At 38.2% G+C, this 118,451-nt stretch overlaps 2 protein-coding genes and 1 pseudogene across 2 annotated transcripts; 1 reads left to right on the forward strand and 2 right to left on the reverse strand.

Annotated features, from left to right (window-relative positions):
• Nucleotides 1–14,359: 14,359 nt before the first annotated feature.
• On the reverse strand, nt 14,360–36,278 carry ZNF404 (zinc finger protein 404). Its single transcript, XM_026013967.2, has 4 exons — nt 36,241–36,278; nt 25,882–25,957; nt 23,107–23,233; nt 14,360–16,020 (listed from the first exon to the last, which is right to left on the reverse strand). Exons 2-4 carry the CDS (start codon nt 25,888–25,890, stop codon nt 14,498–14,500), a joined length of 1,659 nt encoding a protein of 552 aa, XP_025869752.2. The 5' UTR covers nt 25,891–25,957; nt 36,241–36,278; the 3' UTR covers nt 14,360–14,497.
• A 7,303-nt stretch (nt 36,279–43,581) lies between these two features.
• On the reverse strand, nt 43,582–44,310 carry LOC112931546 (zinc finger CCHC domain-containing protein 17 pseudogene; annotated as a pseudogene).
• Nucleotides 44,311–55,189: 10,879 nt separating this feature from the next.
• On the forward strand, nt 55,190–113,535 carry ZNF45 (zinc finger protein 45). Its single transcript, XM_072747131.1, has 9 exons — nt 55,190–55,393; nt 63,423–63,470; nt 66,967–67,093; nt 68,097–68,192; nt 70,053–71,875; nt 97,429–97,452; nt 99,481–99,607; nt 100,164–100,256; nt 108,987–113,535. The coding sequence occupies exons 1-9, from the start codon at nt 55,214–55,216 to the stop codon at nt 110,378–110,380; spliced, it is 3,912 nt and encodes a 1,303-aa protein (XP_072603232.1). The 5' UTR covers nt 55,190–55,213; the 3' UTR covers nt 110,381–113,535.
• Nucleotides 113,536–118,451: the final 4,916 nt, after the last annotated feature.

Below are 118,451 nucleotides of genomic sequence, written 5' to 3' on the forward strand. Positions count from 1 at the left end.
TATCCTTGACAATATTTAGCATCATCAGCTTTAAAAAAATATTTGCCACTCTGGTAGGTACCTTGTTTTACATTTCCATTTTTCTGATTATTTATTAGCTATTTAGATATTTTTGCAATCTATTTCTTCCTCCTGATACTGGATGTATTGGGTATCTCTGGTTTCACAAAGCATCTGTAAAACTTGTAAGCATTTAACATCTACACAGTGACTGTGTGTGTGTGTGTGTGTGCGTTCATCTCCCACCAGACATGAGCTGGTTGGTGGCTGTGATGAAATCAGTTTTATCTCTGCATCTGTAGCTCCCAATAGGAACCATGACCCTTAGTTATTTGATGTAGTTAGGATACACTCAGCAAAAGTTGAAATAGCAAACTAGCCAAAGCAATAAGGAAGTATATTGAGTCATATAACGGGGGAAAGGAGGTTCCAGAGATTTTTGATTCATCAGCAAAATTAAATATTTAGAGACTCAAATTCTCTTCTGTTTTTGTTTTTTTGTTTTTTTTTTGTTTTTTTTTTTTTGTTGTTGTTGTTGTTGTTTTTTGCTATGTATTCCTCAGTGGTGGCTGGGGTACGAAGATGGCTGACAGATTTCAAGACATCATATACAGGTGTGACAATATTCAGGGAAAGAGTAGGCGTGATCATTTTCTGTGACTCTTAGGAGCAAGGAACATGTCCCATTAGTTAACAGTATGTCTGCTCTTAACTCTAATTGTTAACTTGGGTCATAGGTAATTTCTGAAATAATAACTGATGTACTTTAAATTAATCAGAGACTCCTGAAGGTATTATTTAAATAAATGTAGCAGGTGCATAAATTTTATTACCTTTTTATGCGTGAATGAAGAAAGAACCAGTGATCCTTTAAGAAAACAAAAAGTTTTGCAACAAAAACTTTTACACGTATACATTTCACAAAACAGATGACAATTTAAATTAAATGTATATATTAAGACCATTATGCTTAATTACAGACTAATCAGAGGTTAGTGTTTACTTCAAAAAGAAAAAAATTCTGAAGTATTAAATTCAGTATTATTAGTAAGAACATTTACTAGGAATTTTTTATTATCTTTTTTTTTTTTTTGTAGCTATGATGGACAGGGAAAATATTAAGAGTTTAGCCTTGTAAAAATTTTTGTTCTCCCAGAATCAGAGAAACCTATTCTTTTAATTCCTGGAATTCTGTTAGCTTCAAGGATGAGAAGGCCAAAATTAACAATGTGGAAATGAAACAAAGGCATGATTAGAATTGGGGGGAATGTATTTACTAAGCTCATTTTTATATCACACAAGCATAGTACAAAACTCAAATGAATGTTAATATCTCCCCTTTTCTCAAGCTATTCAATGACTCCTTAGGGACAACTATGTTTTTCATCATCTTCTGTGTTCTTAGGCAGATAGTCTGTGAATTAGCAGAATTTATTGTCTCAGAGTTGAGATTCAAAACTTGAAAATATTCCATCAATGCCTCATAATTCAGTGACATCCATATACAATTATTATGGGTTTTACCAATAAAAATTTTGATTCAGTTTACTTTTATGCTATTCCAGAGTGTTTACTATGGAGAAGAGGGTCTGCATTATCATTGGCCATAGTATTTTAATATGATCCATCCTAAACTGGTTGCCTTCTATGCCTGGTGCTCAAGAGATGTGGTCTCTTCTATCACCACCTCTATGGGGATTTTTTGTTTGTTTGTTTCTCTCCTATATTGAATTTTTAATTTTCTGTTCATTTAGTTGGTGGAAAACTTCTAATTGTTTTCTTAGAAGGGGTGATTTTGAAATAATTCATGTGGTTGAAAAAATTACCCTTCTGTTTCTAGTGTCTCCTTATCTGGACCATATTGTATTAAATTTATGCCTAAGTATAAGTGATTGATTTTTTTTTTTTAATTTTTAAAGATGTTATTTGTTTTAGAGAGACAGCAAAAGCAGGGAGGAGGGGCAGAGGGAGAAGAAGAAGGAGAGAAAGAGTCTTAAGCAGACTCCATGCTCAGTATGGAGCCTGAAGCCCAATGCAGGGCTTCATCTTAAGACCCTGAGATCATGACCTGCACCAAAACCAAGAGTCAGATTCTTAACTGACTCCACCACCCAGGCACCTCAAAGTGATTGCTTTTAAAAGATCAACCCTTGAGGTAAATGCTTAGGGAGGAAGACGGAGGGAAAAAATCTTAAGCAGGCTTCATTCCTGTCATGGAGCCTGACATGGGTCTGATCTCACACCTGAGATCATGACCTGAACCAAAATCAAAGAGTAAGATGCTTAACTGACTGAGCCACCTAGGTGCCCCCATAATTAACCAATTTAAAGCTAACAATAAAACCCTGCATGTGTGGTAATAATGTTGCCATTATAACAATGAGGAAAAATAGAGCTTATGAACATTAAGCAACTTGCCCAAGGCACACCAATTTCCAAGTGGGATGATATGGATTTGAACTGTATTTATTGTTTTTCAGGGCCTTTATGGCTGAATCAGTCTTTATTATAGAAATATTAAAGAAGGAATGATCTTAAGGATGAAGAAACTTGAATTTCATATTTTTATCAACTAGTTAGAATTAGCCAGTGTCTAATATCAATGTGCCTTTAAAGATACTGTGTTAAGGGGCAGCCCGGGTGACTCAGTGGGTTAGCGCTGCCTTCGGGCCAGGGCCTGATTCTGGAGACCTGGGATCGAGTCCCACGTCGGGCTCCCTGCATGGAGCCTGCTTCTCCCTCTGCTTGTGTCTCTGCCTGCCTCTCTCACTCTCTCTCTCTCTCTCTCTCTCTCTCTCTCCCTCTGTGTGTGTGTCTCTCAGGAATAATAAAAAAAAATTTTTTTTTAAATACTGTGTTAAGGGGATCCCTGGGTGGCTCAGCGGTTTAGTGCCTGCCTTTGGCTCAGGGCGTGGTCCTGGAGTCCCGGGATCCCACATCAGGCTCCCTGCATGGGGCCTGCTTCTCCCTCTGCCTGAATCTCTGCCTCTCTCTCTCTCTCTCTCTCTCTCTGTCTCTCATGAATAAATAAAATCTTTTAAAAATAAAAATACTGTATTAAAAATATAAACATTTGGGGATCCCTGGGTGGCGCAGCGGTTTGGCGCCTGCCTTTGGCCCAGGGCGCGATCCTGGAGACCGGGGATCGAATCCCACATCGGGCTCCCGGTGCACGGAGCCTGCTTCTCCCTCTGCCTGTGTCTCTGCCTCTCTCTCTCTCTGTGACTATCATAAATAAATAAAAATTAAAAAAAATATATAAACATTTATCTACACACTTATATTTTATGGCACATCTGTATCTTTACAAAGTTGGGGAGACCTGTTTTTGTATGTAACACATTTCTTATTTCTTGAGATCTTGTATCAGTCATTATACCTCTACATATATATTATTAACACCTGTCCAGATTTCCAGTTGTTGGAATAGAATATTCTATTTGCATATTCATAAATGTTGATTATTCTCAAACCTTGCTAATAAAAATAATCGTATGGAAAGTATAGTTTTTCACTTTAGTTTAACCATTACTATGAAGTACGTTCTTTTAAATTGGTTGCATTTGGGACACTTGGGTGGCTCAGTAGTTGAGCATCTGCCCTTGGCTCAGGGTGTGATACTGGGGTCTTGGGATCGAGTCCTGCATCAGGTTCCTCACAGGGAGTCTGCTTCTTCCTATGCCTATATCTCTGCCTCTCTGTGTGTGTCTCATGAATAAATAAATAAAATCTTTTTTAAAAATTGCTTGCATTCAAGACCATGCTTATTTTTAAAAAGGGCATAAAATACCCTTTTAGAAAGCTGTATATGAATTATCTTACACCAAATTATTTTGGAATTAGTAGTGCATAAAATTTTGGTACAGTGGATATCATTTTTGTAAAGATTTGCTAGTTTTTACGCCAATATGGAATATTTAATAACACTATTATATGTCATATAAATTTAGGTATATTTTCATGTACACATTTATTTTATTTTTTTTTAATTTTATTTTTTTTTAATTTTATTTATTTATGATAGTCATACAGAGAGAAAGAGAGAGGCAGAGACACAGGCAGAGGGAGAAGCAGGCTCCATGCGCCAGGAGCCTGATGTGGGATTCGATCCCGGGTCTCCAGGATCGCGCCCTGGGCCAAAGGCAGGCGCCAAACCGCTGCGCCACCCAGGGATCCCCACATTTATTTTTTTAATTAAATCTATTTATATTCTTAGCTCAATCTTTTTCACATCAGTGTGTTCATCTGTGTATTGATATATAAAAACTGCTTATTAGGGTGCCTGGTTGGCTCAGTCAGTAAAGCACATGACTCTTGGTCTCAGGGTTGTGAGTTTGAGCCCCATGTTGGGTGTAGAGATTACTTAAAAATGAAATCTTTAAAAAACTGCTTATTAATTCAGTCCAAATATATTTTGTTTCTTATATGTGGAGAAAAGATTTTCTCCTTAATTTGCTTTTAACTTTGTTCAAGAGGGTGTTGAAACAGGAGTATTATCTTCACAGACAAATCTGTTAACTATTTATTTCATGATTTCACTGGGATGTCATGCTCTCAACATTAAGAATTGTAATAGCCTTAATTTCTATTTAAAAATACCTTGGTAGTCTATGTTTTCTTCATTATGTTTCTTGTGATAAAATATGTAACATAATGTTTACCGTTTTGACAGTTTTTAAGTGCATAATTCAGTAGCACTAGTACATTTACACTGTGCAAGCACTATCACTCTCCATCTCCAGAACTTTTCACCATCCCAAACCAAAACTCTGTACTTATTAAATATATAACTCCCCATTGCCACAGCCTCTGCTCCCTCAAACTCCTGGTAACTACTACTCTACTTTCTGTCTCTATGGATTTGATTATTCTAGGTACCTCATATAAGTGGAATCATGTAATATTGTCATTTTATGTCTGGATTATTTCACTTAGTGTAATGTTTTCAAGGTTCATCCATGTTGTAGCATTTATCAAAATTTTCCTTAAGGCTGAATAATATTCTACTATATGAAGTAGATATATATAGTGTATATCTATATGATAGATAGATAACACATTTTTTTTAACCATCTATTGTGGCTATTTTTTTTCTACCTTTGGCTTTTGTGGTATAATGTGAACACTGGAGTACAAATACCTGTTGAAATCCCTGCTTTCAGTTTTTTGGGTATATACATAGAATTGTTGGATTAAATGGTAATTCTATATTTTAAATGTTGAGGAATCACTATACTGTTTTCCACAGCAACTGTGCCATTTTACATTTCTACTAGTTGCACAAAGATTGCAGTTTCTCCGCATCTTCAACCAACATTTGTTCTTTCTTTCTTTTTGTAAAATAGCCATCCTACTATGTTTGAAGTGGTATCTATTTGTGGTTTTGATTTGCCTAATTTCCCTAATAATATTGATCATCTTTTCATGTGCTTATTGGCCATTTGCATATATTCAGAGAAATTTTCAATTCATTTGTTCATATTTTTAAAAAAGATTATTTGAGAGAGAGAGAGAGAGAGAGAGAGAGAGAGAGAGGGCAGGGAGGGGAAGAGGGAGAAGAGAGAGTCTCAAGCAGACTCTGGGCTGAGCACAGAGCCTGACATGGGGTCCAATCTCACAACCCTGAGGTCACTACCTGAGCTAAAACCACGAGTCAGATGTTCAACCAACTGTACCATCCAAGTGCTCATATCTGCTCATTTTTTCATTGGGTTGTTTCTTGTTTTGTTGCTGAGTTGTAGGAATTTTTTTTATATATTCTGGATATTAATCTCTTGTCACATAGATAATTTGAAATATTTCCTCCATTTCTGAGGGCCACATTTTCACTTTGTTTATAGTGGCTGCTGATGTACAAAGTTTTTTTAATTTTGATAAAGTCCAACTCATCTATTCTTTGTTTCCTGTGCTTTAGTGTTATATGTGAGAAATCGCTATGAAATCGAGTTTCATATGTTTTCTCCCATGTTTTCTTCTAAGAGTTCTATAAGCTCTTCCCTTTAGGTCTTTGATCCATTTTGACTTAATTTTTGTTTATTATCTGATTTAAGGACTTCATTCTTTTGCATGTGGATATTCAGTTTTGTCAGCACCATTTGTTGAAGAAATTATTCTTTCCCCATCAAGTGGTCTTGGCCTCCTTGTCAAAATCAATTGACAATATACTGTATGAGTTTAGTTATGGTCTCTCAATTTTATTCTATTGATTTGTGTATCTATCCCTTATGTCAGTAACAGTTTTGATTATGATAGCTTTGTAATAAGTTGTGAAATCAGGATATTTGAATTCTCTAACTTGGTCAAGTTTTTTTTTTTTTTTTGGTCAAGTTTTTAAAATAACCCATATGCACTACAGCATGTATTCAGTGTATGTTAAGTGCATGGCTTTTATAATATGCTCATAAGATCAGTATATTCATCATGCAGTTTTTATCTACTTGAAGTATCATTTACTGAGAGATGTGTTAAAATCTCCTATTATGTGTATTTGAATTTGTCTGTTGCTCCTTGTAGCTTCTCACATCAATTTCATCTCCCAGTCAGTTCATTTTGTAACATCTCAGGTAGCCTCAGCATTATTGATTTTCAGTTTCTGTTTTCACTTTTGCACCAATGCAGATTTATTTAATATTTGTAGATACTCAGCTATATAAGCATTTGATAGAATATCATTCAACAGGGGATCCCTGGGTGGCGCAGTGGTTTGGCACTTGCCTTTGGCCCAGGGCGCGATCCTGGAGACCCGGGATCGAGTCCCACATCGGGCTCCCGCTGCATGGAGCCTGTTTCTCCCTCTGCCTGTGTCTCTGCCTCTCTGTCTGTCTGTGACTATCATAAATAAATAAAAAAGTTAAAAAAATAATAAAAATAAATAAACCATATAAAAAAAAAGAATATCATTCAACATTTGAGGTAGTTTTCCTCTTTTACTGAGCATTTCTAGTAATTTGTAGGATTTTTCACTATCTGCTCCAAACAGAAGTCTTATTATTTTATGAAGTCTTGCCAGATTCTGTTTGTTTTCAGTGTCTACCTACCTCAGTCCCCTTTACTATTATTTCATAGCTCTTACTTGTATTGCATTATAAGTATCCTATTAACTGGTCTGCCTTTAACTCAACAGGCAGATCTTTGAAGGGACATATATTTCAAATTCATCTCTATGTCCTCAGTAGAAGGGCTATCTGTAGGTTAAAATAAGGTTCTTGGTCTATCATTCTGATGGGAAATTAAATCATAAAGTGTCAGAGGTCATGACTGGAACTTATACAAATTTAGTAAATAGTAGGCTGGTGGAAGAAAGACTTGAAATAATTTGTTTCTGGGCTACAAAAGAGAAAGGTCAATCACATGTCTACAGGGATAATTTGGATCTGAGAATTCATAGGAGTACTTACTTATTCCAGGTCTCAGGGCAAAAACTTTGATTCTTGGGGCACCTGGGTGGCTCAATGTTTGAGCATCTGCCTTCAGCTCAGCTTGTGATCCCGTGGTCCTGGGATTGGGTCCTGCATCGGCCTCCCTGCAGGGAACCTGCTTCTCCCTTTGCCTATGTATGTCTCTGCCTCTCTCTCTGTGTTTCATGAATAAATAAAATGTTTTAAAAAACCAAAAACACTTTCATTCTTATAGTGCCAAGGACATAAATTGTGTATTTGGTTCTTTCTGTCAGGAATTAAGCTCAGGACAGATTAAGGATAGATATCCTAGCCTAGACCTTAATTCCCAGACTCCTCTCTGTAGGCCTAGTTTCAATTCTACCCTTTTTTAAAAAAAGAGATTTTATTTATTTATTCATGAGAGACACAGAGAGAGGCAGAGTCATAGGCAGAGGGAGAAACAGGTTCCTGCAGGGAGCCTGATGTGGGACTCAATCTCTGAATCCCAGTATCATGCCCTGAGCCAAAGGCAGATGCTCAACCACTGTGCCACCCTGAGCCAAGGGCCGATGCTCAACCACTGAGCCACCCAGGCGTCCCTCAATTCTACCCTTTGTGAGCAAAATTGTAATCCCCCCTCTGCAAACTTTGAATGGATCAATATATGGCATTTAATAGGCTGGAGTTCTGTCTCCACTCTTGAGAGAACCTAGGGTTCCCACGGTTTGAGGTAGCACTTTAGATTTATTAAATCCAAGCTTAAGAATGGAATTACTGTAAATTGGCTATTTAGGAAACGCAAAACATGACTGTTCATTCATGGATTGTAGCCCCTCTTTCTCTACCTGACTCAAAGCAGTTTTCTATGTCAATTTCCCAAGGTTAGGCATGGGGGAACCATCAGTTTAAAAGCCAAGTATATCAGGCTTTGATAATTCCACTATCATAAGCTAATGCTCACTGCTTATGTTTCCCAAGTTTAGAAGCATTTATTTTACTTAAGCTCCTGTCTTACAATATTCTATAAATTAACTTGGCTCCTCTTCCCCAAGGGATGGTCTCAATAGCCTCTCATGCCTTTTCTTCCAAAGCTCATGTAGTCTTTCAAAATGTCATTTGGCACTATTTGAATTCTGCTAGAAAAGCAAAAAACATACCCTAGAGGGGAAATATATCTCCACCTTGCACTCTGAATTTTTGATGAGGTGATGAATACTTACATGGGAATGTTCATATAAAATCTCTGGTTTTGATTGAGATGAGATAGGAACATGTGATAACTGTTCTTAGTTTACAATAATCTGGGTGAATCAGTAAAGTTTATGTTGGCTGTAAGACCCAGAATGACTGGTTCAACCAGGAAAATTTTTCTGTCACATGAAATTCTGGAGGTGGCAGTCTAAGCCTGGTGTTGTGGCTCTGCTCCAAAGTCCTCCACGTCATCTTATTCAAATCCAGGCAGCAGAATGGAGGAGGCATGGAAGAGGGAACAAAGGGTGATAACAAGGTGTGTTTAAGGTAGGTTCCCTCAGGGCAGCCCGGGTGTTGCAGCGGTTTAGTGCCGCCTGCAGCCCTGGGCGTGATCCTGGAGACCCTGAATTGAGTCCCACGTCAGGCTCTCTGCATGCCTGCTTCTCCCTCTGCCTGGGTCTGCCTCTCATTCTCTCTGTCTCTATGAATAAATAAATAAAATCTTAAAAAAAAAAAAAAGGTAGGTTCCCTCAAACTGCCTCATAATTTCAGTTATCTCCAGTTGGCCATAATAGAAGATCCATGGACAAATAAGGTGGGAGAATCCTCATCCTTAGTGGTATACACAAGCAAATAAAGAAGTGATTATTCTTTTTGTTTGTTTGTTTTGTTTTTTTTTTATATTATTCTTTTATTATGGGAGAAAAGGAGATCAATGGTGTGGGGGTAATTATCAGACTTGGCCCTAATTCAAATACCAACTATGGAATTGGACTTCCTGGATACCAGTATTGAACAAAAGATGGAGTAGGCTAGAATTAAATAATTGAAATGAGGGTTTACTGGTACACTTGCAGTATTTGAGAATCTTTCTGGAATTTGTGGTCTCTCTCACATCCCATCAAGTCCTGCTGATTCTACTTAATATATGAAAAATATTTAGCTTTTTTCCTACCATAATAGCTGTAGTGAATCTTCCTTATGTCCAATCTGCATTATTGTAATACCTAGTAATATTGGACAGATACCTTGTTGTCATTTTTTTATGCTCATCTCATTCCCAAACGTCTAATATATTTTATATGGCCATAAAATTGAACTTTCTAAGACACAACGCTAGTGTGACTGAGAAATTGATTTAAATTTCATCTCATTCTAATTAGTTAAATATAAAAACAAAAGCAGTATAAAAAAATTTTTACCATTACTGGCAACTTTGTTGTTTTGGTAAGACTACATTTCACTTCATTGCATTGCATAGATGTAATATAGTGTTCATTTCACATGTATATGTTGTTTCTAGTGTTACACATAAACACATCACTGATCTCGCTGATGTCAAGCAATTGATGTGTTTATTTGGATATTTTATGAAGACATGATTTACAGTGATATGAAGGAAATAATTGGTAATTAGATATAAGTACTTATTTAGTTATGATTAAATTATTATTCTAGGTTAGATAAGTATGTACAGATTTTAAAACTTAAAATGAAAGCTTACTAATGATGCATAGTCAAGTAGAGACCTGTACTATGGCCAGAAGAGTAAAAAATAAGAGACTGGAAGAAGTACTATAAATTTCACAACAAATGCCAGTTGCAATTTGCTATGAACAAAGCAAACAAAACCTGTTCGATAATGTAAAAAAAATTAAGTAAATAAAGTAGAGAATATTGTGAGACATTTGCAGCTAATACATACATTTGATGAAAGTTTTTCTTTTGATAACCAAAAAGGAATGGATAAAATTAGTTGCCTGAAATCAGAATTAAATGGAAAACCAAAATTTTAAATAACTTTGAAACACAATCTGAACTTATAACTGTATATCTATAAAATGGCTCTGTGTCTTACATATACAATCAAATATTAGGTGGAAGTACAGGAAGACAAATTATTGTAGTTATGGAAGTTTTGTTAGGATATTATGAAAAAGACTAAAAATATACATATTTTTAAAGATTTTATTTATTCATGAGAAACACAAAGAGAGGCAGAGACATAGGCAGAGGGAGAAGCAGGCTTTTGGGACTTGATTCCAGGACCCTGGAAATATTTTATTGAACCAAAGGCATATGCTCAACCACTGAGCCACCCAAGTGTCCCTAAAAATATTTTATAAAAAGTAAAAAGAACTTGAAGCCACCAGTCAGCTACCCATAAAAGATCTTTCTAACAATATCAAAAATTCAAAATTAATAAAGCTGCATGTATTCTCCTCTAGCTTTAGATGAGTTGTACGATATGAAATATTGCCTAGTTAATACTCTGGGTAAATTTTGCCTCAAAAGACTTCCAAATCAAATAGAAATGTTGTCAACTTGCAGCCTACAAAATCAGATTCATAGCATAGATATTTATTTTTTAAGAAAGATTTTATTTATTCATGAAAGACACACAGAGAGAGGCAGAGACCCAGGCAGAGGGAGGAGCAGGCTCCCTGCAAGGAGCCCTATGTGGGACTCAATCCCAGATCCCGGGATCATGCCCTGAGCTGAAGGTAGATGCTCAAATGCTGAGCCACCCAGGTGTCCCCATAGCATAGATTATTTAAAAATATTTTATATATGTAAAAAAAGAATTTCCACTAGATATGAAAAAATAATTTCTCTTATAATTAACCAGTTATATGAGGTTAAAAATGTGAATTCCTTGGAATTTTAAAGAGCTTGGTGTCTCCCTAATTGAGTGTTCCACAGTATGAGAAGTATGATGATTTAATATATGCATGTAAATATTATGAATCATTGTCACTTTATGGAACTGTTGAAACAGAAAACAATGAATTTGTTTATCTTATGTTCTTTGCCAGTGCTCATTGGTTGAATGGTTGATGTTTTACAAAGATTTACTGTATTTTGAACTCCAAGGTTTTCCTTAAAAAAAATACTTGGTAAATATTTCATAATCGGGACCCCCCAAAATGACAGTGTGATTTTTTTCACCAGTATCACACTGCATATGAACACAAAAATCTGAAACTCCAAGGAAAGGAAACCTGTTTTTGTGACCTAGCTAAAAAGGTAGGAATATTTCTTGAAATTGATACTTTTCACAAGTGAATAATAATTTTACTTATTTTTTTATCGTGAATCAATATATGAACGATTTTCACTGGACTCAAAAGCATTGCCAAAATATACAATGAAGAAACAGGAAATCTTAGTAAAGAAACAAACTATTAAAAAAAGCACCAAATGAAGATAATAGAACTGAAAAGTACAATATCAAACATTTGATAGATAAGCTTAACAGCATAATTGAGCTGACAAGAAAAAGAATAAACTTGAAGATAGAGCAATAGATATTATCCATATGAAAAAGAGTAAAAATGTTGAAGATAACAGCCAGTGACCTGTGGGATAATATCAAAAGATTTAACATGAGTACTTGGAATCCCAGAAGAAGCAAGGGCAGAAAATAAATCTGGATGTGGACAAAAGTTTCTGAAATTTGGGGAAAAGCATGTGTGTACATATTTCAGAGACTCAGAGAACTCCAAAAAGAGTAACATAAACCATACTTAGACCAGCATACTCAAATAGATGAAAACCAAAGATAATGAAAAATCTTGAAAGCATGCAGAGATAAATGATACATACAGGGGAAAAATAAGTCAAATGACTTCTCATCACAACCTACAGAGGACAGAAGTCAGTGATAAAATATATTTTTTTTAAAAAACTACACAACAAACTCCATAATTCTATAGCAAGAAAGACAATCCTTTAAGAACAAAGATATTCAGTAAAGGTAACTGAAAATTCACTACTAGTAGATATGCACTCCAAGAAATGCTAAATTGTTCTTCAAGCTGAAGGAAGATGATACCAGATGGAAATTTAGACCATTGGGAATTGGAAGTGGGAAATCATGAAGAGCATGGGAAAGGGTAAATATAAAATGAGTTTTGGCAGGTTTTTAAAAAAATTTCTTTAAAATAATAGCCTGTTTAAATTTCTCAGTTGGAGTGCCAATGTGACTTTACAGGAATTACTAATTGCAAAGAAAAAATGTACCAATACAATGGAGAGAACTTGTGGTCAATATATGAGTGAAGAGATCAAACAATGTTTCACTTGTATCACTTGTATTTGATATTTTATATCAAATACACTTATCTATGAAGCAGTCTTGTAAAAAATGTTTAATCTGAAACCTAATCAAACCTCTAGACATAAGCTTCAGTTCACAATAAATACAAAGGATAGAGGAACAAGTTAAGCCCACTTTGAGAAAAAGAAGGACAAATATGGAATTATATTATATAGCTTACTTCTTTTGAGTCTTCAAAAAATGTAAGGAGGTGGAGAGTAAATTCTTGATCAATTCTTACTGGACCCAATAAGCCATAGTCATATAAAATATATGAGCTTGGTTTGGTTTTTGGTGTTTTAAAAAGCCAGCACTTCTAGAATACATTGTTTAACCAATCAGAGAAATTTGTAAATGGGCTGAATATTATAGAACAATATAAGGTTATTATTAGTGCTTTTTAGGTAACAATGGTTTAATCATCATCTAGAATATTATCCTTAATTTTTATTTTATTTTTTTATCCTTAATTTTTAAAAAAGATTTTATTTATTTATTCATGAGAGACACAGAGAGAAAGGCAGAGATATAGGCAGGGGGAGAATCAGGCTCCCTGCAGGGAGCCTGTTGTAGGACCTGATCTCAGGACCCTGGGGCCACAACCTGACCCAAAGGCAGATGCTCAACCACTGAGCCACCCAGGTGCCCTATCCTTAATTCTAAGAGTTGTATGTTGGCTTTTTATTAGAGGTGAAGTGATATCTATCTAAAACGTTCACTGAAAAAACACAGCAAAATGACATATGTAAATATACTCAATATGTAATAAGAAGGGACACCTGGGTGGCTCAACGGTTGGGGTGCCTGCCTTTGGCTCAGGTCATGATCCCGGGATCCAGGATTGAGTCCCACATCAGACTCCCTGCAAGGTGTCTGGTTCTCCCTCTGCCTGTATCTCTGCCTCTCTCTCTGTGTCATGAATAAATAAATAAATCTTTGAAAAAAACAATATGTAATGAGAATGATATATGGTATATGTGCATCTGTATATATACATGTTCATATTTATGTGAGAGATATACATTGAATTTAGGTGGAGGCAAACAAATTTCACTGTGACACTATTGTACCTTTTACATAAATTTGAAAACTTTCAAAAACTTGAAGAAAAACTTTTCCAAGTCAACCTAGGTCTTTGGCTACCAAATTGTTCTTTTTTAATTTCTTTCCATTGTAGGGCATGTGGATTGTGTGTTATCTGTATTGTAGAACTTATTGTAAGAAAGTTTCTTCAAACTACTCTCCAATTTTTCAACAGCTGAACTCTCAATATTCAATAAAGGCACAGGGTTTCTTATTATTAGTCTTCAGGATGTTGAGCTTTGAATAAAAAAAGTCTTAATATATTCTATGGAATTTTGTCCAGAATGAATTATCTGAAGAAAATATGGATGAACCTTGATACATTTAAAAAAAATGCTTATAGTGTCTTCTTTCCACATGAATTTATGTATAGCATTAATAGTGATTATCGGGGATCCCTGGGTGGCTCAGCAGTTTAGTGCCTGCCTTCGGCCCAGGGCGTGATCCTGGAGACCCGGGATCGAGTCCCGCATCGGGCTCCCTGCATAGAGCCTGCTCTCCCTCTGCCTGTGTCTCTGCCTCTCTCTGTGTGTGTCTCTCATGAATAAATAAATAAATAAAACCTTTTAAAAAATAGTGATTATCATTAAAAACCACAATACTTACTAAGCAAATATTATGTGCAAAATGCCCCTCTAAGTATTTAAATTTTATCTTAAATAATTTTATCTTTACCATAACATCATTAGGTGGTAGAACAGTGATAATGGTAAAAGATGTGCCAAAGCTAAGTGCTTTTTTATTATTACATCAAGAGTTTCTCACTATTATGAAATCTTTGATGTTGAGTAAGTTGATAGCAACGAGTAAAGGCCTTTCCACATTCCTTACATTTGTGTGGTTTCACACCAGTATGAATTCTCTGATGTTGAGTAAGTCGATCACTACGATTAAAGGCTTTGCCACATTCTTTACATTCATAAGGTTTTTCACCAGTATGAATTCTCTTATGTTGAGAAAGACCTGAGATAGAACGAAAGGCCTTCTTACATTCTTTACATATATATGGTTTTAAACCTGTATGAATTGTCTGATGATAAACCAGTTGAGAATTAAGTCTAAAGGTTTTCCCACATTCCTTACATTCAAAGGGTTTGTCCCCTGCATGAATTGACTGATGTGTTTTAAGGTCTCCAACACGACTGAAGGCTTTCCCACATTGTTTACATTCATATGGTTTCAAATCAGTATGAATTATCTGATGTTGAATAAGGTATGAATGAAGCTTAAATGTCTTCCCACATTCTTTGCATTCATGTGGCTTCTCACCAGTATGAATTCTTTGATGTTGTGTAAGTTGAGAGCCTCTGCAAAAGGCCTTCCCGCATTCCTTACAATCATAGAGTTTCTCACTACTATGAATTCTCTTATGTTTAAGGAGGCTTGAGCCCCTACTAAAGGCCTTTCCACATTCCTTACATTCATGAGGTTTCTCGCCAGTATGACTTCTCTGATGTTCAATAAGTAGATAGCTGCGAACGAAGGCCTTTCCACATTGTTTACATCTATATGGTTTCTCACCAGAATGAATTTTCTTATGTTGATAAAGACTTGAACGATGACCAAAGGCCTTCCCACATTCCTTGCATATATAGGGTTTCACACCATGATGAATTTTCTGATGTAGGCACATATGTCGATACAATCTAAAAGTTTCCCCACATTCCTTACATTTATAGGGTTTCAAACCAATATGAATTTTCTGATGTTCAGTAAGGTGAGAATAACGTCTAAAAGACTTCCCACATTGCCTACATTCATAGGGTTTTACACCAGTATGAATGATCTGATGTTGAATAAGCTGTGAATAAAACCTAAAGGCCTTCTCACATCCATTACATTCATAGGGTTTCAAATCAGTGTGAATTTTTTTATGTCTAATAAAATGCTGGAGAACTATAAAGGCCTTTCCACATTCCTTACATTCATAGGGTCTCACACCATTATGGTCTCTCAAATGTTCAGTAAGGCATGAATATTTTCTAAAGCCCTTCCTACATTCCTTACATTCATAGGATTTCTCACTAGTGTGAATTCTCTGATGTAGAGGAAGAGATATATGTTTTATAAGTGTCATTTGACTATAACATCCTATGTTAGGCCCCTGTTCTCTCCCAAATTCAATTCTGCACTGTGGGTAATTTCTGAAAATAAACCTCATGAGGTTGAAGGTTTTACTCCTTTTCATTGTCTCCCGATGGTATGAATTTACTTCATAACTGCTTTCTCCTGAAGATAACTTGTTGGTTTCAGTTGTAAAATCAATGTCTGAAAGAAAACAAGAAAATAAACAAATGCTATTTTCCTGTACAGGGGATGAGTAGGGGGCCTTCTAGAGTAAAAATAGTGATAAATTGAGAAGTATGTGCACAACAAGTAAAAAGGTCATAAAATCCTGAGAAGCTGTCATGAAAATTTTAAAAGGCAAGAAGGCCTCAGAAAATTATGAAAGTTCATATTGAGAACTATAAAGTGTGAGTAGGCAAAGAGAAAAAGTCAGTAGTTCTCACATTAGTTGGATCAAAATTATAGAGGGAGCTTCTTATATACCCTACCTTTTACATATCCACTTGAGACTGAGTGAATCAGAATTTAGAAGAGTAGGTTCTAGTCATCTACATTTCTAACACTATCAGATGGCTCTATGTAATTTTTTCAATGTTTTTTTTAAAAATCTTAGAATAAAACCCTAAGTACATAACCATGAATAAAAAGGATCTATGTTATTTACACAAATTTATCTCAAGCCCTTGGCATCTTTTTTCCCTATATATTATCCCAGTGCATTTCTTCAGCTACTAAAACATGCCATAACCTTTCCCATTTCCTGGGGCTTCATACAGGTGCTCCACCTTTCAGAAATCCTCTTATATAGATCCTTTAAATTACTATCTTCAGGTGTTGTAGATTAGAAATCACTTATTCAGAAAGGCTGCCTCTGCTAACTCTAAGTATATTCATATCCTTTATTCTGTGTTCCAACAGCTAATTTTTGCCTTCAAAATACTTTTCTCTATTACATATTTATTTTCTCATTTGTTTTACCACTTACTTTCTTATTCTAAAACTCAAAACTTCTTCCAACTTCTACTACAAAACAAGTTCTTACCACAAGGTAAATACTAATTGTAGGATAAAATACCAAATTTTAAAAATTAATTTGGATAAAAGTAAAGGTAAATAAGAATGAAAATTAAGTTTAAATCATTAAGCTGAGTAAATAATCCATTTAGTTTCTGAAAATTATGCAACAGTTATCAACCATGTCTCCCTGACTAATCTTTCATACCTTATTACAGTAAAATATGCTTTCCTCTATCATTTACCTTACAGGTGAGAAATATGCTCACCCAAACTAGCTCAGTCAAAAATATAAATGGTAACATTTGATATGTGATCATTCTCCAATTGCTTATCATCTTAAATTGATAACACATCTTTATCACTATTGTTCCATCTTTCCTGTGCCTAGTCATGATTGTTTTTCTGCTTTATCTCAAGATAACCAGATGGTGTATTACCTTCATTAGTAGAATTTTAATATTATTCATTCATCCTACAGATGCCTACTGTTTTGTTTCTCTAATGACTTTCCCAAATTCTCCCTTACATTTCTTTATAGCCAAAGCCAATCCCTCTTGAATTTTACAGAAATGTATTTCAGGAGGGAGAGAGAACATGAGAGACTCCTAACTCTGGGAAACGAACAAGGGGTGGTGGAAAGGGAGGTGGGTGGGGGATGAGGGTGACTGGGTGACAGGCACTGAGGGGGGCACTTGATGGCATGAGCACTGGGTGTTATGCTATATGTTAGCAAATTGAACTCCGATAAAAAATAACTAACTAACTAACTAAATAAATAAATAAATAAATAAATAAATAAATAAATAAATAAAATAAATGTATTTCAGGGATTGCAATAGTTAATATTATTTTAAAAGGCTTATGAAAGTCTAAGAAATTAAACTTGAGGATGTTGAATAAAAATAAAGTAACTAAATGCAATGGGAGTAGACTTTGGGAAACCAAATGCCTGGGACTCTGCAGCAAAGGTTATGTTGAATGTTAGCTAAAAATTGGCCTATAGAGCAGCCTGAAGAACTCTATAATGTGCTAAATGGGTCAAGTATGAGTTGAAGGCAAGTGGGATTCTTCTATGAAGTACAATATGTTCAAAAATTTGAAGTAAAGCAATATCTCTGAACCAATGAGAAACGAGTAGCAATCTCAAAAAGCCAAAACACTTTCTATTGATAAATAAAAATCAACAACTACTGTTTGAGAGTGATAAATACAAATTTAAGTCACAGTACTTCTTGAAAACAATAATAAAATTATGATAGATTAGAATCTATGGCCTTTAACTGTAGTGCTACAAACTCATAGACTAAAAAAGGCTTATATCTAATGAAAAATTAAAGAATTAAAATGAATGAATTAAATATTAAATCCAAATTAAGAAGAGAAAAAAATTAGAAAAAGAATGATAAAGTCTACTGAAAGAAAACAGAAAAGGGAAATCAATATAATAAAAACAAATTTTAAATAAAATTGAACAATTAACACCTAGACTACCTATTCAAGGAACAAAAGATAGGAGGAAAATCTAAACACAATGCCAGTAGGGAAACAGTCATCAATTAGGAAATAGAGAATGTTTAAGAAACCTGTACAAGGCAACAATGCAAATAAATTTGAGATGTACATGAAATGATTTTTTTTGAAAACATAATTTATAAAAACTGACCTCAGTTAAGTTTACTAGCTTCTAACAAAATACGAAAAGGAAAAAAAATAGTAACTTTTCAGTGAAGAAAAGTGACAGAAACCACTTTATTCAAGTTTTTAAGGTTAGCACCCCACTGGTAAATCATGTTGATCTCACATGCCCCTAACATGTAATAAGAAGGGTACTTCTCTGGTATTCTTCCCCCAAATACATAGTCTCAGTTTAATAATAAGAAAACACCAAACTCACCAAAATTTGGAGGCAATCTACTAAATACCTGACCAAACAGTATCTTCAAAAGTATCAAGGTCAAGAAAGAGAAGGAAAAACTGAGAAACTGTCACATTTAGAAGAAAGTGAGGACACAGGATGACTAAAAATAATGTAATATCCTGGATTGGATCCTAAAACAGAAAAAAGACATTAGTGCATAAACTAGTGAAATCTAAATATTTAAGGTATTGTAAAATGTTACTTTGATAGTTTTCACAAATGTACCATGGTTATGTAAGATGTTATCATTATGGGAATGATATATTGGAACTCTTTGTACCACATTTGTAACTCTTCTATGAATCTAAAATTATTTCAAAATAAAAGTAAGACAATCACAGAAACAGATTCCAGAAGAGATGGAAAATCTAAACAAACCAATTTCCACAGAATAATTTAAAAATTGTATATTTATCCCAACAAAGAGATGATTACAATTAGCTTCTCTGTTGTCCAAGTTTCAGTCTCTGTAAACTATTTCCAACTGATGTTAATGAGGGTGCCTTGGAGAAACAGCTAATTCCTAGTCCAGGGCAGGGAAGATGCAAGGTGAATCTAAGATTTATTGTACTAAAGTGCAAAGAAGCTTTCAAAGATAGAATTAGTAACTTGTGCTTTTAGTTATACATCATTAAAAGGGATCAAATTTGCCCTCCTACCTTAAAAACTAGAAAACCAAACAAAATGTATGAAACAGCATCTTTCAAATATTGGAAAATAGATAGTACAGGGTAGAAATCTCCTGAGGGAAGGGAAACAAATGAAGTGTGCCCCACAAGTACCATTGCTGACCATCTAAAGAGAATTTCTAGAACAGAGCACAGGGAGGGGAAACTAAAATAGTGCAACTGTATCCCTGAGTTGAAAATACAGAGTAGGGAATTAAGGGAAAGAATGAGATGCAGACTGCTGGGGATTTACCCCAAAGATACAGATGCAATGAAACGCCGGGACACCTGCACCCCGATGTTTATAGCAGCAATGTCCACAATGGCCCAACTATGGAAGGAGCCTCGGTGTCCATTGAAAGATGAATGGATAAAGAAGATGTGGTTTATGTATACAATGGAATATTACTCAGACATTAGAAATGACAAATACCCACCATTTGCTTCAACGTGGATGGAACTGGAGGGTATTATGCTGAGTGAAATAAGTCAATCGGAGAAGGACAAACATTATATGGTCTCATTAATTTGGGGAATATAAAAAATAGTGAAAGGGAATAAAGGGAGAAAAAATGAGTGGGAAATATCAGAAAGGGAGACAGAACATGAAAGACTCCTCTAACTCTGGGAAACGAACTAGGGGTGGTGGAAGGAGAGGTGGGCGGGGGGGGGTGACTGGGTGATGGGCACTGAGGTGGGCACTTGACGGGATGAGCACTGGGTGTTATTCTATATGTTGGCAAATTGAACACCAATAAAGAATACATTTATAAAAAAAGAATGAGATGCAGAATTTGCAAAGTAGGGTACTAGAGGGGAGGGAGCTGCACAGAGAGATCTCTAGAGAACTGTGGCTATATGTGAATCTGGACATCTGTGTGAAGAATGAGAACAAAGAATGTGCTACTGGGTATGAGTAGACAAAACCACCCCTGGAAGTCACAAAGGGCAGGGGATAAATTCTTGTTTCCACCAACCAGAGTGGAAAGACTCCATAATACATGAAGCATCAGAGTCCCCAGAAGGATAGTGCCCCAGTAGTGTGGCCAAATTAGCCCTAAATTAAAACCTGTTCTGTTCTAACAAAGCTAAGCCAACCATGAAAGGATCAACAGATTTCAAATTATATAACTACATCCCAAAACGAAGCCTCAAAATATGTAAAAGAATATTAGAATATTAGAAATCCAGCATCCCAACACAATAAACTTCAGAATGTCTGGCATCCAATAAAAAATTAGCAGGCATGTAAAATAGCAGGAAAATATGACTCTTACGAGGAGAAAATTAATCAAAATAAGCACACCAAGGAATGATACAGATAATATAATCAGTAGATAAGGATACTGAAAGAGCTATTATAAATGTACTTCATATTTTTAAAATGATAGTTACTTTTCTATTCATCTCTTAATTTTCTATATTCTTTGTTAGACTCTATACAAAAAGAGGTCATGAGGAAAATTTTCCCAAATTCTTACATGTTCAAACTGTTGCACATAGTTATACTTTAATTACAAATGATATGGGCCTGAATCTTCTAGTTTATGGGAAGACACCTAATGATGGATTCAGTTCCTTTAGGGCTTATGAGAATTTTCATGATTTTTTTTCTTGAGTGGAATTTTTTGTTGACTAAAAATTTCTAATTTATTTCATTTGATTTCTCAACGTTTTTGGCAAAATGTTTTTCAAAATATATTTTCAAGACTTCATGGTTTGTAATGTGATGCCTTTTTTCCTTTCATAGATATTTTTCTTGATTCATGTTGATAGAGTTGCACTATTTTTATTAATTCTTTGAGATAACCAAGTTTATAGTTGTGACTTACTCTTTTATATATTTGGTTTTTATTTCATTAATTTCTGTTTTTTTCTTTATTATTTCCTTTCTTCTACTTTATTTAAGCCTGCTGTGCTCTTCTTTTCATGGTATATCAAATGGATGATCAGCTTATTAATTTTCAATACTTCTTCTAGAATCAAGAGACTCATTGGGAGAGGAAGCTTGAAATCAAAACGGGTAAACAAGAGCCATGAATTGGCCCTGAGGATCTACCACTTTGCCCCTGCCAGAAGCTTACTGATTCTTAGTACAGCTAGCAGCAAAGGCAAAGTAATTAAGAAAAAAAAAAAAAAAGGTAGCCGAGAATTACCAAAACTGAAAACCAGCACTGACCCAGCTCAATCCCTGATTGTATTATAGTGACCAGTCTGCCACCGTATTGATTTATAGAGGAAAATGTAAATACTCTGGTGGGAGTATCATCTGGATACCATTCAGTTCTTTTTTAAAATAGGTATTTTATTATTTTATTTATTAGAGAGAGAGAAAGCATGCAGAGGGAGGAACAGGGAGAGATGGACAAGGAGACTTTGTTCCAAGCACAGAGCCCAATGCAGGGCTCAATCCCATAACCCTGAAATTATGACCTGAGCAGAAACCAAGAATCAGGTGCCCAACCAACTGGGCGACCCAGGTGCCCCCCATTCAATTCTTTTGTACACGTGTCCAGCATACAATAACAATTATTCATTATCTTGAATAAGAATTACCATATAATGAATAACAAGATAGAAGAATACACACATATGCACAGATGAAAAAACAGTAATGAAAAGAAAGTAAATAATGAATTTCAACAGATGGTTTGATGTTATAGGACAAATTGAATTTCTAGAACTGAAAAAGATAACATATGATATGAAAAACACATCTTTAAGAGCAGACTTATTGTAGCAGAATACAGGATAAGTGAGCTGAAATACAGATCAACAGAAAGTAATGGAGATAAAAGGAGATATATACATGATAGAACTGTGAGATACACTCAAAAGATCTAACATTGGTATAACTGGAGTCCCAGAAGAGAGAAAGAATGGTCAAATATTTTCCAAAAACTGAACAAAGACTTTCATTTCTCAGTAGAATCTATAAAATCACTGCAAGCCAACATTTCCATGCCATAAGTATAAAAATAACACTAAAAATATAATGTACTTGATTCATTCTACACTGTAAAAATTACCAAGGTTCTTTTGTAGCAAGGAGAAAACCAGAACACTATGTTACCCATTTTCCATGTAGGTGGATCAGCAATTAAAACAGAATATTTGTAGATATTCTGACCATATACATAATATGAAATTTGTTTCCTTTGCCATTGGTTATGCAGAAAAAGTCCTGGGATTCAAACCTTTATTTATTTAGAAAAAGAAGGAGGGGATCCCTCGGTGGCTCAGCAGTTTGGTGCCTGCCTTCAGCCCAAGGCATGATCCTGGAGACCCGGGATCGAGTCCCACATCAGGCTTCCTGCATGGAACCTGCTTCTCCCTCTGCCTGTGTCTGCCTCTCTCTCTCTCTCTCTCTCTCTCTCTCTCTCTCTCTGTGTGTGTGTGTGTGTCTCATGAATAAATAAATAAAATCTTTAAAAAAAAAAGAAAAAGAAGGAATTGCAGGATGGGACAGAGGGAGGTAGGAAAGTAAATGAAAGAAAGATTCAGATGCTGAATAGAAATGCTGTTTCTATCTCACAAAGGTTAAAGTAGACCTTTGAGAATATGGAGATTATGAATATGGAGAAATTCATCTGGTTTCTGGACATAGAGCATCAATAGAGCATAGTGGATAAAGCCTCTATTTCAGATAGCAGATTCTACATCATTTCAGGCAGATGTCCTTACCCAGTGAGACCAAGTTAGTATAATTCTCCAACATCACATCTCTGTACAAATCCCTCTGATCAGAATTTAGGCATTCCCACTCCTCCTGAGAAAAGTCTATGGCAACATCACTGAATGTCAATGGCACCTGAAACAACAAACCCATGTATTATTCATATCAGTAAAGAAAAAAATGTTCAAGATGAAATGATTGAATTGCAGTAAGGGGGCAATATAGAAAAACAAATAGACTGAAGTTATGAGATCATAACATGATTAGACAAGAATAAATACATTAACTTCCGAAGTAGCATGCCAACAGTCTAGAATTCTGTTGGAGTGCACACAATTTCTTTAAAAATAAAGGGCAACTTAAATACCTAAATGTATGAAAATGAATAAAGTAAAAAGACTTCCACAGTTAAATGAAACAGTGTATATAAGCACATTACCTACTATGTACCTAAATCACATACTATTAGTAAATGCAAGTTTTTATATCTTTTCTCTTCAAGGAACAGGTAAGAATTGTTCATTTTCCCTCAAAATGAATTATAAAATCTCTTCCAGCTAAGATGAGTAACATGGATTAGACTTACCTTCCCATGTGAAATAACCAAAAACACGAACTAATTGTATTAAACAGTGGTTTTCGAGACAGAAAATATTGGGAAGTGATCCCTGAGAGACAAGTAACAAATGAAGTGAGCCTTATGATTGCCATAGCTTACTGCTAGGAGACAGTATTACTACACAATTACTAAAATGGCTAAAATTTAATAGACTCACCATTTTAAGTGTTGCTGGAGTTGTGAAAAAAAAATGGAGCTCACACACTGATGGTGGGAATGTAAAGTGATAAATCACTTTCAAAAATAGTTTATTAATTTTGTAAAAAGTTAAACATATTCCACTCCTAATGTTTACTCAAAAGAAATGAAAGCATATGTCCAAAGATTTGTGCATGAAGGTCCATAGCAGCTTTACTTGTAATAGCCAAAAAGTGAAAAGAACTCAAATATCCATCAACAGAGGAATGGATAGACAAATTTTTATATATGCTGAGAACAGAATACTAATCAGCAATTAAATAGAATGCACTGCTAATAAATGCAACAATATGGATGAATCTCAAAATAAATATGCTTAATGAAATAAGATTAAAAAGGGCATATTATGTATGATTCTATTTATATAAAATATTAGAAAATGTAAACCAACTTATAGTGGCAGAAAGCAGAACAGCAGATGCCTGCGCATGAAGGGCAATGTTGGGGGCAGGTAGGAAGGGGCAATTATAAAGGGGCATGAGAAAAATTTTGGAATTATGGATATGCTCATTATCTTGGCCATAGTAATAGTTTCACAGGTATATACACAAGTCAAATTTATCAAATTCTATACTTTAAATATGAGTAATTCATTGTCAGTTGTATTTCAATAAACCTTTACAAAGACAAAATATTTAATTTTACGTTAATTATACTTCAAAAAGCTGATAAACTTTCTATCTTAGGAAATAGAGTTTGTGTAAAATTAAGTAATTTTATCAAGATATATGTCTGATTATGCATAAGCATTTCCTTTATTCTCACAAATTAATGTTTTCATTTAGTCCCTAAGACATCAGATTTAATCTATTTTAAAGTACTAAAGTGTATTAATATTATTAAAGTAATATTAAATTTTAAAGTATTATACTATTATGATACTTAGGTTGAACACTTAGGTTCAACTTAGGTTGAACAATCTTAACCTCTTCCTCACTGTTCAGTATCATCTACCACTTGTAGTTCTAGATGATCTTCCTTTCTACAATCTGTTACTGAACTCCTGTTCCTAGTTAGAATATAGGATATAGGATTATCAGAACAACTGATTTACTCAAGACCAGCAATTTCTCTTTCAATACAAAATAGACCTTACTACCTTATTAAATTCTCAGTGATTCCCATAGCCAGGGCTCTGATGTCTGTCTGTCTCTCTCAGCATGCACCAATACCATCTGTACCCAAACCTAAAAGCTTTTTAAAGCTGAGATCTCATCTCACACGTGAGCCTGAGACCATAACCCAATTCTCCTTTGTATTCCTGGAAAACTAAGGAGAAAGTTTTCCCTCTTGTGGCCAAATAGGTCAATTTCCTTTTCTTTCTTTCTCTCTTTCTTTCCTTCCTTCCTTCCTTTCTTTCTTTTCTTTCTTTTCTTTTCTTTTCTTTTCTTTTCTTTTCTTTTCTTTTCTTTTCTTTTCTTTTCTTTTCTTTCTTTCTTTCTTTCTTTCTTTCTTTCTTTCTTTCTTTCTTTCTTTCTTCTTTTTTTTTTTGTGGGAGGAAGCAAAGGGAGAGAGAGACTCTTAAGCAGACTCCATGTCCAGCATGGAGCCCAACATGGGGCTCAATCTCACAACCCTGAGATCATGACCTAAGCTGAAGTCAAGAGTTGGACACAACCAACTGAGCCACCCAGGTGCTCTAGGACCCTTATTTCTATACCATAAACTACAAACCTGACAAGGTTAGCTCAAATATTTCCTTCAAGGTACTTCACTCTTGAACTGCGCCAGCACTGCTTTTTGACAGAAGGCTGAACACATAAAAGATGAATGGATTTTTTTAATGAATAATTTCAAATAAGTTATAAAGAAAGGGAGCAAATGAGGATGCCATCCTTTTCTGTAAGGGTAGAAACCATGAATCAGAGATACAGCTTTCATAGTTAGGAGGCATGGGGATAAAGAATGAAAGTTTATATGACTTAAAAATCATAGTATTTCAGGAGGGAGACACACAACCACTTACCCAGGCCATGGTTTTCAAACTGCTGATCTTCCTCAGGTTCTCTCTATTAGAGAAGCCAATTTCAAAGATGCCAGAGCTGGGAGAGGAAAAAGAGGCCTTGAGGTCTGGTGTATCTCAGAACACCAAAAATTATTTAAGGTAATATAGCTTTTCTTCTTTCTTCTTTATTCCTGCTTCCCACTGTCCTTGCTCACTCTCCACCCTCCCAAACACATGAACACGTGTCAGGGGATACAGAAATCCAGACAAACCCAGGGCCTTCCCTGTACCTACAGATATAAGCCATGCAAGAGTGTATAAGAGCACAGGCACTCTTGCACCAAAGCTAGATTCAGACACCCACACTGCCTTAATTCTCATAATTATCAAGCCAACTAAACCCAGCCTGGGTTGTTCAGTAATATTGAACAGATCCTCATCTAGGCCTATCTTTCAGGGTAAAGACCAAGCCACACAACGCAAACTACAACAATCTTCATGTGTCTGGGATGGACCTGGACATGAAATCTTTTACACCAGATAAAAGACAGAAGCAGTAGAAACCAACCTAAAACCTTGACCACTGTATAGCTATCTGCCCATGTGAAGCCTTTCCCCTAAGGTAGAGCTATGACTTTCAAGATTCTCTGGGATAACCAACCTGGATTTCCCTATTAGGATCTACTTTGATGCCATGAGTCTTGCCTGTGCCCCCAGAAACCAACATCCCCAGTACCTACTAGAGAAGAGTGAATTCATGCTTACTGAAGCCATATAGCAATACATAGATATTGGCAGCCCTCTATGTTTTGATAGTCTATACATATTAACATTTAATTTTGCAGTGCAGTTATTACCTCAGTTCAACAGATGAAAACATAAAAGTTCAAAGAATCTTGAAGACATTTTAAAAGAATTTTAAAGACATTTCTCCATATCACAAATAATAAGTAGAAGTGATGTGTTTTGAATCACATTTCTATACTTATAAGGCCAACTTATTTTTCCAACTATTGCCTTTGAACCCAGATTTTTTGTTTCCTTATGTGAAACCTAAGAATAGGTAATTAAGACATCACCTATCAAAAGATTTACTAAAGAGATGTTTCAAGCAATAAGGTACTATCATTTATAGGTATTCATTTTTCAGACTTTAAGGGCTGATGATGCACCACATATAATATGGTTGAAGGGAAAAGAGCATTGTTATGATGTCCTGTAGACTTGTGAGAACCTAGTGCAGTTGAGACAGAACAGAATTCTGCATAAGAATTTAACCATGAAAGGTCATTTCTGAGTCTCTCTCCAAAGGAGATAACTGTAAAATGTGCCAGTTAAAATTTTTTTAAAAACTGGAGAGAAATTTAAAGGTACGAAATCTAAAGGTACATAAATGGGTGGCTAATTAAATAAACTATAGTGCATTCATACAGTGGAAAATGAAGTAGACTTTGAAAATGATTGTGCATTCCATTGGTTCACAATGGGGAAACGTTCAGCAATGTCTGAAGACATATTTGGTTGTCAAAATGTGGGAAGGGGTACCATTGTTTCTTTTTTTAAAAGATTTTATTTATTTATTTGAGAGAGAGAGAGAGAGAGAGAAGTGGCAGAGGGAGAGGGAGAAGCAGACTCCCTGCTGAGTAGGGAGTCTGATGTAGGGCTAAATCCCAGGACTCCTGGATCATGACCTGAGCTGAAGGCAGATGCTTAATCAACTGAGCCACCCATGTGCCCCCAGTGCCATTGTATGTATTAGATAAAGAACCAGGGAATCTGCTAAGCATCCTATAATGCACAGGAAAGCCCCTCACAACCAAGAATTATCTAGCTAAAATTATCAACAGAACTGAGGCTGAAAAAGCCTGAAGTAAACTTATTAAAGCAAGACAACATAATCCAAAATCTGTATATTATCCACAGTGCCACCATACAATAACAATTATTAAACATGCAAAGAAACAGGAAAAAGTTTACTAATAATCAAGAGAAAAAAATCTCTGTAGAAACAGACCCAGAGATAACCTACATAGTGGATCCAGTAGACAAGGATTTGAAAACATTATGATTAAGATGCCAAAAAAATAGAGGAAAACATGGGTAAAGTTGGATTGAAAATGGGCTCAGTTGGTAAAGTATGCAACTACTGATCTCATAGTTGTGAGTTAAAGCCCCAGGTTGGGTGTAGAGCTTACTTAAAAAGGGACGCAAGGCCACCTGGTTGGTTCAGTCAGAATGCAAAAGGAAGAATATCAATAGAGATTTAGAATCCTAAAGATTCATATGAACATTTTATAATTATAAAAATATAGTAGTGAAAATTAAGAATGCATTTGGTAGTCAGTGTAAAGTCGAATGAACAATAATCTTATGCAGAGAGAAAAAAGAACAGAAAATTAAAGAAATACAGGAAAGTCAAAACATGAAATTGAACACCTAAAAAAATAGGACAGAAAATTTATTTGAAGAAATAATGTACAAAAACATCACAAATCTCCATGAAATGTTTTGATGCATAAATTAAAAAATTCATCAAACCAAACCAGATAAAGTAAGGAAATCCATACGTAGGCACAGCATGGTCAAACTGTTGAAAAACAGAGTTTAAAAACATATCTTAATAGCATGTAGTTTTAAAAAAGATAACAGTTAAAAGAAAACAACAATAAGAAAGAGTTCATTTCTCAACAGAAACTATAGTGGCCTGATGAATGGAATTTTATCTTTAAAGTGTTGAAAGAAAAAAAATGACAACTGTGAAGTTTATACCCAGAGAAAATATCTTTCAGAAATGAAGGAAAGATCCTTTTCTAACAAAAGCTTAGAGAATTTCTTATTAACAAGAAATACTAAATGACAACAGTCAGGCTAAAGGCAAATAATCCTGGGTGGAAGCATGGATGTGCAAAAAGCTATGGAATATTAAATATATGACTAATATAACTAAACAGATGGATTGTTTAAAGCAACAAAAATAATATTGCTTGTGGGGCTTGTAATACAGGAAGAAGAAATGACAATACTACCATAAATGGAGATAGACTATTAAAATGTTTTTATATCATTTGATATGTAGTAAAAGCCCTAATTTAAGGGAGATTGTCTTAAAGATGCATTCTATAATAGCTCAATTAACTATTAAAAGAATTATACAAAGATGTACAACCAGAAAATCCTAATAGAGATAAAATGAAATAATAAAAATACATGATTAATACAAAAGAAGACAGGTAAAGAGGAATAAAGAAATAAAAACGGAATAAGACAAAAAATATATTGCAAGATGACAGACTTAAGCCAAACTGTATCAGTAATTCTAGTAAAATGTAAATGTACCAAATATAGCAATTAAAATATAAGATCTTCAGATTAGATTAAAGAGAAAAACAGGATCAATTATTCTGCCTATAAGAAATATACTTTAAATGTAAAGACACAAATATATTAGACAATAATTAGAAAAACACTAGTATTGGTATATTAATAATAGATACAATAAATATATGTCATACAATTTAAGAAGAATATGGTAGTCCTACATTTCTTATAACATAGCTTTAAAATATAGAAAGCAAAGGTCAACAGAATTAAAGGATAGACAAAGTTATAATTGAAGTTTGAGAGTTTAATACTCTCTATTGGTAACCAATAACAGGAAGAAAAAAAAAACCCAGAGGGCCATAGAAGTTTGAACAGAATTAATCAAATTGACCTAATTGAACATGCTTCTAAATTAAAGACTACACATTCTTTTCAAATGCTCAGAATATATTTATCAGAATGTCCTGAGCAATAAAACAAGCATCTATAAATTTCAAATGAATAATATCAAAAAAGATTGTATATATTTTTAAGCCTTTGGAATTAGAACTTAAAAACAGGTATTTCTCAGATGTTTCCAAATATAAAAAGTTCATCTTTAAATACATATAGGTCAAAAACAAAATCATAAACTGGAAACCAGAAAATATTTTGAGCTGAATGTCATTAAAGTATAACATAAAAAAAACTTGTGAGATGTGCTCCAACCAATGCTTACAAAGACATTTTTTAGCTTTAAATATGTTGTTTTGCAAACTAGGGGTGGTGGAAGGGGAGGAGGGCGGGGGATGGAGGGGAATGGGTGACGGGCACTGAGGCGGACACTTGACGGGATGAGCACTGGGTGTTTCTCTGTATGTTGGTAAATTGAACACCAATAAAAATTAATTAAAAATAAATAAATAAATATGTTGTTTTGTTTTTTATAAATGCCACTCATTGTTTAATCTCCATCATAGTTGTTAGGTGTACTACAGATATATTGGCACAGCAAGTATATTGGTAGTGAAATTATGGAAATCCTTTGTCAAATTACGTCAATGCTAAATAAATCTGGAATTTATTTTCTCCCAGTGGAGAGCATGAGCATTTGTAATAACTGCTCTCTTAGTTTTTTCTTTCTATTCTTTGATCTCCTTCATCCAAACATAAATGTATGTATTATTTAAGTAGAAAGGTTAAAAATCAATTATTTACCTTTGGAAGCTAGAAAAAGAAAATCAAATTTAGCCTATAGAAACTAGAGCATACTAAAAGAAACCAGTGACAAAACCTCACATATACAACAAAGAAAAATCAATAAAGCCAAAAACTACCTCACTGAAGAGATAAAGTTGATAAGCCTCTTACAAGTCAAGAAAATAAGTGTCAATATCAGGAATATGGAAGGAGATATCACTACATATATTACAGACATTAAACTGGTAACAATTTCATGAACAACTCTATTGTTGAAAATATATATGAAATTTTAAAATGCCTTGAAAATATAATTTAACTGAACTAATATAAGAAATGAAAAATCTGAATATTGTTATACTTACTAAAGAAATAAAATCTTTACTAAGGACCTTCTCATAAAAATGTCAGCCTGAGAGGCTTCAGTGGCAAATTCTCCCAAACATTTAAGGAATTTAAAATACCAGTCAAACACAGTATCTTCTAGAAAACAGGAAAAAATGGACCATGTCGTGAGGCATAACTATGGTATCAAAACCTGACAGGGACATTAATTACAAGAAAGGAAAATTACAGTACATCTCTCATGAACATAGATGTAAGCATATCAAACCAAATATTAGCAAGGATATTAAACCAAATAAGGAATCACAGGGTGGCTCAGTGGTTTAGTGCCTGCCTCTGGCCTAGGGCGTAACCCTAGGGTCCCGGGATCAGATCCCGCATCGGGCTCCTTGCATGGAGCCTACTTCTCTCTGTGTGTCTCTCATGAATGATTAAATATAATCTGTTAAAAAAAAACAAATATTACCAGTGATATAGAGGGCAAGAGAGATTTAGTCTAGGAATATAAAAGTAATTTAATTTTCAAAAAAAATCAATCAACATAACCTTCCAACTTTAAATAATAAAGGAGAAAGCCATTTGTACATGTCATTATGTGCAGAAACTTTGATAATATTCAACCACTGTTCATAATAAAAATTCTTAGCAAACTAGGAAAAGAAGGGTACTTCTTTAATTTGATAAAGGGTATCTATAGAATTAAACTACAACTATCATGATATGAGAGGTGGAATATGGATCACTGTCCTGAGTTCAGGAACAAGGCAAACTGGTCCATTATTACTAGTTGTACTAAATTTTGTACTGTAAGACCTATCCAATACCATATGGAGGGGAAAAAGTAAAATGAAAGGTATGAAGATTGGAAAAAAAGAAGTAAAATCATTTTTATTTGCAGATAATATGATTTTATACATAAAAATTTCAGTTCTACAAACTATTAGATTAAATGAATTTATTAGCAAGATTGTTGAATAAAAGGCCAAATTATAAAACAATTAATTGTATTAAAACAAAGTTATTGGAAAAGTAAAATTTAAAATCCCAACAGTTTATAAAAAACCTATGAAGTACAATACTTTGGAATAAATCTAACAAAAGAAGTAACAAGACTTTTAAACTGAAAACAACAAAACATTAAGGGACTGAAGAAGAATTAAATACATGGAAACATAGTCTGTGTTCATGCATTAGAAGACCCAATTTTAAATATCAATTCTCTCTAAGTATCTATTGATTTGATGCATCTCCAACAATGTCAGGAGGGTTTTTTTAAAGAAAATTATGAAATTGTTCTACAGTTATGAAAATGCAAAGAACCTACAACAGTCAGGGCAATTCTGAAGAACAGAGTTGTCAAAATCACATTAGATATCAAGACATGATATAAAGCTACTGTAATTAAAACAGTGATACTGACACAGGATTGAAAAATAGACCAATAGAATAGAGAGTGCAGAAAGAGACTTGCACATATACAGTCACACTTTTCACAAATAAAGTCTGACTGCAATTTAGAGCAAAAAGGATAGTCTTTTTCAACAAAAGGTGCCTGAGCAATTGGGGGTCTGTGTGCAAAACGTAATTTTGACATTGATCCCACTAAATACAGATATAAATCCAAGATGGATCATATGCCTGAATTTGAAAACTGACACAATAAATTTTCTGGAAGAAGAAACTGGAAAACATCATGATCATGGATATGAAAAAATTTCTTTTTTTGGTTTAATTTTTATTTTCACTTATTTTAGACTTAGAGAAAAGTTGCAAGATGAGTACAGAGTTCTTTTTACCCCTCACCCAATGCTAACATCTTACATAGGACAATTATCAAAACCAGGAAATTAACATTATTACAATACTACGGATGGCATATCTTTTTTTTTTGATGGCATATCTTATTCAAATATCACCAGTTTTTCACACTAACGTCCTTTTCTTTTCCAGGATCCTATAAATGATCACACATTGCATTTAGTTGTTATTTCTCCTTAGTCTCTTCCAATCTCCACAGTCTTCTTATGGTAAGTAATAGTTTTCAACTGCTGTTATAAAAAACTACCACAAATTTAACTTAAAAACAACACATATTTATCATCTCACAATTTCTTTGAACCCAGAGTCTGCACACAGTTTAGTTGGATGCTCTCCTTAGGCTGAGCTCTCATAAACTGTAAACAAGGTGTTGGCTGGGATGTGTTTTCATTTAGAGGTTCAAATGGGGAAGAATCTACTTCAGAGTTCATTCAGATTGTTGGCAGAATTCATTTCCTTGCAGCTATGGGGCTGAGGGCCCCTTTTGCTGGCTGTCCACTGGTGGACAACCTCAGGTCCTAGAGGCCACCTGCAGTTTCTGGCAACATGGGCTTCTCCAGCATTGCCACTTACTTCATCGAGCCCACGAAGAGAGTCTCTAGCTCTAGTCCGCTATAATGGAGTCTTACATGACATAACATAACCACAACAGTGACTTGCCATTTCTTTTCTTTTCTCTTACCATAAAAGCTAACCTTATCACAGGAGTGACATCCCCCTTACCTTTGCTATTTTCTATTGGTTAAAGCAAGTAACAGGTTCTGCTTGTACTCCAGGCATGAGGATTATGCAGTGGCACAGACAGGAGCGGGCAGCAATCAGGTGGTCACTCTAAAGTCTGTCCACCACAACTAATCTTCATGACCTTTTCATTTTGGAGGAGTACCAATCATTTTCTTTTTGTCACATATCCTTCCACTTGGTTTTTCTAATATTTTGTAATTGGAATGAGTTTGTGCATTTTTGGCAGTATCACAGCGGTCTCGTGTCCTTCTCTTCACATAAGAAAGGGTTCATGACACTAATGCCTTATTACTGGTGATGTTAACCTTGATGGCTTTATTCAACTGCTTCTGCTGGGTTTCTCTACTGTAAAGTTATGACCTTTCCCTTTGTTGTTAAAAAGCATCTTGGGTAGTGGGAAATATTTTTGACACTCTGCAAATCCTTTTTCTCCTCAAATTTTCACCCACTAATTTTAGCATCTATCAATTGATTGCGTCTGAAACAACTATTACCGTGGTGTTTGCCTAAATGGTCATTTCCTATGTTCCTCTTTCCTTCTACACTTAACCAGAATTTTATCATAAAGAAGAGCTGTCCCTTGTTCCCCAGGAAAAGATGTTTTAAACAGAACAAATATGCAATAACCATACAAGAAAAATACTGGTAAATAGCTCTGTTAAAATCGGGGACTTCTGTTCTTTTTATCATGAAGAAAGTAAGAAAGCTAATGAAATATTTTTTTCTTTCTCTGTTTCTCTCTTTCCATATACACACACACATACACACACACAGAGGCATATGTATATGTTTATATATACTCGCAAAGGACTTGTATTCAAAACATACACAAAATTCCTACAAATCAATAGGAAAATGACTAAGAAAGATTAAAAATAGACAAAAGACTTGAAGAGACACTTCATAAGAGTATATCAAAATGGGAAGTATCATACAAAAAGATGCTTATATCATTACTTATCAGACAAATGCAAATTAAAATCACAATGAGATACTACTACACACACATCAGAATGACTAAAATTAAAACTATTAACAATAGCAAGTGATGGCCAGCTTGAGAAGTAACTGTATCCTGCAGTGGAGTGCAAATTAAGTCAACCACTTCCACCCCTAAGTAAATATCCAGGAAAAACAAAAACATATGCCCACAAAAGAACTTGTACAAGAGTGTTCATAGATGGTTTATTCATAATAGTCAAATATGAGAAACAGCCCATCATCATGAGAATGAATAAAGTGTGGTGTGGTCACACAAGGGAGTTCTCATAATGTGATCATATTCTGGCAGGGCTGCTAGAGACAGAATGATATCTCCTCTTATGAACTCCCAAAGCAGGTCACCTGGATTTCTCTAGTAGCATCTCACATCTTCTTCTTTTATTTTTTTAAAGAATTTATTTATGAGAGACACACAGAGAGAGAGGCAGAGGAAGAAGCAGGCCCCCTGTGGGGAGCCTGATGCAGGACTCAATCTAGGACCCCAGAATCACCACCTGAGCCAAAGGCAGACCCTCAAGCTGAGCCACCCAGGTTCCCCTTACATCTTCTATCTTACTTATTACTATTCTGATTTCATTTCCTTACTGGATAACAAGTCATTTGAGGAGAGCGACTATATCTTTCTGTCATTGTATTACACTGAGTACAAGTATATTGACATATTGTAAATATCTGGTATTTTACTTGAATTTCAAAACTAGAAATTTATCCTTAGGGACTGATTGTAAAAGGACATAAATATCCATGCACAATGATGTTCATTATAGACTAATTCTAGTTGGTAGTCAAAAATTAGAAACATAATAGCTAACAGTAGACAACAGGTTAAATAAATTATGGAGAGAAGGACTTGGGGGCCCTGAGAAGGGTGATCCATCTGCATGGCCTCACACACAATTCACGGATTTGCCACTATTAGGCAGGACATTTCAGCAGAAGGAAAAGAAAGGGGCTCATATCTTTACAATTCAAGTGTATTTAATAAATAATGTGGAAACACAAACTCACCTGAACTTTAATTTTTAGATGTCTAACAAAAATTCTTTCCTCTCAGTATCCCCCTCCCCCCTATTTTTAGAGACAGGTAGCACTGGGAAAAGACAAGGAAATTATGAAACATCAGGGTTTTCTTGGATAGCACAGCAACTTGGAAAACACCCTGCATGACTACACACTCTCACCTAGTCCCAAACACACACAGCCAGAACAGTAGAAACGATACTGGAATAGTGTTGACCTTGCAGTATAAGAGAGGCCAGGATCACTGACGTCTAGGGAGAAATCGGTCTCTAATTCACAGCAGGTTGCTGGGGCCAGAGTTCTGGAAATGCTGTGGTTATGAAACATGCAGCTGACGTTTAGCAGTTTCCAAGGGGGAACCTTCCAGGAGGGGCTCCTACTCTTGGGACCTCACCAGGTCTTCCCAGAAGCCTGCCGTGGGGCCAATTCCAGCTTCAAAATATCTCATCTCAAGATCAAGTCTGTGACATCTTGCTGTGATTCTCCATTCTTCCATTCTAAGGCTCAGAATCTGGCTTCCCTCTTTTATCTGCGGCCGGCCCCAAGTGGCTGTGCGGAGACAGGGCAGAGGATCCGCGGAGCCTGGAGCCACAGTTCCAGTGACAACCCACACGGCCACGACCGTCGGTCACCCATCAGCCACGAAGTTAAATAAACACAATCAAGTATCTGTCACTGACACACAAGCGCGGACGCCGTCACGGAGACACTGTCACAGTGTCACACACACATAAACACACACACACACAGGCACACACGTCTCTTGTAAGCACACAAATCCCTGCTGCTCACGCAGACACAGGCCCGAGACTCCGGGGCTCCACACGCCCTGTCAGTCCCGACTGTCCTCGCCTGGAGAGCCTCTCACCCCCTCCAAGGGTTCCCATCCGGCTCTGGTCAGAAACTGTGGCTGCCTCCGCTGAATTTTACCTTTGGATAGGTCCTACTCACCACGTAGGGACCACGGCTGCTCCGACACCGGAAGAGGAGCCAAGGGCCGAGGGGGATGCGAGCCCGGTGGCTTCTGGGAAATGCAGTCCCGCCGGCCGGGAGCGGGAGGTGCGGGCGCCTGTGCTCGGAGTGCGCAGGCGCAGGCGTTTGCCGGCCGCTGGCGGGTGGGATGAGCCGACCTGTGGAGGATCGATCTTGATCTCCAGTGGTCCTGCGTGGGTGGGAGACGAGTGGAACTTGACTCCAGGCTGTAGAAAACCGAGCAGGGGGGATCCCTGGGTGGCGCCGCGGTTTGGCGCCTGCCTTTGGCCCAGGGCGCGATCCTGGAGACCCGGGATCGAATCCCACGTCGGGCTCCCGGTGCATGGAGCCTGCTTCTCCCTCTGCCTGTGTCTCTGCCTCTCTCTCTCTCTGTGACTATCATAAATAAAAATTAAAAAAAAAAAAAAACGAGCAGGGGCAGCGGACTCCAGAAGCCTCGACCCTGCTTGCGGGGAAGTGGAGGTAGCGGGCTACTGGGGATGGTGGTACGGTAGGTGCGAGCTCTGTGAAGGACCGGGAGTAGGACCTATTATCCAAAGGTGAAATTCAGCGGAGGCGGCTGTCGTGATCCCAGGGTCCTCGGGTGAAACCAACCATCGCACCCCCTGTTCAGCGAGGAGACCATTTCTCCTTCTCCCTCGGCCCCTCCTCCCGCTCATACTCGCTCTCTTCTCTCCCTCTCAAATAAATAAATAAAACCTTAAAATAATAATAATGAAACAAATGCATACTTGACCTTGCTGTGCTCCCGGCTCTACTCCGGGCGCTGCTGCTACCCTGGGGTCCTACTTGAGCCGAAGGCAGTTGCTTCACCAAACGAGCCACGCCCTTGCCCCTATACGTTTGTTTGTTTGTATGTATGTGTGTATGTTTGTATTATTCATTGAAGTTCAATTTGCCAACATATAGCATAACATCCACAATGATTTGGCAGGTGTGGATGTGTTTGGATTTTCATTCTCTGTGACACTGTAGAACCCGTTGTGTGTCTGTGTGTGTGTCTGTGTGTGCGTGGTTGTGTTTCTGGTTGCGGTTTGTTTCAGAATTTGTTCTTTGAATATGAAAGTGGCTTGTATTTCAGATTTTGAGGTTATATAAAATCTACTAAGCCCTCTTCCTCCTCGCACCTACATCCCCATCACTCCTCATGCCCAGTAAGTTGTCTTTCCATTAACACTGAGTCTGAGTGACTTTTATCCAAGACACATCCTGGCAGGGCTGACTCATTCATGAGTCACAGTAGCAAAATGCTTAGCCCACAATACTTTTGGGGGCACACAAAAAGTCATGTATGTATGTTTATATGTATTTATTGTTATTTTTTATTTTATTTTTTAAGTCTTTTCAAAGTCAGACTTAAAAACGAACTTTCAGGTCGAAGCAAATGTTTGTTAAAGAAACAATATATTAATTTATTAGTAGTAGTATACCTGAACAGTCATAAAATATATTGTTTTCTCTTTTTTTATGGAAGAAGGACCCATGAAAGTCATAATGCAGCTCAGCATCTTAGCCAAATCAAATCAGATTTCTATCCATCCTAATACCTCTTCCAACTCCACACTGGGACTTGGGAATACAGCACCCCAACCTCCAACTTTAGGTGCAACTGCCTGTGAACTCTGAGCTCTCATGAGAGCCCGTCCATGGGTCCAGTAGGGAGTGCAGCATTTCCTTCCCCAGCTGTGAGCACCTTGAAAATGAAATTTTTTTTATTTCATTTTTATCTATTCATAGACACAGAGAGAGAGAGAGGCAGAGACACAGGCAGAGGAAGAAGCAGGCTCCATGCAGGGAGCCCGATGTGGGCACTCGATCCGGAGTCTCCAGGATCACACCCCAGGCTGCAGGCGGCGCCAAACCGCTGCGCCACCGGGGCTGCCCTGAAGATGAAATGTGAATGTGTGTTTCAGGCTCCTAAGGAAATTTTCCTTCCCAGACTTTCGGAATAAACAGCAAGTGTGAGTGCCATGATGTGATAAATATGAGAGGTTATATACAACTGATAAATTATTGAACATTACATCTGAAACTAACAATGTAATATATGTTGGCTAACTGAATTTAAATGTAAAAAGTTTTACTGAGGGGGGCACTTGACAGGATGAGCACTGGGTGTTATGCTATATGTTGGCAAATTGAACTCCCATAAAAAATATACTAAATAAATAAAAAAATAAAGTAAAAAATTTGAGTGCCTTTGTGACTATACATGGAATTATATAATACGCATTTTTGGAGGTCTTTGTGACTTTAGTTATGAGACTGTGTCTATCTGTAAGACTTAAAATTTATGTGGTATTTTGAAAGATATACTTTTCTTATATGTGCATTCTGTACATACTGTGAATGTGAATCCGTCTGTAAACAGGCTTGTGTGAGAAGCTGCATGAAATGTGTGATTTCAACTATATAAATATAAAATCCTGTGATATTAAGACTGTGTTCATTTGTAAGTGACCATAAACCTACTTACTCTTTTCAACAATGAAATAAAGAAAGGAATATGACATCTTTTTGGAGCAAGAACTTTAAGATTTGAGTAAAAGAGGATTTGTCATTTATATGTCAAATCATTTGGATATTTTATGTTTACATATTTTTTTAAGGGGAAGAATACAAATCAGCATATCTTTCATGAAAGAAGGAATTCATAGTCCCATGTTCTGTATGCAGAAGGTTGCAGCTTTTGTGTCTACCTTCTGTCCCGAGGTAAGCTCCATTCTCCTAAACTGTGAAGGAATTTTTATAGATAAGTTTGAAAAGCCCTGGACTAAAGACATAATTTACACATAGAGAAGCAATTTGGCTTAGGGCAGATAATTAGGAGTAGGACTAGGGAGTCATGACTGGAATTCTGTGTCAAGCATTGTTATTTCTATTTGCTGAAGAGTAAACTGGTTCAGAGAAGACAACTGTTTAAGATCATTCAGTTTGTCCATCAGAGAACTACTTGCCATATTTCAAATTATAGGTAATCAAAACATTGTTACTAGTAATCTAGTGAAAGATATATAAATAGAACACACTATATAAGGGAAAAATGATACAAATGATTGCTGACTTGTCATTAAAAAATGGAAAGACTGAAGACAATGGAGCAATATAATTAAAGGGCCAAAAGAAAAGAAATGAGAAAGAATAACCCCAAATTATTCATCCAGTAAAAATATCCATCAGTAATGAAAAGCAAAATGAAGATACTTTTGGATTAAAAAAAGAGAGAGAGAGAATTTATGATCAGACCTTAACTACAGGGAATGCTAAAGGAATTTCTGCAGGCTGAAGGGAAAGATATCAAAGGAAAACAGACTGTTAGGAAGAAAAGAAGTGTACACAAAATAGTAAATATATGGGGTACCTTATTTCTCAGTGTCTTTAAAACTAACATTTTGTTGTGTGATTTAAGGCATATATAAATGTAACATATGTAATAAGTTCAATATAAAGCATAAAAGTAAATGGAACATTATAGATACAGCTGAGATGGACTAAGCCCACTACAGCCTATCTCCCCAATGGATTAAAACTAAAAACTCTGTACAAAATACAAAGAGCAACTACCTGAGGACTTTGAAAAGCAAATAATATCAGGCAGATTAAGGAGAGAAATAAAAACTTGAAGATCGATTCATATGGCATGGTGAATTTCCTTTTATTATTCATTTTCCCCCTTCTTTTGTCTCCTGGCTTTGAACTGATGGTTGGCCAAACTGGGAAATAGCCTGGGAACAGAGAGGCAAAAATACTGAGAGAAATTTATCTTCTGACCAGAGCACTAGAAAAGAGGGCACTTGTGACTCTGAGAGGATTGAAGGGGAGCCCCCTTTTATTGATTCCCCTCTCTCCCATTTCTTGGTGCCTTCCCAAGGATAGCACCAGAGGTGGAACTACACTGATGTCAGTGCATATGAAATCCCAAGTTAAAACCCATTTCTCCAAATGCAGGAACTGAGAAAACAGCTTTTGTTATGTAGAGTGTGGGGAGGAATGGTCATTATGTATCTAACTTTCTTTCATCACTGTAACCCAAGGGTGGCCTGGTTAGTACAGAAGTATGTGATAGAGTGGGAGGCTAAAACTATGAGAGAATCTCATCTTTTGGGTCAAAAAAAAAACTTGGAAAGAGGGCCCTTAGGGTCTAAAGTGGGAGAGAAGATTCAGAAGAGGTCATCGCTAAAGAAGGAGATACACTGGTTCTGTGAATGAACTGATAGAATTTTCAGGCTCACCCCTAAGCTGCACATTCACAACATACATATCCAAAGAAATATAGAAAAGACATTGTTCAGCATTCAACTAATTTCTGGGGTGCCTGGGTGGTTTAGTCAGTCAATCTGATTTCTACTCAGGTCATGCTCTCAGGGTCCTGGGTTCAAGACAGTGTCAGGCTCAGCACTCAGCAGAGAATCTGCTTATCCCACTTCCCCTCCTTCTGCAGCTCCCTCTGCTCATCTTCTCTCTGTCTCTTTCTCAAATAAATAAAATCTTAAAAACCTCAACTAATTTCTGAATGGCTCAATGAATGATAGACCCAAACAATATATCCAAGGATTTAGAAATAACACATACAAAAAATGAAGTATAATTTGTGATTTGAATCTAACCCAGTTGATTGCCTGCTAAAACAAACAAACAAAAAAATCAACATACTCCAGAGATTGTAATAGGAACCACGGTTTCATACTGTTATATTAAAAATGTCCAGTATACAATCCAGAATTACTTGATACACAGAACCCAGAAATATCTGATCACCTTCAAGAGAAAAGATGCCAACCCCTAAATACTTCAGATATTTGAAATCCAAGGCAAAGATTATTTTGTTACAATAAAGCAGATATTATAACCATTCTTCATGAAGTATAGGTAAACACTCTTGAAATGAATGGAAATATAAACGGTCTCGAGAGAAGTAGAAATTATAAAAACAACCAAATTTTATTTTATTTGTTTTTTAAAATATTTTATTTATTTATTCATGAGAGGCAGAGAGAGAGAGAGGCAGAGACAGGCAGAGGGAGAAGCAGGCTCCATGCAGGGAGCCCGACATGGGACTTGATCCCAGAACTCCAGGACCACACCCTGGGCCAAAGGCAGGTGCCAAACCATTGAGCCACCCAGGGATCCCCAAATTGAAATTTTAGAACTTCAAAACTGCAATAACTTAAATTTAAAGATTCAACCAAGGGGCATAAAAGCAGAGTACAGAAGAAAAAGGCAGCTCAATAAATTTTAAAAGTGATCAGTAGGAAATATCCAGTCTGAAGTAGGGAAAGAAAAATTAGAAAAGACTCCACTAGCACCTGGGTGGCTCATTTGGTTAAGTGTCTGCCTTCAGCTCAAGTCATGATCCCAGGATCCTGGGATTGAGCCCTGGATCAGGCTTGCTGCTCAGCAGGGAGTCTGCTTCTCCCTTTCCCACTGCCCCTCCCTCCAGCTTGTACTCTCTCTTTCTCAAATAAATAAAATATTTTAAGAAAATAGAAAAACTCCACTGAGCCTCAGCAATCTTTGGGCCACTATCAAAAAGCCTAGTATTTGTGTCATGTCATTGGAATTCCAGAAGGAGAGAAGAAAGAGGAATAAGAAATTTTGGAGAAATAATAGTTGAAAACTCCAATTTGGTAAAAGACATGCATTTTTCAGATTAAAAAACCTCAATAAAACCCAAACATGTTGGAATGCCTGGGTGGCTCAATGGTTGAGCATCTGCCTTTGTTTGGTTCAGATCATGATCCTGGGGTCCTGGGATTGAGTCCCATATCAGGCTCCCCTTAGGAAGCCTGCTTCTCCCTCTGCCTGTGTCTCTGCCTCTCTCTGTGTGTCTCTCATGAATAAATAAATAAAATCTTTATTATTTTTTTAAAGATTTTATTTATTTATTCATCAGAGACACACAGAGAGAAACAGAGACACAGGGACAGAGAGAAGCAGGCTCCATGCAAGAAGCCTGATATGGGACTTGATCCCAGAACTCTGGGATCACGCCCTGAGCCAAAGGCAGATGCTCAACTGCTGAGCCACCCAGGCGTCCCTAAATAAAATCTTAAAAAAAAAAAAGTGTTAAAAAACAAAGAAAATTACCAGACTTAACATAGTTAAACTGTAAAAGACCAAGTAAAAATTTTAAATGCTTAAAAGTGTGTAGAAAAAAATTACGCTTTAAAAACCTTTGGACAACAATGTTTCACATCACTGCATATTTCTGATTAGAAACCATGTATGTGAGAGGACAATGAAACAACATCTTAAATGTGCAGAAAGAGATGAATTGTCAATCCAGGAAAACAACTAAAAAATGAAGACAAAAATAGACATTTTCAGATGAAAACTAAGAGAATTTATCACAGCAGACCTACTCTAAAAGAAAGGTTGAGAAATGATCACAGATGAAAAATCTCAGGAAGAAAAGCAGAGCAATAGAAATGGTAAATATTTAACTATATATAATACAGTATTTCCCCTTTTATTCCCCTTTTAAGTTCTTTAACATATGCATGATGGTTGAATAAAAGATCATAATGTTGTCTGGTATGATTTTTCAATGTATATAGATATAATACATATGACCATTATAACATAAAGGGGGATGACGAAAGGACCTAGATAGTTGTAAGGCTTCTGTGTTTTTATTGTTTGTTTTTTTGTTTTTGTTTTTGTCTTAGTGCCAGGAATTTAAGCAGAGACCCAAGGTAAAATCAATTGATCTACACAGTAGTAAATATAAAGTAAAGCAATGATCTTGGCTTGAGCTATCTGGTTCAGTGGTCTGGCAAAATGTCACACACAAGCTTGGTTGCTGCAAACAATGGTTTTCTCACTGTCACTTGTAGCATTGTAGAATCATACTAGAGGGAATGGAAAAAGTGAGCACCACTTCTTACCATGTTCTCCCTCACCCTCCTGGTCTCCCTTGGCCTCTGTGTTGGATCCTGCAGAGATCACTCACCAATCAGGCCAGGAAAGACCCAGCAGGGAGAGGCCAATCTGTCCTCCAACTATGGCCACACTTGCCTCCACAGCAGTATCTGTGGCTATAGCGTGGGCCCCTGTGCAGGAATCTGGCTCTGGCAATGGCAGCTGGAGAGGGTAATAGGACCTGTGGCTGAATGAAGGCAGTTGAGTGAATGAATGAATGGGTGAGCAGCAGGGGTCACTTGCAAAGAGACCAAGAATGGTAAGTTAAACACTCATTCGGGCAGATGCTTTTGACATCTAACTCCCAAACCTGTCTGCTGCATGAGGGAGCCATCTCTCTTGGGTGAGAAGTCAGTGGGGTGGGAGGCTATATTCTCACTAAGTCTTTGCAGGAGCCAGGGCTTCTAGGCACAAGGCTCCAGATTTTTTCCTTCTCTCAACTACCCCCTCTACTCTCACTCTCACTTCTTGTGCTCCTCCTGCGCCTCCTCCTCTCCTCTCCCTCTTCTTCTCCTCCACCCCCTCCTTTGCTGCCTTGCTGTCTTTTGATGTGTGTTGACTGTGTCATTCTCATAGTCTTAGCTGCCAGAGTCAGATGACTTCCTTTTTCTGTGCTTCTTTTTCTTCTTTTCCTTCTTTTTCTAGAATCCCTCATGGGGTCAAGCTTCTCAAACTCTGCTGACTTTGCCTCTTCCTCTCTTCCTCATTAGATATTAGAGAATATCTGGTCCCTCCTGGTTGCATAAAATAATCCTTTTTATTTTTTACAGCCACACTTCTTGCAGGTAGTGTTCAGGAGAGCCTTGAGGGTGATCTGCCCAGTGTAATCCTGGAAGGACTGCCCCCACCTCTCTTCTTGCTTAGTGATAACATTGTTGGGGCTCAGGTTTTTTCTAGTCCCTTGATTGAGGATATCTTCTCATTTTTCATCCCTTGATAAATAAGCTTCACCCACACTTTGTCTCCAACATCTGCTATCTCAGAGAGCTTTTCCGTGTGACAGGATGACATGTGAGTTTGATGGCCCAGAGCTTGCTTCTGACAGTGTGGGATTTTGATAAAGGCTCCATAGTCTGTCACCATAGCAACCTGTCCTTGGAAAATAGTGTAGAGAGCAGGCAAGTTCTCAATAGTCTTGGGTCTTCCTGAATTTATCCTTAATGTTCTATGGCTTCTATTTATCTTCTGCTAAAGGTAATTCAACCTTACCTTTAAGGTTCCGGGTCAACTCCAGGTCTCCCAAGACTTCTGTGATTTTTGTCAATTCATAAAATATTAACTTGAAAAGTTACATACATGTATTTATCTGTACATATATATACATACATACATATGTATATAAAGTTTCCCAGAGCAACACTAAAACAAATAGAAAATAAAAAACCAAACCAAAATAGTAAAGCTAAAAAGACATATAAATAAAAATGAAACACTCAATGGGGATCCCTGGGTGGCTCAGCGGTTTAGCGCCTGCCTTTGGCCCAGGGCGCGATCCTGGAGTCCCGGGATCTAGTCCCATGTCGGGCTCCTGGCATGGAGCCTGCTTCTCCCTCTCCCTCTGCCTGTGTCTAGGCCTCTGTCTGTCTATGTCTATCATAAATAAATAAAATCTTTTAAAAAAATGAAACACTCAAAAGTATAGAAACAATTCAAAAGAAGACAGAAAATGTGAAACATAGGAACAGAAAAAAGCAAACAAAATAATAAAATGGTAACCTAAATCAAACCATATCAATAATTAAATGTAAACTCTAAACACACTGAATAAAGACAATGTTTATCATACTGTTTACAAAAACGTGACCCAACTATATACTATCTTCAGGAAAATCACTTTAAATATAATGATATAGAGAGATTGAAAATCAAATGATAAAAAACATGCACATAAAGACATGAATCAGAAAATAGCTGAAGCAAGTGTTGCCATGAATGTGGAAAAGTGGAACTTGGGCAGCCCGGGTGGCTCAGTGGCTTAGCGCGCCTTCGGTCCCAGGTGTGGTCCTAGAGACCCGGGATCAAGTCCCATGTCAGGCTCCCTGCATGGTATGGAGCCTGCTTCTCCCTCTGCCTGTGTCTGTGCCTCTCTCTCTCTCTCTCTCTTTCTGTGTCTCATGAATAAATAAATATTTTTTTTAAAGTGGAACTCTTGTGCATGTAGAAATGGAAAATGGTACTGCTTCTGTGGAAAATGGGATGGCAATTCCTCAAAAATTAAACATAAACTTACAATTTGATTAATCAATTCCACTTCTGGGTATATAAACAAAAGAACTGAAAGCAGGGACTCAAACAGATATTTGTACACCAATGTTCATAGCAACATTATTCACAGCAGCCTATAAAGGTGGAAATAACCCCAAATGTCCATCAACGGATGAATGGATAAACAAATTGTGGTAAATACATACAATAGAATATTATTCAGCCTTTAAAAGGAATGAAATTCTGACACATGCTAAAATATAGATGAATCTTGAAGTCCTTATGCTAAATGAAGTAGGCCAGACACAAAAGGACAGATGTTGTACGATTCCACTTATATGAGGTACTTATTATAGTCAAATCAGTAGAGAATGCATAACAGTGTTTTCCATGAGCTAGGGGGAGGGAGGATGGAAAGTTACTGTTGTTGTTCTTAATATTTTATTTATTCATGAGAGATGCAGAGAGAGAGGCAGAGACACAAGCAGAGGGAGAAGCAGGCTTCCTGCAGGGAGCCAATGTGGGACTGGATCCCAGGACCCCGGGATCACAACCTGAGCCAAAGGCAGATGCTCAACCACTGAGCCACCTAGGTACCCCGGAAAATTATTGTTTAATGAGCATAGGTTTTTTATGAGATGATAAAAAAGTTGAAGATCTATAGTAGTGCTGGTTGCACAACAGTGTGAATACACTTAAAACTATTGAATGGATGAATAGTAGGAACACTTGGGTGGCTCAGTTGGTTAAATGTCTGACTCTTAATTTCAGCCACGTTGGGCTCTGCACTGACTGTGGAGCCTGCTTAATATTCTCCTTCTCCCTCTCCCTCTTACCCATCCTGATCTCTTTCAAAAATAAAAAAAGTAAATAGTAAATTTTATGCTATATATATTTTACCACAATAAAAATATAAATGATGTGATTACATTAATATCAGACAATCTAGACTATAGAATGAGGAAAATTAGTAGGGATAAAGTTGGATATTATACAATTATAGAGAATCCACTAAGAAGACCTTATAATCCCAAATATGTTTTATTTAACAAAATAGCTACAAGATATATGAAGCAAAACTGATCAAAATTGAAAGGAGAAATAGATAAGTACATAATTAGAAATTGAAAGTAAAAGTAACACTAGCATTTTTAAAAATGAAATATTCCTAAAAAGCAGTCTCTTCAACAAATGGTGATGGGAAAATTGGACAGTCACATGTAGAAGAATGAAACTGCACCATTTTCTTACACTATACACAAAAAGAAACTAAAAATGGATGAAAGACCTAAATGTTACATAGGAATCTATCAAAATCCTAGAGGATTTTGACCTCTATGACCATGGCTGTAGCAACTTCTTGCTAGATATGACCCCAAAGGCAAGGGAAACAAAGCAAAAATGAACTATTGAGACTTCATCAGAATAAAAAACTTTTGCACAGCAAAGGAAACAATCAACAAAACTAAAAGGCAACCTACAGAATAGGAGAAGACAATTTGCAAATGGCATATCTAAAAAAGGGCTAGTATCCAAAATCTATAAAGAACTTATCAAACTCAACACCCAAAAAACAAATAATCCAGTCAAGAAATGGGCAGAAGACATGAACAGACATTTCTCCAAAGAAGACATACAAATGGCTAACAGACACATGAAAAAATGCTCAACATCACTCATCATCAGGGAAATACAAATCAAAACTACAATGAGAAGCCACCTCACACATGTCAGAATGCCTAAAATTAACAACACAGGAAACAACAGCTGTTGAAGAGGATGCAGAGAAAGGGGAACTCTCCTACACTGTTGGTGGGAATGCCAACTGCTGCAACCGCTATATAAAACAGTATGGAGGTTCCTCAAACTTAAAAACAGAACTACCCTATGACCCAGCAATTACGCTACTAGGTATTTATCCAAAGGATACAAAAATTGTGAATTGAAAGGGTACATGCACCCCAATATCTATAGCAGCAATGTCCACAATAACCAAAATATAGAAAAAGCCCAGATGTCCATTGACAGATGAATGGATAAAGAAGATGTGGTATACATGTATAATGGAATATTAGCCATAAAAAGAATGAAATCTTACCATTTGCCATGATGTCAATGGATCTAGAAGGTATTGTGCTAAGCAAGATAAATCAGTCAGAGAAAGACTATGATTCCACTCATAGGTAGAATTTAAAAAACAAAACAGATGAACAAAAGGGAATGGAAGGAAAAAATAATACAAAAAAAAAAGAGAGGGAGACAAACCATAAAAGACTCTTAACATAGGAAACAAATTGAAGGTTGTGGGAGGGGAGGTGGATGGTGGCATGGAGTAGGTGGATGATGGGCATTAAGGAGAGTACTTGATGTAATGAGCACCAGGTGTTAAATGGAACTGAAGAATCATTAAATTCTACCCCTGACACTAATACTCTGTATGTTACCTAAGTTGAATTTAAATAAAAATTTTAAATGAAATATTCATATGTAATTATGTAGCTACTCTGCCCATAAGGGGGGAGCATAACTCCTCATTTTCTCATTTTGGGGTACACAGTGACTACCCTTCCAAAGAGTGCAATATGGAATGGGAGAAAGAAGAGAAACTTTATAATGGAGAAACCTGACAAACCCTACCTCATCTGGATGATCAAGGTCAACATCAATAGTCACAAATCATATTGATCATGCATCTTTACTATGATGTGATAATGAGGCATTTTCTTCTGTGATAGGCTGAAATTAAAAAAAAAAAAACCTGCCAACCAAGACAAGGATATCCTTCAGAAATGAAAGAGAAATGACTTTCCCTCACAAGTGAAAACTGAAGAACTTCATCACCAGTAGACCTGCCTTACAAAATGATAAAAAGAGTTCTTCAAGCTGAAATAAAATGATGCTAACTAGTAACATACGAAAACATATGACAATATACAACATACTGGTAAAGGTAAATGTACAGTCAAATTAAGAATATTCTAATACTTTAGCATGGTGATGTGTTAACCACTTAACTATTGTATAAAGATTAAAAAACAACATAAAAATAAATGTAGCTACTATAATATGTTAATACAAAATACAAGAAGAGCTAAATTGTGACATTAAAACACAAAAGTGGGGGGGTGGTTTTGAGTTTTTGGATGTGATCAAAGCTAAGTTGTTATCAGCCTAAAATAGACTGTTCTAAGATGTTTTATGTAAGCCTGCTAATAACCACAAAGCAAAAGTCTATAGTTGGTTCTCAGAAGATAAATGGAAAGGAATCAGAACATACCACTATAGAAAATCACCAATTCTCTAAATAATGTAGCAAGAAAGGAATGGCACACTACAAAATAGCCAGAAAAAAATAAAATGGCATAGTAAGTCCTTATTCTATCAATAATTATCTGAATTATATAATCAGAAAGCTTAGAGAGGCCAAATGGATTTTTTAAATGACCAAGCAATATGCTGTGTAGGAGACTCACTTTAGCTTTAAGAACACATGTAGGATCAAAATGAATGGCTGGAAAAAGATATTCCATTCAAGTGGAATCCAAAAGAGCAGGGATAGCTATACTAATATCAGACAAAATAGACTTTAAGCCAAAATGGGAACAAGAGATAAATAAGGTCTTTATATAATGAAAAAGGGGCCAATTAAAGAAGATATCAGAATTATATACAGACCAAACATTGGAGCACTATACTATACTATAACTATACTAGGCAAATACAGATCTAGAGAGAGAAATAGGTAACAATGCAATAATAGTAGGGGATGTCAATACCCCACTTTCAACAATAGATAGATTATCCTGACAGAATATCAACAAAGAAATGTTGGACTTGAGTCATATTTTAGACCAAATGGACTTAACATAAATATATAGAACATTCAATTTAACCATAGTAGAATACACATTCTTCTCGGGCACACATAGAACATTCTCCAATAGGTCAGATGATAGATCACAAAATAAGTCTTTGCAAGTTCAGTAAGAGTGAAATCATATCAAGTGTCTCTTCTGACCACAATAGTATGAAACTAGAGATCAGTAACAGGTAGAAATCTGGGAGATCTTTTTTTTTTTTAAGATTTTATTTATTCATGAGAGACACAGAGAGAGAGAGAGAGAGAGAGAGAGAGAGAGAGAGGCAGAGACACAGACAGAGGAGAAGCAGGCTCCATGCAGGAAGCCTAATGTGGGACTCGATCCTGGGACTCCAGGATCACACCCTGGGCCGAAGGCAGGTGCCAAACTGCTGAGCCACCCAGGGATCCCCGGAAAGCTGGAAGATCTAAAAATATGTAGAAATTAAACAGCATACTCTTGAACAACCAATGGGTCATAGAAGAAATAAATCAAAAGGGAAATCAAAATACATATTGAAATAAGTGAAAGTAGAAACACAACATACCAAACCTATGGGATGTTACTAAAGCAGTTCAAAGAGGGAAACTTATAGAAACAAACCTCTAGATTAGGAAAATATAAAAGATCTCACACAACCTAACTTCACACCTGTAGGAACTAGAAAAAGAACAAACTAAGCCCAAAGTTAGAAAAACAGAGAAGAAAACAGACTAGAGCATAAATAAGTGAAATAGAGACCAAAACAAGAGAAAATATCAAACTAAGGGCTATTTTTTTAAAAAGATAAGATTGACAAATCTCTAGCTACATTAAAAAAGTACTGATACAAAGTCTCAAAGGAAAGAGGACATATTATAACTGATACCACAGAAATTCATAGAATCATAAGTAAGAGTATGACCAATTATATGCAAACAAATTAGATAACCCAAGAAGAAAAGGAAAAATTTCTAGAAACATACAACCTACCAAGACCAAATAAGAAAGAAATAGAAAATCTGGGCAAACCAATATTGAATAAGGAAAAACAACAACAACAACAACAACAACAACAACAACAACAACAACACCTCCTCCCCAAATCCAACACAGCTCAGGACTAAATGGTTTCACTAGTAAAGTATACCAAACTTTTAATGAAAAATTAACACCAATCCTTCTTAAAGCCAGATAGGGACACTTCAGTCTCAGGAAACTGCAGACAAATGCTATTGCAGACAAATGCTATTAATAATTATGGATGTAAAAAATCTCAACAAAATATCAGCAGACCAAATTCAATAGCACTTTATAAAAATCATACACCACTAAGTGGGATTTATCCCTGAGATGCATGGATAGCTCAACACATGCCAATCAATAAATGTGATATACCACAGTAGCAGAATGAACGATAAAAATCACATGATAATCTGAACAGAGGATCAAAAAGTGTTAGAAAAAATACAACACCCTTTCACGATAAAAGCTCTCAACAAATCACATGTAGATGAAATGTACTTCGACAGAATAGAGGCCATATACATCAAATCCTCATACTCAATGGTGAAAGGTTGTAAGCCTTTCTTCTAAGATCAGGAATAAAATAGTGTACCCACTCTCATCATTCCTATTCAACACAATGCAGGAAGTCCTAGCAGAACAATAAGGCAAGATAAAGAAATAAAAGATACCAACTCAGAGAGGACGAAGTAAAATGATCTTTGTTTGCAGATGATATGATCTTATATATACAGAAAATCTGAAGACCCCTCTCAATCAGTGAATTCAGTAAAGCAGCATGGTAAAGTATCAACATATAGATATCAATTGGGTTTCTATACACTAACAATGGGATATATAAAATAGAAAGAGAGAAAACTATTCCATTAACAACAGTATCAAAAATAAAAATACTTAGGAATAAATTTAAACAAGGAAGTAAAATACCTGTATACTAAAAATGATAAAACTTTGATGAAAGAAATTGAAGACAGATATAAATGGAAAGAGATCTTGTATACATGAAGTAGAATTAATATTGTTAAAATGTTCCTACAACCCAGTAAAAATCCTAGTGGTGTATTTCACAGAAATAGAAATAAATTATCCTAAATTTTTTAAAAGATTTTTTATTTTATTTATTCATAGAGACAGAGAGAGAGAGAGGCAGAGACACAGGCAGAGGGAGAAGCAAGCTCCATGCAGGGATCCCGACATGGGATTCGATCCATGGTCTCCAGGATCACGCCCTGGGCTGCAGGCGGCGCTAAACTGCTGTGCCACGGGGGCTGCCCGTAATCCTAAAATTTTAAATTGAAAGCATAAAAGATGCCTAATAGCCGAGCAATTAGGATAAAGAAGAATAAATCTGGAGGTATCACACTTCCTAATTTCAAACTGTCCTACAAAGCTATAGTAATTAAGACAGCATGGTCCTGACATAAAAGTAGAAACAATGGAACAAAATTGAGAGCTCAGAAATAAACCCTGCATAAATAGTCAACTAATATTTAACAAAGGATCAAAGAGCACTCAAAAGAGAGAGGATAGTCTCTTCAAAAAATGGTGTTGGGAAAACTGGATAACCACATGCAGAAAAATGAAATTGGACCTCTGTTATACACTACTCACAAAAATTAACTCAAAATGGAATAAAACCTTGAACATAAAACCTGATACCATAAAACTCCCAGGGAAAAACATTGGGAAGAAACTCCTTGACATTGGAATAGGCAATGATTTTTTGGATATGACACCAAGGGCACAGGCAACAAAAGCAAAAATCAACAAGTGGGGTTATGTCAATCTAAAAAGCTTCTACACATCAGCAAAAGACAAGTACCATATGATTTCACTAATAAGTGGAATTTAAGAAGCAAAACAAATGAACATGGTGGGGCAAGAGGCAAGCCAAGAAATAGAATCTTAACTATAGAGAACAAATTGTAGGTTACTGGAGGGGAATGGGCTTGGGGGATGGGTTAAATAGGTGATGGGTATAAGGAGGGCACTTGTGATGAGCACAAAGTGTTGTATCCAAGTGATGAATCACTGAATTCTACACTTGAAACTAACATTATACAGTATGTTACCTGGAAGTTAAATAAAAGCTTGAGAAGAAATTTAAAACTAGAAAGCCTCTGCACAGCAAAAGAAATGATTTTAGAGATTGTTTTTATTTATTTGAGATAGAAAGACAGAGATACTGAGAGAGAACAAGCCAGGAGGAGGGAGAGAAGCAGGCTCCCCACTGAACAGGGAGCCCAACGCAGGGGTTGATCCCAGAATCAAGGGATCATGACCTGGGCTGAAGGCAGGTGCTTAACCGACTGAACCACCCAGGCACCCAAAGAAATAATTTTTTTTAAAAGATGAAAAGGAAATTTATGGAATGGGAGAAAATATTTGGAAATCCTACATCAGATAAGAAGTTAATATATATATATAAATATATATATATTAAAATACAAAAACTCATACAACTCAATAACAACAAAAACCAAATAATACAATTTTTAAAAATGGGCAGAGGAACGGACATACATTTTTCCGAAGAAGTGATCTAAATGGCCAACGTACATAAAAAGGTTCTCAACATTGCTAATTATCAGGCAAATACAAATCAAAACCACAGTGACATATCACCTCACACCTGTTAGAATGGCTACCACAAAGAGACGATAATGAGTATTGGTGAAGATCTGGAGGTAAGAGAACCCTTGAACACTGCTGGTGAGAATTTAAACTGGTTCAGCCACTGTGGAAATCAGTATAGAGGTCTCTAAAAAATTTAAAAATAGAATTACCATATGATAAAGCAGTTCTACTATATCTGGAGATAGAATCAAAGGAAATGAAAATGGGAGTTTGAAGAAATACATGCACTTACTCCCATGTTTACTGCAGCATTATTTAAAATAGCCAAAATATGGAAACAACCTAAATGTCAATGAATGGATAAATGAAGAATTTGTAGTATACATACAGTGGAAATTATTCAACCATAAGAGCGAAGGAAATGCTGCTGTTTGAGACAACATGGATGGCAGCCTTGAAGGCATTATGCTAAGGGAGATAGGTCAAAGAAAGACAAATACTGTATGTTATCTCATGTGGAATCTAAAAAGGGCAAACTTGTAAAAGCAGAGACTAGAATGATGGTTACCACAGCATGGGGAGGAGCAATTGGGGATAGGCTGTTTAAGGGTACAAATTTGGAAATAGAATAAATCCTATGGAGCTAATGCATAGCATATTGTAATCAACAATACTGTATTATAAACTTAAAACTTGCTAAGAGACTAGATCTTGTTTTCACCACAACAAAGAAATGATTAAGGGAGGTGGTACTAGTGTTACCTGAAGCTAAGGTACTAATCATATTGCAATATGTAAATGTATCAAATCAACATATCAAACTTATGCAATGTATAAGTCAATTATATTTCAATTAAAAAGAGCAAAAAATATGATTCCCTAATTTGAACTCAAAGAGATTTTTTCATTTTTATTTATTTATTTTTGTGTATATTTTTTATTGGAGTTCTATTTGCCAACATATAACACCCAGTGCTCATCCCGTCAAGTGCCCCTCTCAGTGCCCGTCACCCAGTCACCCCATACCCCCCCACCTCCCCTTCCACCACCCCTTGTTCGTTTCCCAGAGTTAGGAGTCTCTCATGTTCTGTCACCCTCTCTGATATTTCCCACTCATTTTCTTTCCTTTCCCCTTTAATCCCTTTCACTATTTTTTATATTCCTCCAATGAATGAAGCCATATGATGTTCATTGTCCTTCTTCGATTGACTGACTTCATTCAGCATAATACCCTCCAGTTCTATCTACGAAGAAGCAAATGGTGAGTATTCATCCTTTCTAATGGTTGAGTGATATTCCCAAAGAAGATTTTTTAAAAAGATTTTATTATTTGAGCCAAGGTGGGAGGGCAGGGGGGCTGGACCAAGAAAGGAGAGAAGCCAACTCCCTTCTGAGCAGGGAGCCTAAGGCGGGGCTTAATCTCAGGACCCTGAGAGACTTGAGCCAAAGGCAAACACTTAACTAAGCCACTTGGGTGCCCCTCAAAGATTTTTTAAAAAAATATTGTATAGGGTGGACCCTATTCTATATTTTCTCCAATCCCATGTCAATGCAAGAAAAAAATTTCTACAGCCAAGGAAAAGCAGAGAATTTTGCTCCTTCTGTTTTATATCCTGCTGGGTGGTTGCATATCCTTTAAAAAAAAAAACTATATTGCTTTAATTTTTTTAGAGTAAGTGCATGAGCAGGGGAAGGAGAAGAATGAGCACACAGCCTGGTCCCAAGACTCCAAGACAATGATCTGAATCCTAACCAAGAGTGAGATGCTCGACTGACTGAGCTACCCAGGCGTCCCTTGTTATATCTCCTTTTTAATGGGTTCTTGGTCATAGGTGAAGTCAGGTCCATGTAATAAAGTAGGCTTGTTCAGTGCAGCTCAGCCTGCCCCTTTTATGGTCTCTCTCTCTCTCTCTTTTTTTTTTTTTACCTAACACATAGCAGCCTTTGTAATTATTTTCCTTTTTTTTTTTTCTGTTTCCAACCTTGTTGCATGTGAAAGGCAGCCGTGAGAAAAAAGAAGAAAAGAATAAAAGGAAAGGAAAGGAAAGAAAGAAAAGAAAAGAAAAGAAAAGAAAAGAAAAGAAAAGAAAAGAAAAGAAAAGAAAAGAAAAGAAAAAAAGACAAGTCCAGTTCCACAGCACCCAAGAGCTTATTTAGACTCCACCTGCTAATTCAAAAGGCAAATTGCAGGTAGGCGGGAAGCTCACGCATACAGAGGATTCTGGGACGTGTAGTCCAGTCGCTTTCAGGCATTGGGGCACTTCCGCTACCGGAGAGCGCAAATCTATTTGCTGTGCTGAAGAAATAGAATATAATACAGTGCTCTGCGTGTTCGGAGGCATTTCGGCCCCCGGACGACAAGAATGCAAACCCCTCTCCTTTCGTGGACTCCAGGAAATTGGATTCAGGCCGTCGCGAGGTGCGGGACAGCGACTCGGGGTCCTCTGGGGGATGCTGGGAAATGTAGTCCAGGAGCCCCGCGTAGTCGGAGGTATTTCCGCTGCGGAAGGTTAAGATCGCGGCCTTCGGTCTCTTTCTGGGAGGTGAGTGATCCCCGGGACCCCGCGACCTCTTTTAAGTTTTTGGTCTGGCCGTGGGATCCGGCGCGCCGGGCCCTGGGTGACAGGGAGGGAAAGTCTCGGCCGGTGGCAGCGAGATTGAGGGACGGGGCGGCCGCTTGCCTTCCCCTCGCCCGAGTCCTTCGGAGCGGTTCGGGGTCTGCGGCTGGGAGGCGGACCCGGCTCCGCGGAGGTCGAGGGTCTCGGGGCTCTTGCTGCCCAGCTTGCCGTCCCCTCACCTTCCACACGCTCCGTCACTTCTGCAACTTAATCTTTCTGTGCCTCAGTTTCCTTTTCTGGAAACGGGGATATTATTACCTACCGCATACATTTGCCTTGGGAATTAACGGTATAGGACAAGTGAAATGTTGAGGACAGTTGAGACGTGTGTCATCATCAGAAAAGTTACCTCTCTGCAGCCTCTTCCAAGTACCGCTGGCTATTCTCAGTGCAGAAAGGGGCTGTGCCTGGACTACTTCTGGTTCTTTTTTTAGAGAAAGAGAGCATCAGCCATAGATACCTTCTGTGGTTTTTCTAGGGCCACAGACAGGATTGTAGTATCTCAGACTCCTTTCTTCCTCCTGTCCTGATTCCTTTTTTTTTTTTTTTAAGATTTTATTTATTTATTCATAAGAGACACACAGAGAGAGGCAGAGACACAGGCAGAGGGAGAAGCAGGCTCCCCATAGGGAGCCCGATGTGGGACTAATCCCAGGACCCTGGGATCAGGACCTGAGCTGAAAGAAGATGCTCAACCACTGAGCCGCCTGGGCGCCCCCTGTCCTGACTTCTGAAAGAGGGCTCCTGGCAGCAGAGCCCCACTGTGACTGTACTTAGGCTTTTGTCTTCCTTTTCTGCGGTGGTAGAGGTATTTCATTCATTAGCAAATGTTAAATAATTGGGGAAATATGTAGAATAGGTACAGGGCAGGAGTGATAGTCGTAATGTTTACAACCTTGAGTGCTAAGCATCGTCCTGAGGGTTTTATAACAATGAACATTTCTAGTCTTCACAAAGCCCTGTGAGGTGAATACTGTTACCGCCTCTGTTTTACAGGTGGAGGCAAAGGAGCAAAAGTTACATGTTCTATGTTACAGTGCTAGTGGATGAAGTGGATTTGAGTCCAGGGTGTGTGTTCTTTATGTGTGTGCGTATCCCTGGTCCCAAAGTTTAAAGTCCCCAAATTGGAATTAGGAAACATAATAGAAAAATAAACTGTATAAATATTTAACCATAGGAAGCTGGCTGCAGAGGAGTGATTTGGGATCAAATTATGGAGGTAGGTTGGAATTTTTATTGTAGAGTAGTTTGTTTTTTTAAAGATTTTATTAATTTATTCATGAGAGACACAGAGAGAGAGGCAGAGACATATACAGAGGGAGAAGCAGACTCCCCATGGAGAGCTTGATGCGGGGCTCCATCCCAGGACCCTGGGATCACAATCTGAGCCAAAGGCAGATGCTCAACCACTGAACCACCCAGGTGCCCCTATTGTAGAATATTTTGAAAGCAGGATTCATGAGTCTGGAGTTCTTTATACAATTTTGGAAGCATTCTCTTTTTATTTTATTTCAGATAATATAATTCTCTTCCCATTATGGAAGATATACACACTCATTGTAGAGAATTCAGAAAATACAGAAATATATATAAAAAAAAGCATTCAGAATAACTGCTAATACTAGAATATAGATGGTTTAAATGTGTATTTATTTATTTTATGACATTCTTCTCTCAATATTCATAGTTCCTCCCTAAATTCTTTGCTGTAGAAGTTTCCATACGTATCCAAAATAAAATGTAATGAACTCCTTTGTAACAATCACCCTGATTTAATCATTGCTAATTTTGTTGCTTCTCTACTCTCCATATATCTATTTCTCCTATTTTAAAAGCTTTTATTTATTTATTATTTATTTTAGAGAGAGGGAGTGAGAACCAGCAGGGGGCAGAATAGAGGGAGGGAGAGATTCTCTAGCAGATGCTATGCTAAGTGCAGATCTGATATGGGACTCGATCCCAGGACCCTGAGATTGTGACCTGAGCAGAAACCGAGAGTTGAACACTTAAACAGACTGAGCCATCCAAGCGCCCCTATCCTTGAGTATTTTTATTTTATTTTAATTTATTTGAGAGAGCATGTGAGAGCACATGAGAGAGCAGGAATAAATGAGAGGGAGGGGCAGAGGGAGAGGGAGAAGGAAGGGCAGGCAGCCCATGTGGAGCTCTATCCCAGGATCATGACTTGAGCCAATGGCAGACACTTAGCTAACTTAGCCATGCAGGTGCCCTTCTCCTTGACTATTTTAAAGCAAACCCAAGATGTTGAGTTGGTGGGACTGAAAAACTATCACAAGTTGTTTATCTGTGAAAACCAGTGGAAAGGAGATTGTGTTAATATGTCAGGACTAGTGTAACAAAATACCCTAATCCTTGGGTGTCTAGATTTCCTCTCGCTAGACATCAATCAGATTGGCTTAGGGCCCACCCTAAAGAACTTATTTTAAGTTAATCACCTCTTTAAATGCCCTGTGTCCAAATATAATCACAGTCGAGGAACTGGGGTTTAGAACTTCAACATAAAAGTTTTAGGGGGGTCATAATTCAGTCCATCACAGAGATGTTGGCAGCAACTCTAAGGTTTTCACTCTTGGGAACTAGAAGAATGTTACTCATAGGAGAAAGTTAGAAAGAGTTGCAATTAGGCAAGATGATGGATTGTCTTTCCTCCTTTGGAGTTGCTCTTGCCACTGGCATATAACTGATTTCTTTTGTCTCTCCTGTTGGCTGCAGGGACCACTGTTTCCTGGACCTCATCATATTCTTTTTAGAGTGCCTAGCAGCAACCAAGGGGTTGGCCAAGAAGAGTTATTCAGTAAGTGGGATTCGTGTAGCTCTCCAAAAGGGAGCCACAGCCTGGGATGAGGGAGCAAAATAGATAATTCTAATAGAAGATAACATCTAGGGCAGCCCCAGTGGCGCAGCGGTTTAGCGCCGCCTGCAGCCCAGGGCGTGATCCTGGAGACCCTGGATCGAGTCCCATGTCGGGCTCTCTGCATGGAGCCTGCTTCTCCCTCTGCCTGTGTCTCTGCCTCTCATTCTCTCTCTGTGTTTCTATGAATAAATAAAATCTTAAAAAAAAAAAAAGAAGATAACATCTACATTCATTGTCTTTTATCTCACATGTGGTGGACTGCAGATTATACCAATGTTTTCAGAGTATTCAGAGGTTGATGTACAATTACGCATAATATGTCATGATCTAAAACAAATCTCCATAAAAACAAGTTGATGCTGATGTTTCATTTTTTTGCTTATTGCATGGAGGTCATAATGGGAATGATGAGAAGAGCTAACTTGCTGGGCACCTCTAACAACCTGGAGAAGTTCCAATGCTTTACATGTACTCATATATTTATTTTTCATAACAATGCTATTATTGTTCGCCTTTTAAAAAGGAAGAGATAGGGGTGCCTGGGTGTCTCTGTGGTTGAGCATCTGCCTTTGGCTTAGGTCTGATCCCAGGATCCAATCCCTGCATTAGGCTCCCCACAGGGAGTCTGCTTCTCCCTCGCATGTGTCTCTGCCTCTCTCTGTGTGTCTCTTATGAATAAATAAATAAAATATTTTTAAAAATAAAATAAAATAAAAATAAGGAAGAGACAGGGGCGCCTGGGTGGCTCTGTGGTTGAACATCTGCCTTTGGCTCAGGTCTGATCCCAGGGTCCTAGGATCCAATCCCCGTATCAGGGTCCCCACAGGAGCCTGCTTCTTCCTCTGCCTATGTCTCTGCCTCTCTCTCTTCTTTTCTTTAAAAGAAAAAAAAAAGAAAGACTGGCAGAGACAAATGACTGTTGGCACAGTTAGCGGGGCGCAGAACAGGATTGAACTTGAGCATTTGAAACCTGGCTCTAGCACTCTTCCACTGGATGACCTTGGGCAAATTATTTAACTTGTCTGTTCTTCAGTTTTCCTACCTGTCCAGGTAGGGCTCTCAGTACCTACCTCCTAAAATTTTTATGAAGATTAAAAGATGTGCTATGGGGCAGCCCAGGTGGCTCAGCGGTTTAGCGCCGCCTTTGGCCCAGGGTGTGATCCTGGAGATCCAGAATCAAGTCCCACGTCGGGGTCCCTGTGTGGACCCTGCTTCTTCCTCTGCCGGTGTCTCTGCCTTTCTCTCTGCCTCTGTCTCTCATGAATAAATAAATAAAATCTTTTTTTTTTTTTTTTTAAGAGATATGCTATATAAAGTGCTTGAAGTAGGGCTGCCTGGGTGACTCAGTCTGTTAAGCCTTTGCCTTCAGCTTGCGTGATAATCCTGGGGTCCTGGGATCGGGCCCTGAGTTGGGCTTCCTACTCAGTGGGGAGCCTGCTTCTCCCTCTGCCCCTCACCCCTCTCATGTTCTCTCTCTCACTCTGTCTCAAATAAATACATAAAATCTTTTTTAAAAATAGAGTGCATGAGATAGTGCCTGGCACGTTGTTAATCATCTATGTATTATAGACTAAAGTTGTCCTTTTCCTGTTATGGGTGGCTATGAGACAGGAAAAATGTAGCAAGTTATTAAAACAGCAGAAGATTTTAAGGTATTCTTTTTTGTTTCACCTGCCTGCTGTTTTCACTGCTTCAATTCTATCATTCAGTTGAAAAATTAATAGTTTCAGTAATAGCCATTGGTTAAATGTAGAACTAAGGCTGATTTGCTGTCCTTTGAACCCAGAGAGTCTCTGAGGTGTGGTTGTATGGTCTCTATTGCTTTAAAAAGGTTCAAGTCATCACTATCCAATATGGTAGCCATCAGGCACATGTGACAAATGAGCACTTGAAATATGGCTAGTGCTAATTGAGATGTACTGTGAGTGTAAGACACACAATGGATTTCAAAGACTAGTATGACAAAAAGGAATGTAACATCTCATCTCTTTATGTTGATTGCAGGTTGAATTGGTATTATTTTGGATATATGGGGTTAAATAAGAAATATATATATTTTAAAGATTTTATTTATTTATTCATGAATGACACAGAGAGGCAGAGACATAGCCAGAGGAAGAAGCAAGCTCCCTGTGGGGAGCCTGATGCAGGGATTTGATCCTAGGACCCCAGGATCGCAACCTGAGCCAAAGGCAGACTCTCAACCGCTGAGCCACCCAGGTGCCTGAAAACCTCAAGTTTTTAGTCTGTCTGAAAATATCTGCAGGGTAGGTTAATTCATCAAGACACTGACACTGCTTGGGTGTCTCCTGAGCAGTTTCTGTTACACAACATACTGTTTCAGGTGCTTGAGATATAAAGCTGAGTAGTATTAATTACAAGATTGATTTACCAATTATCCCCCTTTCTCCAGAGGTGATGAAGAGCTCTCCCTGCAGAACACTCTTACTGAGCAGAAATCATAGGACAAATAAGAGTCAGAAAAAAATGAATCATAAATCCCAAAAGGGTATTTCTTCCAAGATTGGGAAGCTTTCCATTGCCCTTTTCAATATGAGGGTTCTTTTATCTAAAGATGGAGAAATAACTAATAGTAATGAACTAATAAGTAATAAATTAACCAACAATTAACCAACAATAATCCCTTAGCCTGAGTATTGTATTGTTTCTACCCTCCTGAGAATCAGAATCCTAGTATGAGAGCAACAAGGAGAACATGTATTCAGGCTACCAATGTGGTTGGGCAGGTCACTCACTGCCCAGGGCTTTCAGCTGGAGGGAGTGTGGTCTCTGGAATCTTGCCCACACTCAACTTGTCAAGCAATATGCAGCTGCAGCCACCCCGAGTAAAGGGTTCCTTGGCTATTCCTTGTAAAGCAGCCATACAGGTAACTTGTATTGAGTATTTAAGCTGCTGGACATTGTCCTACATGTTTGACATACAGTCACTTAGACCTACTACCCTTCCCCTGAGGTTGGTAATATTATTGTTGTCATTATCATTATTATCTCCCAATTTATATATTGGAATTAGAGACACAAAGTATTAGCAAGTTGGAAATGCCAGGATTCACAACCCGGTGGTCTGATTCCAGAGCCTACACCCTTCACAATTCTATTCTTTTCTCCCTGAAGCAGATCCTTTGGCTTTAGAGTTCTCTCCCTGGTTCTGTGTCTATCATCCCTGGTCCTCAGCTCTTGTTTCTCCTTCTCTGAGACCTCAGAGTCCCATCTGCATATTTGTGTCTTTAGAAGCAACAGAGAGACAAGATCTAGAATACCGATTCCAGTGTGAGAGCTGGATTCCAATTCCACCCATGTGTCGTGACCTCACCAAGTCCCAGCTTCCTCATCTCTTAAATAGGAACAACAGTCCTCATCATCATTGATTGAGAACTTCCTAAAAATGCCAGGTATAGTGCCGGGGCATTACATGGATTAGCTCATTTATTCCCCCACAGTAATCCTATGACTGAAATTCTGTCATTATCTCCTTGTTATAGCTGAGAACAGAGGTGTAGGTGATTGGATCAGAGTCACACAACTAATACCACAGTAGCTTCTTCACAAGTAAGTGGGCAGGACCTTCTGGAAACTGTATGCCCTGTGCTTTGTGAGGCCCCTGACACATACTTGGTGCTCACTGAATGCCAACTGTGTTGCTGTTTTTGTTGTTTTTAATCACTTCCTATGATTACTGTAGCTCGTTAGTCTGAATGACAAACTGATTACCCAACTTACGGGTAAATAAATCTGGCCGCATCACAGGTTTTTATTAATTTTTCTTCATCTTCATGATAGAGTCTTTTCAATGCCCTGCTGTTAACAGAGTAGTTTGGGCAAGATTATATATCTTTTAAAAAACAGTTGCCTGTGAAAAACAACAACAATGACAAAACCCACAGTTGTCCGTATAGTTAAATTGACAGAGAGAGAAAGTAGAATATTGACTATTGGGGGCTGAGGAGAAGGGTTATGGGGAGCTGTTGTTTTATGGGTATAGAGTTTTAGTTGGGGATGGCGAAAAAGTTCTGGAGATGGATGGTAGTGATGATCGCACAGCAGTAGGAATGCACTTAAGTGTAATGAACTGTACACTTACAAATGGTTAAAAGGGTAAATTTTATGTTTATTTTACACATGAAAACAAGTCATCCTTGTAACCTTAAATATTACTGCAAAGACATCACATTAAGTATGACAGACCAGAGAGAATAACATATTTCAGAAGTTAAAGGTGATTTTCATATGATGGAGTGATGGTCTCTAAAGCCTTCATAGATAAAAATCATTTATGAAAAAAAAATTTATGAGGACAGGTTTTATGTTAGTGAATATTATGTGCTTTTCTACAGCTACTAAGAAATAAGATATCCTGAAAGTGTTCTGTGTGCTCTCTGCCTTCTGATTTCATTCTGAAAACCATCCTATGAAGTAGACATTGCTAATCCCTCCATTTCTACAGATGAAAGAATTGAGGCATGGAGATTTTTAAAGATTTTATTTATTTATTCATAAGAGACGCAGAGAAAGAGGCAGAGACATAGGTAGAGGGAGAAGCAGGCTCCCTGCAAGGAGCCCAGTGTGGGACTCAATCCTGGACCCTGGATTCACGCCCTGAGCCAAAAGCAGACACTCAACTGCTGGGCCACCTAGGTGTCTCTGAGACACAGATATCTCAACAATTTGTCAGAAGATTTCACAGCAAATAAGTAGCAGTACCATAGACCTAAAACATTTGGCCCTAGAGATTACTCTTTCAGCCCGGGTACTTTGTATGTTAACCCTCCCTAGAATCAGATTCCTACCCTAAAAGCAACAAGGAGAACTTGAGTTAAAACCACCATATGTAGTTGGGCAGGTCGTTCACTGTGTAGAGGCTCTCTGCTGAAGGGGTCAGTGGTCTCAGGAATCCACCCCATGCTCTGCTCATCAAGCCCCATGAAAAGGGCACCATTGATATTTTATGTAAAGCATGAAATACGGGTAATGAGTATGCGTTAGCCATAACGGGTTAACAGCAGTCTTGGCTCTACTCTGATCGCTTTCTTTTCTCCTTCCCCTTTCGTACCTTCTCAGGACTCAGCCCTTCCCTGGAAGGAGAAGAACAGAATGACCAAGTTCAAGGTGAGTTGGGCTTCCTTTCCAGATTTTAAACCGTTGTTTCATTTCTCAGTGACTAGATGCATTCTTGAAAATGATTAAACAGAATAGTAAGCATTTCAAAACTCTTCTGTTACCAGAGGATCACGACTTTTTATTTTAGTGTAGTTTAATTATTGTTATTTTATTTTATCATCTTTTATAGTTTCATAAATAAAATAGAGGAGAAAAGTGAATAGCAGTTACGACAAACCTCCTCCCACTTTACTATTGTTTTCCTTATTATAAAAAGTTTTCATTTTCCCACATTCTTTCCTTCATATACATTCATAACTGTATATTTGTAATGGTTCTATAGTTAAAATTTTCAGGGGATCCCTGGGTGGCTCAGCGGTTTAGCGCCTGCCTTTGGCCCAGGGCGTGATCCTGGAGACCTGGGATCGAGTCCCGCGTTGGGCTCCCTGCATGGAGCCTGCTTCTCCCTCTGCCTGTGTCTCTGCCTCTCTCTCCCTCTCTCTGTGTATCTCATGAATAAATAAATAAAGAACATTAAAAAAATAAAATATAGTTAAAATTTTCAAATTATGCCTTTCCTAATTAATTGATATTCTATTCCCTACATATTTAATGGCTACATCATATTCCCTTGAATTGATGTACTCTATGGATGTGTCTAACTTTTGCCCCATTCGTAGACATTTAGGTAATTTAGAATTTTTACTGTGTTGAACATTGTTGTAACAAGCACCAGGTGTTGCAAGGAAATGTTGAATCACTATATAGTACACTTGAAATTAATATACTGTATTTTAACTAACTGGAGTTTAAATAAAAGCTTAAAAAATAATAAAACCTAGGATGCCTGGGTGGCTCAGTGGTTGAGGGTCTCCCTTTGGCTCAGGTCATGATCCTGGGGTCCTGGGATTAAGTGCTACATCAGGCTCCCCGCAGGGAGCCTGCTTCTCCCTCTGCTTGGTTCTTGCCTCTCTCTCTGTGTCTCTCACGAATAAATATTATCTTAAAAAACAAATAATAAAACCATCACTCATCACATCATGTGCCCTCCTTAATGGCTAGTAAGCACTGGGCATTATATGCAACTGATAAATTATTTAACACTGCATCTGAACCTAATGTTGTACTACCGTATGTTGGCTAATTGAATTTAAATTAAAAAATAGTGAAGAAAAAAATAAAACCAGGAAAGTGAAATAGTAACAAATTCTGTTTTTGACATAATTTTAAAAATATATTTTACTAACAGTTTTCCTAACAACCATTTTCCTTAAAAAGGAATTTGGAGGAGTTTGCTATTCTTTGTTCTTAATGTTTTAGGAATCGAAATTAAAAAAGTACACTTGATATGCAGTATCTTGGGGATTTTGTACATAGAACACTCTGATATGGCATAATGCCATCAGGTATAGTCGATGTATCACAGAGAGAGAATATTCGTTCATATTTTCCCATAAGAAAACTAGAGTCTTTTAAAAAAATATTTATTTATTTTAGAGAGAAAGAGCAGGAGGGGCAGAGGAAGAGGGAGAAAGAGAATCTCAAGCAGATGCTACAGTGAGTGGGGAGCCAGACACAGGGCTCAGTCTCACAACCCTGAGATCATGATCTGAGCCACAGCCAAGAGTCAGATGCTTAATTGACTGAGCCACCCAGGCACCCCCAAAGCTAGATTCTTTCTAAGCTATGTCTCAGTCCTATCATGTGTGTGTTATTTACGGATATTTATTTATTTATTTAAAGATTTTATTTATTTATTGGAGGGAGCAAGAGGGAGAGAGCAAGAGAGTGAACATGAGAGGCAGAGGGAGAGGAAGAAGCAGACTCCCCACTGAGCAGGGAGCCCGATGTGGGACTGGATCCCAGGACACTGAAATCATGACCTGAGTGAAAGGCAGACACTTAACTGGCTGAACCGCCCAGGCGCCCCTGATTTATATTTTTAATTTACATATTGATTTATTTTTATCAAAGTAATAATGTTCTTAATTTTAAAAGCCTAGTAGTTCAGGAAGACATACTGATGCTTTTCTTACTGCCTTTGGTTTCCCATCAACCTTAAGAGGCAGTCCTTGGTCATCCCTGCATGTTAACTACAAAGAAACAGGATTATAGCATGTTAGAAAACTCCAAAGGGTAAACTGATCCAAAAAGTCTCCTAGGAGTTTTACTTAGATAAAGAGGGAGGTGAGGGAAAATAATTTTTCTCAGGGACTTAGCCCTTTCTCTGTGCTTGGCTGCTATAGTACATGGAAGACATCGGAGACTACACTTCCTCTTGTTGGTCGCCCTTCAGTAACACCTTCTTTATGATCTCTGTTGCTCATTTAGGGCACCTGGCTGTGCAGGGCTCCAGTGAGGAACACACAATTTCCATATGAAAAATTATGACTGTATTGTACACCAGCAATTATTTTTTTAAATACTTTGTTTATTCATGAGAGACACAGACAGAGGGAAGAGAAATAGGCAGAGGGAGAAGCAGGCTCCCTCTAGGGAGCTCAGTGTGGGACTTGATCCCAGGACTCTGGGATCACACCCTGAGTCGAAGACAGATATTCAACCTTTGAGCCACACAGGTCCCCCGTACATCAGCAATTCTTAAGCATGGGCAAATTTTGTCCCTAGGTAATGTCTCGAAACCTTTCTGGTGTCACAACTTGAGGGAGGCTTCAGCATCTAGCATATAGAAGCCACGGATACTGCTAAGCATCCTACAGTGCATGGGACAGCCCTTACCCCACCCTACCCCCCCACACAACAGTTAACCTCCATGTGAGTAGTGTCAAGGTTGAGAAACCATGATGTACACAAAGCTATATAAGAACAATAGCAAAATGTAGGTGGCAACACTTAAATAATATTTTAAAAAACAGCTCAAAGTCTCTAACAGAATTTTTAGAGTCATAAAATAAACCCCCAAGTAGAATATAAGCAAAGAATATTGACTGGCAACATACAAAAGAAATAAAGATGGCAAGTAGATAATATGATATATGAAAATATGATAGCTTGTTAATTATCAAGCAAGTACAAAATGAAAAATAGGTTGCTTTTTCAGATTACCTAGGACTTAAAACCACTGGTTATATTCAGTGTTGTATATGGTGTAGAGAATCAGGGCTACTCCTTATATTCTCTTGGGGGAGGGATAAAATATAGAAAAAGTTGAAAAGGAAACCTGCCATTCTACATAGTAATTTTGAAGTGGCATATTTGATATTGCCATTTTTCCTTCTTGGAAGTTATTCTAAGAAAATAATTAAGACAGGAAGCTAATATTTATTTAAAAGTTGTTCTTTTTGGTATTTATTTTGGAAAGAAAAAATCTAACGTGATATGGTATGTATTATTTGAAATGTTTATTTTTATTGTAGTAAAATTGACTTTGGTCTCTTAGACTCAGGAACTACTTCCTATATACATCCTTTTCAGTTTTCTCGGTGCTCTTTCTCCCAGTGGCCACCAGGTACAAGACTGAGGTTGCGTGTTCTTGGTGTTACAGGAGATGGTGACGTTCAAGGACGTGGCCGTGATCTTCACGGAGGAGGAGCTGGGGCTGCTGGACCCTGCCCAGAGGAAGCTGTATGGAGATGTGATGCTTGAGAACTTCAGGAACCTGCTCTCTGTGGGTGAGGACATGCGCTCTGTGAACTTTACCCTGTGGTGTTTATTGTATCTTTGGATGTGTGGGGCTTTGGAGCTCTTGAATTGGATGGCATTTTTTCTGGTCTTTCTCTCTTCGTTAGTGTGTTTTGTAAATGAGCCATAAATTGACACTATGACCACCTCTGTATGCATTTTTGCCCTCTCTCTCTCTTTTTAAAAAAATTTTATTTATTTGAGACAGAGGGGGAGAGAGAGAAGCACAAATGGGGAGGAGCAGAGGCAGGAGAGAAGTAGGCATACTCCTCACTGAGCACAGAGCCTGATGCAGGGCTCCATCCCAGGACCCTGAGATTATGACCTGAACTGAGGACAGATGCCTAACCAACTGAGCCACCCAGGTGCCCTTTTTGGCCTTTCTTAGGTTGTGGTCATCTCTGATTAGTGGGTAATGACACACATTTAGAGCATTACACCAACATTTTATTTTTTATTTTTTATTTTTGAGAGAGAATGAGAACTCACAAGTGGGGAAAGGAGCAGAGGGAGAGGCAGAGAGAGAATCCCAAGCAGACTCCATGCTCAGCACACAGGGCTCAATCTCATGATCCTGAGATCATAACCTGAGCTGAAATCAAGAGTTGGGTGCTTAAATGATTGAGCCACCCAGGTGCTCCTTGTACCAGCTTTGTGTAATGAAATAAAATAGAGTAGAAAATAATCAGAGCCCTTGGCAATAACTGCACATTGTGGCAGAAACTACAGCCTGTTGCTAAAAATCATGTGGGAAATGGTAGAAAGAGTCTGAAAGAAACAGACCTTTTTTTTTTTCAATGATTTTTTTTTCCCAATGATTTACACTTATGTCTCCATATCCTGGATTTTTGCATAAAACGTAGTCCTCTGATGGGCTATTTGGAAGTCACTAGTTTTGATGTCCTAAAGATGCTGTGGTGAGAACCACATTTTTAGGTTAGTTATTTTAGTAATTTTTAGTAATTTTAAATGTGTGTCCTTGCCTTTTGACAGGGCATCAGCCCTTCACGCCAGATGTAATGCTCCAGTTAGAGAGGGGAGAAAAGCTTCGGATGGTGAAGACGGCAGCCTGGGGTCCCAGCGCCTCAGGTGAGAGCCAGGCGGCTGCATCGGCCATGCTTCTGGTTCCTCCATCACTCTGCCTCGCCACTCAGTGTCTCACCTGTGAATCCTGCAGCACTTTTCCACCCTCTCCCTCTCTGCATTTGCTACTTTTACAGTTGTTCTCCATTCAAAGTGATTCTTTTTTATGTGTGTTAGATCTTGTCCTCTGTTTCCATCTCCGGTAGCTTCTTATCTGCCTGAGAGTAAAAGCCACATACTTCAAGTGGCTCCTGATGTCCCACCTGCCTGCTCCTTGCTATTTCTCCACCCTTCTGCACATGTGACTTGTCACTTGCCCCCATGTCAGTCTGTCCCATCCAGTTTTGCCACTCTGCTTGCCACCCATGGCCCTGCCTCATCACCCTCTACTTGTTCTTCCTTCTGTCATGAGTGCTCTTTCTCTCTGTCATCCTCTCGGCCCCTCGTTTACTTCATGTAGGTTTCTTCTCAAATCATAACATCATAAGAAAGACCTCCCATGACCACTCTGTTCATGACCCCTTTTCTTCTTCCCCCGTTCTCCTTTCCTTACCCTGCCCAAGTGGTGTCTAGGCATTCATCACTACTTGGTGTCTAGGCATTCATCACTACTTAACCATGTTAACATATATTTTTGTTTATCTCACTATATTCCCACTAGAATATAATTATCAAGGGGGAAGAAGTTGTTTTCATTTTCTTTTTCTTTTTTTTAAAGATTTTTATTTATTCATGAGACACACAGAGACAGGCAGAGACATAGGCAGAGGGAGAAGCAGACTCCCTGCAGGAAGCCCACTGTGGAGCTTGATCCTGGGACCCTGGTATCACAACCTGACCCAAAGGCAGACGTTCAACTATTGAGCCACTCAGGTGCCCCAAAATTCTGTTTTTTTTATTGCTTTATCTTCAGTGTATAGAATAGACTTGGCAGAGGACAGACATGCTGTAAATACTTGTTGGCTGACTGAATGAGATAATCATGGTTTACATGGACTTTTTTCCATTAGTTATGGACATATTTAATGAGTGATAAACAGAAATGTGATGAAGGCATAGACTAGAACAGCACCCGCTCCTCATGATTCTCTAATCTAATTCTAATTTATTAGGTGCTTTTGGATAAATGTAGGTATGTATCCAGAAAAAAAAAAAAAAACACATCTAGGGCACATCTGGTTCCACCTGGGTGGAACTTTATTGCTGTGAGGTTTTAGAATAATTTATTGTACTATAAACCTTTTCTGACATTGCCATCCTGAAGACTATTTCCCAGTAAGAGGTGAAAGACCACTCCCTGCTTATACTCTGAATTTTAGGCACCTAGGTGATATGATGTGTTCTCCCAAAAACATGTCTCTTTCCAGCCAACCTAGTTCTTCAAGGCTTCTAACATGGAATAAACTTCCAATGAAATAGTTTCAAACAAAGGTTTTCAGCATTGCCTGGGGACACCTTCTGATCATCTGTCTATAAGGGTCTTACTAGACATTTTGAGCATTGGGTCAGATGTGCATCCAATAGGCAGAATTGTGGAAAGTATTTATCAGACACCTGCTTAGCAAAGAAGACAAGGCTTTTAGTAGGGGCAGCTTCTTCTTGGTAAAGACTCCCTAGGAAGTATTTTTCTTGATCTGCACCCACCTGCTCCTCACATGTAAAATTTAGTATGATTCTAAATGGATCTCATTAACATGTAGTCAATGGGAGCTGGGTGGACTGCCTCTTGGTTTTTGATGATGGAGTAAAATGGAATCTTCTCCTGATTCAAGATAAGCCTTAGGGTCTGGGCCTAAGTTTCTAGCCTTAACATCTCTAAACAAAGTGTTTACATGCCTTATCTCTAAATTCTCTTTATCATTTTAGGAGACAAAAATCTAAATGACACGGAGACTCTTCAGGAAATTGGATTAAAGTACCTGCCACATGAAGAGCTGTTTTGCTCCCAAATCTGGCAACAGGTTACAAAGGAGTTAACCCTGTGCCAAGATCCCATGGTAAATATTCAAGGAAATGGCTGTCAGTTGGAGAAACAAGGTGATGCCCTCTATAAAGATGAGGAGATGGGTAAAGGCTTTAATCAGAATTTACATCTTCAAGTTCACAAAGACCACAGGGGAGGAAAACCTTACCAGGGGGAGGAGTGTGAGAAAGGTTTCATTCATCACTCTCGTCTTCAAACTAACCAGACAGCCCATGTAGGAGAGAAGCCCTATAAATGTGAAAAATGTGAAAACACCTTCCGTCGGCTTTCAAGCCTCCAAGCCCATCAGAAGGTCCATAGCAGAGAGAAATCATATAAGTATGATATATCGTGTAAGGGTTTCAGACAGCGGTTGTATCTTCACCATCATCAGAGAGTCCCCACTGGAGAGAATCCACAGAAATATGAGGAATGTGGGAAGAACGTCAGGAAAAGCTCACATTGTCAAGCTTCTCCAATAGTCCACACATTAGAGAAACCTTATAAATGTGAGGAGTGTGGACTGAGCTTCAGTCAGAGTTCATATCTTCAAGTCCACCAGAGAGTCCACATGGGAAAGAAACCTTATAGATGTGAAGAGTGTGGGAAGGGCTTCAGTTGGCGTTCACGACTGCAGGCTCATCAGCGAATCCACACTGGAGAGAAACCATACAAATGTGAGGCATGTGGCAAGGGCTTTAGTTATAGCTCACACCTTAACATTCATTGTAGAATCCACACAGGAGAGAAACCCTATAAATGTGAAGAGTGTGGAAAAGGCTTCAGTGTAGGTTCACACCTTCAGGCACATCAGGTAAGCCACACTGGAGAGAAACCTTACAAATGTGAGGAGTGTGGGAAGGGCTTCTGTCGGGCCTCAAATCTTCTGGACCATCAGAGAGGCCACACTGGAGAGAAACCATATCAGTGTGATGCATGTGGAAAGGGCTTTAGTCGTAGCTCGGATTTTAACATTCATTTTAGAGTCCACACAGGAGAGAAACCCTATAAATGTGAGGAATGTGGGAAAGGCTTCAGTCAAGCCTCAAATCTTCTGGCCCATCAAAGAGGCCACACCGGAGAAAAACCATACAAATGTGGTACATGTGGGAAGGGCTTCAGCCGGAGTTCAGACCTCAACGTTCATTGTAGAATCCACACCGGAGAGAAACCCTATAAATGCGAGAAGTGTGGTAAGGCCTTTAGTCAGTTCTCGAGTCTTCAGGTGCATCAGAGAGTCCACACAGGAGAGAAACCATATCAGTGTGCAGAGTGTGGGAAGGGCTTCAGTGTGGGTTCACAGCTTCAAGCCCATCAGAGGTGCCACACTGGGGAGAAACCATACCAATGTGAGGAGTGTGGGAAAGGATTCTGTCGGGCTTCAAATTTTCTGGCTCATCGTGGAGTCCACACAGGAGAGAAGCCATACCGGTGTGATGTGTGTGGTAAGCGTTTCAGACAGAGATCCTATCTTCAGGCCCACCAGAGGGTCCACACTGGAGAGAAACCGTACAAATGTGAGGAGTGTGGGAAGGTCTTCAGTTGGAGCTCCTACCTTCAAGCCCATCAGAGAGTTCATACTGGAGAAAAACCATACAAATGTGAGGAGTGTGGGAAGGGCTTCAGTTGGAGCTCAAGTCTTATAATTCACCAGCGAGTACATGCCGATGATGAGGGTGATAAGGACTTTCTCTCCCCGGAGAATTCACATAGGAAAGAAGCTCCATAAAATCATATGTTCTAATACCTCAAATGGGTGCTGAAACAGCCCAATGATCAGACCTGTCCTAGAAGACAAAGCATTGGCTTATAAAAGAGTCAGTATTTAGCCAGGGCTTGACATGTCAACAGTGGTTGAGTGGCCACACAGCAGGGAAGCCTCATGAGAGTGGCGACATAAGGACTTCATTCAGAACCTTGACATTTAGCAGATACTACACAAGAGGAGAGGCTTAGGAAGGACAGATCTGATCTGAAATTCACTGAAGGGCTGAGCTGGAAGTGCCAGGATTTCTTCCGTTAGAATACAAGCTCCAAGAGAATAGAGATTTGTTGACTGCCATATCTATTCAGTCTTCTTAGTGCCTAACACATGATAGGTATTTAATAATGTTAAATGAATGAAAGGGAGAACGGTCATGTTTGAAATTTTTATTCAGTTCTCTAAGAACTTCTATGAAATGTACTTAAAAGACGAATTCTGCAAGGCTTGGAGGACATTTAAGTTAGACACATAGACTCATTTTCCCAACCCTGCAGGTCCTGTGAACAAGTGTTTATCAACCTGCCAGTAGGTCCAAAAATCACTTCAGGGGGTTGCGACCAGCACTTTTGTATGCTAATACTTTATTGAGGTATAATTTGCAGACAGTAACACATGTAAATCTCAAGCTTATAGCTTCATGAATTTTGACAAATGTATACACTTATGTAATCATCACCAAGATCGATATATACAATATTTCTATTAAACCAGAATGTTTCCTTGTGTACATTTCTAGTTATTCCCACCTCCAGTGGCAACAAGTATGATTGCTATACCTCATATTAGTTAAGTCTGTTTTCTTGAGCTTCATGTGGGTTCAGTATGCGTTCTTTTATGTCTGGATTCTTTTGATCAAAATATATGATCATTTTAGTAGGTTGAGGGAAAGTAAAACACAAAATTCAGTATCCATTCATGCTAAAAATTCCTCAGTGAGATACAAGGCATCTATGCAAAGTCTACATCTACCGTTCTTTGTAAAAGTATTATTAAGGAATAGTTTGTATACACTAAAATCGACTCTTGTATCATTCTGTGTTTTGGCAAATGCTTACTATTGTATTATTACCACCATAATCAAGACGTTTTACACTTCCAGGATCCCTTGCCTTGAAATTCCTTCCTAGTCTCATAGTCAACCCCTCTCCTTGTCACCTCTCCCTGCCTTTGGTAACCATCTACCTGTTTTCTGTCTGCATAGTTGTCCAGAATGTCCTAAAATGGAATCACACAGTGTATAATCCTTGGAGCCTGGCTTCTTTCACTTTATGCTTCTGAGATTCATCAGTCTTGATGTGTAGATCATAGTCATTTTATTGCTGATTGGTATTCTAGTATGGACATACTAAGTTTGGTTTATTTATTTATGAATTCAAGGATATTTGAGTTTCCAGTTGTTAGTGATCATGAAGAAAACAGTGATAAATATTTACATACAGGTCTGTGTGCCAACACAAGTTTTCTTTGTCTTGGTAAACACTGAAGAGTAGGATTGTATAGTATGTTTAACTGTATGGAAAGCTAACAACCCTAAAAGGTTATACCAGTTTGCATTCCCACCATCAATGCATGTCAGGGTTTTGTTTTGTTTTTACCATTTTAGTAGGTATATAGTGGCACCTCACTTTGGTTTTAATTTGCAAGGCCCCTAAAACTATGTAGAGTATCTTTTATATTCTTTTATATCTGAATGTGTCTTAAGTGTATATCTGTTTTCTTTGGGGAACTGTTGTCTTGTTCTTGTTTTTTGGGAGTTTATATGTTCTGGACATATGTCCTTTGTCAGTTACATGTTTTGCAAATATTTTATCTCTGTGTATTTTGTATTTTTAACCCCATTCTCAGTATTTTTCATAGAGCAGAAATTTTGTTTTTGACAAAGTTCAGTTTTCATTTTCCATGGATTGTGCTTTTGGTTTCGGATCTAAGAACTCTACCTAATCCAAGGTCACAAAGATTTTTCTCCTCCTTTTTTATCTGAAAGTTTTATGGTTTCAGGCTTTACATTTAGATCTATGATCCATGTGAGTTTGTCTTCTAAAGTGTAAGGTCAAAGGCCATTTCTTTTGGCCTGTAAGCATCCAATGAATTATCCTTTTCACATCAAATTTCTGTTGGCCGTTATGGAAAATCTATTGATCATATATGTGTTGGTCTTTCTCTGGCCTCTGCGTAGTTCCATTAATCTGTGTGTCTATCATTTTACCAATATGTAGCCTTGTATAATACATTTTGAGATGAGATGGTATGAGTTTTCCAATTCCACTCTTTTCAAAATATTTTGGCTACCTTAATTTGTTTACTTTTTTCATAATTTTTAGAATAAGCTTTGTGATTTTTAAAAATAAACTAATTGCTGGAAATTTTATTGGGTTTGCATTGAAAAAATATATATAGATGACTTTAGGGAGACTTAGCTTCTTAGCAGTATTGAATATTCTAAGTCACAGACACATAGTATCTATTTGTATAGGACCCTTCTAATTTCTTTTATCAGCAATTTGTAGTTTTCAGTACATAGATCCTGCACATATTTTATTAGCTTTATGCCTAAGTACTCTGCGTTTTTTGGTATTAAATTAAATACTCTTTTTCAAATTTCAACTTCCAATTGTTTATTGCTAGTATATAAAAATGCAGTTGATTGTTTTATGTATCCTATAACCTTGCCAAACTTGCATATTAGTTAGAGTAGCTGTTCTATATAGATTCTTTGGGATTTTCTGTGTAGATAATCATGTCATTGCAGAAAGTTTTATTTTTCTATGACAGTTGATGTACATATTACAACAATTTCACTGTGATGTAAGGAAGCAGCCCCACCAATGTTAGATTTGGGTGACAAAACTCATGATGGTAGTCCTTTGGGATGATCAGAGGTGGAGGAGGTAGCTGTCCAGGAGAAGGTCCAGAACAGAAAGAATGGTCAATGTTCAGATGTTTTATACAGTGGAAGTCCTCCCTGAACAAAGTTTAAAAAATGGTGGGAGGTTGTACTTTGGAAGTGATAGGTGAACCTTATCAGAATTGTGAAGAGGCAGTGGACATGGATAGGCGATGAAGCTCTTAAGTTGCTGACATTAAATCAGATGTCCAGGTTTCTTTCTTTCTTCTTCACAATCCACTCCTGACATTTGGTCTAGCAGGGCAACCTTCCAGGTATTCCTGTAAATAAACTGGTACTCGAGAGGGCACATTTGCAAAGTTGACCCAAAATAATTAGGTTTACAGTTATTATTATAGCTTTATGAAAGATAATGTGGGGCAAGATAATAAAAATCCAGGTAGAATAAGGATCCAAGAGAAGAAATCAATGGGGATTCAAGAAATCTCATGAAGTATTTTAGTAAGTTGGCAAAATCATTGACTATTTTGGTTTGTTGTTTTATCTATTGAACTGTTACAGACTTTTCCTATATTATTGACCTATATACAGCCAGAGGTTCCCTACAAGGATCTACTTTGAGATGCCAATGGAATATGTTGTAAACTCCTACAGCAGCTACAGAACTTTCTCTCATATTAAAGGTTTCTAAATCTTGGGTTTTTTGATATATGTGGTCTGCCAGGAGTTGTGACATTGTCTGGCTGGCTTTTAGGTACTAAGGCTGTGCTACAGAACTGAAAAGACCTAGACTTGTACCTATTATACCAAAAATTATGAGTGAGGCCTAATTTATAAGAGATTTGGGCGTGCCTGGGTGGCTCAGTTGGTTGAGTATCTGCCTTCGGTTCAGGTCATGATCCCAGGACCCTGGGAGTTCCTGGGATTAAGTCCCACATTGGGCTCCCTACTCAGTGGAGAGCCTGCTCTCCCTCTCTCTCTGCAGCTCCCCTTGCTTGTCTGTCTGTCTCTTGTCTGTCAAATAAATAAACTCTTTTTAGAAATTTATAATAGATTTAAAGGATAGCCTATGTGTACCCTGTTGTGAGTGTATCAGTGTATACATATGGGGGTCATATACTTTCAGTAGCTATATATAACAGCAATTGTTGGTAGAGGCTAGGTAGGGCATGAGATTTGTGAAAGGAAAGATAATGAGGAAGACCCTGGTGAGGTTTAGGAAGTGCTGGGGAAAGTAAAGGAACTGGAGGGTGACCAGAGAGGATAGTGAGTGGTTAATATGGATAGCAAAGCCCACCAAGGGGGTGGGAATTAGTTGTATAAGTGGTTACCCAAGCTGGTATGCCTGGTCCATCATTGGAGTTTTATCTTTTGGGTAGCATGTTAACTGTTTTATAGATAATCTCCAGCAAGTGGAGGAAAGTAGGAAGTGGTCTGGTGATGTGGGAATAGTGGAGAGTGTAGCATGGATTGTTGAATGAAAGGATTGGTGCTGTTGTGATTATGAGGGTCATAGTGGAGAGTGGTGTATGGGCAGTTACCATTTCAAGGTCCCAACTGTTAAGCATGGAAGGAGGTGGGGTTTTAGATTTGTGTGGGGCTACTTTCACCCAAAGGTGAAATTAAATGGTGAGGCAGCAGTGTATATAAATTGGCTATTTTGCAGAGTACTAGCTTGCAACAAAGGGGCAACACAGGAAGAGGGAAAAGAATAATTCAAGCACAAATTTAAATAATTTACTTGGGTTCTTTGATGCATTGGAGCAGGTAATAGGCAATGGTAGGTCCTCATGTGCCTCATTAGGACCTGGGTTATGTTTAGGTAAGTAAGGGCCTGGCAATAAGCTTTAGTGTCTTGCATTGTGCTTACATTCTGTAAGGGAGGAGAATATAGAGGTTGCAGAGATATACATAAGCAGAGAAAGTGGGAGCTTCACTTAAGTTATCTATGATAATATTGTCATTGGCTAGATTGGGAACAGAGTGTAAGAAAGGCTGCGTAGATTGAAACTTTGGAGATAAGGCAGAAGGTGAGTGATTTAAAAAAGGGACCATTGGGCAGTTAGAGTGGCCACAAAAGGGCGTACAAGTTGGTTGGGAAAACTATATTGGAACAGAGGGGTTGTCAGAATTTTTATTTGATGGGCTATGGAATGAAATTGTGATAGAATATTTTGAGTCAGCATCAAGGTTGGAACTGTTGGTTATGTTGAAATTATCATTTGGGATGCTTTGGTCTCTTGGGTTGAGATCTTCATCCCTGAGTTGATGGTTGTACTATTGTCTGTGATTGACTTGTGGATAATACCTGTAAGGACCATTGTGTAGTAGTAGATAATGGGAACTCCTAATATGAGCCCTGGGCCAATTCCCAAGACCTTAAGGCAAAGTTCTAATTTGAGAAACTACTGCAAGAGTGATCAAAGACCAAGGAATGCTCTGGGACACATTGGATATGTCAGGTGACCACATTGCATCATATGTAGGATATAAGTAGCCTAAGAGCACTACCTATGCAGATACACATTTTTGTCTTCTGTCACTTTTGCCTCCATTTGTTATCAAGTAAAGCTGTGAAGTAATTGAATGCCCCAAACAGATGGAGATGCCAAAGGAGTTAGGCACTGAACTGGAGTAAGTGAGGACAAAAGGAAGCCCAAGGAGCTTGGCATTGAGCTGAAATGGGAGAATCCCAGGCCCAGATGATGAGCCAAATGAGCCAAAGTTCAGGCCAAGTAGAGCCATAATATCCCACAATGACATATTTTTGTCTCGGATGTGTGGGCCTCAGCATGCTAGGGGTGCCTGTTTATTATGATAGGCGTCATGGGTATTGTCATCCCAGAATAGTGGTTCCTCCATTAAGTATTTCCATAATGGGCTGACGCCAGAGCTGGTGTCCTATTTAAGATTGTTGGTGCTGGGCACTCAATAGGCTGAGTGTCCGACTCTTGATTTTGACTCAGGTCATGGTCTTGGGGTCATGAGATCAAGCCCCGTGTTGGGCTCCATTCTCAGTGTGGGTTTCTCTCTCTCCCTCTGTCCTTACCCCTCCCCTGCTCACATGCATATGTGTGTTCATGTGCATTTTCTCTCTCTCAAAAAAAAAAAAAAAAAGGCTGGTGCTGGAAACTAAGATCTTCTTGTTTGAAAAGCTACACAATTACTTAGGTATGGAACTAGGTACCAAGACACATTTCCTGTAAAGAAAGACCTTGCATTAGCCAACTTTTATACTACTGGGGAAGGGTAGCAAGTTTGGCAGAGACCTTTCTTGTGGTCTATAGAATAATCTTTTCAGGTTTCATGGGCCCTCATTTCTCAGGGGATCCCATTCTATTATCTGCCCTAAAACTGGATGCCAATCCAGCACATGTACCAGAATTGAAAAGAGGCAGGACAATGGGAGGGGGGGGTCAGTAAATGAAAAAGAGAGTTTTATCTGGGTATTGTAGAGATTGGAAAGAAGAGGAACAGTCCCCTGATGGCAATTTTGACAGAGTCTTAGGACCTAAAGATTGAAAATTCAGGACAACTAAAGTAACGTGCAAAAGAGAGAGCCATTTGGAAGCCATTATCCATTTTGTGATTTTAATAGGATATCCTTCAGTAGACCATCATTTCTCTATCTTTAGATGATAGGACAAATGAATGTTGCAAATGATGCTTTCTTGTAAGGTCTGTGCCTGAACTGAGCATTAAAGTGTGTATCCTCATCAGAGTCAATGATATCTGGGGGCCCAGAAGAAATGAATCAGGTTAAAATGAGGCCTATTATGGATGATGTTGGCAGAAGCACACCAGGAAGAATAATTCAGAAAATCAGTTTACTTAATCTTACATGATATTATAAAGGATATGCGTCAAGAACAGCCAAATGGGGATTCCTGGGTGGCGCAGCGGTTTGGCGCCTGCCTTTGGCCCAGGGCGCGATCCTGGAGACCCGGGATCAAGTCCCGCGTCGGGCTCCCGGTGCATGGAGCCTGCTTCTCCCTCTGCTTATGTCTCTGCCTCTCTCTCTCTGTGACTATCATAAATAAATAAAAATTAAAAAAAAAAAAGAATAGCCAAATGGAAAACATGCATAAAGAAAAGTATGAGTGAAGGGCTTGAAGCCTCCATGCCCTCTCCAAGTGCACCACCCGCCTAGCACTTAGATGTGTTTACTAAGTCAGAAGCTCTCCAAACCCCATCGTTTGGGGAGTTCTATGGAAGCTTCCTTATGTGGGCATGATTGATTAAATCACTGATCATTAGTGATTGCACTCAATCTCCATCCCCTTTCCCCTCCTCAGATGTTGGGGATATTGGACTTGGACTAAAAGTCCCAACCCTTGAATCATACCTTGGTCTTTCTCGTGCCCCCATCCTGAAGCTATTAAGGAGCACATCAAGAATTGCCTCATTAGAACAAAAGAGGCACCTATTACACTGGATATTCCAAGGGATTTAGGAACTCTGCCAGGAACTGGGGATGAAGACCAAATATGTATTTCTTATTATATAACAATATCACAGGGCTTAAATTAATATAAACATCCATTGGTTAAAACATCTAACCTAATACTGAGTTTGGCAATTTCATAGGGACCACAAGTTTATTAGTGCCTATGATAAGAGAGGTTTTGAATTCCATGGATATCCAGTGACATTCCTAGTAGTGAGTGATTTTCCCTTTTTAAACTCTGAAGGGTCACCAGGCACCAATGTGATAAAATAAAATTTACAATATATAACTTTTAATAAAATTGGATATTTTGTGGGGACCAAAATACCACCCAACAATGAAATATATCAGCATGTATTTCCAGGAGGTGATCAGAGCACAGAAGACTTCTAGTCCCTAACCAGGGTAAGAGGCAAGGAATTGCCATTGATGGAGGTTGGTAAAGGGATTTGTTGTGGTTCTAAGGCTCATTGAGGCTATGGGAGGAGACCTCATGCATGTCGATGAGTGGCATGGTGGCTGGGGCATCTGTAAGGATATTAGGAGCAGTGGAAGAAGTGAAGTTTATACTTAATAATTGAATGGCCTGTCGGGAATAAGCCTTGCATTTTTAAGTTGGACTTTTCTGTGATTCAGATGATTGAGGAGTCTCTGAATCTCTAGTAAATAACAACAAAAATAAATAATTCCCCCTCCCATTTTTTAATTAGTCCTGATGAGGAAGCTTGTTTGGTGGACTCTGTTTTATTTTTGTAACCATCACAATAATGTAAAGGTTTATATAAACAACTCTAGGATTAATATAGTACATGGTGGCATCCAACTGATGCATTTGTTGCTATAGTTCTTTTTTTTTTAAGAGTTTATTTATTTATTCATGAGAGACACAGAGAGAGAGAGAGGCACAGACACAGGCAGAGGGAGAAGCAGGCTCCATGCAGGGAGACTGATGTGGGACTCGATCCCAGGTCTCCAGGATCACACCCTGGGCCGAAGGTGGCACTAAACCACTGAGCCACCCGGGCTGCCCTATTAGTTCTAATTAATTAAGGGCTTCCCTAGTATTGGTATGGCCTATTAATGAATAATGAGGCTGGTTAATTGGTAGGAGCTTCCTCATCCTTTCCATATCTTTGGGGCCTGTAGTGCTGTTCCTTCTTCCATTTGTGATGTGGGTAATATTGTATCTCTTCTTTTTCTTGGTTATTGTCATTTGAGGTTTATCAATTTTATTGGTCTTAACTAGCTCTTGGTTTTGTTGATTTTCTCTGCTCTTTTTTCAATTTTATTGATTTTTAAAATTTTTACTATGTTCTGCTTGCCTTTCTTTTTTTTACTTCACTCTTCTACTTTCTTAAGGTAGAAGTTTAGTTCAATGATTGGAAACCTTTTCTGATATAATCTTTTAATTGTATTTATTTTTCTCTTTAGCTATATGGCACAAACTTTATATTGTGCTTTCACTTCCATTCAATACAAATATGTTTTAATTTCTCTTGTGATTTCTTCTTTGACTCATGGATTGTTTAGAATTGTGTTTTTAAATTTCCATATATTTGGGCATTATCCAGATATGTGATCCTGATTTCTATTTTAACTTAATTGTGATGAGAGCAAATATTTTATATGATTTCTGTTTTTTTTTTTCAATTTGTTGAGGTTTGTTTTATCACCCAGAATATGGTTTCTTTTGGTAAATATTCCATGTGCACTTGAAAACAATGTGTATTCTGCTGTTGGGTAAAGTAGTCTATAAATGTCAGATTAATTAGATCAAGTTTATTGATAATGTTGTTCAAGTCTCCTATAACTTCACTAATTTTCTGTTCTATCAGTTGCTGAGAGAGGAGTATTTAAGCTACATGTCATTGTGAATTTGTCTATTTCTGTGTTCAATTCTGTTATTTTTTGCTCTGGGTACTTTGGAACTCTTAAATCTATAAACTAAGATAGTTAAGGTTATTTTTTAAAAGATTTTATTTATTGGAGGTATCCCTAGGTGGCTCAGTGGTTTAGCGCCTGTCTTCATGACCAGGGTGTGATCCTGGAGTCCCAGGATCAAGTCCCACATCGGGCTCCCTCTGTGGAGCCTGCTTCTCCCTCTGCCTGTGTCTCTGCCTCTCTCTCTCTCTCTGTGTCTCTCATAAATAAATGAATAAAATCTTTTTTAAAAAAAGAAGTATATTGTCAAATTCTCCTAGTGGTGTATCAATTCCTTAATTCTAACATAAAGTTTAAAAGAAAAAGGCATTAAAAATAATTATAGGTTCCTCAAAAAGGACCTTTTTAAAAAAAAAAAAAAGATTTATTTATTTATTCATAATAGACAGAGAGAGACACAGAGATACAGGCAGAGGGAGAAGCAGGCTCCATGCCGGGAGCCCGACGTGGGACTCGATCCCAGGACTCCAGGATTGCGCCCTGGGCCAAAGGCAGGCGCTAAACCGCTGAGCCACCCAGGGATCCCCAAAAAAGGACCTTTTTTTAAAAAAAAGATTTTATTTATTGGAGAGAGAGCAGCGGGGGCAGGTAGGGGAAGAGGGAGAGGGAGAAGCAAACTCCCTGCTGAGTGGGGAGTTTGGCTGAAGGCCCAATACTAGGACCCCAAGATCATGACCTGAGTCAAAGGCAGACACTGAACTGACTGAGCCACTCAGCCACCCAGAGTAGTTCTATTTTTAACTTTTTGAGGAACCTATAATTATTTTTAATGCTTTTTTCTTTTAAACTTTAATATATTAGAGTTAAGGAATTGATACACCACTAGGAGAATTTGACAATATACTTCTCTTTCTTTACTTGTGAGGGTCATACTTAACATGTTTGTTTTACTAATTAGCATATTTTCTTTTCAGCTTGAAGAATGCCCTTTAGCATTTTTTGTAAGTCAGGTCTAGGGCTGGTGAACTCCCTCAGCTTTTGTTTGTCTGGGAAAGTCTTTATTTCTGAAGGACAGCTTTGCTGGGTAATATTCGTTGCCAGTTTGTTTGTTTTTTGCTTTCAGCACTTTGAATGTATCATCTCTCTCCTAGCCTGCAAGGTTTCTGATGATATATTCCATGGTGGTAAGTTTCTTTTCCTGTGCTGCTTTCAAAATTCTGTTTAATTTTTTAACAGATGTATTATAATGTGTGTCAGTGAAGTCCTTTTTCCGTGGACAGTATTTCAGGATCTATGAGATTCATGTACCTAGGTGTGCATATCTCTCCCCAGATTTGGAGATTTTCTTTTTAGCCATTATGTATATATTTTAATAAGCTTTCTTCTCCTTTCTTTCTTCTTCTAGGACTACTATAATATGTATGTTGTTTTCTTATAGCTCATAATTCACAGGGGCTTTCTTCACTCTTTTTCATTTTCTTCTCCTTTGATTGAAAATTTCTAATAACCCATCTTTGAATTAATACATTTTTTATTCTGTATGATCAAGTATAATATTCATGCTCTCTGTTACACTTTTCATTTCATTCGTTGTATTTTGGGGCTCCAGAATTTCAGTTTGGTTCTTTTCTTCTAACTTCTACCTCTCTGTTGACCTTCCTGTTTTGTTGATGTATTATTTTCCTAATTTTGTTGGGTTGTCTCAGTGTTCTCCTCACTAAGCTTCCTTAAAAGTTATTTTGAATTCCTTATCAGGCAGTTCTTCACTCTCCATTTCTTTGAGGTCACTTACTGGAAAAATATTGTGTTCCTTTGGTGGTGTCATGTTTCCTTGATTTTTCATATTCCTTGAAGTCTTGTGTTGCTGTCTTCTTATTTGAAGAAGCACTCTCCTCCTCTAGTCTCTACCAACTGGCTTCAGGAGAGAAATACTATCACTAGTCTGCTGTCTAGGGATTCTGAGGCTTTCTCAGAACTTTTCTATGGAGGTATCCACACCACACTTTACCTTTCCTCTTGATGGGGGACATCTATAAGATTGTATGCCTTTTCTCTATACCACAAAGCTAGACTTGGTGTTGAGAACCTCCCTTTTGCCCCCTTATGTTGTTTCTCTGAAGTGCTTATGTTTGCATTCCTTTTCCAAATCCTGCAGAATTGGGCAGTCTTTCTATGTGTTTGCTAGAGGTCTGCAAAGGCTCATGCTTATCTGCTGGGGTGGGTTTAGGGAGCCAGTCACAAGGTAGAAGAAATTAGGCACATGAAGTGTTGGGGGTGCCAATAGGCAGTTTGAGGAGACTGCAGGAGAGGCATCCCCGGCAGCTTGTGGGCAGGCTTCCTGACAGTCTGAGAAGTATTTAGTAGAATCTGTGTACCTTTGATGAGTTCCAAGCTGTGATTGTTGTGCTCCCACCCTCTCCCAACCCTTCAGCCATGTGGGTCACCTCAGTATTCTGGGTAGAACAGGAAAGAAGTGGGCCTGTTGAGCAGCATTCCACACAGCTGGGGAAGCCAAGAATACTCACTCACATGATCTTATTTTCCCACATGGAAGAAATTGCAGGCCGGTGGAAACTCTTGCCAGGGAGCTCTGCTGGCTTGGAGGAGAGATGACACAGGTAAAGTGAAATTGTTCTTATCCTCTTCAGTCCATCTATTCTCAAATGCGTTGCTCCTACACTGCTGAAACTTTTCTGTTGGAATACAGAATGCCTACAAATGCCCTCTTGTCCATGAGTGATTGCTCCCAGCCTCTGAATTTTGTAGTCGTCCTTGCCACTAGAAGCAGCCATTCCACTACTGCCTAAGGAAATTGACCCTTTTATGCCTGAAGAACATGCAGTAGTTTCCACTGAGATAGATACCTTGAAAGACACTACTGATTCTTCTCAGGACCAAATCTTGCCATACTTCTTTGCTTCCACATCTGTACTTAGATTCAAGTCACGCCAGGTACCAGAGACTTAGGTACACATCGGACATTGAAGTGGTACTCCACACATCAAAAGAATTTCATGATTTTTCAATTTATATATACAAATCTTAGAACATGTTTGGGAATGGATCTTAGGGACATGGGATCATGGTACAAGAAGTATAAAATTGGATGAGATGTATATATTGAAATAAATTTACTGAACAGAGATTCTGGATTCAAAATTTTAGCTCCATAAGTTATAAAGGGGTATTTTTTGTTGTTGGTTGGTAGGTTGTAAAATGGAAGGAAATGTAGTTACACTAAGTTGAATTGAAATTCCAGAATTTCTTTGGTACAGTGTAGAGGAAAATGTTCAAAGTCTTAGGGAGATTTGAATGTTGGAGCAGATTTATCATGTCAGACATGCTCATTCACCTTGGAGGACTAAAGGAATCATAATTCACCATGAGAAATAATTTGTGAGAGGAATCTCAGCATCTTTGAAGAGCTCAAGGTTTGTTCTTCTCTGTAGATGAGGTATTACAATGGAACACCATTGAACTGGGATCCTTAAGTGAAATTAAATGATGGGATCCTAGTGTGGATCGGAGTGGTGGCATTTAATCCCCAGACAAGTTGGGCAAGGATACTCTATAAAGGACAGCAGAGCCAACATAGGTTCAAAATAGCCTGATATATGACATTGGCTATTGACTTTAATGTCCCTAAAACAAATGGATGTTTAGAGTACTAAATTCTTATTTGATATGTATAAATAGAATAGTTTCAGGTCAAATGAACAGAAGTCCAACTGCATCCACCAAAAACAGATTGACTACCTCTTATACGCACCCAGACATGAGCCAATTTTTACATCCATAATTTATTGAATTAAGGAAAGGCTGCATCTTCCTGAGTAAGTACCCTGCTACCCTGCCAAATACTGCAGTTTTAATCTTTTCCTAGGCTTCCCCAAAGGGACCATTTACCTGGGATTGCTGGATCCTGTCTCTGAACTGGCACATTGATTGATGCTGATTGGCCCTGATGAGTAGGAAGTCACTGTTATCGTAGGCATATTGGTAAGACTGCATGCCAGAGGGTGGGAAATAAATTCCCTAAAAATCTAGGTGCCTTCCACTTCAGTAAAACTTCTAGGGGGTCATTGGTGTTGGCATGTCAAAATACCACATCTAAAGTAAAGGACAGGTTGCATCTGGCCCCTCCTGCAACCAAAAGAGTCATCATGCCTAGTATGCTCCTCGGATTTTTGAACAAGTGTATTCCTCATTTGGGGAGGGGGGTGACCCTGCTCCTTTTTTTGTGTGACCTGAAAACTTTCTGACTGGAGCCCAGAGAAGTAGGCTCTCAACAAGTCTAGACTGCCATATATAAGCTGCTCTGCCATTTGGGCCATATGATCCAGCAGATTCAAAGGTTCTTGAAATGTCAGTGACAGAATGGTGTTTGGAATGTTTGGCCAGCTCCTATAGATGATGCATAGCACAGACTCTTAGAATTTTGGCACAAACCCCTGCATCTTCTCCAGACACCTACCTTCTCTTTAAGAAACAGCTTTGGTTTTACTATTGCACTTTAGCAGTGGCTGAAGAGTTAGCCATAGGCTACCAAATTACCATATACTCTGACCTTGTCTTCATGGACTAGTTGTCATCTTACCAATGTGGGCTTAGATTTGGGTATTTACAGAAGCACTCCATTATCAAATGAAAGATATATATGAGAAGTAAATGGAAGTATATATGAGGCATTGAAAGCATCAGTACATGGCCTAAATGCCCATGGTCTATACTTGTGCTACATTACTTTCTCCCAGTATGTCCCTGTGGTTTTACAGAAAATTCCTTATGACTAGTTTCCTTAGTGAGGTAGGGAAAACTCACTCTTGACCAATCTTCTGATAGTTCTGTGTGATCTATAGCACTGACCTGAAATTGTTCAACTGAAACATAACACTTTCTAGGACATCCTGGAGGACAGTTGTGAAGAGAAATTCCCCCAGTGGGTAGAACTTTGAGCAGTACACCTTGGTTGCTCATTTGGCCTGAAGGAACACATGGCTAGACTTAAGGGTCTATATAGTTTCATGGGTTATGGCCAAGGGTTTGGCCCGATTTTCAGGCTCTTCAAAGGTACATGATTGGAAAATTGGTCGTAAAGCTTGCTAAGGGAGAGGTATTTTGGATAGACTACTTAGTGGGGAGAGAATGTGAAGATAAGTGTGCTCCATGTAAATGACCACCATAGGGTACTTTCAGTAGTGGAAGGTTTTAATAAAGAAGTAGTTTGACCTAGTGTGTTGATAACTTTTAGCTTTTGTCAAAGCCCACTTCTGTCATTGCCCAGTGGACTCTTGAGCCAAGTGGCCACAGTGGCAGGAATGGAGGTTATCCACAGTTTCAACAATTTAAACTTCCATGTACAAAGGCAATCCTGGCTATTGTCATTGCTGAGTGCCCAGGAACCAACACTGGTTCCTTTATATAGCCCCTTTCTCCAGGATATTTTTGCAACTACCTGTGGGAGTTTGATTCCATTAGATCATTTCCGTCATGGAAGGGGCAGTACCTTGTTTTTAATTGAATAGACACTCTGGACATGGATTTGTCATCCATGCCTGCAGTGCTTTGCCCAAGCTACCAATTGTGTACTCTGATAGTTCTTTTCCACCATTTTAGTATTCCATACAGCATTGACTCTCTTTTTTAAAAATTTATTTTAATTTCAATTCCAGTATAATTAACAGTGTTATATTGGTTTCAGAAGTACAATATAGTGATGCAGTACCATATATTACTCAATGCTCATGAAGATAAGTGTACTCTTAATCTCCTTTACCTATTTCAACCATCCCCCCTCATCTCTTTGGTAACAATCAGTTTGTTCTCTATAGTTAAGAGTGTTTTTTGGCTTGTCTCTTTTATCCTCCTTTGTTCGTTTGTTTTGTTTCTTAAATTCCACATATGAGTAAAAGCATAGAGTATTTGTCTTTCTGACTGGCTTATTTTGCTTAGCATTATACTCTCTAGATCCATCCATATTGTTGCAAATGGCAAGATTTCATTTTTAATGGCTGAATAATATTCCACTCTGGATATGGATATATATATTCTATATATTCTATATATATATTCTATATATATATTCTATATATATTCTATATATATTATATATTATATATATTATATATATTATATATATATTATATATATATATATTCTCTCTCTCTATATATATATATATATATATATCTCCATATCCATTCATCTATTGATGGACACTTGGGCTGCTTCCATAATTTAGCTGTTGTAAATAATGCTGCAGTAAACATGGGGCTGCATATATCTCCCTGAATTAGGGTTTTCATATTCTTTGGATAAATACCCTAATCTAGTGCAACTACTAGATTATATGGTAGTTATATTTTTAATTTTTTAAGGAACCTGCACATAGCATTGTTTCTGATAAAGGAATTCACTTCATAGCAAATGAAGTGGGGCAATGAGCCTGTCCTCATGGAATGCATTGTTTCTATTATGTTTCCCATCACCATGAAATAGGTGAATTGATAGAAAGTGGACTAGCCTTTTGAAAACTAACTTACATTACCAGGTAAGTGGCAGTATCTTGTTGGGCTAAGACAATGTCCTCATATATGCTGTATATGATTTAAATAAGTGCCCAGAATATGGTGCTCTTTCACCCATAACCAAGTTTCACAAGATCAGGAATCCAGGGGTAGAAATTTGAGTGATTTCACTCACTATTACTTCAAGTGATCCAATAGCAAATATTTTGCTTCCTGTCTTCATGAACAGTCTCCATAGAATCTTAGTTCCAAGGGGTTGAATGATTCCATCAGAAGACAAAATAATAATTCCATTGAACTTGAACTTGGTACTTCCAGTTGGGTATTTGATGTCTCTTACTTCTGAATGAATAGTCAAAGAAGGGAGTTCTTTTACTGGCTGGGGTAATTGATCCTGACAACAATAAGAGAATTGAGTTGCTGCAACACAGTGGATGTAATCAAGACTATGTCTGGAATGCAAAAAATCACTGTGCTCTTAAAAGCGCATCTTATGATTTAAAACCAATGGAGAACATACAACAGCACAATTCAGGCAGGACTGTTAATGTCTCAAAACCTTGAAGAACGAAAATTTGCTTCATCCTGCTAGGAAAAGAACCACAATGAACTGAGGTGTTCGCTAAGAGTAAGGGGGATATGGAATGAGTAATGAAAGATGATAGTTTAGATAATAACACTATTACATCAGTTCCAACAATGATGGCTCTAATAGTTATAGATATTCATTATTCTGTTATAAACTCACATGTCAACCAAATATTTATTTTTTATCCCCAATTTTATTGAGAAATGATTGACATACATCACTGTATAAGTTTAAGGTATACAGTGTGATGGTTTGATTTACATATACTGTGAAATGATTACCACAATAGGATTAGCTAACATCCATCTTCTCATATAAAGAAAAAGGAAAAAAGCATTTTCTCCTTGTGATGAATACTCTTAGGATTTACTGTCATAAGAAGTTTCCTATATATCGTATGATAGTCATTTTGGTACTGATATGATGATATATGATGGTTATAGTCATTTTGTACATTACATCCCTAGTACTTATTTATCTTATAATTGGAAATTTATACCTTTGACTACTTTCCCTCAATTCCCCCTCCCCCCACCCCTTCCTTTGGTAACGACAAATATGTTCCCTTTTTCTATTAATTTGTTTTTTGTTTTAGGTTCCACATATAAGTGAAATCATGCAATAATTGTATTTCTCTGCCTTATTTCACTTAACAGAATGTCTTCAAAGTCTTTCCATTTTGTTGCAAATGGTAGAATTTCATCATTTCTTTATTTAGTATATGTGCTGCCAAAGCGAACTCATCATTGCTTTTTATGGCTCAGTAATATATACCAAAACTTCTTTATCCATTCACTCATTGATTAAAACTTAAGTTGTTTCCTTGTGTTGGCTATTGTGAATATGCTGCTTCCAACATGGGGGTTCAGATATCTTTGCAAATTAGTGTTTTCATTTCCTTTGGATATATTCCCAGAAGTGTAATTGCTGAATTATATAGTAGTTATATTTTTAATTTTTTTTTGAGAATCCTCCATACTGTTTTCCACAGTGGCTGTATTAATTTACAGTCTAACGAACAGGGCAGAAGTGTTTCCTTTTTCTTATCCATGCCAGCATTTGTTACCTTTCTGATGATGGCTATTCTAACAGGCATGATATGATATTTCATTGTGATTTAATTTGGGTGTAACTAATGACTAGTGAAATTGAGCATTTTTTCATGTACGTGTTGGTCTTTTGTGTATCTTCTTTGGAGAAGTGTCTGTTTAGGTCCTATGCTCATTTTTAGTTAGGTTATTTGGGAGGGGGGTTGCTTGTTTGTTTTGTTATTGGATTGTATGAGTTCTTATATATTTTGGATATTATCTTCTTATCAGATATATGGCTTGCAGATTTTTTCCCCGTTGCATAGGTTGTCATTTCACTTTGTTCATGGTTTCTTTTGCTGTGCAGAAGCTTCTTTGTTTGATAAGTCTCACTTGTTTATTTTTTTATTTTGTTTGTGCTTTAGGTGTCATATCCAAAAAATTGTAACCAATATCCATGTTAAGGAGATTTATTCCTATTTCCTTTTAGGAGTTTCTAACATTTAAGTCTTTAACTCATTTTGAGTTAATTTTTGTGAGTGGTATAAGTTATGGGTCCAGTTTTATTCCTTTACATGTGAATATCTAATTATCTCAGCACCATTTATTGAAAAGATGGTCTTTTCTCCACTGAGTGTTCTTGACTCCCTTGTCAAATATTAGTTTACTATATATGCTTAGGTTTATTTCAGGGCTATCAGTTCTGTACCATTGATCTATTTGTTTTTTTATGCCAGCACCATACTGTTTTGATGACTATAACTTCATAGTATAGCTTGAAATCAGAAAGTGTGATGCTTCCTGATTTGTTCTTTCTCAGGCTATAGGGGTCTTTTTTGGTGCCATATAAATTTTAGGAGTTTTTTCTACTTAGGTAAAAAAAATAATAATTGCCATTATAATCTTGACGGGATTGCATTGAATTTATAGATGGCTTTTGGAAGTATTAATATTTTAACAGTATCAATTCTTCCAATCCATGAACATGAATACTTTTCCACTTGTTTGTATCCTATCAGATGAGGGCCCATGATAATGACCTATTTAATCTTAATTGCCTTCTTAAAGACCCTATCTCCAAATACAGTCACATTGGTGTTTAGGGCATCAACATATGTATGGCAGGGGGCACAATTCAGTCCATAATTGTGAGTGAGAAATAGTTTCAAACAGGCCAATCTCTTTTTTTAAAAAAAATTGAGATATAATTCACAGACTTTAATATTCACACTTGTAAGGTGTAGGATTGCGTGATTTTTGGTATATTCACAAAGATATAAACTATCATCACTATCTCATTCCAGAGGTTTTTCATCAGCTCACCAACCCCTGCCCCCTCGCCACCACCTACCCATTAGCAGCCATTCTCCACTCCCAATGGACAAGTCCCTGATAACAACAAATCAGATTTCTTTGATCAATGCAGATTTATGTATTCTGTGCATTTCATATAAACAGGATCATAAAACACATTCTTTATTGTGTCTAGCTTCTTTCACTAAGCATGATTTCAAGGCTAATCCTTGAATGAATCAGTACTCCATCTTTTAATTGCAGAATCTTATTTGTTTACTAGGTAAATTTTCTTTACCTAGTTATTAGTAATTGGACATTTGGATTGTTTCTACAATTTAGCTATTATAAATAATGCTGCTATGAACATTTTTGTACAAGTGTGGACATATGTTTTAATTTATCTTGGGTATATACCTAGGAGTGGAATTTCTCTGTCATCAGTCTGATATTTTTAAAGGCCAGTTTTGGTGATGTCAGGCTAGGGCTGACATCATAGATAAAGATACTCAAGGCTGTGCAACTTATAAGACTATGTGTGCTTAAAGAGGTACATGCACCTTGATGTTTATAGCAGCATTATCAACAATAGCAAAATTATGGAAAGACCCCAAATGTCCATTGACTGATGAATGGATAAAGATGTGGTATATATAAACAATGGAATATTACTCAACCATCAAAAAGAATAAATCTTACCATTTGCAATGACATGGATGGAGCTAGAGTGTATTCTGCTAAGTGAAATGGTCAGAAAAAGATAAATACCATATGGTTTCACTCACATGTGGAGTTTGAGAAACAAAACATTAACATATGGGAGGGGAGAAAAAAGAGAAAGGGAAACAAACCATAAGAGACTCCTAAGGACAGAAAACAAACAGAAGAGTGAAGGAGGGAGGTGGGGTGGGAGATGGGTTAGATGGGTGATGGGTATTAAGGAGGGCACTTGTGATGAGCACTGGGTGTTGCGTGTAAGTGATGAATCACTGACTTCTCCTGAAACCAATATTACACTGTATGTTAACTAGAATTTAAATAAAAATAAAAGACTATATATGTTTAAAGAGGTGAGATTGTCAGAATAAAAGAGACTCTATAGCTCTTAGATCCAAGTAGTTGCGATCTGGTCCTGTGCCTCAGGAGGACCCATGCTATGCAACGCCAGTATTTTCTATGTTGCCCTCTGCTGCCTGATTCTGGTCATTACTGATAGTGAATGTCCTGTTGGGGTGCCTAGAACCCAGATTTGGACCTGTGTGTGTCCAGTCTTTTTCCTCCTCCTGAGGTTGTCTCTGGCCTTTATCCCATGTGAGTGGTCTACCAAATACCCCAGGAAACTCCAAGACTTATGCCCATGAGGTTCTGTTGAGGTGCCTTGGCTATTCCTGTTATTTTATTTTTTAAAAAAGATTTTATTTATGTATTTGATAGAGTGAGCACAAGCAGGGAGAGTGGCAGGTAGAGGAGAAGGAGAAGCAGGATCCTTGAGAAGCAGGGAGCCTCATGCTGGACTTGATCCCAGGACACTGAAGGCAGACACCTGACTGAGCAACCCAGGCGCCTTTGGCTATTCCCATTAAAGGCTCTTCCTGGTGGTATAACAATTTTTTAGGCCATCACATAATAGTGTACAGAGAATGGAGGTGACTCACGGATTTGGGGCGTTCAGACTAAGGTGGAAGAGGTGTAATAACGAATCAGCCAAATTACCGTATCTCTCTTGGGCCCACGAATTTTGTAATATAGTTTTCTAAACTAGTGTAATATAGTTTCTAAACTAGTGTTTCGGGTTGTGTGTGTGTGTGTGTGTGTGTGCGTGTGTTTTAATCAACAGTTCTGCTGTGTAGATTTCCAAATGTACAGCTTCTGACACCCTCACCTAGTGCCTTGTTCTGAGGCTCTGAAGTTCCTTGCCGCAGTTTAAACTTTCCAACGATATATTAGCTAGGTTTGCTGTTACAGTACAGAAGAATTAATAGCAGCTTAAATAACATGAAATATTTCCTGCGGCCGGACTCCAGAGGGGCTAACCGTAGCCGCAGCGTAGGAACGCGCGTTGGCGCCCGAGCACCTGACCACACGAACTCCGCCCCCACGACCTCGGTGGGAACTATAGAGCCGCGTCTCCCAGGAGTCGCAAGCACTTCCGGCCCAGGAGGGTGGGAATGGGGCTTTTTGGGAAGTGTAGTCCGCCAACCAGGGCCGTAGAGACTCGGACGCTTCCGCAAGGCCGCGGGGAAGGGGGGATTCTGGGTAGTCGAGCCCCCGCGCAGCCAGGGGCGGGGCGGCCCCAGGCACTTCCGCTCAGGGGCCCGGCTTGCGAGGGTTCTGCAGTCGCTGTGGTGAGTGGGTTGTGGTGTCGGGACCCTCGTGGTTCTTCTCTGGGCGCCGGTGCCACTGCCCATTGATTTGGGGGAAGTTGCTGCGTGAGAGAGACGTGGCTTGAGGGTCCAGGGACCCTCTTGGCGTCTGGGGCGGCGGAGCAGCGCTTGGCCTGCTGGAGGGTCTCCCGGGCCCTCCGCCTGCGGCGCTGCCTCCCCGGGCCGCCCACACTCCCTCGCTCTGTCCTTTCGCGCGGGGGAACTTTGGGCCACCCACTTACCTTTCTCTGTCTCCACTGTTTCCTTTTCTTTTTTGGGGGGGGGGGTGTTTGTTTTTGGTAAAATGGTGATGGCATTCTTACCTTCCTATAAATACGGTGGTTCGAGAATCAAACGAGGTGGTGTAAATAACAGTCTCAGGACAGCTCCTGCCCCGTGGTGAATGGTGGTGGTCTCTTGGTATTTATCTTTAGAATTGTTAAATGCTTAGTAACCCGAAAGCCATGAATATCGGACGGGGTGAGAGCTCCAGCCCTTCTCTTTGATCCCTGTAGGAAGATTGATAGTCCCCAACCCCTTCTGAGGAGTTACTCCTGTGAAAATTAGTAAAAGGAAACCTCCTTTGGAATGGAGTCAGAAGTGGCAGGGGAGAGCGCTCGCACCCTGCCTACCACTCTGGTCAGTTGCAGACTCACTTGGAGGAGACCACCTGATCCCATATTAACCATTAGTATCCCAGAGGGAAGAAGACGGGCTTTCCTCCCCCTGCCTCAGCCCAGCCAGTGAAAGGCCACTATACTTCCATACCCGGGGTTAGTCCCGTAGACTTCGTTTATGACAGCATTCCCAAATTTTGTAAAATTTCCTCCGTAAAAGAGTGTCCTCTCCTTTGTTCTGTGGACTTGCCTGTGGTTTTCCCATATTTTACTTGTCCTGGACTGCATTTCTCTGCTATTCCAGTAAAATAACTGGCAGTTCTTTATTTTTTTTTTAAGACTTTATTTATTCATGAGCGACAGAAAGAGAGAGAGGTGGAGACACAGCCAGAGGGAGAAGCAGACTCCATGCAGGGAGCCCGATGAGGGACTCCATCCCGGGACTCCAGGATCACGCTCTGGGCCCAAGGCAGGCGCCAAACTGCTGAGCCACCCAGGGATCCCCGGATTCTTTTCCGGCTGGAAAGAAGGAGCGGCGGGACGGGTGACAGAATATCTCCCAATTTCTCAGGGACAAGGACATAATTGTGGTATTTCAGAGCCTCCTTTCTTTCCTTGGCCTTTGTCTCAAAAAAGACTGCATTTCTTTGTCATACCATTGTCTCAAATGAGTTAAGTCTGAAAATTGCTGATATTCTTGAAATTTTTTACAATGAGGTTGAAACACCAAGGCCTATCTGCTGCCAGCTGTCAACTATCCTTGCCTTTTTATCCTTCCTGCATCTTTTTTTCCCAAAGATTTTGAGATTATGCCGTAGACAATACCTCTTTGTCTCTAAATGTTTGTATTATTAACAAAAATTCAGCTGAGTAAATTTGAAGACTCAGTTGACCTTGTTAAATGATTCATAAACTGGGCAGCATTCCATAAAGCAAGTAGAAGGAAGCTTTCAGGAGTTGTACAAAATGGAAGGTTTTTGTAGGAAGGAGGGTGGGCCAAGGAAATTATTAGCAAGAGGAGAGAAACGATTGTTTCAGGCAAGGTACTTTCCCTTTGAGGGAAGAGCAGGGGATCTTATGCAGATTACCTCATCTTGAAGGGATGGAGAGAGGGCTTCTGTGACAGATTAACTTCATTGGTGCTTATCAGAAAATTCCTGAGTGACTGGTTAAGACTGTTTCTGGGGAGGTTGAAACTGCAATTATAGAAGACATTACAGGCAACTGGATGGCTCAGTGGTTGAGTGTCTGCCTTTGGCCCAGGTGGTGAGGGTCCTGGGGTTGAGTACTGCATCAGGCTTGCAGGGAGCCTGCTTCTCCCTCTGTCGGTGTCTCTGCCTCTCTCCATGAGTCTCATGAATAAATAAAATCTTAAAAAAAAAAAAATTAGACATTAAGTCCCAGTTTGGTGACTTGGCCTAAGTGACACCATTTTAGGCCTGTATTTTTCTCTTAAATGGTGTTTATTTTCTAGGAACAAGGATATTCTCTTATATAATGACAGTATCTTGATCAAAATCAGAAAATTACATTGTTGATGTGCTATCTGACCCACAGTCCATATTTAAATTTGTTCTGTTTTTCATTTAAAATTCTTATAAGTGTTTTCCCCTAATTAAAGTGAATTTCATGTACTGCCTTTTGCTGGCATGTTTCCCTTGTCTTCTTTAATGTGGAATGATCCTCATCCTTCATCATTTTGTTCATGATGTTTTTTGTTCATGATGTGTAGGCAGATTTATATCAGAAACGTCCAGCTTTTGAGGTTTACGTGATAAAGTTCATGGTTTGATTCAGATTACACGTTGTTGGCAGCGATTCCACAGAAATGGTGAGGTGGCCTTTTCAGTCACCATAAGGGGAGCTGAAGGATGCATTTTGGTTTTATATCTGTGATGTCAGTTTTGTTCACTTGGTGAAGGAGATGTCTTTGCCATTTTACCACTGGAGTTACTAGGTTTCTTTTTGTAATTAAAGTTTCCGGGATCCCTGGGTGGCTCGAGTGGTTTAGCGCCTGCCTTTGGCCCAGGGTGTGATCCTGGAGTCCCGAGATTGAGTCCCACGTTGGGCTCCCTCCATGGAGCCTGCTTCTCCCTCTGCCTGTGTCTCTGCCTCTCTCTCTCTCCCTCTCTCCCCCCCATGAATAAATAAATAAAATAAAATAAAAATTTCCTGTGGAAAGACATGTTTTATTAGCAGGCTTTCTGCTGTAAAGGTCAGCATCCTTTTTCCTCCCACTTCTTTTTTCATTCAGTCAAATATAAATTCTATATGGACTCTGAGTCCAGTTTGGTTAATTTAAATGAGATGTTTCAGATGCAACTTGTTGATCTCTGTTTTACATATAAGAATTTTCCTTTAGCATGTGAACAATTCAGTGATTTTTGTAACATCAAGTGGTGCAACTATCACCATAATTCAGTTTAAAACATTTTTATTCCTATGCTAAGACCCCTTGTTACCATTTATCGTTAATCCCTGTTCTCAACAACCCTGGACAACCACTAACTTCTTTTCTGCCTTTATATTGTGAACCCTTTATTTAAATGGGATTATAAAAAAATAAATGGGATTATATAGGATATGGTCTTCTTCTTGTGAAGGCTTCTTTCACTTGTAATATTTTAAAAGTTCATCTCTCTTGTATGCATCATCATTTTATTCCTTTTTATTACTCACTAATATTTCATTGTGGACATACCACTGTTTGTCCATCACCTATAGGCAGACGTTTTAGTTGTTTCCAGTTTGGGGTTCTTATAAATAATAGTTTTATAAATACATAAGTACAAGTTTTTGTTTGGAGATATATTTTCATATCTCCGGGGTCGATATCGAGGAGTACAATTGCTTGGCTGACTGGTAGCTTTTGGTTTAACTTTTTGATAAACTGCCAAAAACATTTTCCAGATTGGCTACATCATACTGTTTCCCCCCCCCCCCCAGCCTTGTGTGTGTGTGTGTGTGTTTTAAGATTTTATTTATTTATTCATAAGAGACACAGAGAGAGAGAGAGGCAGAGAACAGGCAGAGGGAGAAGCAGGCTCCATGCAGGGAGCGCGACATGGGACTCAATCCCGGGTCTCCAGGATCATGCCCTGGGCTGAAGGCAGGACTAAACCGTTGAGTCACCCAGGCTGCCCAAGTCTTGTGTTTTTAAATAGAGACTAGAAACCCATGTTGTTGTTGATTTAGAAAACAGTTGTCTACAAAAATTTAAAATTTATTGCTAAGGTAACACAATGTTAGGGAAAATAATGAGGCAAAGTTAACTGATTTTTCAGAGGTTATGAGTGACCTTCATGCAACGGAATAGTCAGTGTCAGAGGTTCAGGTATCCTACAATGTTTTTGGTAGAAATCACACCTATAAGAGCAATTTCATAGTTATTTTTTTTTAACTATAGCTACAAAAATAAGAAACCCTGAATGTATTCAAAATGTCGTCCAGTTCTCAACAGTTCTGTGAGTTGGAAATACTATGTTTCGATTGTACAGAAGATAAAACTGAGGAAAAGAGATGCTACTAATTTGATTATACAGTAATTGAGAAGCTGAAGTAGGACTTGAGCCCAAATATTGTTGCCCCAGAGATGATTCTTGCTTGATGCATTATGTTGTCTGTTTCCATCATATCAGAATCTGCTATCTTGGGAGCCAGAAGATAGCACAAGGCAACATACAACAATCCATATGTGTGTTATGTAGGAATGAAGTATCCATGCCAGGACCTGCTCCTCACGTTGTAGACAGCAGCAGCCACCCCAAGGAAGGGGCTCGTTGGCTAAGTCACAATAAGCATTCATGTAGACAAACATCACTAATCACCCTTTCATGTCCTTCTCTGCCTTTCCAGACACCACCAGACACAGGTCTGCCTTACCAGGACTCTGTATTCCGGGAATCTGTACATCTCCAGAAGTAGGAAGGAAAAATGACCACATTCAAGGTGCATATGGCTTACCTTTCTTGCTGTTAAAAGTCCATTTCACTACTCAAAATGTTAGTGTTGGGGCGTCTGGGTGGCTCAGTCAGTTAAGCGTCTGACTTGATTTTTGGCTCAGGTCATGATCTTAGGGGTGTAAGATTGAGCCCTGCCTTGGCTCTGCTTTGAGCAAGGAGCCTACTTTGGATTCTCTGTCTCCCTCTTCCCCTCTGCCCAGCTCACACTCTTATGTGTTTTTCTTCTTTTATTGAGATGACTCAAGAACACCAGGTTAAATGATCTCTGTATTTGTTTTTAGCATTTGTTTTGTCATTATTCATTTTATTTCAAAAACAAATGTGGACAAATTAATAAGAAAGACCAGTTCTGCTTGCTTTACCACTGACACATTAACTATTTTTATTTTCTCATACTCTTTTTCATGTATATTCATAGATTTATTAATATTCATGATATAATCTAATATTGACTTGTGCTTTTTTTGTTTAACATTATAGAACATTACATATGGTTACATCATGTTCCTACTAAATTGATATGATTTTTAATTTTTAACTACCTACTGCTTCTAGACATTAAGGCGATTTAGGAGTTTGTTTTAAGCAATGCTGTAGTGATTGTTTTCCTACTTGCAATTTTTTCTCCAAGAAGTCACTTCTCTGAACAAGCTGCCTATTTTTTGTCCTCATTGTATTGAGGACTTAATAATGAAAAAGTGCATTTGATACATGCCACATTAGAGTTTTATAGATAGAATATTCAAATACAGCACAGTGCAATAGGCTCTAACTTCTGCTTAATGCAAATATTGTTGGAGATTTTCACACAGGAAGAGCTAGAATTTGTCTGTCTTATGTCTGAGTCATTCCCTGCATGTCACTTACTGGTCTACTTTTATTCCTTCATATGTTTTTTCTTCATATATTTGTTTTTTTGAAGTAACCTTAGGTGTGTAAATACACATAGGCTTTATTTTTTAGAGCAGTTTAATATTCACAGTAAAATCCAGCAGAAAGTACAAAGATTTCCCACCCTGCCCTCATGTACCCACAGTCTCTCCCACTGTCAGCATCCACCACCAGAGTGGTACACTTGTTACAATCAATGGACCTGTATTGGCCAGGTTTCCAGAATCCATAGATTACCTTAGGATTGACTTTGATGTTCTTTCTGTTGGTTTGGACAAATTTGTAATGTGTCTCTGTTGATACAGTGTCCTACATAGTTTCACTGCCCTAAAAATCCTCTATGTTCCACCTGTTTATCCTTCCCTTCCCCTAACCCCTGCCAACTATGGATCTTTTTATTGTCTCCATAGTATTACCTTTTCCAGGATGTCATATGGTTGGAATCATACAGTATGTCGCATTGGCTTCTCTAACTTAGCCATATGAATTTAAGGTAACTCCATGTCTTTTCATGGCTTGATAGCTTTTTTTTAATCCCTAAGTTGTACTCTGGTCTGGATGTAGTATTTATCCGTTCACCACCCGGGACATCTTGGTTGCCTCTAGTTATAAATTGAGGTATAATCTTAGTTTAAAACATCCAGTCTTGCTGGATTTACCAGGCCCTTACTTCTGCTTCTGCATTGACTCCTTAGAGGTTCTATAGAAGGAGGTTTCTGATTTCATATTCCACTGGCATATGTAAAATATAAGAAACCTTCTCAGGTTCACACAGGAAACCAAGGGTCAGGAATGTTAGCCATTCTGTTGAGTAAAAGTGACAGGTAAGAAAATAGTATCTCTCAGTGCTGTCCCTCCCAGTGAAGGTTGCTTGTAAGATTGAGATTACAGGGATCCCTGGGTGGCGCAGTGGTTTGGCGCCTGCCTTTGGCCCAGGGCGCGATCCTGGAGACCTGGGATCGAGTCCCACGTCGGGCTCCTGGTGCATGGAGCCTGCTTCTCCCTCTGCCTGTGTCTCTGCCTCTCTCTCTCTCTCTCTCTCTCTCTCTCTGTGTGACTATCATAAATAAATAAAAATTAAAAAAAAAAAAAAGATTGGGATTACATGTGCTTGGTATCATAGGAAGCAGTGACATTCAAGGATGTGGCCGTGGTCTTCACAGAGGAGGAGCTGGGGCTGTTGGACCCTGCCCAGAGGAAGCTCTACCGAGATGTGATGCTAGAGAACTTCGGGAACCTGGTCTCTGTGGGTGAGGTCTTGAGCCCTCTGTAACTGAATGTTAGTCTCCGGGAATGGCTTTGTATCCTTTGTGTCCTTTGAGGCCCTTGAAATGGTTCCCTGATTTGGGGCATCAGACTTCCCTAATATATGTGGGACACACAGAGAGTGTTTTTTGTTTTTTTTTAATCAAATCAGGCAAATTTTTGTTTTGTTGAAGAACTATAGATGGATGGTATACAGCTAGCTGTGCTTGATGTATTTCTGACCCTCTCGTGAATTATATAACACAAGTACAATGAATCCTATTGTCAACTTTTAATGAAATAAATAAATCAGATAATAGCAGTTCTTCTCACATTCTTCCAAAAAATTGAAGAATAAGTACTTCCTAACTCATACACTTCCTAACTCTATATATGTGTAGGAGACTTGGCAAATGATATTTCTTCAGATGAGTCATGAGAAAAGAATATTTGAAAAACGTTGCTTCTGATTGCTTGATGAGTATGTAATTGGGAACCTCATTTTCCAGTGAATTTTACCTAGAGTCTGTTGACTTTAAGCATATGACTTTGTGTTCACAGGGCATCAACCATTCAAACGAGATATGATCCACTTGGTAAGGGAAGAAAAGTTTTGGATGGTGAAGTTAGCAACGCAAAGAAAAGGCAATTCAGGTAAGAACCAAGTAAGTAAGGGTCTTGGAGGCAGTTCTCCTGTCTGTTTGATATTTTTCCATGCTTATTTCCATATTCTAAACTGCCAAGCCTCTTTCCTGGATTATTATAACAGCCTTTGTACAGGTTGCTATGCTTCCACCTTCCCATCCTACATTCATTTTCTATGAGCAAAGTAATTCCTAGGCAATGTAATTGAGATTGCCATTCCTTTATTCAAAATCCACTATGGCTGGGCACCTGGGAGATTTAGTCGGTTATGTGTCTGACTTTGGCTCGGGTCATGATCTCAGGGTCCTGCAATCGAGCCCTGCATCAGGGTCCCCACTCAGTGAGGAGCCTGGTTTTCCGTCTGCCCCTGCCCTAGCTTGTGTGTGTGCTCGCTCTCTCGCTCTCTCTCTCTCTCTCTTAAATAAATAAATAAATACATAAATAAATAAATAAATAAATAAATAAAATCTTTTAAAAAATTCATAATGGCTTCTTTTTTTTCACCTTAAATTTAAAACCACTTACAGTGACTCTTAGAGTCTGCTCTGTATCCCCAATTCCTCTCCTTTGAATGCACCTGTCCTATCTTGCTCTATTTTTATTTTTTTAAGGTTTGTTTTGTTTTTAAGTAATCTCTACACCCGACATGGGGCTTGAACTCACAGCCCTGAGATCAAGAGTCACAAGGTCTACAGATGGAGCCAGCCAGGTGCCCCTCTCACTGCATTTTTCCACCCATGTTGTCCTCCGTGCGGTTAGACCTGCCAAGGATACTGTACATCGCCTATTGCTGCTTTATCAAATTACTATGAATGTAGCAGACTAAATGATAAACTTTTATTGTATTTTTGTTATTTAGGTATGATCTCTGACACATCTCATGGGGATAATATGTAAGGTGTCTACAAGGCTGCATTCCTGTCTGCTACCTTGTCAGGACCCTTCTGATGACATTGCTCCCTCCCAGATAATCCAGAATGATCTTCCTGTTTTTCTGATCAGCTGATTAGCATCTTTCATTGCATCCACAACCCAATTAACATAACATAGCATGCTCACAGGTTCTGGGGATTGGACATGGACATCTTTCAGGAACCATTAAGTCTGTTACAGAAACTTCTCCCTTTGGGACCTGTTACTTTTTCACTCTGCTTGGAATATTCTTTCACTGAAAATCCTACTGGTTCTTCTCTTCTTCAGTTAGGTCTCTGCTAGGTTTTAATACCATGACACAGGCCTTCTGACCATTCTGCGTAAAATACAATGCTGTCTTTACTCCTCTTGCTTTCTATTGTGTCTCATACATTTTTGTTTACCTCTTACTTCTCTCTCCCCAGTGGTTATAATCTGCAGGAGGAGAACTTAAATTGTTTTGATTATTGTTGTGTCCTCCATTCCCAGACTAGTCCAGGGATAAGGCAGTATTTGCAAATATTTATTGACTTCATGAATGAATAAATGGATAGGAGAACTTAACTGTGTTAACTGTCATTGGTGATGTAGGATAGTTTATTTTTCTGAATGCTTATTACAGGCTTTTAAATTTATTTCACAGCTCAGTAAAGGTTTCTGGTTTGCAATTTGTGAAAAACTGATGCAAAATACCAATTTAACTTTATCCAAAATTATTCCACTCTATCTTCAAAGAACCTAGAAGCCTTGTAAGAAACCAGTGCATAGGCTTCCTTTTCACCAGTCACTCCATGACCCATGGAAGCAGTCAATAAGTGACCATAAACCAGTGGGTTTTTCGTATATAGCCTTTATGATGTTGAGGTATGTTTCCTTTAAACCTACTTTGTTGAGGGTTTTTACCATGAATAGATGTTGTACTTTGTCAAATGCTTTTTCTTTTTTTTTTTTTTTTTTTTTTTTGTCAAATGCTTTTTCCACATCTATTCAAATAGTGATATGGTTCTTATCCTTTCTTTTATTGATGTGATGTATCACATTGATTTGCAAATATTGAACTACCCTTGCAACCTAGGAATAAATCTCACTTGATTGTGATGATTTATTTAATATATTGTTGGATTCAGTTTGCTAGTATTTTGTTGAAGATTTTTCCGTCTATGTTCATCAAAGGTATCAGCCTATGGTTCTCTTTTTTTGTGGTGCCTTCATCTAGTTTTGGTATCAACGTAATGCTGTCCTCATAGAATGAAGTTGGAAGTTTTCCTTCTTTTTCTATTTTTTGGAATAGTTTGATTTGACAGAATTCATCTGTGAAGCCATCTGGTGCTGGACTTTCATTTGTTGGGGCTCTTAGATCACTGATTCAGTTTCTATGCTGATAATTGGTCTGTTCTAATGTTCTATATCATCCTATCTTAGTTTTGTTAGGTTAAATGTTTCTAGGGATTTATCCATTTCTTCTAGGTTGTCCAGTTTGTTGGCATATAGTTTTTTGTAATCCTCTCTTGTAATTATTTGTATTGCTGTGGTTGGTTATTTCTCTTCTCTCATTTGTGATTGTATTTATTTGAGTTCTTTCTCCTTTTCTCTTGATAAATCTGGCTAGAGGTTTATTAATTTTATTTATTTTTTTCCAAAGAATTAGTTCCTAGTTTCTTTAATCTGTTCTATTGTTCTTTTAGTTTCTATATCATTTACTTCTGCTCTAATATTTATTATTTCATTCCTTCTACTGGTAGATTTTGTGTGTTGTTCTTTTCTAGCTCCTTTAGATGTAAAGTTAGGTTGTTTGAAATTTTTCCTGCTTATTGAGGTCAGCTTGTGGTGCTATAAACTTCCCTCTTAGAACCACTTTTTCAGCATCCCAAAGGTTTTGGACTGTTGTGTTCTCATTTATTTCCATGTACTTTTTATTTCTTGGTTGACCCATTCATTGTTTACTAGCATGTTATTTGACTTCCATGTATTTGTGGTCTTTCTAGATTTTTTCTTGTGACTGACTTTTAGTTTCATAGTATTGTGGTCAGAAAAGATGTATGGTATATGATTTTGATCTTTTTGAATTTGTTGACACTTGTTTTGTGGCCTAATATATGATCTATCTTGGAGAATGTTCCATGTACACTTGAATGTGTATTCTGCTGTTTTAGGATGGAATGTTCTTAATATGTCTGTTAAATCCATCTGTTCCAATGAGTCATTCAAAGCCATTGTTTCCTTGTTGATTTTCTGTTTAGATAATCTGTCCATTGATGTAAGTGAGGTGTTAAAGTTCCCTACTGTTAATTTATTATTATGGATTAGTGCCCTTGTGTTTGTCATTAACTGTTTTATATACTAGGGTGCTCCCATGTTGGGTGCATATTTACAATTCTTGTATATTCTTGTGGGATTATCTCCTTTATTATTATTATTAGTGTTCTTTTTTTGACTTTGGTTATAGTCTTTGTTTTAAAGTCTAGTTTATCTGATGTAAATATTGCTATTCTGGTTTTCCTTTCACAACCATTTGCATGATAGATATTTCTCCATCCCCTCACTTTCATTCTGCAGATGCTTTTAGGTCTAAAATGAGTTTTTTATAGGCAGCATATAGAAAAGTCTTGTTTATCCATTTTGTCACCCTGTGTCTCTTGATTGAATCATTTAGTGTATTTACATTCAAAGTAATTTGTTGATAGATATTATGTATTGCCATTTTATTACTAGTTTTGCGTTTGTTTCTGAAGATTTTCTCTGATCCTTGTCTTTCTTTCATGGTTTGCTGATTTTTTTAATCAGTATATTTGGATTTCTTCCTCTTTATTCTTTCCATATTTATCAGTGGTTTTTCATTTGTGATTATTATTAGGTTTGTATGCAGCATCTGTATATAGCAGACTACATTAAGGTGATGGTCATTTACAATTGAACTCATTCTTTACTCCTCTCATCCCTATGTATTAGGTATATGGTATCATATTTTACATCCTTTTATTTTATGAATTCCTTGACTGATTTTTTAATAGAAATATTCATTTTTATTGCTTTTGTGTTTCTACTTTTATACTGTCACTTCTGGTCTTCCCAAAGAGTCCCCTTTTAATATTTATTGCAGGGCTGGTTTAGTGGTCATGAACTCCTCTGATTTTTGTTCATATGGGAAACTCTTTATCTCTCCTTATATTTTAATGGTAACCTTGCTGGATAGAGTATTATTGGTTCCAGATTTTTTTCTTTTAAGACTTTGAATATCATGCCATTTTCTTCTGGCCTGCATGGTTTCTTCTGAAAAATCAGCTAATATCCTTATGGGGTTTCCTTTGTATGTAACTGTCTTCTTTTTGCTTGCTATCTTAAAATTGTTTTCTTTATCACTACATTTTGCCATTTTAATTACAATATGCCTTGGTATTAATCTGCTTTAAAAAAAAAAAAATCTGCTTTTGTTGATTTTGTTGGGGGTTTTCTGTATCCTGGATCTGGATGTCTGTTTCCTTCCCTAGATTAGGGAAGTTTTTAGCTATTGTTTTCTCAAATTTTCTACTCCCTTTTTTCTCTGTTCTTCTTCTGGGATCCCTATAATACAAATGTTAAATGTTTTATGGTTCATTGAATTCACTAAGTCTATTCTTGTTTTGCATAATTCTTTTTTCTCTTTTGTTCAGCTTGATTACTTTCTATTACTCTGTCTCCTAGGTCCTTAATTTGTTCCCCTGCTTCTTCCAGCCTGCTGTTCATGCCATCAAGTATGTTTCTCATTTCATTTATTGAACCTTTATCTTTGCTATGTTATTCCTTAACTCCGTGGTAAAGGTCTTACTGATTTCTTCTACTGTTTTTCTCAGGTTCAGTGAGTATCTTTATGATCATTGCTTTAAATTCTCTATCAAGCATATTAGTTGGATTTGTTCCACTTAGATCTCTGGCCATGGCCTTGTCCTGTTCTTTCATTTGGAAAAATTCCTTTGTCTTCTCCTTTTCTGTAAGTCTCTGTGCCTGTTACTGTGTGTTAGGAAAGCTAGCTATATCTCCTGTTCTTGAGGGTAATGGCCTTGTGAAGAAGAGATCTTGCAGTGTCCTCTATTTCCCAGGGCCTGGTGCATCAGGGAGTATCTCTATCTCCTATGTATGCTGCATGCACTCTGCTGTTATGTCCTGGCCTCTTCATCCTTCAAGACAGTCATCTGCAGAGGCTCTCTTTGCCCACTGTGGGCAGTGTTTGATCCTGGCCTGAATATGGCAAGTTTTAACTAGGTGTGCTCAGGTCTGTTCGTGAAAAGAGACCTGTTGCCATTGCCGCCAGCACTGACACCTTGCAAAACTCCTGAGTGGGAGACATGGTGTGGCCAGGGGTTTGGCCAATCTTCTAGGGGAGGAGGCCTGTCATGCTGGCACTATGGCAAGTATGATTGGGAAGGACAGTTCCAGTGGAGTGTGAAGGAGCATGGCATGGACCATGGCAGGTTAGGTAGCAAGTATTAGCATTGTACTGGTTACTGCAGGAGGCCCTGTGCTTGTGCTTAGGGCCTGGGGAGGGAAATGTCACCTGCCAGTTCCTTTGTTTCTGGAGGATCTCTCTGGGACATGCTCCAAGATGAACAAATAACCTCCCCACTGTGTGTCCCAGGTACTCTTCAAATTGCTGTTCCATGCTGTATGTCCATGGGCTGTTTGCCCTGCCTTCTCTCCAAGAGCAGCCCCAGTGGCTCCAGACTGTCCCCAGGGCAAGCCTGCTGACCTTTAAAACTCAAGGCTTCAAACACTGCTGTCTGCAAGAACTCATAAAAATTGGCCTCTCTTGCTTTTTGCTATGCGAATATATTTTCCCTGTGCACTCTCCTGTGTGCTAGTCTGTGTCACTCCCTTCTTCATAACCATGGCTCCCTCTTCTCCACAGCAGCCACAATCTATTTCTCTCCCAAACCATGTTTCCATGCTTCCTAACTTCTTTGATGCAGCCTCTTCTCTACTTTTAGTCGTAGAGTTTGTTCTGCCAGGCTTTGGGTTGATTCTGGGGTATTGAGGATGATTTTGTAGTTACCTAGTTGTATTTGTGGGGTAGGGGCAGCCTAGTATCCTCTTACTCCATTGCCATCTTCCTCTCTTCCTCAAAAAATACTTTTTTTTTAAAGGTTATTTATTTATATATTTATTTATTTACAGTGTGAGTGGGGGGAAGGGTAGCAGGGGAAGGAGAGATAGAATCCTAAGTAGGCTCCATGACCAGTGTGGGGTCTGACATGGGGCTTGATCTCACCATCCTACAATCATGACCTGAGCTGAAATAGAGTTAGACACTTAACCAGCTGAGCCACAGGCACCCCAAAGGGTTAGTTTTTTTATATAATCTCTACTCCTAACGTGGGGCTCAAACTTACAATCCCAAGATCAATAGTCACATATTTTACTGACTAAGCTAGCCAGGTGCCCCAAAAAATCTTTAAAATGAGGATTCTGATGTCTGTTCCTGAACAGATCCCCCACAAATGGGGGGGGGGGGGAACCCTCAATTCCCTGATTTCTCAGATAGCAATCAGCTTGAAAGTTGTTTATCCTTTCCACAATTTGCCCTCCTCTAGCTCATTTGCTTCTTACAAAGCCTTTGTCCACATCATTATAGCCAGGCTTCCCCTTCATGTACCAGAAGTGGATATGATGAAAATAACACCACTCACACAGCTGAATATTGTCTATTCCTGATCATTTTTGTTCAAAAATATGGTATATATTTCTGCACCTTTACTTTTTACATATGTAGCCATTAAATAAGCTTTAAAGAATAATGATTTCACATGATTTCCATATATTTATTATGAAATCTATTGTTTCATTTTCAATTGATGAACATTATGAACATTATTATAACCTGGAAAATATCAGGAAATGGCCCACTCAGAATTGTCACATCCTCAGACTTTTTTTTTCTCCTTCATCCAAAGAAAACTATTTTCAAGGGACAATTTATTAAATATAACCAAGAGGTGCACACTCACCTATGGATATTTTTCAAAGTTTTTATACTTAGGATTTACTTTTCCATTTGAACCATTTTTTGAATGAGAGACTTGCTGAGTTCCTGAACTAAGTTCAAACTTTTTAGAACACAAGCCCTACTAGGAAATGCATCTTTCAGTATATCCAAAAGAAATATTTTATTTTTTTTTCAGAAGAAACATTTTATGTGTACACAGATTTATATGAATGACTTTATAAGACAATTCATGCAATCACCCCATTCCTGAATAACGATGTTCAGATAGTTTCTGTCCCTTTTTCCTAAATACTTATTGCATGGTTTAAAGTTTATTTTACAGATGACTAAAAGGCTGCAGTTTTCAACTGGAAAAACTGACGTGATAACCCAATTTATTTACATCCAAAGATTTTCCATACTTTGTTTTGAATTAGACAGTCCAGAAGCCTCAGAAGAAACCAGATGCATAAACCTTCATGTAGTCTTTTCACCCCTAGTGGTTTGCCACCTTTGATTCTTTTATCAGTAATACTACCCTTGTGGATATTCCTGTAAGATACAGACTTCTGATTTGACAGCAAAACTTCAGTTTCCTTTCCCTTTTTAATTTTAGATATCTTAAGTTACCATGTGTATGAACACAGTTAAATAAGAGGAACTACACACATTGTGTAGAATGCAGGAATACTTAAAATATATAGCTATAGTCAGTTCTGGCTGTTTGACAGAAAGATTGCAAAGAGTGTAAGCAACTACAAAGTCTAGAAGGACAGTTTACACAGACCTTCTGCACTTGACTTCAACTATAGGTTTGGGAGATTCCCAAAATTGCTTTCAGATTGAATCATTTTCTAAAAGGGACCGCATTCACTGAATGCGGTTATACTCAGAGTTAGTGTTTGTTACAGGGAAGGATACACTTACAATCAAGCAAGAGAAAAAGCACAGAGAGGGAGTTTAGGGAAGTACCAGATGCAGAGTTTCCATTTTCTTCTCTCCATGGAGTCAGAGATATGTTATTGTGTTACTTTCCCAAAATGAAGGTGTAGTTATACACAGGATATTGCCAATTAGGGAAACTCACCTGATCTGGTGTCCAGAGTAATTATTGGAGCTCTGTCATATGACCAGTGTAGACTGAATGGCTTCATGTGGTCATGCTTGGTCCACACCAGTAGGTGATTGAAAGCATCACCCCAAATAATTCTTGGTCTTTCTGGTATGGTCATATCATCCCTAAATCATATTATTAAACTTTCTAATGTGACCCAAGATGTTATAGCACTCCTTTCAGGCTTGACATTGCAAGGGCTTAGAACTGTCTCTCAGATACTGAGGACAAAGGCTGTCATTGTGTATATAATTTATTCGCTGCCTAATTTATTGTTTAAGAGTTTACTGGGAGCATTGTATGGCTCAGTCAGTTGTGTCCAATTCAGTCGCAGCTCAGGTCTTGATCTCAGGGTTGTGAGTTTAAGCTGGGTGTTGGGCTCCATGTTGGATGTAGAACTCTTTTTTTTCTTTTTTTTTAAGTAAGAGTTTACACTGATTTTTGAAATTCAGTAGAAATAGCAAAATTAACATGTATCATCATTTTGGTATTCAGTCTTTGACTTCTAACTTGTATGTCACATATGAGACTAGTAGGATTCTAAATTTGTTTCATTAGTGCTTAGAGGATAGGGGCCTACTAGACTACCTCTTGGTTTATGTAGACATTTAAACTAGAGACCCATGATAAACACAAGAAAGATGTAGGGAATATTCCCTTGATTCATTAAAGTCCCATGATCTTCCCTAACTGTTAAATCTTGAAGACATTGAACAAAGCCTTCATTTGTCCACATCACTGCATTCTGTCATTTTAGGAGACAAAGTCCAACATGAAATGGAGACTAGTCCTAAAGCAGAACCACATGAAGAACTTTCTTGCTGGCAAATCTGGCAACACATTGCAAATGACTTAGCCCGATGTCAAAACTCCATGATAAAGAGTTCTCAATTGTACAAACAACGTGATTTACCCAGCCAGGTGGGAGCAGAACTGTCTATAATCCGCACAGGCCAGAAAACTTACCAGGGAAATGGGTGTAAAGAATTCTTCAGTGATACCTCCAACTGTGATCTTCAGCAGTTAAACTCTGGAAAAAAGTCTCATACATGTCGTGAGTGTGGGAAATGCTTCTTTTATAGTTCAGCACTTCGTATTCATCAGAGAGTTCACCTGGGAGAGAAAAGGTATAGGTGTGATGAGTGTGGTAAAGAATTCAGTCAGAACTCACATCTGCAAACTCATCAGAAAGTCCACACTATAGGGAAGGCATTCAAATGTGAAGAATGTGGGAAAGGCTTCAGCCGTAGGTCAGAACTTAGTAATCATTGCAGGTTACACTCGGGAGAGAAACTTTATAAGTGTAAGGGATGTGGGAAGGCCTTCATTAATGCTTGCCATCTTCAGGACCATCAGAGAGTCCACACTGGGGAAAAGCCATTTAAATGTGATATCTGTGGCAAGAGCTTTCGTCGTAGGTCAGCACTTAATAGTCATTGTGTGGTCCACACAGGAGAAAAACCATACAAATGTGAGGAGTGTGGGAAGTCCTATACTTGGCGTTCACGTCTTCGTATCCATAAGAAAGTCCACATGGGACAGAAACCACACAAATGTGAAGAATGTGGAAAGAGCTTCTTTTCTAGGACACATCTTTATTACCATCGGAGGTTCCACACAGAGGAGAAACCCTATAATTGTAAGGAATGTGGGAAGAGCTTCCGATGGATCTCACCTCTTTTGACACATCAGCGAGTCCACAGTGGAGAAAAACCATTCAAATGTGAAGAGTGTGGGAAAGGATTTGGTCAGAAATCATGCCTGCAAGCTCATCAGAAAGTCCACACCAAAGAAAAACCATACAAATGTGAGGAGTGTGGTAAGGGCTACAAGACAAGCTTGGATCTTGATGTGCACCAGAGTGTTCATATGGGAGAGAACCCATATACATGTAGGGCATGTGGTAAGCACTTCACTAGGACCTCAAATCTTAAGGTTCATCAGAGAGTCCACACTGGAGAGAAACCATACAAATGTAATGTATGCAGTAAGGTCTTCAGTCAGTCTGGACATCTAAAATCTCATCAGAGAGTTCACACAGGAGAAAAGCCTTATAAGTGTAAGATATGTGGTAAGCAGTTCAGTTCAAGTTCATATGTTAAAATTCATCACAGAACCCATGTTGGTGATAAATTTCATCCAGTCTCATAGGAGAAAAAACTTTGTATTGGTAAAGTGAATATATCAGCCATAGCTGAACACATCCCAGTGATCCCAGGATCACACAAGTGGTGCAATAAGGGCTTTAGTTAGAACCTTTACAGTTACAGTTATCACTCAAGAAATAAGCTATTGAAATAAGAATTTCTTTAGGCACTTATCAAACTCTAATGGTGGATATTAAAATTGATGTCCCCTGGAATATAAACTCCATAAGGGCAAGGAGTTTGCTGCTGTATCTATATAATCAACATTGAATAGCACTCAGTATATGCACTTAGTGTTTACTTGTAAAATGAATCAAAGGGAAGAGAGAGAATTAGGGAAGATGGCAGAGTAGGAGGACCCTAAGCTTGCTCCCTCTTATCGATACAACTAGACAACACTTATATCAGCATAAGTAACCCAGAAACTGACCTGAAGACATAAACTCATCAACTAAAGGTAGAGATGAGGCAATATTAAAAGAGGTAGGAAAGGCAAAGATGCAGTTTGAGAGTAAAACAGACTGGCAGTCAGTGGTGGGGACAAAGCCAGTGGTGCAGAGAAGGCAAAAGCCAGACTATCACACTGGGGAGCCCACACAGGGAAGACAAATCCCCATGACATCTGGCTTTGAAAGTGATGGGCCAAATTCCAAGAATTCTTAAAACCAGTGGGACTTAACTGGATTTTCAGTTTCTGTGGGCTGGGCTCTGAGAGAGCACGATAACCAACCAGTGGAAATAGAGCCAGGAATCAGCAGTTTGAAAAGTGCTAGGGGCAGATGAGAGGGAGAGTGACTTACTCATCTCAGAGCATGGCCTGGAGAGGCAGGGATTATGAGGACACCCCTCCAGGAACAAAGGAGTAGTAGGCACCATTTCTCTCCCCAGCCCCCCAGCATAAACATGGCCACTTGCTGGAACCAGTGCGGCACCAACACACCTTACCTAACTTGCTTACACCAAGCCCTACCTGTCTAATCCAGTGGATCCCTTTCCCAGCCACTCTTGCTTCAGTGCTGGCACTGTGAGCCCCTTTCCCCAGGAGACCAGATAAAATCCCACCAACACCTTGTCTCCTGACCTGCATGTTTTATGAGAGATCATGTCCAGAGGTGGCAGTGACAGCAGGTCTCATTTCACAAGCAGACCAGCATATATTAGGCTGTGATCCACCCAGCTGAGGACCAAACCCTGTCCACAACAAGCAAAGAGAGCCTCTCCAGATGACTAGACTGAAGGAAAAAGGCTGGGAGACAACAGCAGGCACAGGTAACACATAGGAGACACTGAAACGACAGGTCCCAGAGAACAGGAGATAACCCGCTGCAGGGCACTACAGGACCCCTTCATAAGGCTGTTACCTTCAAGAGGAAGAGACCTAGCTGACTTTAATAATAAATAGAGAAAATGAGGAGAGGGACATATCTCCCAAATGAAAGAACAGGACCAAACCACAGCAAGAGACCTAAGCAAAAACAGATGTAAGTAATATACCAGATAGAGAATTTAATGATCATAAAGATACTCCCTGGACTTGAGAAGAGTGAAGGACCTCGGTGAGACCCTTACCACTGAGGTTATGAAGAACCAATCAGAGATGAACACAATAAATTAAAAATACATTGATGGGGGGGATTCCTGGGTGGCTCAGCGTTTTAGCGCCTGCCTTCGGCCCAGGGAGTGATCAAGGAGTCCCAGGATCAAGTCCCACGTCAGGCTCCCTTGCACAGAGCCTGCTTCTCCCTCTGCCTGTGTCTCTGCCCCTCTCTCTCTCTTTCTGTCTCTCTCACTGTCATGAATAAATAAAATCTTTTTAAAACTAAAATAAATACATTGATGGAATAAATAGGCCAGATGACACAGAGGAATGTATTAATGACCTGAAAGACAGTAATGGAAAGTAATTAGCTGAGCAAATGAGGTGAATTTTTATTTTTAAAGATTTTTATTTATTTATTCATGAGAGAGAGAGAGAGGCAGAGACACAGGCAAAGGGAGAAGCAGGTTCCATGCAGGGAGCCCAAAGTGGGACTCAATCCTAGGTCTCCAGGATCAGGCCCTGGGCTGAAGGCGGCGCTAAAGCGCTGAGCTACCCGGGCTGCCCAAGAGGGGAAAATTATGTAAATTGAAGATAGGGAACTCTGACTCCATCAAGGATAATAACATTTGCATTAAGGAGATCCCAGAAGAGAGAAAAGGAGCAAAAAAAAAAAAAAAAAAAAAAAAATTATTTGAAGAAATAGTAGCTGAAAACTACCTTTTTTGTGGGAGAAGGAAACCGATCCAGAAGGCACAAGAGCACTCCAAAAATCAGCCCAAGGACGTCTACACCAATATACATAGTTCTTAAGATGGTGGAAAGTAGTGATAAAATATTTTAAATGAATCTAAAAGAAAATGTATGATATTTAAAAATTGTATCTGGAAAAGGAAACTAGAAAAAAATTCAGAGAAACAGTTGAAATGCAGAAATATATATCACTGCATTCCACAGCATTATTTTGGTAGTATCTTATTGCAGTTGGCTCCTGGCATACCCTCAGCCATCGATCTGAGTTTGGGTTTTTGGGATCTTGATTTCATGTTCCATTGGTTTATATAGTAGAAACTCAATTCTATTTTGTGATTTTTCTCACATGGCAGACTGAAACAATTTTAATTTTGCAATAACTGGCTACTGCACACAGCTTAATTGAATTTTCTCAATGTTAAGGCAAGGGTTCAAAGTAACATTAAAAGAGATTTAGTAATGATAAAAATTTTCTTAGTTTTGAGTTCATCATTGATTTTTAAATTTCTGCATTTCCATGTAATCTTTGATATGATTGTTTTCTAATTTGTAGCATTTTTTAAAAATCAAACTTCTCTGGTAGAAGCTATGCCAAATTTGAAGGACAGCTTCCCATTTTCTTCCCTCATCCCCATGAAATAAATAGAAAAATCTGGGATTTGGCGGTTTCATCAAATATATTAAATAATACTGCAGAAATGGCAGTTATATGTTTTTCTTCTTGATGACAATATACATCTTTTGAAAAGCAGTATATAACAATGTGAAATGTGTAACTCTGATCTGGAAAAAAACACTAGGAATATATGATAATGAAGTTCAAACAATGAAAAGATGAATACGCATCAATAAAGTTACAATTTCTAAAATGGAAATGATGAGTGTTCACCGATAAGGGTTTGTTTAAATTTCATGTTCCCATAGTATCATGGGGCTGTTTAAGTAATGTCAGGGACATGTAATATCAGGAGAACATAATACAGGCTTTGTGAAATCACACCATAGCCTTCCTAGTATAATAAAATTCATAAATCTCTGTGTATATGTGTGTGTGTTCTGTGTATATCCATACATAATATAGAATTGGATACTCCTAGTAATATTCTCTGGCAAGGAGTATTTGGTGGCATTTAAACTGTCACCAAATACTGGAATAAGTCATTGCCAAGCTAATTATTTGTAATAAATCTCGTCAGATTAAGCCAAAAGTACTTAACTTCTAAAACTGAAAAGACCACAAGTAGGGCTTACACCTAACCTGCATCACTGGGGTTCTCTTAAAGTGGTTACAGGTAGCAACAACACCTGAGACTGCTGACTTGTGTTCATGTTCATGTCTCAAAGTGCATGAGGCCTAAAATCCCAACCACACTCAGTAGTAAATTCTTAGGTAGTATCTAGTTCAGATCTTTAGTGAGGCCATTCAGTTTCAGTTCCCTCTTGTGACCATGGAATTCACTTGTTTTATGTGGTCCCTAGGGATTTCCCTATCTTAGCTTTGAACTTACCTACATTTGATAGAAATTGTTCGATGTCATCTTTTCTCTGTTTCAAAAGAGGCTTCCCAAGTTATTAACATCTAACTAAATTGATGGGATATCCATTTGAAGATCTGAGTCTAGTACCACAATATTTCCTTTTTATTTGACAACACTATGACTGATTGTAAAGTTAGCAGTCTCAGAACCTCTGCTTTAACTCATCTGGAAAAAAAAAAAAACTCATCTGGAGATTGACATTTTGTTACATTTGCCATGTCTTAATACAAATATTTAATTCTTGAAAGGATTGTTTATACTTTCATATTCTTTTACTGATGAGAATAATACCTGGACATTGAAAAGAAGTACATCAGTAGAGGAAAGTCAAAAGAAAGTGGGAGGTAGTAGGTAAATTCACCACTATTAATATTTTGATGAGCGTGCAAAGTAAGAGTTGTATAGAATTTTATAAGGAACCTAAGACATACTATTTTCTAATTAGAGTTTTTTGCTAAATGGAAACAATTCTTTAAGGTCACTTCAATAAATTGACCTACAACCTCATTTCTAGTGTCTACACAGTATTCTGGTGTACCAAGTATCATTTTTTCCTTAATCAGTTTCCTGCTGATGAATATCTGTGTGATGGTCAATTTTATGTGGCAACTCATCTAGATTATGGTCCCCAGTTATTCTGTCACAGACCTAGGTGTTAGGAAGGTATTTTGTAGAATATGTGATTAAAGTCCAGAATCAATTGACTTTGAGTAGGGTATAATATCCTAGATCCATTTGGGTTGGCCTGATATAACAAGTTAAAAGTCCTTAGAGGCAGAGCTGAAACTTCACTGAGAGCATTTTCCTGCCTGTTGATGGCATCTTCAGCTTGTGACAAAGAGGCCCATTTTGGTCTTCCTGATGTCCTCTTAGGGGTTTTGACTTTGCCAAGCCACCCCCACAATCTAGTAGGCCAGTTTCCTGGAATAAATATTATTTTCTAATAATTTTTTCTTTGGTTGAGTCTTTATGAAAAAAAAAAAAAGGATTTTTGTTCCAAAAATAGTTCTAAAGGAACAGAATATTAAGAATAAATTTTCTGAACTGTGTTTTCTAGAATTGGTTCTTGCATCTTACTAGATTTAAAGGCACTAATGACTCCATTCCCCCATGGAAAATAGGGCATTGGCAATCAATGGTGTGACATGGCAAACATATATGAAATATACATTTGATACTCCTAAAGAACTAACTACTGAACACAAGGTTTTGGATTACCATGAGTTGTTACCTTAGAATATCTTGGACAAACTAAGGAGCATAAGGGGGTTATTCCTAACTACAGTGTGGAGGGAAGATGAGTACATGGCCTCAAATTCCAGCTCAAGCATTAAGGACCCAAAAGCTTCAAGTCATCATGCACTGGCTTGACCTTTCCTTGTTGATCTTGGTGTTCATAGTGAATAGATAGATGGGAAATCTACTCAATTATTTTATCTACATAAAAGTGGCAGAGCTTAAGGTCAAGTAAACAGAAGTCTAACTTGACTCATCAAAACAGAGTCACAGCTCTTAAATCAATTCTAGGACATGGGCAGTTTAGAAACCCAGAATCCTTTGCATGAAGGAGAGTGGAGGCCAGATCTTCTTGAGGATGGGATCTTCTGTACTGCAAAATGTGGGCCGTTAATCTTTTCCCCATGGTTCCCCTAAGGAACCTATGTCTATATACCAGTGTGAGTGTCCACTGAGAGAGGAAATCAAACTTTCTTTTTTTCAGTGACTGAATTCTTGATGTCAATTAGCACATTGATGATATTCTGTTGATTAAATCAGGTGAACAAGCGGTAGGAACTACCTTAGATATAGCAACTTACCTGTCAGATGGTGGGAATAAATCCTAGAAATATTCAGGGACCTTGCATCTCAAGTAAAATTTCCAGGCATTCAGCGGTGTTGATATGTTGAACTATCCCCTCTAGGTGAAGAACACGTTGCATCTGAGCCTTCCCATGAAAATGAGTTACATTATCTAGTGGGTCTCTTTGGATTTTAGAGGTAATATATTCCCTTTTTAAATTTTTTTTTTTTATTTATTCATGAGAGACACAGGGAGAGGCAGGCTCCCTGCAAGAAGCCCAATGTGGGACTCAATCCCAGATCCTGGGATCATGCCCTGAGCCAAAGGCAGATGCTTAACCACTGAGTCACCCAGCTGTCTCAAGGTAATATATTTCTAATTGGGGTGTGTCACTCTGCCTTTTATGAGTGACCTGAAAACTTTTTGACTGGGCCCAGAACAAGAGAAGTTTCTGTAATAGGTCTTGGTTGCCATGTAAGCTGCTCTGCCACTTTCCATTTTCCTTATCATCCTGAAGCATTTAGCTTCATGGTATGGTGAAATGCCATTCAAAGCCTCAGTTACACCGCCAATTAGGTGGCAATAACTTGTGGGGCTTCATACTGTCCTCCCAGCTGCTGTAGATTGTCCAAATTAGTGTCCACGGGCACTTGGATGGTGCAGTCAAGCAACTGGCTCTTTGTTTCGGCTCAGGTCATGGTCTCGGAGGTGTGGGTTTGAGCCCCACATCAGGCTCTGTGCTTGGTGCAGAGTCTGCTCAGAATTATCTCTCTCTCTTCCTCTGCCCCTCCAGCTTATGCTCTCTTTCTAAAATAAGTAAATAAATCTTTAAAAAAATAAATCAGTGTCCAGTATATGATACTGTTTTATCCATAGGTGGAAGATAGAGGTGCGGGAATAAAGGGGTTCAAATGGGAGTGGCTCTACTCACTATTATCCCTAGTATCCCTATTATCCCAGCAAAATTTGTACATTTTGTCCATAAGCCCTTAGACTCTGTTGGTATGGAGGTATTTCCAAAGGGAAGAATGCTTCCATCAGGAATTAAAACAACAGTTCCACTGAATAGGAAGTTGAAGCATTGCCAACCACTTTGGGATCCTCATGCCTCAGAAACAACAGGCAACTGACTGTGGTGATTAATCCTAACCAAGGGAAAATTAAGCTGCTGCTATTCCACGGAGATAGAGTATTCCTGGAATACAGGAAACCCTTAGGATGTCACAACTACCATACCTTGTAATTAAAGTTAGTGAAAAAGTATAACAACCCAGAGGCACCTGGATGGCTGTCGGTAGAGCTTGCAACTCTTGATGTCAGGGCTGTGAGTTCAAGTCCCACATTAGGTGTAGAGATTACCTAAAAATAAAATCTTAAAAAGTAAAACACCCAATATAGGCAGGTCAACTAATGTCCCAGACCCTTCAAGAATGAACATTTGGTTCATTTACAGGTAAAGAACCACAACCAGGGAATCCTTGAGTGGCTCAGTGGTTTAGCACCTGCCTTCAGCCCAGGGTGTCGTCCTGGAGACCCAGGATCGAGTCCCATATCGGGCTCCCTTCATGGACCCTGCTTCTCCTTCTGCCTCTCTCTCTGCCTCCCTCTCTCTCCCCCCCCCCGTCTCTCTCTCTCTCTCTCTAATAAATAAATAAAATCTTTAAAAATTTTTTAAAAAGAACCACAACCAAATGAAGTGCTTGTTGAGCACAAAGGGAATGTGTATAAGTAGTAGAAGAGCTGTTATAAATACCAGTTAGGACAATGTGACTAGATGCAGAAATGAGGACTGTAAATATAAGTATTTCTTGTTTTTTTATTAATATATTTGTGTATGTATTACCCAAGTATTTTTTTCTTCCATCTCTTATTTCTTAAATCATCAAATATAATATGTAATAATATTAATTTATATTACAGTATCTAAGGTACAAGATAGCAAAGGGAAAGAATGAACATCATCCAACCTTTGAATTATCTTCTGGAAAAAGATATAGGTTTTTTTTGCGTGTTTTTTTCAAAGTTTTTATTTATTTATTCATGAGAAACACACAGAAAGAGGCAGAGACACAGGCAGAGGGAGAAGCAGGCTTCCTGCAGTGAGTCCAATATGGGATTCGATCCCAGGACCCCAGGATCACGACCTGAGCCCAAAGGCACATGCTAAACTGCTGAGCCACCCAGGTGCCCTATTCTTTTTCCCTATCTGATATGCAGTATTGTCAAAAACCCATTGGGGATCCCTGGGTGGCGCAGTGGTTTGGCGCCTGCCTTTGGCCCAGGGCGCGATCCTGGAGACCCGGGATCGAATCCCACATCGGGCTCCCGGTGCGTGGAGCCTGCTTCTCCCTCTGCCTGTGTCTCTGCCTCTCTCTCTCTCTCTTTGTATGACTATCATAAACAAACAAACAAAAAAAACCATTGCATCCTGGTTAACTTATGTGGC

The sequence above is a fragment of the Vulpes vulpes genome, chromosome 1, assembly GCF_048418805.1.
Source record: "Vulpes vulpes isolate BD-2025 chromosome 1, VulVul3, whole genome shotgun sequence".
Taxonomy (NCBI): Eukaryota; Metazoa; Chordata; class Mammalia; order Carnivora; family Canidae; genus Vulpes; species Vulpes vulpes.

Coding starts and splice junctions, on each gene's coding strand:
- ZNF404 (XM_026013967.2), bottom strand. Junction 16,021..23,106: donor TACTAACTTGGTCTCACTGG/GTAAGGACATCT, acceptor GTTTTCTTTCAG/ACATTGATTTTACAACTGAA.
- ZNF45 (XM_072747131.1), top strand. CDS start 55,214: ATGCAAACCCCTCTCCTTTCGTGGACTCCAGGAAATTGGATTCAGGCC. Junction 63,471..66,966: donor ACAGAATGACCAAGTTCAAG/GTGAGTTGGGCT, acceptor TTGGTGTTACAG/GAGATGGTGACGTTCAAGGA. Junction 99,608..100,163: donor CGGGAACCTGGTCTCTGTGG/GTGAGGTCTTGA, acceptor TTGTGTTCACAG/GGCATCAACCATTCAAACGA.